The sequence below is a fragment of the Ovis canadensis genome, chromosome 2, assembly GCF_042477335.2.
Source record: "Ovis canadensis isolate MfBH-ARS-UI-01 breed Bighorn chromosome 2, ARS-UI_OviCan_v2, whole genome shotgun sequence".
NCBI classification, from domain to species: Eukaryota; Metazoa; Chordata; class Mammalia; order Artiodactyla; family Bovidae; genus Ovis; species Ovis canadensis.
Window position 1 is genome coordinate 151,603,552 of NC_091246.1, and position 144,179 is coordinate 151,747,730.

A 144,179-nucleotide genomic window follows, 5' to 3' on the forward strand; every position below is an offset into this window, starting at 1 on the left:
GTAGAGGGAGAAGAGCAGTGGTGAGCTTGAAAGGACAGCTTACTGCTAAAATACTCTCCTTAGCTTTAAGCCCTTGAACATGTGCACTGTAACGTCAGAACAGCTGTATGGAAATTCTGGTTCTCATTGTGCTCAGTCTTACACAGAGCACTGAACTTGGTATCTGAACACTGAATTCTCTTCTTAGCTCTATCACTAAATAGCTGTTTGACCTTAGACAAGTCTTCCGACCTTCTTGGTCCTAGTTTTGCCATCTCAAAGTCCCTGAGAGTGGGATTGGACGAGCTCTGTGCTCTTCTCTGCTATAGCATTCTGGTATTCTGTATGCTGTAAACGTGGCAGTGACTTATAGCTTAGTTTTGTGGCCTGGGCCCATGCTACTCACTTGCTAACATCACATATGGATGTCGTGGGTTGCACCAGTCACTCAGAATGTGGAGAAAATTTAAAATCATGATGAGAGAGTCCCCAGATGGGGGATAAGCACATGACATCAGAGGTTACACACCTCTTGTAAAGTACCAGAGTGTGTTAGCACTCTGCTCTGCCACCAAGGTCCCTTTCTAATTCTTGAGTCAAGCCCTCTTCTGCCCCTTGGTGCATGTATTTCATCACAGCCGCTGAATATAACTTTGATTAGCATGTGCGTGGGAAGTCTGTGCATGAACATGTGAAAACTAAACATGTGAAACCACAGTTACAACCGAACAAGGGAGTAATTTAATCTGGTCGGTAATTTGGTATCCCAAGATCTAAAGAATGATCACCTTTGGCTAGACTAGTAGACCCAAATTGCCCTTTTTATTGCTTCGCTAAAACACACCACTTTGCCCAGTTCATTTATTGACTTTTTCATCTCAAACACAAATTCTTACCTAGATTGAAGTGAAAGGTCCACAGCACACTAATTGTAAAAGCAAAAGTGCCAATTCAACAGAATTCCAAAACCACAGGAAATGCCTCTGAACTTGAGAACTCTAGTGTAAGTTAAATCTTAAAATAGTTCCTTTTTTTTAAAGAGGCTTTAGATGTTTCTTTGGACAACTCTCCCTCCCTGGTACAGGAGTGTGTTTATCTATGGGAAAAAAGAACTTAGCATCAGTTACAGAAGTGAATAGGAAACACCGTTCTTGTTGGGCACCAAACAAAAGTTAATACCTAGGGTTTGATTTAAATCTCACTGCAAAGACATCACCCCAGCTTCCAGAAATATCCATCATACATCATTTGTATAAATAATCTAACTTTTCTCCCCCGTTAGTCAGCAGAAAGCAAGCAAGAGTTAAAACACAATAGCAAATTTTAGAGGAAACCTCATGACTAGCAATCAGTGCTAATAAGATTCTTTTCCTCTTGCAAGATTCACAGAAAGCCCTCGATCCATGCAGAGCACATTCAAAGGCAAGGGACTAAGAGCTCCCCTTGCAGGTTCATTAGCATTCTCAGGTTATCCCAAGCCAAGTGAATCAGGAAAGCAAATGAATTAGTAAGAATTAAGAAGCTTCTATGGTCTGAACCCACTCCAAATCTCAGCAAAGATGAAAGGTAGGCGCTGATGTCTTATGTCCCAGGGTTCTCAGCATTGGAGCCCCAGTGCCAAGCTGTTCCTCAAGAGCCTCGCAGAAACGTGCAGGCAGTTAATGTTGCCTAACGTCTTCTGACCGTATATTCAGCCATGTGGGAAAAGTTATATGAGGCTGCAAAACCAAACCCCCTTTCTCTCACAATTAACTACAGAAGACTTAGTATAGCACCTAGCTGTCAACGGGTCTAGCATGGGCACTTTTATTCTTATTTTGGTCACTTACTAATAAAGATACCAGAGTAATGCTTCATTATATGAAGATATCAAATGGGATTTTTGAACAAGAAATTGATGAAATATTTGAACTGTTAAGTGTTAAGCCTCTTTGGAAGAAATGCCTTGAGTGGAGCAGAAAGATTTAATGTGAATTAAAGTCCTTGGAATTACAGAAGTTTTGGTGGTTGTTTTTACTGTTGTTTTAAATGCCACTGGCAAATAGGGATGGGTAGAGTGTTGGGAGGGGAAGGGGGGGCTTGCTTTTGTACTTGTGATGGAAACAGTGATCCTTGGAGCATCTGTGGAATTTAGACAAAACATATAGTAAAGGTTTGGAAGTAGCAGTTTGTTTTCATTAAATGCTTGTTACTGCTAATTATATTTGATCACTATAAAGAATACCGTTTAATTAAAGAAACACGGTGGTTAGGAAAATATTTTATTTCCGAAGAAGAACAATTTATCTTTGCATTAGTAAGTAGAGGAAAAAAAAAGTAATTGTGACTGTATGTTATTTTTCAGTATGTTATTGTTTTTCAGGAGAAGTTTTATTTATTCATGGGGAAAAAAGTCTTATTTTCGTTCCTGAAGTTGCAGTAAAGTGCTAATTTCATATCATGCTGCTTGTATGCATGCTTCAATTTATTTAACATAAGTAATTGCTTTAAAAATGAAACAACATTTGGCAAATGACATTAAACAACATATTCGAACATCAATCTGAGTCAACATATCTTCTTTCTCTTTGGAGATAGTTTCAGTGTTAACTCTTTCTGTGAATGTTGAAATATGCTCTGACATTGTTTTCCCTGATCAGCATATGGTTTCCATTTTAATTTTGCAAGGTAATATTTCAGCAGTGGTCTGGAGGAAATTAATGCAAAATGAAATCAGATAACTATTCCTGTAACTAAAACTTAGTTTTCATGTTGTTGTGTATCATGGTATATAATTGTTATTTTAAGCAATTGCACTAAGAACTTTGATTTTTAAAAATGCATCCTCTCTATATCAAATTAGTTTGGGTAAGCTCCCTGAGTTATACACATTTAATGAACAGTGGTGTATCTTAGTATAGCTGGTATTATCTTTTTAATTTTTTTAAATTTTTTTTAATTTTTATTTTTTTTTTAGTTTTTTATTTTTTAAATTTTAAAATCTTTAATTCTTACATGCGTTCCCAAACATGAACCTCCCTCCCACCTCCCTCCCCATAACATCTCTCTGGGTCATCCCCATGCACCAGCCCCAAGCATGCTGTATCCTGCATCAGACATAGATTGGCGATTCAATTCTTACATGATAGTATACATGTTAGAATGCCATTCTCCCAAATCATCCCACCCTCTCCCTCTCCCTCTGAGTCCAAAAGCTGGTATTATCTTAACGAAAAACACAAATCTAGTATTGTGTTTATGGTACGTAAATTTCAGGGATGACTCAAACTTAGGAGAAATTCCTTTCTTTGGAATCTTATCATCAAAAATAGTATTTTTTTTAAATAAGTACCTTAATAGTTTTAAATCATATTTAAAAAATAATTCTTATCTTTCTGTTTTAACTGTATCCCTATAAATTTTGGAGAATACTTTGTTTGTAAAGTCTTTAGACTTTCTGCTGATTTTAGCCATTTATTCTTATAACCCTCAAACACTGCATAATTTACTTATTACATTGTTTATTCTTATAACGTTCAGTACTATATAAATATGTATATTTATATATTATTGTATTTGGATAATTGTATTTTTAAACAATTTTTCTTACCTCATTGAGAAAGGTGAGCCTAAAATTCCATGCCTAAAATATAGCTTAGATATACATGAAGATTTATAGCTTGTTTTCTTATTATATTGCAATTTAAATGTTTAATTTCCCTTTAATTTTAATATATAAAAATTAGATCAACCCCCCTAAAATAAATGCCCAATTATATCCAAGTAGAAAAGAGACATACTCTTGTTTTTGAGTTACATTATGTTTGTTATTATTTCCCATTATCATCCCTTAAATATCCTCTAATAAGTTTTTTATTTTCTTTTTTTTTTTGGTAAAACTAAAATAATTTGACACTTTTTAGATGGAGGAGGGAAGCAAACATCCAGCTTTTTGTTAAATTATATTAATGTGTATGAATACCTGCATGTTCCAAAGTGCTGTCTGTAAGCAATTTTGCCTTGAAATCAGCTTTTACCAGATTTCTGACTAAAGCACAGGAAAACAATTAGAGCAGTTTATGATATACAGTGGACAGCCTAGAGAGCAGCTTTGTGCATGCTTCCATCAAAGAAGAAGCACACCCTTGCTAACAGAAATATTATTCAAAATGCTCTGAATCAGCAGCAGTGGCAGCAACCAGCAGTCCTGTGTTAGCACAGAGGCCTGCCCTGCCCTTGTGCTGCCCACAAATGACCAGGGAAATCCCAGAGGTACTCTTGGATTTCTGCATTCTCATTTCTAAGTCTGTAAAATATCTGTCACTCACATCCCACACTGGCCAAAGTGACACCTGCCAGTCTAAAGAACAAGGACAAATTATTGTCCATCTGCCAACCACATCTCAGCCACGAGAGCAGGGCAGTGACAGGGATATGCATGTGATGGTGTGTTGTTAAACTCAAATTTGTTTTTCAAACGTTTCTTTCAAGGAGGCTAATTTTCAGCATCTTGTTTATCATTCAGAAACTGCTTTTGTGGTCCATTGTATATCTTAATAACACATTTAAAAATCTTTCCAAACACGTGGCAACATAGACACTGAATAAGCTTAGGTGTCGCTGTGCAGGGCACCATGATATTATTGTCATGAAAGACCCATGGCTTTGGTCATCATCAAAAAACCTCTAGGATCCTTTTAGGGCCAAATTCAAATGTATGTCCTCAGACACGGCTTCTAAAAGTTTTGTGGTGTGTGTGTGTAGTGTGAGAGAGGAAGAGCGAGAGAATCTGTCGTCATGTCACATGAAGTTATGCAACGTTCTATCCGTTGTTGATGAAACGCAACATGACAGAATGTAATGTAATGTAACGTATCAAAAAATGTAAATAGTATACTTTGCGGGATTAGATATCTGCTGTCAATTCCTATCGTCTGAACAGAACAGAACCTACCCAGGCGGACAGAAGCTCAGTGAACGCCAAACTGGCCGTGGTGTTGGAGAACTGGCACACACCACAGTTCATTGATTCCCCAATTACTTTGGGGTAGTTTGGCATGTATAGAAATGTTCAACAAAAGTTCTCTTGTTGGACACTTCTGGGAAGTAATTTGATTGTTAATTACAAACGCTCAGGGTGATTGCTCTGCATAATTGTTTTACTCCTTCAGTACTCTGTTAGAAGCCTCTCTGCCAAAGGTTTATTTTTAGATCTCTGAATTTTTACCATCTTCCTTATGCCACACTGATGCAATATAAGTGACCCCTCCAGATAAAACCTTTTTAACCAGTCAGGGTAATCTGGTGCCTCTGGTGAGAGGTAGAAGAAGAGAGATAGTATGACTATGTATATTCTATCTCCAACTGCATCTGTAATCAAGCAACACACATTTCCAAATTCTATGCTTTTTGAGAAATAACTTCAGTTATATGCTCTACGTCGCTTGGACATTGTTAAGAGCAAAAGGCGTATCTCAGAATTAAACCAAATGCATTCCAGATACTATTTCTTTTTATTACCAAGCTCTAGTCTCTGGCTCCTAACAATAGTCAGCACAAAACAAGTCCACATTGCCTTAAAGGTAAGTGGACAGAAGCTCATTTGATACTGCATTCCTGAGAACGGAACCTTTTATTTGCTGTCATAGTGATGACTTTTAATTGTCCTAATAAATAAGCTTTTTAAAAGCTTCTAAAATGTTCTCTAATAACACACTTTGGTCTTTAGCCATAGAAATGCAGAAATAATTAGAAGTGGCATTGTGTACACTGCCTTCTGGACTGGGCTGAAGGTGAAGGAGAAAGCCTCATGCTATCCTTGTCAGCTGCAAGGGTAATTACTGCTGGCTGAAATTACTCAACATTTGTTTATAAGCTCCCCAGAGCATGCTGTAAATAGATTGTCTGTTATAGTCCAATCACATTAAAACGCTGTTCCTTGCAAACTGCTACCTCCTGTTTTCTGTAAGCTAGACAGAGAAAGCCTGCTGCTCACTTACTGAGCACTGAGCAGGGAAGAGCTATGTTTAATGTGATTGTTTTCATTAGATTCTTCTCTGGCCAAGATCACATTTGTTGTTCTCAGGGTCTGTATGCTGGTGGGGTACATTACTTTCATTAGGACATTTTCACTTGTGTTGTGGAGGATGCATTTCTTTATTATTAGAATGTGCATGTCACAGCTTGGAAGGAAATGTAAGACAATACAGAGGAGTGACCATATACCTTCCCTTCCTCATGGGGGGTTTGTTTATTTACATTGAGTTTTAGAGAGTTCATAGCATTTACTGATTATATCAGTTTTATTTTATTTAGCAAATATTTATGGAGTCCTCACAATACACCTAATATTGGACTCAGTACTGTAATGACAAATATTTATTGCTTTAGGGAGACTAAAATCTAGCTGGGGGAAATTACTTGGATATGTGATAAGGTTAAAGACATAAGATAGGTGATGAAGTGCAAATTTGAAATATAATGAGTACCAAATGGATATGCAAGGTACTCCTATGGATAATCAGCAACCTTTTGTATTTGGAGAGTGAGTAGAATTTACTGTTTTCAAAAGGTAATAACAATTTATGAATGAAGTTATTTGTGTCCGCTTCAAATGGGACCAGAGACAACTCAGAAAGTAGTTAGCTCATCTTTTTGGTGAACCTTGGTTTTGGTTCACCATTTTCCATGGAAGAGATTTTATTGACCCTTTAGGTTGGCTTTCCTGAAAGGTTTTGAATATAGAAAGTGAAGTCGCTCAGTCGTGTCCGACTCTTTGCAACCCCATGGGCTGTAGCCTACCAGGCTCCTCTGTCCATGGGATTCTCCAGGCAATATTACTGGAGTGGATTGCTATTCCCTTCTCCAGGGGATCTTCCCAACCAGGGGATTGAACCTGGGTCTCCCACATTGTAGACAGACACTTTACCGTCTGAGCCACCAGGGAAGTAAGAACAGGAAATCAAAGGTAGCCCAACAGAAAGAACCAGGACATTCACTGAACCAAATCCCATGACAGTCCAAGTTTAATCCCTAACTAGTAAATAAACAAGTTTAGCTTTTTTTTTTTTATTCATACAGGTAAAAGAACTGGGAATAATTTCTGAGTTGTTCCCATTTGTAATTGACCAAGATATCCAAAATCTGGGTGTTTGTATCCTTATAGCAGCCTCAAATAAAAAATTGCATTTGACTTCATCAAGAAAATGAACTACTCTCTAAATCCATCTTGAAAAGGGACAGACATTGGAAGAAAAATATGGCTGAGCAGGGTTGTTACTCAGTGGATGGGAGGCATAGTAACAAGAAATACAAATAATGAAAATTCAGATCTGAGAGACAAAAGGACTAGTTGTGAAGTGGAGAAAAAGTAGGTACATGGTTTTACTGTCCAAGAACTATTTAGCCTTTCCTTTCCTTTACACCATTCCAAATGTTTCTCAGAGAAATTTCTTCCTTTTTATCTAATCTGGAATTGATGTGGGGTTTTGGAAATTTCCCATTTCCTGTTATGTATACTGATGTCACTGGCAAGCAGTACAAGAGAGAAAGGATGATTCAATTACATTTTGCAATAATTTCTGAAAGTACCGTTTTCTAGGCTTCAGTACAGAAAGGAACATCAAAGGCAGATCAGCTTATGAGTAGGCATGTATATTGCCACGGAAAGCAAGAGATATTTAAATTAGAAGGCTAAATGAACATGCAAATGCCAGTGGTGTGTTCATTTCAGTGTTTGGCTAAATTTATTTTGAAGAGAAAAGTAAATCGAAACAAAATCATTCTTTAGGACTAGCACACATTGCCTTAAAATAGACCGAATCCATTTGTAATCTAGGTAACATTTTTATATGCTTTCCATTACTCACTTTATGCCATTAGAGAAGCACTGAATCTTTAAAGAGAAACTTCCTACAGCTAAAAAAGACATTAAGGGGGGAAAATGCTGGGAGCCATAGTGACAGGTACAACTAAGCTTGTATCCTTCGGTTCCCTGGAAACCAGTCAAACACTATCTCATCTTGCGATGGTTGTGTCTGATCCTCTGCTTCAGACATCTTCTTAATAATGGCAACTGCAGAGGTGACTCTCTGCAAATAAGGGCTTGCAGCCACTGGGCATCCATCACATTTCTCCAGAGCAACATTAGACCACCCTAATGGGTACTCCCGTCTTCATTATGATATTAATTCTCTAAATTTCCGAAGTGATTTCATTTGTAATATGACAAAGGCTGGCTGCTCAGGAGACAAACTGTTTTCATCCCCCTCCTGCATGCTCACAGAGGCTTGCTCTCTTTAGTCTTTGGGGGAAAAGGAATTTGATAGCATCAGATCTCCTGTGATACACAAGGCTGGCTAACAGCTACACCACCTGCCAGCACTTCATGCCTGGCCATCCAGCCTGAAGCTTTCTAAAGCAGTGGTTGATGAGTGGAACATGGATGGTGGTTTGGAAAGAAGCTATGTAGAGAGAAAACAGCAGCAGAATAAAACACTCGGCATGGAAGCTGAGTGGGATTTGAGGGTAACAGTGGGGTCAGAGAGAAGCTAGAAACGGAATCAATTGCAATAGGGCTGGTTTGGTAGATGCTATCTAACGTTGTTCCTTTTCTTCCTTGTACATTTGTGGTCTTTGTTGTGGCTACAAATTCCAGGGCTGCCGACTGTATACAACTCCAAAATATGGTAATTCATTTTCCTTTCAATTGCTAACCTCTGTGGACTTAAGTCAATCTACCCGTATCAGAATTAGCTTCTTATCTACAATGTTTACTAGATACATTAAAAAATACTGTCTTGAATATTGAGGATTTTCTTCTCGCAGATCATAGTTGTTTCTAACTGGATTTAGCATCATGGATTGAATGTCTAAATTGAGTGACAAAATGCTGAATTATTGAGATATCCAGAATTAGTCAAAATATTGAAGCACATTAAATGTTTCTCTCCTCTTCCTGCATTTTTCTGGCAGTTTCTTGTTCTTAACTGCAGATACCGATTTTACTTAAAACATTCTTTTTGGAAAAGTCTAAGTAAATGTTCTCATTTTTAATAAGGTACAGGCTAATCAGTAGTTCACTATTATTTAAAAACTCAGTACGCTAATTAGAGGTAGCACAGTTTACTGGTAAGCATTGGCAAAAGCTGAGTTCTCTTCTGCCAGTAAACTGTGCAGTCTTGTGAAAGTGAGTGAAAGAAATCACCTGGCTTTCTGTTTCTTCACTTTTAAAGTAAAGGAGCTGGACTGTACACTCTAAGAAGTTTTAGCATTTTATATTACTTCATATTATATTTGAGTTAATATTTTAAATATATATCTGAATTTTTGTCTGTGTTCAAACATCTGGTGTCCTTGAAGGATACATTTAGGCCGTATCTCATTATTAAAATTTTAATTGAATATTCATATCACTGACCTAAAATTTCAGGATATTTGCTACTTCTCACACTCTGTAAGCCATTATTATATTTAGAAAAATTATATAGCTTTTTTGCTTGGGCATATTTCTTTATTATTTTATTATTTAGAAATTTCAAAATAAAGATATATAGATTTTTAACAAAGTAAAGCAATTATTTGGCAGTGATAAATTATATACTCTTCCCCAGACCACAAATTCTTTAAAAGAAAGTTCTTTAGGACAAAAGAACACTACTGGATATTTCACCTCTCCATCCAATATTTCAATTTAAAGACTATCCTATCTTAAAGTTTTTTTTTCTTTTTCCTTTTTAAAAATGTGTTCAACACTAAGCTGTTTATTTAATCTCAAACTTCTGTATATGTTGCAATGCTTTCCTTCAGAAATTGAGAAAGAGTTGATTGTTTTTTCTGACTATTTAGTTTCTAGAATAAATCAAGTTGCCGTGTTTTGCTTCTCCAAGATTTACAGAGGATAAAGGGTATGCACTGAAACTTAATATGAACCCATGTGAATATTTGCATAATATGTATTCAGACCATTCCCGAATTAACAATGTCTGATTTCAAATGGCTCATGTATAAAATTGCCAAACACTTTTGATTTCACTGCTGCTAGAAACTTCCCTGAATCCTGTTACTTTTCTCATCTCTTCTGTAGCATTGGATTTTTGGAATCCCTGTTATGTCAGAGGGGTACACCATGGAGATTCCTGATATTCTGAAAGGGTTTCACTGTAAGAGATGCCTTCCTTGGTTACCAAGTTGGAACAGAAGAACTGAGTTGCTGGTCAATCATCAGGATTTTATTGAAAGCCTATTATGTGTAAGCCAAAACTTCCTCTCCATGTATTCTCTTCAGATTATAGCATGTCCCACTTTCTTCAAATGAATGGGATTATACACGTCCATAGCATAGCTAAAGCATAAGGCCTGTGCTGTTGGATTAGTTTTGGGTGGGAGATTCACTATAATCTAAATAAAATATAAACAAAAATTTATCAGGCCTCTGACATCTAACAAATGCTAAGTCAAATCTAACTTCTTTGAGTTCAGGGATCATTTCTATAATATTTTTATTATAATATAGATATATATTATATATTATAATATATTGTATTATACTATATATAATATATAACATATAGTATAATATATATTATATACTATATACTATATATACACTAATATACTATATATTATAATATAGATATATAATATATTTAATATAATATATAATATAATATATAATATATATCTATTTTATATCTAATATAAAATAGATAATATTTTTATTATCTTCTTAACACATAATAGAGGAGAAGGAAATGGCAATGCACTCGAGTGTTCTTGCCTGGAGAATCCCAGGGACGGGGGAGCCCAGTGGGCTGCCGTCTGTGGGGTCTCACAGAGTCAGACATGACTGAAGCGACTTAGCAGCAGCAGCAGCACATAATAGAAACTCAATATGTATCCACTGAACCATTCAATATCACAGTTATCCAAGTCTATGTCCCAACCAGTAATGCTGAAGAAACTGAAGTTGAATGGTTTTATGAAGACCTACAAGATCTTTTATAACTAACACCCAAAAAAGATGTCCTTTTCATTGTAGGGGACTGGAATGCAAAAGTAAGAAGTCAAGAAACACCAGGAGTAACAAGCAAATTTGGCCTTGGAATGCGGAATGAAGCAGGGCAAATAATAGAGTTTTGCCAAGAAAATGCACTGGTCATAGCAAACGCCCTCTTCCAACAACAAAAGAGAAGACGCTACACATGGACATGACCAGATGGTCAACACCAAAATCAGATTGATTATATTCTTTGCAGCAAAAGATGGAGAAGCTCTATACAGTCAACAAAAACAAGACCAGGAGCTGACTGTGGCTGAAATCATGAACTCCTTATTACCAAATTCAGACTCAAATTGAAGAAAGTAGGGAAAACCACTAGACCATTCAGGTATGACCTAAATCAAATCCCCTATGATTATACAGTGGAAGTGAGAATAGATCAAAGGGCCTAGATCTGATAGATAGAGTGCCTGATGAACTATGGAATGAGGTTTGTGACATTCTACAGGAGACAGGGATCAAGACCATCTCCATGGAAAAGAAATGCAAAAAAGCAAAATGGCTGTCTGAGGAGGCCTTACAAATAGTAGTGAAAAGAAGAGGGGTCAAAAACAGAGAAAAGGAAAGATATAAGCATCTGAATGCAGAGTTCCAAAGAATAGCAAGAAGAGATAAGAAAGCCTTCTTCAGTGATCAATGCAAAGAAATAGAGGAAAAGAACAGAATGGGAAAGACTAGAGATCTCTTCAAGAAAATTAGAGATACAGAGGGAATATTTCATGCAAAGATGGGCTCGATAAAGGACAGAAATGGTAGGGACCTAACCAAAGCAGAAGATATTAAGAAGAGGTGGCATGAATACACAGAAGAACTGTAAAAAAAAGATCTTCATGACCCAGATAATCATGATGATGTGATCACTAATCTAGAGCCAGACATCCTGGGATGTGAAGTCAAGTGGGTCTTAGAAAGCATCTCTACGAACAAAGCTAGTGGAGGTGATGGAATTCCAGTTGAGCTGATTCAAATCCTGAAAGATGATGCTGTGAAAGTGCTGCACTCAATATGCCAGCAAATTTGGAAAACTCAGAAGTGGCCACAGGACTGGAAAAGGTCAGCTTTCATTCCAATCCCAAAGAAAGGCAGTGCCAAAGAATGCTCAAACTACTGCACAATTACACTCATCTCACATGCTAGTAATGCTCAAAATTCTCCAAGCGAGGCTTCAGCAATATGTGAACTGTGAACTTTTGATGTTCAAGCTGGTTTTAGAAAAGGCAGAGGAACCAGAGATCAAATTGCCAATATCCGCTGGATCATGGAAAAAGCAAGAGAGTTCCAGAAAAACATCTATTTCTGTTTTATTGACTATGCCAAATCCTTTGACTGTGTGGATCACAATAAACGGTGGAAAATTCTGAAAGAGATGGGAATACTAGACCAGCAGACCTGCCTCTTGAGAAATCTGTATGCAGGTCAGGAAGCAACAGTTAGAACTGGACATGGAACAACAGATTGGTTCCGAATAGGAAAAGGAGTACGTCAAGGCTGTATATTGTCACCCTGCTTATTTAACTTCTATGCAGTGGAAACAGTGTCAGACTTTATTTTTTTGGGCTCCAGAATCACTGCAGATGGTGACTGCAGCCATGAAATTAAAAGATGCATACTCCTTGGAGGAAAAGTTATGACCAACCTAGATAGCATATTCAAAAGCAGAGACATTGCCGACTAAGGTCCATCTAGTCAAGGCTATGGTTTTTCCTGTGATCATGTATGGAAGTGAGAGTTGGACTGTGAAGAAGGCTGAGCGCCAAAGAATTGATGCTTTTGATCTGTGGTGTTGGAGAAGACTCTTGAGAGTCCCTTGGACTGCAAGACGATCCAACCAGTCCCTTCTGAAGGAGATCAACCCCGGGATTTCTTTGGAAGGCATGATGCTAAAGCTGAAACTCCAATACTTTGGCCACCTCATGTGAAGAGTTGACTCATTGAAAAAGACTCTGATGCTGGGAGGGATTGGGGGCAGGAGGAGAAGGGGACGACAGAGGATGAGATGGCTGGATGGCATCACAGACTCGAGGGACGTGAGTCTGAGTGAATCCGGGAGTTGGTGATGGACAGGGAGGCCTGGTGTGCTGCAATTCATGGGGTCGCAAAGAGTCGGACACGACTGAGCAACTGAACTAAACTGAACTGAACTGAACTAAGCTGAACCTATACTGGGATCCACAACTGATACATTTCTGTGAGTTTACTATATAGATATTGAAACTAATGATTTGAACATTTTATGTAATTAATAGGAAGTTTGCAAAGAATATCATGCTATTATGCTGACAGTAAAATACATAGCATTTTAAAATAGTATCTTATTGGTGATAGGGATTTTTAATGATCAATAATTTAATTTTAGGTATCAGTAAAAAAGTAACTAGGTAACTTTAGGTTTAGGTTAATCTTGAAAATCAATTTAAGTTGAAGAACTTTTAAAAAATTATTATATATTGATGTTTTATATCAGTTTTCAGCTAATTTATTTATATTTCATAGATATGTTTTTTCACTTAAAAGTAAGAATATGAGCAAAGAAATAATGACTGACTATTTCTGCAGTAAATTGACATATTAAACATACACAAGATGGAGATCAGAGTGGACTTAGCAACCCAGCAATTCTGCATAAACTGAGCCAGCTAACTTGGTTCCTCTTTCCCATGATCAGCATCTGCAAAGACCCAGAACGGGATTTAGACTCTATTGAGTGTTGTTACTTAGACATCTGCTTTTTTCTGATCCAAGAGGCTGCACTAATGCCTTTCTAAAGCATCTGTGAAACTCCTAAATTAATCTTGCCCTTCGTAACCATAAACTAGGGCTTAGAGTGTTTGATATAAAGAGGTACAAATTAGCCTTCCTGATAGAACATGCTTTCACATTCCTGTAGTCAAGGAATGGAAGGCATAGTGGATACACTGAGAAAATATCAAACTCATTGCAGCCATTGTGTGTTAGTTCACAACATAGAAGATAACAAGTCTTAATAGTAGTTTTTGATTTTTTAACTTCATTATTGGAATGGAATATATACAGTTGTAAGAGTATCAGTCTAAAAATTAGGAACCTTCGGTTCAGATTCTAGCTTGACCAATAAATGATTCTTTGTCCTTGGACAAGCCACTTAATCCCTTAGAGCTTTAGTTTTCTTATTGTTCAAAAGTAAGAATTGATATAAATGATTTTTCCGATCTCTTAAGAAATTTTTGCTATCTTAAAACACAAAGATTATGCTTCCTTAATTACTCATTTACAACCACCACTTAATCTTTCTTTAAAAAGGTAGAGTGTTCATTTTTTTCTATTATTTAAAAGGTACTCGCCAAAGGAATATGATTCTTTTTTGCATAATTATGCCATTGTTTGTTAGTCATTATTGTTGCTGTTTGAAGTAACCTTGCAATTTTTAGTGAGAGAGTTTTCTAAAATCATTCTTTTCAATAGACACTTTCCTTTAGTAAATTTCTATTATCCTTGTTTGGGTGATAACAGAAGCATCAAGTCAAGTTGTAATAGTGAAGGAAGAGTTTGAAAATTACTGATTTTTTTTTCACTTCATTAAAAAAAAAACAACTAAATGTAAAAAATACAGAATTAAGTAAAAAACCACTGGCAGATTTCTTCTCTAATCAACTGAGGAAACCAAGAGTTATTCTAGAGTTAGCATTCTTACCTCTAAGAAGTCAACACTCTCTCTAAGAGGAGACCTCTGCTTGGGAAGTTCTTCCCACCGATCTGCCTGTGGTCCATCCTGTTACTTTATTCAGGTGTGTGCTAAGATGTCACCTTGTCAGAGAGAATGTTCCTAACACCCGGTTGAAAATCGCATCCCCTGTCATTCTCGATCTTCTTCCTCTGCTTCATTTTTCTTTACATCATATTTATCATCACCTAAAAGTATTTATTTTTTGTCCATATGCAGTCTCATCCCCATCAAGAATGAAAGCTCCGTGAGTGTAGGCATGATGTATCCCCAGTAGACACTGTTGTCATCAGTGCCCAGGTCAGTCCTGGACATCTAGAAGAAGCTCAACAAACAATGAATGAATGTGAAATTTTAGTGCTAAATCAAATCAGTCAAGTGAAATATGAGAGGAATAGCATGGAATAAAGAATATTTCTTGCATCAGGGAAAGCCTAGATTCTAGCTAGCCTAGGGCTTTCCAATCAAGTGTCTGTAGAGACTAAGAAATTAATTGTAGATATGTGGGTAAAAGCATTAGGGAGTGGTGAGCACTCTGGCAAACAGGAAAACATATCCATATCTAAAGAAATCTATTAAACATCTGGAAGCCAAAACAAACACAGCCATATGCTATATTTGGCTCATGGACCACATGCTTCTAATGTGTGCTGGGTAACCTTTGTGGAACAATGCAGGTGGGAATGACCTTGTGCTCTTTTATGAGGGGAAAAAATGTAAACCAAAATAAATAAAACCTGAAATGGAAGCCACCTGAACATTTGAATAGCTATTGATGTGGAAGGTCACCAAAAAAACCAGGCAGTGTGAGCCCTGGGTATTGAACCTGATCGTGACATCAGGGTGTTTATCAATAATTAACTAGGTATTTCCAGCAGAACAATGGTTAATGTGATTCTAAGTATTCACTTTAAATCAATGTTTCTCAAGCTATACATCCCTAGCTTCTACGAAAGCTTCTCTGTCTGCAATTGGATTCCTTTCAGAAAATGAGATCATTACAGAAACCGTATTTCTGATGTTTCTTTTTAAAGCAAAAATAACACACTCGAATATTCTAATTGTCATCTAGCCTTTCATTGTATAGCATTATTTAAGCCTTCTTATGGCTTTCAGAACTCTTTCCAGAGTGCTATATTGAAAATAAAGCATTCAAATATCCAGAATATAAGTTACAGAAAAGTTTTTGCTCACAGATATGCTGCATTCCAGAAAGCTGTGCTGACCACAGGGTACTAACTACATAATTTCAAACTATACTTAAAGGCAATTTAAAACCTGGATTTTCTTCTGCTTGGTTATAGTTACTCCACCTTTCTCTCACCAAGTAATAATTGTTCAGATACCTAATTGCCCCCATATCTAGCTTAGCTTTGAGATAAATCCAATATACAAATATAGTATAGAGAAAGTTCATCTTGGGTACAAGGAGTTCCTCTGCTTAGCTCTGCAGACACTTTGTGCTTCTTGGGTCTTCTTAATGTCTGCCATAGTGGTTAATATTAAAAATGAGCTTAAAGGTCAAAATAGGGGTAGCCTGCTCCTAAAAAGCTACTTACTTATAGGAACCTGGAGGGTTCAAATCAAGGGCATGGAATTGTTTATAGAATTCTCTTACCTCTCTAATGATTTTTCTTCCCTGATGCTCATCTAGTTCTTGGCCTGGAAAGGCAAATCTTCTTAGATATTCCCAAGTGAAAATAATAAACAGAAGAAAGGGGAGTTAGACCCCCAATATTTAAAGAAGCTGCTGATGTTGCCAATGAATTCTGTAGACATTTATAGAAAACCTCCCATGTTCTGGATGCTGCCAAGGTGTTTACAGTCTGGAGGGGGGATGAAAGCCCCTGAGAGCACATTATATATACGTATAGTAGTACAAAGGACACCACCCAGGCCTGCCAATGGAAACATTGCATTTGGCCTTCTGAAGACATTTTTTTCCCCTTGAATGTGTAAGGTGGTGTATCATCATATTATATTTTCTGTTTTTTAGTTTTAAGAACTCTAGATTTTTAGCAACATACCCATCCTAAATCCCAATTTAAATATTGACAGAAAGGAAAGGAGTGGTCAAAGATACTAGAGTTTCTAGCTGGATGTGCTAGTCAGAAAGGATGGGTTTTGTGGTGTTCCTCAAGCTTTATTCATCTGTGATGAAAATTCCAGCCTAGTTCCCCAGAGTTCAAACCTGGAAACTATTGACAGAAGTGCTGATCTCAGCCATCTTGAGGGTGTTAGGAGGAAAGGGTGTATCCCAGGCACTAAATATAGATTTACAGAGTTCCCATCAAATGGTGACATTCTGCAGGAATGAAGACAGGCAGCAGATATCTGGGGAAGGAAAATGAAGTTTGAAGAAAGCCGATGTGGAAGGTGCAAAACGTGCACCATTATCCATTATACACAACTGTGCACATATACGTACTTTGTATCCAGAATGCAAAATGCATGAGCACCAAACTGGGCACACTCTTCCCTCTCAGCACAGTGGAGGCAGAGCTTCTAATGCATCCATGATTGTGGGTCAGTTGATATACACCTGGAGCCCTGTCAGTAAGAAATAGGAAAGTGCATAAAGCTCCTAAATTCAGTGCTGGAGGTGGGTAGAATGAGCCACTCATCTGCTCTTTTCTCCTCCTCCTTGCTTCTCCATTTCTCTTTTTTCTCCCTCCGCTTGCAAGAATTTATGATTCAGATATTATTCAAGCTGACTTCAAGCTCTGTCATTTCTTCATGGGTGTTTTATGCCTGTTTTTGGATGTTCCTCTTATTGCTGGGTCCAGAAGCAGTGGCATATCATTACATTAAAACGGTATGCTGTGCTGAATCTGTTGGCTTGGATAAATGCAATATGGCAAAGCCAAACCAAATTTTGAAATGACACATTGGATCTTTTCTTCAAACATGAAATGGAGAAAAATAGTTTCATCAATGGAGTGAATGTTACATTCAAAATAGAGATAAATTTATCTCTTTACTTATAATTTTGTTTATATTGCTAACATATTAGTTTTGGAGGTGCTTCTTCAGGAAGTTGATGTAAATGGAGATTAAATGCTGCTTGATTAATGTTTTTTATCTTGTCTTCTTCGTGGTCAGATACCGCATTCATTCAGTTCTCCCAATTAATGACTACACTTGCTGTATATAATTTTATACACACACACACACACACACACACACAAAGTTATTTAGTCTTTGCGATGTAATCTTCAGAACCAGGTAATAGGAGTGCAATTATCTCATCTTAAGTAGCCTTAGAAAACCTTGAATATACATTCACATTTTTCCTTCCCCTCCACCACAAGTTTGCATATGCTTGCCTTGAGATAACTGTCTCTTCTTAGTGAGAACAAGATGATAACTAACTAGCTGGGCTACTATATATGTTTAACTGCTTGTCTATAGTGCTGAATGAAAAGGGTTTCCTGTAGTAGTTTGCTAAAGTAGTTTGTACACGACAGATAGCTATTAGGATTGCCACTTCAGTATATGTCAACACCCTGCCAGTTGAGTACCTTTTAGGGCGTCTGTAGGAGTACATAATATAAGTCTGAATTCTGAGCAAAACTATATGATAGGTTCATTTTCCAACTCTATTATGTATAAAATTAAAACCCTCAAGGTTTAAAATGACAGGTTCATTGTCAAGTATGCTAGACTTTTTATTCTGAAGGGACAAAAGACTTTGTATCTATTTAAGTCTTCAGGAAAACTCTACCTGTGGTCCTCAGAGCAGCACTGTACTGGTGACATCTCTGCTACCTCAGATTTTTCTGTGGTCCTCTCCATCTGGATGGAATAGGAAAAGCTTGGTGAAAGAAGGAACAAAAAAAGTTTTTTTTTAAGTCACCAGAGTCTTATTTCTCTGTGTGTGTTTAATTTTATAACCTCATTGTGGTTGGTCTTTTGCAATCATACCTGAGAACTTACATGTTGAAAACTAAATCACACAAGTGGTGTCTAGAGAATCGTTTCGTGATTAAATGGCCACTTGTGACAAGTCTGAATTTGCTCTCTGTATGTGGAAAGATGCTATTGCTCACCTGGGAGCTTTACTATTGGCAGGTCTCTAGCAAGTCTTTCCATGGAATGGTGTCATGGCAATTTGAATAGAGAGGGCTGCATTTCCCAGATTTACCTTATAAGATTGCATGAGTTGTGGGGCCTCCAAGAGTGAAGGTTATACAGTGTGTCCTGGAGGTGGGCAGCTTCAGAAAGGAAAGAACATATCAATATTCTTAAATACCCCTACTGAAAACAGACTCTCTTAATGTAAATTCCAACAAAGTTAAGTATTTACAATAAACTCTAAATTAATCTGTAATTAATGCAGGGATATTAATAATTAATTATCTGTATTAATGCAGGGATATACTTCTCTTAAGAACCATTTATATTAAATTTTGTCAATTGGCAGTAGGTGGGTTGCATCAGATTTGTTATTTAAATTATGTTGCTCCTATGCTAATATTAGAATCTTTGTGGTCTGCATTTCCTGTGCAAGCAGTAATCAGGGGAGAAGGTGCAGAGCTGTATTTATGGCACTGGCAGGTGGAAACCACTCTGATAGCAGTCATTTCTAACAGATAAGCCACAAAGCAAGTAATTTACATGCAGGTGATCTGTAGATTACTAGAAAGGACTGTAGGTGTATATGCTTAGCATTCATGCTTACCTGTGCATTATTGTCAGGTTGATTCCTGGAAAGGAATGTCAACAGATGAATGATGTTAAGGCAAGAGCATGTCACCTAGAGCTAAAGGACCTAGATTTGAATCCATTTCTGATCTTACTAGTTTTTCATTGTGACTAAACCCTCAACATCCCTGAGGGTCAGTTTCTCTATCCACACCTGCCTATCTTATCTAATGTGTTTTGTATCCTGAAGTTAGGTAAGTAAATTACAAAGATGGGTAAGACACAGTCTTGTCCCACAAGGATACAGGGGATGGGCAGGGAGCAGACAAGTAAACTGGAAACTTCACTAGTGCAGGATGAGTTATAAGGGAGGTTGTGTTGACTAGTTCCATAGCCTGCCTTGTAATAATACATATATTGTATATTTTGACTATGAGCTATATCTCATGGGACAATGAAATCCTTAGATTTCATGAGTCTTGTATAATTCACTTTTGGGTTGTCAGAAACTAGTTCAAGCTTAGGCAATAATTGGCACACACAGTACTTTTGTGAAATAAATGATTCTTAAATTACTCAAATTAGGCAAAGCTTATAGTCTAGTTAGAACCAAATATTGTGTTTATTCTGCTGGGTGTGCATCAACCTTACAAGTAGGCAGAGGAAGTTGTTTAATGAGGTCCTTTTCCATATATACCTAGTGTAGTATCTGGGATGGAGCTCACTAAATAAAACTATTATATATACTATGATTGAGGGAGTGGAAGTCACTGAAATATCACTCCTGGCATCCTGTGTTATTAGTTGATTGAAATTCCTACCATTAGACATTCACTTTGACAACTAGGAAATTGCATTCCTGGAAGTCTTGCTTGAAATGTTGATGTCCCTGGGGAAAGATAAAACTTTTAAACTATGGTGAATTCCTCACACTGTAGTAGGAATTAATTTTTGATGTCAACAAACCTAATATCAGAACCTAAATGGTGTATAAGATATAGTAGGAAAGCTTGATAAGAAAGGAAGAAAGAGGGAAAGGTCTGTGGTCTGGGGCCTGGTTAGTGAGAGCCTGGCCATTAAGGTGAATCCTGGAGTGGTGTGAATTTTTCTCTTCAGACAAGCTCAATGTGATTCTGTTGACTCCTCTGAGCTCAGTACTTGGGAAGGGTTCTGCTCTATCGTGGTGAGAGGAATCTGACTGCTGTTCAATTGTGTGACCCTGGCTGGTTCTGTGAATCTGCCCACAAGACAGAGAGAGAGGGTGAAGGGACATCACATGAAAACTTCCTCCTTCCACCATAAGAAGTGAGAAATACTCTGAAGAATTCATCAGAGTGGAGACTTCCCTGGTGGTCCAGTGGGTAAGACTCTGTGCTTCCATTGCAGGGGTCCCAGGTTCGCCAGGTGGCACTGCCAAAAAAAAAAAAAATAGAATATATCAGAGTGGGAGTTTTGATACAGGGTAATATGCCCACATCTGTAAATTTCCTTTGCTGTTACTAAGTTACCAGGAGAAGACATTAATTACTGAATTGGAAGAGTTGGTGTGGGGTAGGAAGCAAATAAAAAGGAGCTCTGTAGACACTTTGATTACCCACTTCCACTTGCAAGTCGGGTGTCAATCATTTAAGCATTTTTGTGGAGAAAGAGCTATCAGGCTAAGTCTTCCAAGGAAAATGCTAAAAAAAAAAAAAATCAGTATGCACTTTAAATATTGAATGGAAGTCAAATACTAGTCATAAAGATTTTTAAGCAAGACTAAGGAACAAAACTCCAAAGGCTGTAGGCAGAGATAAATCCTGTACTTTTCTAGGTTTAGCAGTTTGTGATTTTTCTCTGTGCTAGAAAATAATTTATTTTATTAGAGTGTTTGCGGCAGATACATGAATGGCATAAATTACATATTACAATTTGCCATGGAGATCTTACTGTCTCAATTAAGTGTCAGTTAGCACATTCTGCAGTGAGCTCTCCTTCTAGGGTCTGGTGGTATTTCATGGTACGTCAGTCAATAACCCATGTCCCCAGCCTAATTGCTGAGGGGCTATATCCTTACTCCTAGCTAGGGGTTGGCCTCGGAAAGTATAAAGTTATGTTTGTTAAATGCAAGCCTCATGATCTCTGGAAGGCGTTAGCAATAATCTTCCTGCCCATTGCACAAATTCCTTCCTGTAAATGCCAGTGATCATGGTGTAGACAAGCATGGGCTCCAATCCCATGATTTTACTTGAAAACTAAACTTCCTGTCAGCATCTTAAGCCTTGATCGCTCCTTTAATGTTAGCATTTTATTAAACTAAATGGAATTAGAAGTAGAAATAAATCAGTTTAATCACACATGAAGCACGATTTTTCATGAGCACTTCAATCATTTTTACTTGAAACAATGGAAAAATGAATGTGTTAATTTGCAGCTGGATTGAAAAATTCTGAAAAATATTTAATTTTAATTCTGAATATTTGTCTAGTTATTTAGAAGTAAGTCCTTTTTAGATTACTCTGAGTTGGATTTGAATAATAAATTTTCTCAAATATTACTTATTCTAAAGAGAAATAAATTACTGTTGTGCATATGTATGCATATACATAAATATATGTTTTGTAGCTTTTGAAATTCAATCATAAATGTATCTAATTCATCTCCTAGTATAGTCTGTCAGTGTAAGACAGATAAGGGTTTACATGAGTAAATTAATTTTTATTGAGAGAAAATAATCAAAATAGTCACTAAAGGGTAAGTCTCCCAATCTTTACCAGAGTTTCAATTTCATGAGCACTTATGTGATTTTTTAAAAAATAAAGCCTGAGTGAGAGTAAATATTCCCCTAACTACTGAATGAAATAAAGAACCTACTCTTGAGTTATTCTGAAATTCTCATTAGATTTACTATTATTTTGAAAAGTGAATCCAGATAAATCATGTTTGTTTACCACAATTTGCTATCTTATCTGAAGAAGGTAGTAGAAACAACATGAACCCTTTGAAGAAAAGCTTTACGTGTAATTTAATTCTTTGCTCAGCCCCCCAAAGATGATTCAGTGCTGCAGAAGATTGTGCATTTGAATACTGCATGAAAATGACTGAAGTTCTGGGCGGAACTGTAAATCCAGCCTTTTCTAAACTGAACAAGTCATTGCTTTGGGGGAGGCATCCTCCACCTTCTCTAATACCCACGGAGATGTCTTATAGACACTGTGTCGTTTTAATTCAAGTTTAACTTTCAATTATAAAGTAAGCCTTCTGAGACTGTATCTTTATGGGACAGTTAGGTCAAAGTTTGAAAAATGTAACCAGTAGAATTAAACTGACAAATTGACTGACTTCCTCCCTCTGCCTCCATTTTGTTTACTTAAATTACATCTTTGTCATAAAGTCACAACTTCAGAAAAATCAGCTGGGATTAAGTTTTACTTTTTTTCCTTCCCATATTACCCCCTCCCGGCTGCCACCAAAGGTGAATAATCTCATTTGGAGAAACTTTTGCCTATCTGTAATATTGATTTATAACAGACATTTAAAATAAGTCCTTAGTATAACTCATAAATTAATAGTTAAAGAAAGCAGTAGCTATATATTCTTAACCTGAATATATGCTGCAAAATTATCTATTAACTTTCTACCTTTTTTTTTTTTTTACTAACTTTCTGAAAAAATAAATATTAGGTGAATAATACTATGAGTTATGGCTGAGTTGAGATCTGAGACTTGACTAACATTTCATTTATGTTTATTTTAAAAATAGGTACCCCTTTAAATGATGATGAATGAAATATAGTATCTGCACTGACAGAAGTTAAGAATTTGGCCCTTTACCCTAATGATACAAGAAGTGGAATGAGACATCAGGGCATAGAGTAGTCACTTTCAAATTCCATCCAACAGTGTGTTAAGCAGAGACTTGTTGAAAGGCCATTTTAAAATGACAAAATGTCAGGGTTAGAAGGAACCGCATTTACCATATAGTGTCATCCACTATTGAATTCCGGAATATTTTCTGTTGTATCTGTGACTAACTCTGAATACTAAGAAAGTGCAGTAGGTTCATAAGAGTGATAATTCTAGTACTGATTGGCTATAATGTTTATATGATTCTGTGGCAGAAACTTTTAACTTCTCCCTTCTTTGTGTTTATTCTCCACTTCTCTCTTTAATTAATGATCACACCTCACTCCCACCCCAACAGATTGACTTTGGGCTATTTTATGCTGATATATCTGGAGACCACATTTCTCAACTTCTCTAACAGTGAGTTCAGTTCAGTCGCTCAGTCATGTCCAACTCTTTGCAACCTCATGGCCTGCAGCACGCCAGCCCTCCCTGTCCCATCAACAACTCCCTGAGCTTACTCAATCTCATGTCCATCAAGTCGATGATGCCTTCCAACCAATTCATCCTCTGTCATCCTCTTCTCTTCCTGCCTTCAATCCCTCCCAGCATCAGGGTCTTTTCAAATGAGTCAGCTCTTCGCATCAGGTGGCTGAAGTATTGGAATTTCAGCTTCAGCATCAGTCCTTCCAATGAATATTCAGGACTGATTTCCTTTAGGATGGACTGATTGGATCTCCTTGCAGCCCAAGAGACTCTCAAGAGTCTTATCCAACACCGCAGTTCAAAAGCATCTGTTCTTCAGTGCTCAGTTTTCTTTATTGTCCAACTCTCCCATCCGTACATGACTACTGGAAAAACCATAGCTCTGACGAGACGGACCTTTGTTGGTAAAGTAATGTCTCTGCTTTTTAATAAGCTGTCTAGGTTGGTCATAGCTTTTCTTCCAAGGAGCAAGCGTCTTTTAATTTCATGGCTGCAGTCACCATCTGCAGTGATTTTGGAGTCCAAGAAGAGAAAGTCTGTCACTGTTTCCATTGTTTCGCCATCTATTTGGCATGAAGTGATGGCACCGGATGCCATAATCTTAGTTTTCTGAATGTTGAGTTTTAAACCAGCTATTTCACTCTCCTCTTTCATTTTCATCAAGAGGCTCTTTAGTTGTTTTCTGCTTTCTGCCATAAGGGTGGTGTCATCTGCATATCTGAGGTTATTGATATTTCTCCTAGCAATCTTGCTTCCACCTTATGCTTCATCCAGTCCAGTATTTCTCATGATGTACTCTGCATATAAATTAAATAAGCAGGGTGACAATATGCAGACTTGACATACTCCCCGATTTGGAAAGAGTCTGTTGTTCCATGTTCACTTCTAACTGTTGCTTCTTGATCTGCATACAGATTTCTCAGGAGGCAGATCAGGTGGTCTGGTATTCCCATCTCTTTAAGAATATTCTACAGTTTGTTGTGATCCACAGAACCAAAGGCTTTGGTGTAGTCAATAAAGCAGAAGTAGATGGTTTTCTGAAACTTTCTTGCTTTTTCAAAGATCCAATGAATATTGGCTATTTGATCTCTGGTTCCTCTGCCTTTTCTAAATCCAGCTTGAACATCTGGAAGTTCACAGTTCACATACTGTTGAAGCCTGGCTTGGAGAATTTTGAAAATTACTTTGCTAGTGTGTGAGATTAGTGCTATTGTTTGGTAATTTGAGCATTCTTTGGCATTGCCTTTCTTTGGGATTAGAATAACTGACTTTTTCCAGTCCTGTGGCCACTGCTGCGTTTTCCTAATTTGCTGGCATTATTGAGTGTAGCACTTTGACAGCATCATCTTTGAAATAGCTCAACTGGAATTCTATCACCACCACTAGCTTTGTTCATAGTGATGACCTCACATTCCAGGATATCTGGCTCTAGCTGAGTGATGACATCATTTTGGTTATCTGGGTCATGAAGATCTTTTTTGTATAGCTCTTCTATGTATTCGTGTCACCTCTTCTTAATATCTTCTGCTTCTGTTAGGTCCATACCATTTCTGTCCTTTATTGTGCCCATCTTTGCATGAAATGTCCCCTTGGTGTTTCTAGTTTTCTTGAAGAGATCTCTAGTCTTTCCCATTCTATTATTTTCATCTATTTTTTTGCATTGATCGCTGAGGAAGGCTTTCTTATCTCTCCTTGCTGTTCACTGGAACTCTGCATTCAAATGGTTATATCTTTCCTTTTCTCCTTTGCCTTTAGCTTCTCTTCTTTTCTCAGCTATTTGTAAGGCCTCCTCAGACAGCCAGTTTGCCTTTTTGCATTTCTTTTCCTTGGGGATGGTCTTGATCACTGCCTCTTGTACAATGTCACAAACCTCTGTCCATAGTTCTTCAGGCACTCTGTCTATCAGAGCTAATCCCTTGAATCTATTTGTCACTTTCTCTGTATAATTGTAGGGATTTGATTTAAATGTGGCCATGCAATTAAGTTTGGGTTGGTAGGATGTGAGCTAAAGTAATTTGTGGAACTTCCAGGTCATCTGTTTATAGACAAGACTACTTGTCCTTAATATCTTGGTAGTTGGGATGTGGCAACAACTGCAGAGGCAGCTTTAGACTTAAGGATGGAACCATATGTTGGAGATGACTGGTTGATTTTCCAGTTTAAATACCTGGGTAAATCATAGAGTAGGTTTTTTTTTTTTCTACCTGTCTAGATCACCTTCCTACCACGGACCATTCCATCTCCTTCCATCAACACTATATGTTGAAGCAGCTTAGTCTAAACCTTGACTAATAAATTTACATGTGGTAATATCTGCCTCCTCTTCATTCTTTTGATTCAAATTATGGCCTCTAGACAGGTACAGAATTAGTAGACTACCTCTTGAATATGATACTGTTTTGACTATAGAGAGATAATAACTAAGTGTTGACATTTATTATTTCTTTTCTTCTTTCCTGCCTACATCTTCCTCAGACTTCATTCATTCCTCAGTGGTTAAGATGTTAATCTCCTTAATCTGGACACTGTATCTTCATTAATACATCTTAGGTTTACTGCCTTATCCTATTGTCATGTTCTTTTCACGTGAAGAGAAGTCTCAAGTCTCACCTGTAATAATCTTCTGTTTAGTACTTAACATTTATCTCTGATAAATTTCATCCTTTGATTTTATTCCCCCCATTTCAGCAAGTTGAGATAATTTTGAGCGAGTGAAGACGTTCCTAAGGCCATTCGTAAATGCATACAAGTGATGTGACTGCTTTTCCCAGTAAATCAAAGGACTATTCTACCCATATTTTTGTATCCAAGATGAAATGCTGCATATTTTAAAATGTTTAATATTACTGCTACCATTCTTCCTAATCAATACCCATTGCCAGATACTGTAAGCCTTTCATAAGTATTAGGTCACAACAGACCTATTATTATTCCCATTTTGTTGATGAGGAAATGTGTCTTTGAGGGAAAGGATGACTTGTCTACGCAGGTAGGAAATATAGCCAAATTCAAACCCAAGCTGCCATGACATCCAGCTTAATTAACCACTAGACTGCTGTCATTTGATATGTCTCACTTTCTGCGAAGTGTAGGTTCCTGCCATTTAAGAAGTTCTGTGTCTGAAAAGGATAAGACATATATTTAGCTGTGGTCGCAAATGCATATGCTCTTCCATGTTCTTCTTTGGTCATGTTCTTAAAAGTAAGAGAATGAAAAAATTCAAATGGTTTAGATAATCAGACCTATCTACACCATGAGGCCTGCTTCATACAGGCATGATTTTTGCATCTTCACCAAAAACAGGATATTTTCTCCTCCTAGTCTTGTTGCGATACACTTTGCACGACTAAGTTCTTTTTCTAATTTAATTCAATAAAAAAAAAACTAGTGGGGCATAACTGATTTACAATATTGTGCTAGTTTCGGGTATACAGCAAAGTGAATCTGTTATACAAATACATAAATCCACTCTTAAGATTCTCTTCCCATATAGGCCGCTACAGAATACTGAGTAGTTCCCTATGCTGTATGGTAGTTCCTTACTAGTCACCTGTTTTATATACAGTACGGTATATGTGTCAGTCCCAATCTTCTGAGTTTATCTCCCCTCTTGCCCACTGCTAACTGTAAGTTTATTTTCTATATCTGTAACTCTATTTTGGTTTTGTAGATAAGTTCATTTGTAGCCTTTTTAAAGATTCCACATGGAAGTGATATCATGTGGTATTTGTCTTTCTCTGTCTGACTGACTTCATTCAGTATGGGAATCTCTGGGTCCAGCCAGGTTACTTAAAATGGCATTGTTTTGTTCTTTTTTATGGATGAGTAATATTCCATTGTATATACTTCACAACTGAGTTTGATCCTGAAAAAGATCTTGGTTCCTTCTTCTGCTGGTTTCAGTGTCTTGCTCCAACCAGAAAGACATTATTGTGATTCTCAGAATCACAGTGGGTTATCTTATTTTTTTTTGAATTTTATCTATTTATTCATTTTAGACTTTATATTATAGTTGATTAACAGTGTTGTGTTAGTTTCAGTTACAACAAAGTGATTATGTGTGTATATGTATCCTTTTTCAAATTCTTTTCTCATCTTGATTATTACATAATATTGAGCAGAATTCCTTGCGCTATTCAGTAGGCCCTTTTTGGTTATCCATTTAAAATATAGCAGTGTGTACTTATCAATTCCAAACTCCCTAACTATCCCTCCCCTGCACCCTTCCCCCCTGATAATTATAAGTTCATTCTCTAAGTCTGTGAGTCTATTTCTGCTGTGTAAATGGGTTTCTTTGTATCATTTTTATTAGGTTTCACATGTAAGTGATATCATATAATATTTCTCTTTCTTTCTCTGACTTATTTAAGTTAATATGACAGTCTCTAGGTCCATCCATGTTGCTGCAAATGACATGATTTCATTCTTTCTAATGGCTGAGTAATGTTCCTATGTGTATGCATACCACGTCTTCTTTATCCCTTCCTCTGTCAGTGGACATTTAGGTTTCATCCATGTCTTGGCTATTGTAAACAGTGCTGCAGTGAGCATTGGGGTGCATGTGTCCTTTAGGATCTCATTTTTCTCTGGATATATGCCCGGGAGTGGGATTTCAAGATCATAGAAAACTTGACTGTTTTTTGCTTGATATCTTTTTTCTTTGATAAGTTGGCTTGGAGATTTCTACATACCCTAGAATGCTTGTCAGTCCTTGGAGTTGATGTGATGTATGTGTAGTTTTTGTTTAGGGGCCCTCATCTCCACATTAAAATAATGTTCCCTGTGTTCTGTAAATCTGATCATTTTCTCTTTATGTAACCCCTGTTGTTATTTGGTCATTAATTCATGTTAGACTCTGCGACCTCAGGGGCTACCACACCAGGCTTCCCTATCCTCACTATCTCCTGAAGTTTGCTCAAGTTCATGTCTATTGAGTTGGTGTTTCTATCTAAGCATCTCACACTCTGCCACCTGATGCTGGGAAAGATTGAAGGCAAAAGAAGAGGGTGGCAGAGGAAATATGCCCTACTATTGCTCTTATATTCTTCTTTGCTAAAGCTCAAGAAAGGAAAGTGCGAGCTAAGGAATAGATGTCATATTTCAGACATTTATATATAAGGATTTAAAAACTTTCCTTTATCTTTAAAAACATAGGTTGTTACTGAATAATAACAAAGAGAATATCAACGAGATCAGAAAGAGTTTAAAAATCATCTACTTCAATCTCTTCATTTTATATGAGAGGAAATGGAGTCCTTTAAATGGAGGAAATGAATTGCTGACATGAATTGCTGATAGAGACGTAAATGTGAATAAGAAAACTTTGGTTATACCCTAAAATTATATCCAGTGGCTCCGTGGGTAAAGAATCTGTCTGCAGTGCAGGAGACACAGGTTTGATCCCTGGGTTGGGAAGAACCCCTAGAGAAGGAAATGGCAGCCCACTCCAGTATTCTTGCCTGGAAAATCCCATAGACAGAGGATCCTGGTGGGCTACAGTTTATGGGGCCACAGAGAGGAGTTCCTTCTTTCTTGCTTAGAAACACATATATCTGTTATTTGGCCCTACATAAACTATGCTTTTATTTGTAAACCAAAGTGTCTAATGATAGATATGAATTGTTTAAACTTTACCTGTGCTTCTGTCTTCTGTTTCTTGTAGATGGTGATGCAATTAATAATGGTAACAATAGTAATACTTAATATCATAGAGAGTATTTACTGAGCACTTAATATAAACAAGGCACTATTATAAGTGCTTCATACTACCAAAGTATTTGATTCTCAAAAATCTTTATGAAATTGGTAAAACTTGTCATTGATAAATGAGATGGAAGTCTACTAGCTGTTTCTGAAGTCACACAGCTGGTACAATGGCAGAGCCAAGAACTTTAGTTTGGAATCTGGCTTTAGGATCTGTGCTCTAAACAACTGCAGCCTGTTGCCTCTGTTTCAGTGAGTTAACAGACGTGCATGTCTGTGTTTGTGTGTTTGTGTACCTGGTATCCACCTGCCAGTACAGGAGATGCAAGAGACGTGGGTTTGATCCCTGGGTCAGGAAGATCCCCTGGAGTAAGAAATGCATCCCATTTCAGTATTCTTGCTTGGAGAATCCCATGGGCAGAGGAACCTGGTGGGCTACAAGTCCATTGAGCCACCATGAGTCGAACACAACCAGGTGACTGAGCACACTCACACATATATGTATATTATTTATTATATATGCCATATTGCATTAATATTTCAGTCTAGTCTTTTTATATGTGTGCAAGTTTTCAGAAAAAATTGTTATGTTTATTTGTATTAATATTTACTTCAGCATTATCTTCACGGGCTCAGGATTTGTTGAGAAAACTGAGTAAAACAGGAGGATAGATTTTTGTTTAAATGATTTAATGACTACACTTAAATACAATTATTAGACTTGTGTAACCACTGTTTAAAAAGAACTATCCTATGTGTTTTAACAGTATTTGCTTATCAGAGCTGTCAATCCATAAACCAAATGGATAGCAGGCAAGAAAACCTAAGATAGAAAGAAGAGATGAAAATCAGTGTATTCTTTCCATCTCCCTAAGCCCACCACATACTATTTTGGAAAGAAAAAAAGTGATACAGATGATGCTTTTGGTCAAGAATGTAAGGAGGTATTTTTGTCATTTTCACCCCCAAAGCACCAATATTCTCAGAGGGCACCAGCCTCCTATCTCCTGGACCCATTTATAAATATATAATTTATTCTTCCTTTCAAAATGAAATCACAAAATTATGAAAGGAAAAGGGATTTTAGCAGTGTTCCCTCTTGGTTCTAAGAACAACAAATCTAAGTCTGGATGTTGGGATCTCCAAGTAGTTTTAATAGTACAGCCAAGAAGTTTGTGTGCAGGAAGTCTATTCTGAATTTTATAATTGATCATTTTGTAAACTGTGTAACAAATAGGCCATATTTGTGGCCTATTTGTTATTAAATAAGATTCTATGTCTTGTTTTCCAAGCATTTAGACTGCTAATTTTAAGAACATGATTGCATGTCTAACATATTAGAAAATAAATACCTAATACAACATGAGCCTTGTCATATTTAGGGTGTTACCAAGTATCCAGAATTGGAAATATTGTTCTTTTATTGACATCCTGTGATTCAGTTTAACCAGCAAGCTTTTATATGATTAATGTTTGTAGTCAAAGCTGTGTAGATTCTATATATTCCCTAAAAACAGAAGCAGCATCCATTGTCATTGGTGAATCAGGAGAGAGAAACGGGTTTTCGAAGAAAAATTAGACACTACTTGTTTATTTTAGCCTAGGACTTTTTTTTATTAAAAAATTCAAAATATGACACTGCATTCAAAAATATCAAATAAAGTTCAAACTGTTTAAACTTAATTTGTATCACATTATATCAGATCAAATTTCTAGTTATTTCTTCAGTCAACATTATAATATGCCTGTACTCTAATAAAGATCTCAGAAATAGAGTGAAGGTTTGATTTTACTACAAATACATTGTCCGTAGTTATTATAGATATTAGCCTAGCAGACGTTAGCATAGATTCATGTTAGTCAAACCAATGTCACTGTATTGATATTCTTTTTCTAATTGGGAAATGGAACTGAGGTGACATTTTTATCATGACGTCCTTTATAACTGACACATGTCTGTGCTGAAATACATTTGTGTGCAAATTCATAGTGTAAACAGGATAATTTGCCTTCAGACAAAGCCTTCTTTTAGAAGACTTAAAAATTCAAGAGAGGCAAAGGGATATTTGACAATATCCTCTTTGAAAATGGAAAAGGCAATAAAATACTAAATTGTTAGAAGTTACAGTTTAGAAATATGTATCTGCTTTGTTTATTATGGTTGGAGAAGAATGGATTGAAGTCATTTTTGAAGCAGAATTGTAGCAAAATATCTGTGTCGAACATTAACTGCATTAAAAGAACCTATTATATGTCTTTTGTTCTCTGTCCTTTTAGAAAAGATAAATGCCTCTTTATTATATTTCATTATCAAAGTTTTGTTTAGAGTTCAATATTTGCAAATTTGACAGGTTAAAAAATAAACTAGTCTACAGATGACATATTTGAGATCTTATGAATTTATGTCTCTCTAATCTAGATTTTATGCCATTCTCTAGATGATTTCTTTAACAAACAAAGGTTCTTTCAAGTCCAAACACTTATAAAATTGCAAAATTAATGTTCAGTTTGATTCTTCTTATTGTTAATATTCTTCCTATTATTCTATTTGTAATCTTTTTTTATTCACCTCAATGAAAAAAAGAAAAGCAATGACTTAAATCTACAAGGTAAATGAGTGCTATTGTTGAATCTTTAACCTTTAAACTGACTATAGAAAAAACAGTCTGATAACCTGAATGCCTTCCATATTTCTAGAGATTAATAAGGATAGTTGTATTGTTACTCATTTTAAACCAGCGCTTGTTGCAGAAATGCCTCCTGCGTGTGTTTTGCAAGCATAAAATTTAAAAAAATCAAAGTGGTCAAAGTTTTGAAACCAAATCATAATAAAATGAAAAAGAAGTTGCTCCCCTTTTCTCCACTGGTTTGCAATTGAGCCTCAATTTCCTAAAGTCCATGAAACCAATGGGCAGAAGTAAGAAGGAAAAAAGGACAAGGAGAGAAAGAAACACAGCTATACATATAAAAAATATTGCAAAACAAGCAAGAGAGAAAATGAAAGCAAAAATTAGTCCTATAAAGATGGAAAGACTGAGCTGTAGAAACTGGTCACATAAATAGTCATGAAATGAAAAGTTTCAGATTTGTATTGAAGTTAAAAAAAAAAAACTACTTAGAGAAAGGCCAACAGGCCAGACTAAATAATCCTCGACTTACCGTCCAATTCTGAATCCCATATTAGCTGCAGAGATTTTAATGTAAATATGCCATTACACTGTCATTACAGTGATCAGGCTTCATGGCTCACAGGTCACATCTCAGCCACTGTTAATTTTGCAGGCAAAAGCTTTTTTTCTCTTGAAATGTTAATAACTTTCTATTAGTTAATGTAGCGTGACTAAAATTCAGATTAGATATAATTCATTTTAATATCTGTGACTGGCTATCCTGATCATTTAGCAATGGTTTCCAGCTGAATACAAGATGCTAAATTGGACTCATTTGCATAGCTGTGTTAAAGCAATGCCATTCTAGAAATGTAGGCATCTTCAAATTAATTTAAAATATTTTTTTTCTCCTGGTTTTGCTACTAGGATAAAATCTGTGGTTGGCAACTAATTGAAGTTACCAAGGGCTGAATATACATTCTTTTCTCTGTCCACCCTCCCATTTCCCAAGGGGAAAGAAAAACAAAACACTAGTCAGGAGTATTAATTGATGAGTGCAGAAGATACTCACTGCCTCAGAACCTTGAGGGCTCAATTTAGTAAGTCTAATGTTACACAAATCTGAACTATTGACAACGTCTGTAACAACCAGGTCTTGGAGATTTAGTTCCACCTTTGCAATTTTTTTTTAAAACTCTCTCTCTTATGTAGATACACTATATCTCTACCTGTCCAGTGGAAGGAGTCCAGTTTGTTGAACTGGATGATAAAATATGTTTCCCTAGGAAGCTTACACCATAGTGGAAAACACTGTTGTTATTAATCATAGATGGAGTCTGTTCTTCTCTTCCTTTGCATATGTAACACCCATTAATGCTAATGGAAAACACAGACAATACATTCATGCAACAGGGGAAACCAGACCCTTGTATTATCAATGCCAGTGAGTAGATGTTCACATAAGCAGCACCTGTGGAAGGGATTAGGGATTCTTTGTAACTTGATCTAATTTTTTTAACCTTACCACATTTGATGGTTTCTTTTCCTTTCAATTAAAATGCAAACAATTTATCACTTTAATATCTTCCCCTTTCTTTGCAGGTATCACAAACTTTCTGTAAAATACATGTAAATAATCTTTTATAGTTAGGTAAAAACTTTGATTCAGGAATACTAGAAGATTTCTAAAAAGTTGAAAGCTGAAACAAATTTTAAATATTTTTTTTCTTAATTTTCACTAATTTAAGTATTCAAAATTTTCACTTTCAGGATTTAATCATTATTCACTTATATAAAACATTTGTCTTTAGATACTCACATTTCTCTTTGAAATATAAATTTCAGGATAGTTGTTTTTATTCCAAAGCAAACAGTATGTCTCAGATAAAGAGAATGTTTATCAAAGTTTCTTTTTATTAATGTAATTATTTCTGGAACACTAGAGAAAATACATGAGTTGGAAAAAAAAAAAACGTTATCTTTATCGTTTTATCGTCTCTACTGTCCTGTCCCTTTCCTTTTTTCTTTTCCTGTTCTTTCTTTCCCCTTCCCCTGGGGTAAAATGTTAGATTCTCCTGCTGCTGTTTGTAATCTGAGAAACTGAAGAACCGTTTTGTCATCCCTACTAACTCCCTACCTCCATCAATTGTTGCTGCTGCTGCTGCTAAGCTGCTTCAGTCGTATCTAACTTTGTGCGACCCCATAGACGACAGCCCACCAGGCTCTGCCATCCCTGGGATTCTCCAGGCAAGAACACTGGAGTGGGTTGCCATTTCCAGCCTCAACTGTTACCCCTTGGTAATTTAATGAGAAGTGTATCATTTGGCCCATGTATCTGGAAGAGATGGAGAAACTTCTAAGAAAAATGAATTCTAATGGAGATTTTGAATAGACACAGAATCAACAAGATTATCTTCTAAAATTTATGTCATAATTTTGAGTTGTGTGGTTCTTGTGGAAAATAAATGACTAGAAGATATGCGCAAGGTGGCAGCCAAATATTAAACTTGGGTAATGACTGGCAGTTAGGCAGTTGAGTAGCTATTATGTCAGCTCCTGAAAATATTTGCAATTTTGTTTCATTCCCTCAAAAGAAAATAGTAATTATGAACTATAAGTTTTGTTGGCAGCTTTCAATTCAGCTTATAAACATTGTCAAATAATGGATGTCCCTTTCTATATGCTGTCTCTGTAGGAGCTTATCTACCTCTTTCCCTTCACAGCTAAAGTTCTTGGTGGTGTTGTTATTGTTCAGTCACTAAATCACTTTGTGACTCCTTAGACTAGAGCATGCCAGACTCCTCTGTCTTTCACTATCTCCTGGAGCTTGCTCAAATTCATGTCCATTGAGTCAGTGATGCTATCTAACCATCTAATCCTCTGTCGCCTCCTCCTCCTCCTGCCCTCAACCTTTCCCAGCATCAAGGTCTTTTCCAAGGAGTTGGCTGTTTGTATCAGATAGCCAAAGTATTGGAGTTTCAGCTTCAGCATCAGTCCTTCCAATGAATATTTAAGGTTGATTTCCTTTAGGATGGACTGGTTTGATCTCCTTGTAGTCCAAGAGACTCCCTAGAGTCTTCTCCAGCATTACAATTGAAAAGCATCAAGTCTTCAACACTTAGCCTTCTTTATGGACCAACTCTCACATCCATACATGACTACTAGGGGTGATACCCATTCTTGAAAGAATGATTATTTCTATTTTATTTTCCCCCCTCACTCCTTAGTGCACTTCCTACCTTCACCTTCCTTCTAATGTTCTACAGTCCCATCTCACCATTGAACCTTCTCATGATCTACTACTGATTGAATCAAATTTATGTCAGTGTCTCCATCTCTAGTCTAGTCAGTCTGTCCAGCATTTGATCAGCTGTTCAAATGATCAGTTTCATCCTAAAATACCCATTCTCTTCCAAAGTTCTAGGATAGGTACTGTAGGATAGGGTATAAAAACCTGGATATATAGTAGATTTTGAAAAACTATACCTATTAATTTTGAAATGACACCCAATATCTTATCACAGTTCCTTAGACATGTTATCTACTTCTAAGGTGTTAAATGCCAGCTCTGTTGGTGTCACCCAAATCTATAGCTTTAACTTGGGCTTCTTTCTTGCTAGCCTAAGTTAAATATCTAATAATCCACTGGCTATTTTCAATAGACTGTAAGATATATCAAGAGAACAGTGTGAAAACTAGTTCCTTGTCCTTTATCTACCATAACCTGGTTCAGAATAGTAACCTTTACCTTGGTATCCAACTCAGAAATGTGGGAGTTCATACTAGAGTTTCTAACTCTATATATCCAGTTGGTCCCTCCGTGTGTGTGTGTTAAGATGCTTCAGTGGTGTCCAACTCTTTGCAACCCCATGGAATTCTGTTCATGGAATTCTCCAGGCAAAAATACTGGAAAGGGTTGCTGTGCCCTCTTCCAGGGGATCTTCTCGATCCAGGTATCAAACCCACGTCTCCTAATTTGCAGGCATATTCTTTACCACTGAGCCACCTGGGAAGCTCCTAGTTGGTCACTAAGTTGTGATTATGTTTCCTTAATAAATCTCTTTTTTGGGCTTCCCTGATAGCTCAGTTAGTTAAGAATCCACCTGCAATGCAGGAGACCCTGGTTCAATTCCTGGGTCAGGAAGATCGGCTGGAGAAGGGATAGGCTATCTACTCCAATACTCTTGGGCTTCCCTGTGGCTCACTTGGTAAAGAATCCACCTGCAATGTGGGAGACCTGGGTTCAGTCCCTGGATTGGGAAGATCCCCTGGAGAAGGGAAAGGCTACCCACTTCAGTATTCTGGCCTGGAGAATTCCATGGACCATATAGTCCATGGCCTCACAAAGAGTCAGACACAACAACAGAGCGACTTTCACATTAAATCTCTATTTTGAATCTATCTCCTTCTTTATTTACCATATCACGCCAGGTTTTTATTAATATAATTTCTGACTGGGACTATTTTTACTACTCTTAGCTGCCTTCATTGGTCACCTCCAGACCAATTTATCTTCATAGCCAGAGTTGCAGTCTCACAGTACAAATCTCATTGCTCACCCTGTTAAAATCCTTTACAAGCCTCTTTGTCACTCTTAGGGTCAGAAGTCTCTGTATGGCAAATGTTTCCCTTGATGGTTTCCCATACCAGCCATCCAACCCTACTCCCTGCATTGTTCCCACTGTACTCTGTGCCTCAATCTGGATTAGTTATTCCCATTCCTGGAAAGGAACCATGGGATTGCTCGCTTCCCTGCCTTTGATCATACTGTTTCTCTTTTCTGAACACTCTCCTCTCACCTCTTGTCCACCTGGGAAATTGTTTCTTATTCTTCACTGCTCAGCTCGATTGTTATCTTCTCTAGCAAGACACCTTTCAGCCCTATCCTGTGTCTTCAGATAGCATTAAATACTCAGCCCTCTGTACCCTGTGGTATCTGGCTCATACCTTGAATGTACTAAAGTGAGAAATATATACATTATATACATACATACCTACTGTATTTGTATAGTGAGTACCTAGAGAATAGAGGCAGGTATTGGCCCAGAGTAGACTCTTTGTAAATTTTTTTAAAATTAATAAATGAATGGTAAGTGTATCTTTCCAGCAACAACTATCTAGCTTTTGTAAAATTGATTCTAAATTTATCTTGTCTCCCTGAAGTTTCATTTCACCAAAAGCATCCCTATCTGATCTTTGAGCATAAAATCTCTGAGGATGCTCAGGAGAAAATTCACTTTGAATAGGTGACATTTCAGACTGTTGCTGAGATTCTTTAGTTGCTTCTAGACTTTTCTTAAAATCACCTGGAATTTCCAGGGTATTTGTGCTGTAGTTTTATTTATTTATTTGTTTTTACAAATTTCAAAACTCTTTATGGATTTAGAGGATATTTCCCTGAAAAATGTTGTTGGATATTGTCTCTTAGAATAAAGATACTTGATAATTAGCCTGAAACAAAGCTCCCTTTAATATACTTTTATTTATAAAGGCTTAAAAGGAAAAGCTTAGTTTGATTTCGAAATCATGGTTCTATGTAGGTTTCATTATTTAAAAAATTTATTTTAAGACACAGGATGGTTTGCATTAGATTTTAGAACTTCAAAATCTAACAGAGTCCCTTGGGAGAGTGTCCCTGATAGAAAATTTCTCATTCACTACTCTGATTCTTTCTTCAAGTTTGGAGAAATACAAATCTCTTCCTTCTTTTAGTATTTTAGGATTTTGTATCTGCAATATACAAATGCAGTAGTATACATATATTGCGCAAACATGAAACAATTAAAAAAATGAGACCTTAACAGAAAAAGTCAGCCACAAATGAACAAAACAATTCCTTTAAAAAAGAACCTGCATTTTCCTCTTCCTGTTATATAAGTCCACTGACACCACACTTAGACACCAAGCATGGATTAAAAATAAGGAAAGGATGGTTAAACGATGATTGACTATTTTAATAAGGCAAAGTTTCTAATTTCAGAGAAAGAAATGACTTCCTAAGAGTGAGATTAAAATCATATGGTCACTTCATTATAGTTATCTTATTAGTTCACCTGTTTATTTTTTACTTTTCTTCTAGGTTTTCCATGACCTAAATATTAAAGCATGACTATATCCATCAGTACTTGTATTAAAATATTTTTCTGTTGTCACTGTTTCAAATTGCCTAATATGATGAAAGCTATTTGACTGTATCTTGTGCAAATTTCATTTGTATACTTTCAATCTACTGACCTCTTTCCTTTATTCTAAGATATTAATAACATTTCTAAGCACTTGTACAATTACATAAGATTATAATAACATCAGTGTAAGGATCACAAGAAATAACCATTGGTTTCAAAATGCTGTTGTGATCAGATTTTGTTGGGACAAACGTTTCAGAAAATGAATGGTGATAGGATTAAACATCCATTTAATTAGTGGTTATCTAGAAACTGAGTGAGAAGGAGGTGGATATTGTGAAGGTGGTGAGGTTTGGGGAATGGATTCAAAGTAATGAACTCTGAACAGCCAACTTACATGAAATAATTAGAGCAAAATTCAGTTAACTCCATAGAAGAAATCAATGCACAGGACAGAGATATCAAAAAAGGTTTTCTGGAGGTAATTATACATGATGTGGTCCTTGAAGATGGATAAAGGAAGATGAAAGATATTCAGGAAGGTGGAAAAACATAAGCAAAGGGAACACTGGTTCAAGCAATTAAGTTCAGAGAAATTTTGATTGTTCAGGGGTCTACATTAGATGGGATGGAATCAGATAATAAAAAGACCTGGAATGTAAGCAGAGAAGTCTGGACTCAAGCATAACAAGACAACAAGCATATATAAAATGGAGATTATATTCATTATCTATTGCTGTGTAACAACCCCCCCTCCAAACTTAGCAGCTTAGAATATTAACTATTTATTATTTCACAGTTTTCTAAGACCTGAAATTTGGGAGTATTTTAGCTTGAGGGTTCAGGCTCAAGTTATCTCACAAAATGTCAACATAGGTCTGTAGGTCTGCTGGGGCTTGAAAATCTACTTCTAAGTTTTGTCATGTAGCTATTGGCAGGCTTTAGTTTCTCATTAGCTGTTGGTTAAAGACCTCCATTACTTAACACAGACTTCTATATAGGCTTCCTGAGTGTTCTTACAGCCTAGCAAATAGTTTCCATCAAAATGAGTGATTCTAGAATAAGAGAGAGAAAGTAGAGAGTGTCCTCAAGAAGGAAGCTGCAGTCTTTTTATAATGTAATATGGAAAGTTACATACTTTCTTTTCTCCTTTACTGTATTGGTCTTAAGACCAACTTTGATAATATGTTGAAGGAATTACACGAAGGTGTGAATATCAGCTGAAGATCACTGGGGGGCCACCTTGAAGGCTAAAATCAGGACAGCAGCCACGGTATTAGATCATCGAGTAAGAACATGATGGCATGGCAATGAGGACTGCGAGACAAAGACAAAACTATGAGACATTTACAAGGAAAAATATTTAATAGTGAATTTGACAACATTAAGATATCAAGGGCTAAAAGAGGACTTCAGGATTTTAAACTTGGATGTTTGTAAGAGTGATCTGGCTACCAATTGATTATTGGGTAGAAGCGGTAGTTGTTAAATATGAAATTGGAGACTTATTGAGTTTGAGGTGGCATTTGTCTGCTTAAGTGAAGATAGCCTATATATACAGACAGGATTTGGAATAGTGCAGTGAAACATGAGAGTGACATAGACACAGAGAAAGTTTAAAATATCTATAATACAGCTAGATATTGAATGGAATTTGGCCGATAAGAAGCCAGGGCAATCAGAAAACAGTGCTATGGGTAGTGTTTTGTACATTATTCACATAGTATATATTTGATATAAGCTTAAATCTTTGTTTTCCCTTGTGGCTCAGCTGGTAAAGAATCTGCCTGCAATGTGGGAGCCCTGGGTTCGGTTCCTGGGTTAGGAAGAGCCCCTGGAGTAGGGAAAGGCTACCCGCTGCAGTATTCTGGCCTGGAGAATTTCATGGACTCTGTAGTCCACGAAGTCTCAAAGAATGGAGCACGACTGAGCGTATTTCACAACAAATCACTATTTTGAATCTATCTCCTTCTTTATTTACCATATCAGGCCAGCTTTTTATTAATATTTTTTCTGACTGGGACTATTTTTTACTACTCTTAGCTGCTTCCATTGGCCACCTCCAGTCCAATTTGTCTTCATAGCCAGAGTTGCATTTTCACAGTACAGATCTCATTGCTCACTCTGTTAAAAGCCTTTACAAGTCTCTTCATCACTATTAGGGTCAGAATAAGTTTAATTGACCTGTAAGTTTAATTGACCTATCCTCCAAGAAAAAAAATACAGTTCTCACTCCCCCTCTTTCCTAATTTTCCTCACTCCCTTTCTTCCTTTCCTCCCTTCTTCCTCTCTTTCTCCCTCCCTTCTTCCCATCTACTTTCTTTCTCTCTTTCTCTCTGCTTCCTTTATTTATTCTCCCCCCTTCCTTCTCCTTCTCATTAAATATGTTTACTTTCTAGTTTTCTATACAGAGGAAATAATCCTTATAATTCAGAACAAAAGCGGAAATGAACACTGTTCATTCTTCTAAATTGTAATTTTAATTCCCAATGCTAAAGCATAGAATGTCTGACAAAGAAAATCCTATAAGAAAAAAGAATTATAAGATGACTTTAGGATATAAATATAGAAATTCAAATTACTATATCACAATACCCAGTATTTTAGTTTTGATGTGATAAATAATCTGGTAAAAATGAGTTACCTATAAATTTATGTAGACTGAGATTTTCTTCACATCATTTACAAGGTCCACATAGTATGGGCATCCTCAACAGAGTTAAAAGGATATAAGGTCTGTTAACTCCAGAAAGAATAAAGAGATGGAGCCAAAACAAAAACAACACTCAGTTGTGGATGTGACTGGTGATGGAAGCAAGATCTGATTCTGTAAAGAGCAATATTGCATAGGAACCTGGAATGTTAGGTCCATGAATCAAGGCAAATTGGAAGTGGTCAAACAGGAGATAGCAAGAGTGAACATTTACATTTGAGGAATCAGTGAACTAAGATGGACTGAAGTGGGTGAATTTAACTCAAATGACCATTATATCTACTACTGTGGGCAAGAAACACTTAGAAGAAATGGAGTAGCCATCATAGTCAACAAAAGAGTTTGAGATGCAGTCCTTGGATGCACTCTCAAAAATGACAGAATGATCTCTGTTTGTTTACAAGGCAAACCATTCAATAGGGTAATCCAAGTCTATGCCCTGACAAGTAATGCTAAAGAAGCTAAAGTTGAAAGGTTCTTTGAAGACCTACAAGACCTTCTAGAACTATCACCAAAAAAGATGTCCTTTTCATTATAGGTGACTGGAATGCAAAAGTAGGAAGTCAAGAAACACCTGGACTAACAGGCAAATTTGGCCTTGGAGTACAGAATGAAGCGGGCCAAAGGCTAACAGAGTTTACTGAGAATGCACTGGTCATAGCAAATACCCTCTTCTAACAACACAAGAGAAGACTCTACACATGGACATCACCAGATGGTCAACACCAAAATCAGATTGACTATACTCTTTGTAGCCAAAATGGAGAAGCTCTATACAGTCAGCAAAAACAAGACCAGGAGCTGACTGTGGCTCAGATCATGAACTCCTTATGGCCAAATTCAGACTTAAGTTAAAGAAATTAAGGAAAACCACTAGGCCATTCAGGGATGACCTACATCAAATCCCTAATGAATATACAGTGGAAGTAAGAAGATCATCCCCAAGGAAAAGAAATGCAAAAAACAAAAATGGCTGTCTGAGGAGGCCTTACAAATAGCTGTGAAAAGAAGAGAAGTGAAAGGCAAAGGAGAAAAGGAAAGATATACCCATTTGAATGCAGAGTTCCAAAGAATAGCAAGGAGAGATAAGAAAGCCTTCCTTAGTGATCAGTGCAAAGAAACAGAGGAAAACAACAGAATGGGAAAGACTAGAGATTTCTTCAAGAAAATTAGAGATACCAAGGGAACATTTCATGCAAAGATGGGCTCAATAAATGACAGAAATGGTATGGACCTAACAGAAGCAGAAGATATTAAGAAGAGGTGACAAGGATACACAGAAGAATTGTACAAAAAAGATCTTCACAACCCAGATAATTGTGATGGTGTGATCACTCACCTAGAGCCAGACATCCTGGAGTGTGAAGTCAAGTGGGCCTTAGAAAGCATCACTATGAACAAAGCAAGTGGAAGTGATGGAATTCCAGTGGAGCTATTTCAGATCCTAAAAGATGATGCTGTGAAAGTGTTGGACTCAATATGCCAGCAAATTTGGAAAACTCAGCAGTGGCCACAGGACTGGAAAAGGTCAGTTTTCATTCCAATCTCAAAGAAAGGCAATGCCAAAGAATGCTCAAACTACCACACAATTGCACTCATCTCAGACACTAGTAAAGTAATACTCAAAATTCTCCAAGCCAGGCTTCAACAATACATGAAATGTGACCTTCCAGATGTTCAAACTGGATTTAGAAAAGGCAGAGGAACCAGAGATCAAATTGCAACATACCGTTGGATCATCGAAAAAGCAAGAGTTCCAGAAAAACATCTATTTCTGCCCTATTGACTATGCCAAAGCTTTTGACTGTGTGGATCACAATAAACTGTGGAAAATTCTAAAAGAGATAGGAATACCAGACCACTTGACCTGCCTCCTGAGAAATCTGTGTGCTTGTCAGGAAGCAACAGTTAGAACTGGACAGGGAACAACAGACTGGTTCCAAATCAGGAAAGGAGTACATCAAGGCTGTATATTGTCACCAAGCTTATGTAACTTATACGCAGAATACATCATGAGAAATGCTGGGTGGGAGGAAGCACAAGCTGGAATCAAGATTGCTGGAAGAAATATCAATAACCTCAGATATGCAGATGACACCACCCTTATGGCAGAAAGTGAAGAAGAACTAAAGAACCTCTTGATGAAAGTGAAAGAGGAGAGTGAAAAATTGGCTTAAAGCTCAGCATTCAGTAAACAAACATCACGATATCTGGTCCCATCATTTCATGGCAAATAGATGGGGGAAACAGTGGAAACAATGGCTGACTTTATTTTTGGGGGCTCCAAAATCATTGTAGATGCTGATTGCAGGCATGAAATTAAAAGACACTTACTCCTAGGAAGGAAAGTTATGGCCAACCTAGACAGCATATTAAAAAGTAGAGACATTACTTTGTCAACAAAGGTCCATCTAGTCAAGGCTATGGTTTTTCCAGTGGTCGTGTATGGATGTGAGAGTTCAACTATAAGGAAAGCTGAGCGCTGAAGAATTGATGTTCTTGAACTGTGGTGTTGGAGAAGACTCTTGAGAGTCCCTTGGGCTGCAAGGAGATCCAACAAGTCCATTCTAAAGGAGATCAGTCCCGGGTGTTCATTGGAAGGACTGTTTTTGAAGCTGAAATGCCAATACTTTGACCACCTCATGTGAAGAGCTGACTTATTTGAAAAGACCCTGATTCTGGGAAAGATTGAGAGCAGGAGGAGAAGGGGATGATAAAGGATGAGATGGTTGGATGGCATCACTGACTCAATGGACGTGAGTTTGAGTAAACTAAGGAGTCGGTGATGGACAGGGAGCCCTGGTGTGCTGCAGTCTATGGGGTCGCAAAGAGTCAGATATGACTGACTGAACTAAACTGAACTGAAAGTCTCTTCACTACCCCCATCCTTTTTTTTTTTTTTTTCAGAAATACAAAAACAAATAGGAGTAATGATGGAATTTATTTTTTTCCTTTATATTTAGATGAGAAAACTCTGTCTTCCTATTGGCAAATGAGATCAAATATGTTCACAGTTTACACGTTTGTGATCCTTGTAATACAAAACCTTACTAATTCAGGATATAATGGATAGCTCCACTGAGAATCTCCAACCTTTTGGATTTTTAAAGTTTAAACATTGAGAGTAAATTGAGACTTATCACTAATGTATTGTCAGTAGAAACTGATAGATCCAGTCTCTTTGCTCTGGGAAAAATAAATTCAATATGATAACACACAATTACAAAAAAAACCACACAAATATTCACCAGGAATGTTTTTTGTGAAGTCATATCACCTAAACAAATGTGACCTTAAAATTCTTAGCCTGTATAATCCTGCATTAGTCATCAACCTGTTAAAAGTTATTTTCCCCATTTTTTTCTCATTTCATCTATTTTTCATCAAGGGTCTAGTATAAAAAACAAACCAGTAACACAGCAGTGAGTGATCAGTGAATTTCACACTTTTTATTATTCTTTCTTGGAGTTTACAAATGTTACTATTTTAAAAAAATAGCAAATCTTTGGCTTTGTTGAATTTGCTATTGCACACTTTTTTCAATGGCAACCCACTCCAGTACTCTTGCTTGGAAAATCCCATGGATGGAGGAGCCTGGTAGGCTGTGGTCCATGGGGTCGCTAAGAGTCGGACATGACTGAGCAACTTCCCTTTCACTTTTCACTTTCATGAATTGGAGAAGAAAATGGCAACCCACTCCAGTGTTCTTGGCTGGAGAATCCCAGGGGCGGGGAAGCCTGGTGGGCTGATGTCTATGGGGTCGCACAGAGTTGGACACGACTGAAGCGACTTAGCAGCAGCAGCAGCAGTTTTATTATTATTTGCTTTTTGTTTATAGTGTTAGTCACTCAGTAGTGCCTGACTCTTTGGAACCCCATAGACTGCAACCTGCCAGGCTTCTCTGTCCTTGGGATTTTCTAGGCCAGGATACTGGAGTGGGTTGCCATTTCCTTCTCCAGGGAATCTTCCTGACCCAGGGATCAAATCTAATCTTCTGCACTGAAGGCAGATTCTTTTATCAACTGAGCTACCAGGAAAGCCCACTTACTTTTTGTTTACTTAACTGCTTTTCACTGGCCTATTGAGTCATTTTCAGATCATTTATTTTGTACCTTTCTTCTTTTACAATATCCATTTAAGATGATAGATTTTATGTAAGTAAAGTTTCATCTATATCCCACATATTTTGAGAATTCAGCTTTCTAATACATGTCATTAGATATGTATCTATAAAGAAAGCTGAGCGCTGAAGAATTGATGCTTTCAAACGGTGGTGTTGGAGAAGACTCTTGAGAGTCCCTTGGACTGAAGATCAAAGTAGTCAGTCATAAAGGAAATCAGTCCTGAATGTTTACTGGAAGGACTGATGCTGGAAGCTGAAACTCCAATAGTTTGGCCACCTGATGTGAAGAACTGACTCATTGGAAAAGACCCTGATGCTGGGAAAGATCGAAGGCAGGAGGAAAAGGGACAACAAAGGAGATGATTGGATGGCATCACCGACTCAGTGGACATGAGTTTAAGCAAGCTCTGGGAACTGGTGATGGACAGGGAAGCCTGGTGTGCTACATTCCATGGGGTCACAAAGATGGGACCCAACTGAGTGACTGAACTGAATATCTAATCTCAATTAGTAGAAATAAATAAATAAATATATATATATATATATATATAAATTTCCATAGTGATTTCCTTGACCCATGAGATATTTACTATTTTACTACCTAATTACTTAATTTGGGTGGATTTTTTAGTAGTGTGTTATAATTTATATCAAGCTTTATTTCATTATCCTCAGAGTAAAATTGTTTATGATTGTTACAATTATTTTATGTTCCATAACAATGTCAATTTGTTAAATGTTTTAAGTAAGCATGGAAAAAAAATGTGTTCTGTCATTTTGTGTTTGCTTGTTCTATACAGTGAATAAATCTTTAACTTAAACTTCAGAGATTTTTCTTCCTTTAAGCTGTGTAAAGTTTTGCTTTATGTATATTGAGCCTTTTATGTTAATGCTTGCAAAATTAAGATTGTTATATCTTCACATTGAACTCACCTGTCATGAAATTTTTCTCTTAGTCTCTAGTTATACTGGTTGACTTTAAATCTACTTTGCTAATATATGTGTACCAGTGTTTATTCTTTTTTTACTTTCAGCCTATTTCCTTATGTGAAAAAGATGTTAGCAATATATAGTTGTCTTCAATTTCATGTTTAGTCTCATATCTTGTATTTTAATGTATGTATGTATTGTCCATTTTAATTTTAATTCCATTTTAATTCAAAGTAATTATGGATGTTGAGAGGCTTAAATCCACCACTGCTGTTTATCCTATTTTTTTCTTTTTTCTTTACATTTCCCTGCTCTGTTACCATTTTATTTATACATTAGTGTATTGATATTTTAGTAGTTATTTAAGAGGTTATAATGTACACACTTAACTTACTAGCTGCTGCTGCTGCTAAGTCGCTTCAGTTGTGTCCAACTCTGTGCGACCCCATAGAAGGACTCTATCTTAAATCATTACTTTTTCCACTTGTTAGAAAATACAAGGGCTTTAAGGACTTCCCTTGTGGCTCAGCTGGTAAAGAATCCACCTGCAATGGGGGAGACCTGGGTTTGATTGCTGGTTTGGGAGGATCCCCTGGAGAAGGGAAAGGCTACCCACTCCAGTGTTCTGGCCTGGAGAATTCCTTGGGGTCGCAAAGAGTCAGACAAAACTGAGCTACTTTCACATTAAGACATTTAACTCCATTTATCTGTCTTATTAATCAAGGCTATGGTTTTTCCATTGGTCATGTACGGATGTGAGAGTTGGACTGTGAAGAAAGCTGAGAGCCAAAGAATTAATGCTTTTGAGCTGTGGTGTTGGAGCAGACTCTTGAGAGTCCCTTGGACCAGTCCATTCTAAAGGAGACCAGCCCTGGGTGTTCTTTGGAAGGACTGATGATAAAGCTGAAACTCCAATACTTTGGCCACTTCATGCGAAGAGTTGACTCATTGGAAAAGGCCCTGATGCTGGGAGGGATTGAGGGCAGGAGGAGAACGGGATGACCAAGGATGAGATGGCTGGATGGCATCACTGACTCAATAGACATGAGTCTGAGTGAACTCCGGGAGTTGGTGATGGACAGGGAGGCCTGGCGTGCTGCAATTCATGGGGTCACAAAGAGTCGGACACGACTGAGTGACTGAACTGAACTGAACTGTACTGATCTGTCTTATTTCTTAATACATTTTAAAGCTCCAACATCTTTTATCATTATTTAAAGTAGGAGTTGGGAAACTATGCCCCATGGGCAAAATTTTGCCCACTGCCTGATTTTTTTTTTTTTTAATGACTTGTGGGCTTCCCACGTGGCTCAGTGGGTAAAGAATCCACCTGCAATTCAGGAGACACAGGCAGACTTGATTTCAGTCCCCAGGTCAGTAAGATCCTCTGGAGGAGGACATGACAATGTACTCCAGTATTTTTGCCTGGAAAATCCCATGGATAGAGAAGCCTGGTGGGCTATAGTCCATAGAGTTGCATAGAGTCAGACTCAACTAAAGCAACTTAGCATGCAGGTACAGGCTGAGATTGGTTTTTACACTTGTAAATGGTTTTTAAAAAATCAAAAGAAGTAGCCTTTAGATATGTGAAAACTATGTAATATTTTAAATTTATGTTCATGAAGTTTTACTGAAAAGCAGTCACACTCATTCATTGTGTGTTTTCTCTGGCTGCTTTCCCAGCAAACAGCAGTTAGGCAGTCACTGTGACAGAGACTGTATACGGTGCTCTCATCTCTCGGCATTGCTGCTACGTGCACCGCGCATTGCAGTTTTAACTCATCTGAGTTCTGAGAGCCATACACTTTGCTGAACTGCAACACTTTGTTTTCTTACACTAATGGAGAGCCACCATGGCAAAAGAAAATGTGACCTCTGAATGTCATGCATAAAGGCACAGTGGAGTGTGAATTATTTTGTTATCAAAGTATATGATACAGCATTATGGTTTTTAGCAATAACACTATAGCTGTGCTAAAATAATACAATATACATTAGTATCATCAGACTAAGCACTCAGTACAATATTCACAACTCATAGAAAATCAAAAAGTAAGAAAAATTAGAAAATTTGATATGAAATATTTCATCAAAAGATAATTTTTTCATACCTATAAAAATGAAAATGATCCTGCAGCCAGAGTGAGATTTTTAGAGATTCATTTGATGTTGATTTTTAAAAAATGTTAATGTTTTAAATGTGTCATTTCTTTTTTGATGAATTTCCTTGTTTATGTTGAAAGTGGAATATTTTTCTTAACTATTCCTTAGCAAGTACTGTCATTTTTATAAACCTACTTTTAGGAATTTCTCTTTGTGCTAAATTGTTTTAAGTTTTAACGTGATGTTTATACGCACACACTCATGTATATACATATATATATATATGGCAGTTACTCCTCTTAAAATTAACAGACCTTCTTGTTTCTGTTTAGAAAACTCTTACCCCACGTCTCTTGAAATATTACTTCGATGCCTTCATTGCTTTTTCCTTTCTAAGACTCCAGCTACACCTATGTTAAAGTTTTCTCCATGACCCAATACCACTTATTTACATGTCTTTCACCCATTTTTTTTCCTTTACTGTTTCATTCTGGATTTTCTACCTATCTCTATTGCTATTAAATGCATATATTGATTTCCCAATTTTAGTTCTATTTTTTTTAGAATATCTGTTTGAATCCTTAATATAGATGTGCTTTCTATGGTGAAATTCTCCATTATTTTATCATATTATTTTTTGAATATATCAGTAATAGTATCATTGGCCTCTGTTTTCCTTGTTGTGAGTTGGCAAATTTTTCAAGAAGAAAATACAATATTAAATGTTAGAGTCACCTCAGTGATTTTCCATTTTGTTATGAAATATGCATGTCAAGTTATAGTTGCCTTGGCTATCTTCCATAGCCAAATAGTACTTTCTTTCTTTGTCACTCTCTGTCACATGCATGCACGTATGTGTGTTTTTTGCCTAGCTTTTATAGTTTTACTCAGGAAGATAAATAATCTGCATCAAAAATGTAGCCCAATTCTTGGCCCATGGGTAGCTAAATATTTAGCAAATATTTTTGAGTGAGGTAATTAACTAAATTCTGAGTTTGTTCTGAGCATCTCATAATGGGTATTTTAGTTATAATAGAGCTCCAGAGAATGTACAAGAGCATCAAACACTTCTCCTATTTAACATTAGTTCAAGGACTTTTACTCATGAAAAAGCTTAAGGTGAGCAGAATCAGAGAGGTGCAAAAAAGATAGAAAACTTTATTTTTATTTTTGACCTGGCAAATTTGACCAAAACAGAGGCTGTTCGTAAATTAAATCTTTTCTCAAAACCCATTTCCAAAATTCTGGCCAAAATTTTTATGAGAAATTATTATGATTCCTTTGAAGGTGTTGATTAAAAGGAAAGAAACTAATATATTCAAACTCCTTGTTTCATTGTGGTAGGGATAGATTGTGGTCTAAAACTTACTGTGATTGATACTATTAATAGCATGTGGCTTCTAATCCTTCATGCTCTTCAAAGCTCAAACTGATCTGTTGGTCAACTTCATACCAACTTTGTGAGCAGGGCTGAGACTTGAGTGAAGTTAATGAGGCAACAGGGCATAAAATTTAAGGAGGAACTCTTAAGGGGGCTTCCCAAGTGGCACAGTGGTAAAGAATCTACCCGACAATGATGGAGAGGCAGGTTTGATTCCTGGGTCAGGAAGATCCCTTGGAGAAGGAAATGGCAACCTACTTCAGTATTCTTGCCTGTACAGTCCCATGGGCAGAGGAGCCTGGCAGGCCTGAGTCCATAGAGTCACAAGGAATTGGACATGACTGAGTGTGTACTTGTTCATGAGAGTTTCAACCCTGCAATTGAATGTCCCTACGTTCGCATGATGCTGGGAGTGAGTGCCTCCTTAAATTTTGTGCCTTGGTTCCTCACTTGTCTCACCCTGCCATCTGTTCTACCTGGGGTGGGTAGACCAAAATTTATTCTCTTGACTTTGTAGACATGGAAACAGGCATAGGGAAATCACATTATCTTTCTAAGGCCATATTGGAACCTGGAAGACTGATCAAGGGAAATAGGAAATAAGTTTGGTAAATATGAGTAGGATACACAATTTTTTTGTACAGTATCTGAAAACCAAGTGCAGTGCTTGTCAAACTTAGGTCAAAGCCATGTGAATACTTTAGATCAGTGGTAGTAAATGTAAAGTTCATTGTGTCAGTTCCCATATATCCCACGTGCTTCACAACCTGAATAATATTTTTGATTCCTTGGTTATACACATTGACTTTATTACTTCTTCTTTTTGTTGATCTCTACCACATCAATCAGGCTTAAAACTGAATTAACAGATGACAGTTAAATTTTGGCAAGCCTTAGCTATGAAATCTAGCTATTACTGTGTACCTTAGCCAATGCAGCATTAATCTTTACAAACACGGTAATGACACCTATAGAAAAGATCCAACAAGAGATTCAGTTTACCTGCCAAGAGTGGGCTGTCTCCGTTAGAGAATGTGGAATGATTTACAGGTGTTAATGGGCCTGCATTATTGTTGAAAGCTGCTCAAGTAAGGCATCTGTGGAGCTAGAGAAAGGGCTGTGTTGAAAATGAATACACCTGTTTGCAGCCTGCTAAAAGATGCATTGAGGATAAGATATAGTTATCCAAACAAACAACAACAACAAAGAACAGGGATTATAAAGCCTTGTCTCTTTTTAGTCTTCTTTTTCTCTCTATTCAGCTTCTTTCTCAGGTGTAAACTGAAAATTTCATTTTGAATCAGAATCATTTCACTTAGGAGCTAAGGTTGAGTTTTAAAGTGCTGTCTTTTAAGTGAAGGTCAGTGATTTATCCATTATAGCACCCAATTCCAAATATTTCTAATAATTAATTATACCTATATCAGTTTTTATAGAGTGCAAGAATAAAGAAATGACAGTCAGCAGTTTTAGGAAATACAAGTTAAAGGTGTCCTATCTTTAAAAATGATATATTGTTTTGGAAAGAAAATTTAAAAGTTGGTAAATGCAATCTAAAATTAAATACAGATTTTGAATTTCAGTCTGTGAAGCTGAAAAGATCAAAGGAAAGTCTTTACAGTACTTTAGAATTTGGTCTAATACTTCCTGGGAGGTCATTTACTCCCATAATTTAGTCTGACTTATTTTGGCTTCAGGTCTATTAAAAATGTGCAGCAAAAAAGGAGGCTTCTTTTTACTTTAATTTTTAACCGCAACTTGTCAGTAGAAAAGAAAGGTGTCTGAAAGAGGATCATCTATCATAGTCCTAATATCATAGCTATTAGCTTTCAAATCTGACTTTTTGAGTCTGATTGAGAGAGAAGCTCACCTTAAAATATCGGCATTTTAACTCTTTCCAGATCTGTGGAAAGGCAGATGTGCTCAAATGCAGTCACAACCCACTATGACACCCATGGTTATCACACCTTAGCTAAGGAAATTTAGGTATCAAGAGGGTTGGATTTGTTATTAGGTACAGTTTCTTTTGGGCTTCCTGCCCTGAAGAAGGAAGTAACATCCCACTCCAGGATTCTTTCCTGGGAAATCTCATGGACAAAGAAGCCTGGTGGGCTATAGTTCATGGGGTTGCAAGACAGTCAGACACCACTGAGTGACAACACAGTTTCTTTCTGTCTGCTGTTTTCAAATAATTGAACCCTACTGATGTGACTTCAGCTCATCAGTGGGTAGTTAAGTACATCGAACAAAGTCCTATCCTTTTTCGTTTCCCCCTTTTTTCTCCTGTATCTCTTTCTCCCCTTTCCTCTCTCACTCTCTCTCTTTGTCTCTGTCTCTCCTCTCATCCTTCTCAGTCTCTGTCTTCCACTCATAGTACACTGGGAAGGAGAAACAATATATATATATATATGAATTCAGGGGCTAAAGCAATGGCACCCCACTCCAGTACTCTTGCCTGGAAAATCCCATGGACGGAGGAGCCTGGTTGGCTGCAGTCCAAGGGGTCGCTAAGAGTCGGGCACGACTGAGCGACTTCACTTTCACTTTTCATTTTCATTCATTGGAGAAGGAAATGGCAACCCACTCCAGTATTCTTGGCCTGGAGAATCCCAGGGACGGGGGAGCCTGATGGGCTGCTGTCTATGGGGTCGCACAGAGTTGGACACGATTTAAGCGACTTAGTAGCAGCAGCAGCAGCAGCAATTCAGAGGCTATATTATGCAAAAACTAAAGTGCTTGGCTGGAAGGAATCTTGTGTTCTATCTTCTTTGCCTGTGGGTTTCATTGTACAAGTCATTTCATTTCTGTAGTCTTCAGTTTCCTTGTTCGGAAAAGAGAGGGGGTTGAGTTTGATGAGATTTGAAGTCCTTCCTATTCCTGAACCTGTTCTGAGCATGCTTACCCTGGAATACTAGTAATTACTATTTGACAATGACACATCCTACAGAGAAGTGCTTGTCTCTGAATCTGGGCCCAGAAAACTGACAAAGGATTACCTTAATTGTGTCAATATAGTTCAACTAAGCTTTCTAAATAATTTCTTATCACAGCAGATTTCCAGCCACTGTGAGGATGGTAAACGACATTCAGCTCATGCTGAGTGGCTGCCTGGAGTCTTGTGCTGAGGATTGTGAAGCAGGTTCCAGGGAGTGCAATGAACTCTGAACACTGGCTTTCACTGGTGAGCACGGGGTAAGTGGGGCTCACCTACCACTTGTTTGTCATCCTTAACCTCCCACATTGTCAGTTTTGTGGAAGATGCGCTAGTGCAAAGACCTTACCATAAATTCCAATTTGAATGAAATAAAATACAAGGCAGAAACAAGGCTTTTGTAACCAGCTTTACATGGAGCTGCCAACTGCAGTTGCAACCTCTACAAACTTATAGATTTCTAATACTTGTCAATCTTGAAATTGTTATTTATGACTTCAAGAAATGCATTTGTTTATTTTTGACCCCTCTAAAACACACTCACAGAATGAAAGTTTATTTTATTTAAAAATCCAGGAACTTCAGGGCATTTATACTCTGCTTTTTAAACACATTTTAGAGAGTTTCCTTGCTAACTTGTCTACTGAAATCCTTATACTTTAAACAATTCTTTGTTGCCTTGGTTTAGATATGTCAAAGGGCCATTTCTATGCCCACTTTTTGATGCAAATAAAATAAATTCCAGAACACCTGCAACATAAAAAGCTTATTTACATCTTATGTGCATCTTAACTTTTACAGTTGAAAGGTTCTTACTCTCATAATGCAGCCTATACTGTGTTATAATAAATATTTTAGCCTTAATTTTAAATTTGGTAGCTAAGCGCACATGTAGGAGTCTTTAAGAAGGAATAGTTTTCCACACTATTTTGCTAACCATTGTAATTTACATTTAAGATTTTCAGTTAATTTATGACAATAGTGATTTCAAATTCAACCATAGATAGTTTGCCTTCTCATGTCTTCATACCTCTTCCATATGCTGTGGAAATACTTATCATTTATCTGTGTTGAGATACGTTGCTAAACAACTTTGTTTTGGATTTACACATTACATTTTCACTCTGACCATTGTTGACATCAAACTATTATCTTCTGATAAATATACACCTGGTTTCATAGTGTCCTGTGATAGTGGGAAACTACTAAAGCAAAAGGTTCCTATGGTAGTGTAAAACAACAAAAAACAAAATTGAAAGTCTGCAATCTTCTGTAAAATTTACTGGGAACTTATTTCAGTTTTATATGAATGTCTACCAGTTATCATGAGGCTGAGCATCGTCTGTCAGAAACAAACACATCGAAGATACTGAGCTTGTTCATTGCTCACAGATTTTCTTTTATTATAGTATTAAGCACAGGATCTGAGATACTAAATGTATAGTACATCAGAAAAATATTTTCTTCTATAAATACAATGATATGGATTTGTTCCTATTCAGAAGACATGCTGAAAATGCTGTTAGGATATTGTATACTGATTTCTTTCATGCTGTAATAGCTAATCCCCCTTTTGGATTGGTGCAAGCAGTCAAATCACTCCCAATCTTCAGGAAATGAAAGGCAAGATCACTAATCACTGCATGCATACTTCACTTTAATATTTCATTCAGCATTGACAGAAGATCATAATGGAAGATATTTTGAAAGGGCACAGCACAACTGTACTCAGTGGGCCATGTGTAATATTTGAAAGTGTAACATCTCTGTGGGTACTTTGTAAGCTGCAGTGGTTAGGTGAAGAATAAATGTTAAACCAGATTCTCCCAGTCATCCAATCAAAAACATTTGTTATGTGCCCTCTGTGTGTAAAGAATTGTATTAAGTGTATAGTTTTGTCTCTGCTCTTTTTTTAAACTATGCTCCTGGTGTGTTTTAAGCAGAGCTAGGTGGGTCTTGTCACTAAAATAAAATAAAGGCATTTTTTTCCCCAGTTTCTAGACAGTATTAGTTAACTTACTGCTTAGAGTTTTATCAATTTTAGTTTTTCCCCTGCTAGTTTTCTTAAATATTTGATATTTGGTATTGCTTGTTTATGTTGTAGCTTATTTTAGGTAGTTTTAGAGTTATGACTTTTTAAGTTTAGTATGTTTTTTTGTTTTATGTTCTGGAAACAACGTCATGATCACCAGTTATTCTTTCTGTCCTGTAAGCAAATTTGAATACCAATATGACTTAAAATGTCTTGGAACAATTAATTAATTTGATTCAAGTTGCTAAAAATTAGTATATTCAGACAGTTGACAAAATACAATATTCTAAAATATAATCATGTAATTTGAAAGAATTAGTGCATTGCTTTATGAAGTTGAAGAGTCGAAATAGGTTTGATCCCAGGAGGGTTTGGTTAATGTTGTTTTAACTTACACGATTTTCTAGGGAGTGAAATTAAATCATGTCTATTATTTTTTTTATGCCAATCATTTCCTACAGTTGCATCAGACCATCTGTAAATTTAGACTTCATGGAATATATAATAAACTTGTCTTGTTTTTGTCAAATTGCATTAGCTTATTATTTAATAATAGTAGCAAAATCTTACTGAGCACATACTTTGTGTCGGTAGAACATACTATATTCTACATGCATTGATTCTTTTAAACCTCATTATCACCTTATAAAATGGTACTCTTATTACCTCCTTTATTCAGATGAGGAAACTGATCCATAAAGGTAAAGTAAACTAAACTTAGTCTAGACAACTAATGTATCACAGACCAGAGATTTGAAGCCTGGTAGTTGGGCTACATGAGTCTGTGTTCCTAACAATTGATCTAAACTAACCCCACTTTTTTTCTTAATTCAAGAATAGTATATTATTTAGGATGCCTTTAGTTGCAAGTATCACCCTAACCTAAACTGCTGGCAAAAGTAAAAATAATTTACTGGTTCACATAACTAAAAAAACTAGAAATAGCAGTTGCTTCAGGCAAGGCTTGATTTATTGATTCTATGATGTCACTAAGAACTCAGTTTCCTTTAGTCTCAAGACTCTGTTTTCCCAAGATGGATGCCAGTCACATAAGAGGAAAATGCTTCCTTACTCACATTCAGCAAGGAAAAGAGTGTGTTGGTCTCAGTATTTCTTAGAAAAGTCCTGATTGTCTTCATGAATGAGCCAGTTTAAGTTGCTGACTGCCCCGAGTCAGTTACTGTGGTCACAGTGATAAAATGCTCTGCTTGGCTTAAGTTAGATCACCTATGTGTCCTTGAAACCACAGAGACCCTAAATGGGGTTCTGATGAAGCAGAATATAGATATTCTGAAAGAAGTAAAAATGTTAGTCTCTCCGTCGTGCCTGACTCTTCGCAAGCACCATGGACTGTAGCCCACCAGCCTCCTCTGTCCATGGAATTCTCCTGGCGAGAGTACTGGAGCAGATTGCCATTCCCTGCTCCAAAGTATCTTCCCTACCCAGGGACTGAACTTGGGTGTCCTGCTTTGCAAGCAGATTCTTTACCATCTGAGTTAGCAGGGAGGCCCAGATATTCCGAAAGCAAGCTACAAATGTGTACAGAATATACTATTTCTGTATTCAAGTGTTTGTGTTATATGTGTAATATATATGTACTGAAGCTGAAACTCCAAAACTTTGGCCACATGATGTGAATAACTGATTCATTTGAAAAGACCTTGATGCTGGGAAAGATTGAATGCAGGAGAAGAAGGGGACAACAGAGGATGAGATGGTTGGATGGCATCACTGACTCAATGGGCATGAGTTTGAGTAAACTGAGGAGTTAGTGATAGACAGGGAGGCATGGTCTGCTACAGCCCATGGGGTCACAAAGAGTCCGACACAAGTGAGCAACTGAACTGAATCTTCTATCATCTATCTATCCATCCATCCATTGTCTATCTTTGCCTGATACCTTTCCTTAGAGATCAATCCTTGAACTGAGAAAGATGCCATGCAAAAATAATCATTTTGTCAGGCTCCCATAAAAGTAGTAATGGCTACTGAAAACAACATTTATTCTGATTTAATTTTTTGGACATTTGGTACACTCAGTAAAACAGAGAAAAATAACATTTCATTGAAAAGAATTTTTTTTAATCTCACTAACTGACATAGTTAGCTATAGTTGTTATAGAAATATTTTTTTTCTTTAGTACTGTTTTTTCTTTTTATTTACATTCTTTTAGATACTAAGTACTTCTCTGTGGTATGGAACACACAGAGACTATAGTCTGATGAGTTTCAATGCCAAGGTTATATTGGCAGCTTGTGATATGGAGTTATGAAATTCTTGTCCAAAGCAGACATACATGCTTCACATCTGATGCTTAGAGACACCATTTAAAAAAAAAACAAAACCCTCTGGATTCTCATGTCAAGGCTAAACCATTTAAAAAGTACAATAATAAACATGCAAGTGGGAGAAAAGACAAAAAGGGATAAGTGACTTTGGTATTTCTTCAGTTTCTGGCATCCTAAACAGAAATCCTCACTTACACATCTCAGTGTTATGATATACGACATAGACAGTCTAGTTGAACCTAGAAATTGTGAATGAGAAAGTGACCTTTCTGTAATTGTGTGGAAATATTATCTTTTTTTAAGTCTTGTGTTCCTGTTTCAAATCAGCTGTGGTGATCTACTTAAATTGACTATCCTGTTTTATAGATTTATACAGCAAGGAATAAAAATATTTTATTAAATATGCATGTGAACTGTAGAATTTTGGGAATTTTCTCCACCTTTCAAAAAATTGTAAAGATATATGGTGATAAAATCTGATATATCTGAGTAGAATATACCTCTCGAAATAACAGTTGAGAAAAGTGAAAAATAAAACATCTTAATTAAACTGTTATTACACTTTTATTTTAAAAAGTAAAACTTTATCTTCAGATGGTTTTAGATTTACAGAAAAGTTGCAAGATGGTACAGAAAGCTCCTATGTGACCTACATGCTGTTTCCTATGTTACCAACATCTTATATTAGTATGCTGTATTTGTTAGAATTAATAAACCAATATTGATACATTATTGTTAACCAAAGTCCATACTTTCTACAGAGATTCTTTTAGAACAGTTTAATATATACAAAATTATTATGAAGGAGTACAGAGTGTTCTTATAGACCCCACACTGCATTTTCCCTGTTATTGACATCTTACATAAGTATGGTAACATTTGTCACAGTGAATGAGCCAATACTGATGCTCAGTGTTTTTAGTATTTGAAAAGTTCACACTTCATTCAGATTTCCTCAGTTTCCCCGTAATGTCCTTTTTCTCTTTCACGATCCCATCTAGGACACCACATTACATTTAGTTCTCACATCTCTGTAGGCTCCACTGGGTTGTGACAGTCTCTCAAACATTCCTTGTTTTTAATGACCCTGACAATTTTGAGGATTATTGATCAGGTAGTTTTATAGCATGCCCCTCAGTTGAGATTTTTCTGATATTTTATCATGATTAGACTGGGTCTCTGAGTTCTGGGGGAGAAGACCACTGAGATAAAGTAAAATTATCTTCATGTATATCAAAGGTATATGTGAGCTCCCAGCATTGATGTTACCCTTGGTCACCTGGCTGAGGTAGTATTTGTCAGGTTTTGTCACTGTAAACCTACTCCTTTTTTCCCCTTCATTCTCACACTGTTCTCTTTGGAAAATTACTTGTACGGCCTGTACTTATTGAGAGGAGCAATTATGTTCTACCTTCTAAGGACAGAGTATCCCAATTATTTGCAGTTCTTCTATACAGAAGAATTTATTCTTTATTTTTTCACAAAATTTTTTACTTACATTGGTATTTTAGAAATACAGTTAAACAAATAGCATAGCCCTTACTTAAATATTTATTAGGAAGAGTTGACCACATGGTCTACTAGTCCAGCATTCTGTGGTGGTTATTGTTCAGTTGCTAAGTCATGTCCAGCTCTCTGCGACCCCATGGACTGCCAGGCTTCTCTGTCGTTTGTTATCTCCTGGAGATTGCTCAAATTCATGTCCTTGAGTTGGTGATGCCATCTAACCATCTTATCCTCTGCTATTCCCTTCTTGTTGGTATTAATTGGAAATGTCCAGTATTCCCAGGAGGGCATGACATCCTCCCTGGGTATGCACTTAACTTCATCTCTGGATTATGGTGTCTGTCACATCTCTTCTAAAGTCTTTCTGTTTCCTTTGTTTAACACCACATCTTAGTGATAATGGATTACAGTAGTCTATAATCTTCTGGGTAAAGTAGGAAATATTTGGATTTGTTCTAATTGCATCTCCCTGAACATTTATTAGCAACAACCACAGCAGCAACAACAACAGTAAATAGTTGAATGATTTGTTGAATGAGCCCCATTATGCTAAGTGTTTGATATATACTGAAGCCTAACATTTGTATAAGTTATCATTTATTTTCCTAATTTTAAAGAGTAGGTACCCTTCAGCATATTAAATAATTTGACCAAGGTCACACAACTGGCAAATGACAAAATTGAAATCTAAAGTAAGAAATATAAGATTTTTCAAAATTGTAAGTTACCGACTACCTTTTAAGGTCTCAACTTACTGTATCACTCGTGGTATTAAAGACTCCAAGGATTTCCCCTCTCTGTCTGGTTGACTGACTTTTTGAGTATGCTGTTACATTTGCACCATTCCTGCACTTTGATGGCTTAAGTTTTTTTCTGTAATAATAATATCATGTGTGAGTCCAGTAATATCATGTGTGAAATGCAGTGATAGGAACTTTTTAGTGATTTGTGGCATATGCATTTGTGTTTCATCATTGGGATTAACATCATGTCTGCTCGTTGTTATTCTGTTCTTCCAATAGATTCCTTGATGCCTATAATTTTATTAACATTTTGACAAGAGTATCCATTAATCCATACCCTCAACTAATTGCCACTGACCACCTAAATATATTATGTGGGGATGCAAGCTGAAAAAGATTAACGTCTTAAGTAAAACTATAGATGGATGGAAATAATGTATATATCAATACATTGCAAGGACAGAAAGTGGTAAAAATTATGAAAATTAGTATAAAGAGTTCAGGAAAAAGATTAATTATGAAGAGGAATATCCAGAAAGGACCTCTTGAAGGAGGTAACATTTTCCTTACGTCTTAAACAACTGGCAAGATTTGCAAACATGTATGGATGTGAATGGGACTTTTCCAACAGCTCAGAGGTAAAGAATCCGCCTGTAGTGCTGGAGCCACAGGAGATACAGGTTCGATCCCTGTGTTGGGAAGATCCCCTGGAACTCCAGTATTCCTGGAGAATACTGGAAACCCAGAGAATCCCATGGACAGAGGAGCCTAGTGGGCTACAGCCCATAGAGTCACAAAGAGTTGGACAGGACTGAAGCGACTTAGCAGGCAGACGTGCATGAACATGAGCACAGTATAAAGTAGCATTGATCACCAAGACTCTCTTTGCTTCTCCTTCTTTTAGTCTCTCAGACTCCTTTAGGTGCTCATTATCTTCTCCCTGCCATTTAAATATAAAACAGTTGACTTCTGTCTGCGTTCTCTTCTCTGTGTCTTGTATATACACTCTATAGCTTCAGCTGTCAGTCACATGCTGAGAACTCCAGACTTTTCTGTTGTAAGAAGGCGGACCCTTTCCAGGGCCCAAAACCGGGCTCTTGTCTAACACTCGGAAATGAATTGTCCGAGGAGACACAGGTGCTGACAAAGCAAGAGATTTTATTGGGAAAGGGCGGAGAGCAGTAGGGTAAGGGAACCCAGAACTGCTCTGCCACGTGGCTCACAGTCTCGGGTTTTATGGTGATGGGATTAGTTTCCAGGTGGTCTTTGGCCAATCATTCTAATTCAGAGTGGTGGCACACGCCACCACTAATTCCTGGAGGCACACGCATTGCTCAACCAAGATGGATGCTAGTGAGAGGGATTCTGGGAAGTGGACAGACATGAGGTGTCTCCTTTAGACCTTTCCCGAACTCTTCCGGTTGATGGTGGCTTATTAGTTTCGTATTCCTTATCAGGATCTCCTGTCATAAAACAACTCATGCAAATGATTACTGTGGTGCCTGGCCAGGGTGGGCGGTTTCAATCAGTGTGCTTCCCCTAACATTTCTATTCACCTGCCTACAAAATATCGCAACAGGCATCTCAAACTCAGTGTGTCAAAAATAAACCCTGCTCATTTTCTTTGATATATAATAATACCTAGAATAACTTACTTTTGAGTCAGTCTTTTCTGGGTTCGAGTATAGCTTCTATCACGTACTATCTGAGAGATTCTGGGCAAGTTAGTAAACCAGTCTAAGCCTCATGGTTTTTTTTTTTTTTTTTTTTTTTTTTTTACAGTAAGACAGATAGTAATTGTGCCTGCTTTGTTTAGATATTATAAAAATCAAAGAGATGATGAATGTCTAAGCTCTCAGGGTTAGTTGTTATTACCATTATTCACACAATTGTAGTCAAGAATGCCATCACCCACTTGATCACCCAAACGCCCAACAGCAGCCACCACCAGTGAAACTCTCTGATGTCAGCTTCCAGCGGCCACCACCAGTGAGACTCTGATGTCAGCTTCCAGCGGCCACCACCAGTGAGACTCTGATGTCAGCTTCCAGCGGCCGCCACCAGTGAGACTCTCTGATGTCAGCTTCCAGCGGCCACCACCAGTGAGACTCTGGTGTCAGCTTCCAGTGGCCACCACCAGTGAGACTCTGATGTCAGCTTCCAGCAGCCACCACCAGTGAGACTCTGATGTCAGCTTCCAGTGGCCACCACCAGTGAGACTCTCTGATGTCAGCTTCCAGCGGCCACCACCAGTGAGACTCTCTGATGTCAGCTTCCAGCGGCCACCACCAGTGAGACTCTGGTGTCAGCTTCCAGTGGCCACCACCAGTGAGACTCTGATGTCAGCTTCCAGCAGCCACCACCAGTGAGACTCTCTGATGTCAGCTTCCAGCAGCCACCACCAGTGAGACTCTGATGTCAGCTTCCAGCGGCCACCACCAGTGAGACTCTCTGATGTCAGCTTCCAGCGGCCACCACCAGTGAGACTCTGATGTCAGCTTCCAGCGGCCACCACCAGTGAGACTCTGATGTCAGCTTCCAGCGGCCACCACCAGTGAGACTCTGATGTCAGCTTCCACTGGTGCAGTCAGTTCTGTCAGCAGAACGTCTCTTCTCGATATATCTCTTTTCTACCTTCTTCTCTGTCCCTACTTTCTACTTACTTAGTCCAGGCCTTAGTCCTACAATTATGATGAATGACAGCTGAATTATTGCTGTTGATTATATTTTGCTTTAATACTTTGAGTTGTTGCTAAACTAATGTTTCTAATATGCAAATTTGATTTTTCTTCTCCGCTTTCATCAGTGACTCTGTATTCTCTTTAGCATGATCTAGTCTCTGCAAAACCTCCTGAATTACCTCTAATAAACTCACTTTTGTACTGATTATATACCTACCATAATTTAACATTTCCACTAGTATCAGACTGAGCTCTAAATATATCTTTCTTCATTTATCTTATCCCATTGTTTGTTGTTTCTAAACTAGATCCTACCTATGTCAAAATAACTCCCACTGATTGCATGGGGGCCCCGGTTTTCAGACATATTTTTGGAAAGAATACTTGCTTAGGGTTCTCCTTCATCTGATACAGAATTCAAAAATAAATTTATGTTTGATGGACAGAGCTAGCAAAGATGCCTGGTATCTACTTAATTTGTCCTGTCACCAGGTACACACAATTACCCATTTATTAAGAAATAAAATGTAAGACTAAAAGCATTTAATTTTAATTGCCTCTGATGTGCACCATATTGTCACTTTTACTGGCTCACTATGGCTGCCCAGCTAGAATTTCTCTTTCATGCAAACAACAGGACTAAATTGAATTACATAAAAAGAAGCTACACACTGACTCCCAGCAGTATGTTTTGACAAAACATTTTGTCTCCTTAAATGATTTCAGATGCTGCAGTCAAAAGCCTTGACTGCAAGTAATGGGTTCATAAAACCTATCTTAAAAAAATTTTTACCTGACAGTAATGCTGTGCAAATATCTGCACTTCTAGTTCACCTTTTCCTCTTGTTTACATCAAGATTTTAATAGAATGACTGTCACAGAACAACCACTAAAGGCCACTGTTTGATAAGTTGCTGTAAAAACACACTGTTTAAAATGAGAATTTCCTTCCTAAATTCAGTCATCATGAAGGGTGATGGTGCTGGTGGTTAAAAAAATATTGAAGAAACATGTTTTCATGGAAGACCTCAATAAAATTCTGAGTTAAGTGACATTCTAAATAGCAGTGACTTTCAGAGTCTAAAGTTTGAGTTGTTAAAGCAGCATCTGGCAAAAAATACTGCACATAGTAGTTTCTCAATAAATATATTCCTTCAGTAATAATGACACCTGTTCTTTAAAAACATTGCTTCATAGAGTCTGAATTTACTCTATGATATTTAACTCTATCAAATAAAACATAATTTCCATAATAAAATTGCATTCATATTTTAAAGATTTAAATATATACTTCTTTGCTTATTTATTCTTAAATCCATGCTGTGATGAAACAAATAAGATCATAATAATGAATTTAAGGTTTATTTAGTGCCTAACTGTATGCCTTGCAAGGTGTTAAACACTTTGTATAAATTTTCTTTTTAACCTTATCAATCTGATGAGATAGATACTGTTTATAAAGAATCTATAAGAAGCTGTTTTATTTCTTAGAATTAATTTTTTCCATTAAGTAAAAATGTTATCTAATTATAATACCACAATATCAGAGTAATATATGGGAAACATTCAGTATCTTCACAGAATTACTTTACTTTTTTTTTTTTAACTTCTCAACAACATGTTTGGACTATGGCCTTATTTCTCATTGGGACATATTTCAACACCTGATTTTTTTTATTTTTAATAAACTCTGCAACTTCTTTTAATATCTCAAATTCAGCTTCAGTTTTAACAAGGTGAATTCCACACCTGTTTTAGTTTGGCTTTTCAGTTCTGTGAAATAAACAGCAAAAGTGTTAGCATTATCTACTTTTTAAGAACTTAAAATTATCATTTTAAATATCAAGCACCATAGTTACTATCACAGTATGAATTTGAAAATGCCAAAAATTAATTGTAGACTCTCATATATTTTGTCAGGATTGGATAGTTCCTTTTTTTTTTCTACCTTCAAAATTGTGCTAAATCCTATTCATTTCAATCTCTGTTCTTCAGTCCAACCTTTTTTCCCAAAGGCATTTGTTTCTTTGCAGGAGTTCCCAGAATGGTGTCAAATACGAATTGGTTCTAAATGACATTCTCTTTCTTAGCAAACCACTTCCACACTGTTAAAGAACTTTTGTAGTGTAAGATTATTGATACTATTTTAGTTCTCTTCTATTCTAAGTAAAATATCTCATGTACTCTCTTGCTCATTTTATTTCATCAGTGTCTATAATTTGAAAATAGGAAGGAAATTAGATTTTGGCCTACAGTGAGATGGTATTTGGGGGAATTATAACATCCCTTGTGATATTAAAGATTTACTGATTTACTCTATCGAAGAAGGGATGGCAGTCCATTTTGTACCCATCTTATTCCATAATATTGCCATTAGTATGTATTCCAAATCTATGCTACTTTTACAAAGTCTCTAGGAAGGGCCTCTATGAATCAGCATGTGTAAATCCTTGAATCTTGAGATTGAGACAGCATTTAAGATGTGCATCCCTGAAACTATTTCGCTATTCACAGCACATCATTTCTTCACCACAGGGAGAAACTTCAGAAAATATTGAATTCAACACTCTCATAGCAGTATTTGTTTACTCTCTTGCTTAGGAAAAATGTTTTAGTGCCTCTCACACTTATGACATTTCTAAGAATGGAAGAACCATAGTGTTAGAACTGAAGTATATCTTAAATATGGTTTAGTTATTCAGAAGGACAAAATGTGACTCTGATGTTCATCCACTTGGAAAACTCAGGGGGCAAATAAATAGAAGGACCCAGATGGAGTCTCCGGTTCATACCTGGTCATCTTTACCCCTGGACTCAAGATGCAATTAATGCAAAAGCATCCCTTTCCCCTTCCCCCAGTCTCTTACCAGGACTAGGAACTCTTATCTTTTGTAATACTTTACTTCCCTATTTACTCCAGGTCAAGTGCTCTCATAGAAAAAGAATCTGTGAGGATCAAGAGATTGAACATTAAGCAAAGACAATTGTATTGTTTTGACATGCCTGGGGCTTTGTAACCTTGAGTAAATTATGTAGTTGCTTTAAACCACAGTTTGTCCATCTCTAAAATTAAGATAATTATATTTATTCATAGCTAGTTTGAGGAATTTATGTGCTAATTCATGGGATGCATTTATCCCAGCATATAGAAACCTTCTGAGTCAGAATGATTGGCTAAAGACAACCCAGAAACTAACCCCATCGCCATAAAACCTGAGACTGCAAGCCACATGGCAGAGCTGTTCTCCTGGGTTCCCTTACCCTACTTCTCTCCACCTGGGTGCCCTTTCCCAATAAAATCTCTTGCTTTGTCAGCACATGTATCTCCCCGGACAATTCATTTCCGAGTGTTAGACAAGAGCCCAGTTTTGGGCCCTGGAAAGGGTCCCCCTTCCTGCAACCCTTCTAGATTTGTTACACTGTGTCTGGTCAGTTGGTATGGGCAGAAGTGAAGGTGAGTGGTTTCTTGATATGCAATTTATTGTGTCTCAAAGTCAGTAATTTATAGGTTTCTATTTAATATTCTTAATTTTTAAATAAACATTTTATTTAATTATAGTATTACTGCAAAAGGGTAAATTGTATGTTTTGCATACAATTTTTCATAAAAATATCTTGTTACTACCATATATCAAGAAATAGGACATAAGTGAGTGCCCGCGGGCTTTCTTTGTCACTATTCTCCTAATTACCATTGACTAATTTGCCTATTTTAAAACTTTCTGTGAATGCAATTTCTGTGAATGGAATTTGTGTCTGGTTTGTGTTTATAAGATTAATTTATGTTGCTAAGTATATCAGTATATGTTTATACTCATGACATGGAAATGTCACAAATTATATATCACTCTAAAGGTGATGTATGGTTGTTATTATGACTAAAGCTAATAATGTCCACTATTGGTGTCTTCTAGTGTATTTTTCATTTCAGTTATAGTCATCAATTATGTTTGTTTGTTTTCCATATTTTCTAATTCTTTGTTAAAAAATTACAACAAATTATGTAAAAATTGCCCCGTGCCTCCATTCTTACCCCAAGTTCTTTGATCATCTTTTTATCATTACTCTAAACTCTTTCTCAGGTAGATTTCTTGTCTCCTATTGCCAGTTCTTCTGGGGTTTTATCTTGTTCCTTCTTGTGTAATATATTCCTCTCTCATCTTGTTTTGTCTAAATTGCTATTTTTAAGTATGTGGTAGATTAGTTACGTTTTCTCCTGGAGAAGTAGCCCTCTGTAAGAGATGTCCTATGTATTCCAACAGTGCACTCTTTTATTGTCATCCAAGTGCCAAGGCCAGCTAGTCCCAGAGTAGTATCTAACCTGCATTTGTGAATTCTGTATATAGATTGTGGGAACACTGTTTTCTTGCCTCTGGTGTCTGTCCTGTCTTGGACAAAGTTGGTCTAGAGGTTTCTGCAGGCTTTCTGGCAGGAGAGACTGGTGCCTGCCCACTAGTGGATGGAGATAGGTGTCGGCCCTCTGGCAGACAGGGCCATTTCTAGGGATGTATCTAGTGGGAGCTGTGGGCTTAGGAAATCATTGGGCAGTCTATCTGCTGATAGGTCCGCATGTATTCCCACTCAGTTCTTTAGCCTGAGGCATTCCAGCACTGGAGCCTAGAGGCTGTTGGATGGGGCCAAGTCTTGGGGCTAATGATCCAAGCATGATATCAGCCCCCACGAGAGATGCAGATGAATATTCCCAGATATGTTCACCACCAGCATCTTTGTCCCCAGAGAGAGCCACAGCTGCTCCCTGCCTCCCCAAGAGACCTTCCAAGATGAGCAGGAAGGTCTGGCCTAGTCTGTTATGAAATTACTGCTTTTCCTCTTTGTCCTGGGGCTTCCCAGGTGGCTCAGCTTCCCTTGTAGCTCAGTTGGTAAAGAATCTGCCCATAATGCAGGAGACCTAGGTTTGATCCCTGGGTTGGGAAGATTCTCTGGAGAAGGAAATCACAACCCACTGCAGTATTCTTGCCTGGAATATCCCATGGACAGAGAAGCCTGCAGGCTACAGTCCATGGGGTTGTAAGAGTCAGACACGACTTAGCAACTAAAACACCACCCTTAGCTCTGGTGTGAATAAGATTTTGTGTGTGCCTTTGAGGGCAATCTCTATTTCCCCCAGTCCTGTGGGGCTCCTGCAATCAAGCCCCACTGGCCTTAAAGTGAAATGGTCTGGGGGCTTCTATTCCCAGTGCTGGACCTGCAGACTGGGGTCCTGACATGGGGCTCAAAGTTCTTACTGTGGCAGGAGAACCTCTGTAATATAATTATTCTCCAATTTGTGGATTGTGCATCTGAGAATTATGGGATCTGACTATATGGTGAGTCCACTCTTCCTCAGTTCAGTTCAGTTCAGTCACTCAGTCATGTCCGACTCTTTGAGACCCCATGAATCGTAGCATGCCAAGCCTCCCTGTCCATCACCATCTCCCAGAGTTTACTCAAACTAACGTCCATCGAGTCAGTGATGCCATCCAGCCATCTCATCCTCGTTCGTCCCCTTTTCCTCCTGCCTCAAATCCCTTCTAGCATCAGAGTCTTTTCCAATAAGTCAACTCTTCACATGAGGTGGCCAAAGTACTGGAGTTTCAACTTTAGCATCATTCCTTCCAAAGAACACCCAGGGCTGATCTCCTTTAGAATGGACTGGTTGGATCTCCTTGCAGTCCAAGGGACTCTCAAGAATCTTCTCCAACACTGCAGTTCAAAAGCATCAATTCTTCAGTGCTCAGCTTTCTTCACAGTCCAACTCTTGCATCCATACCAGTCTTGTTTTCATTTCTTCTTTGTGTCTCTAGTTGTAGAAGATCTTTTCTGATAGGTTTCAGACTTTTTCAATGATGGTTGTTCTGCAGATTGTTGTGATTTCTGTGTGCTCATGAGCTTAGGGTTTTTCTTTTCTACCATCTCAACTGTTTTCCCTTATGCTATTCATTTACCTAGTGTAGTACATTTTATTTTTTATATGCCTGAAATCTAATTGGTTGTGATACATTATGTTCTTATATATCACTGGATTTGATTTAGGATTTTTTATTTAGGATTTTTGCCTCTATGTTATTAAAAAGTTGGATTGTGATTTTCATTTCTTATTGTATATATTCATTTCTATTGCTATTCACTTGAAAAGAATATATACTCTCTTGGATTCAGTGATCTATACATGTAAATTAGATTAAAGTTATTAATCATGTTTTTCAGATCTAGATTTTTATAGATTTTATAGATCTATATTTCTATAGATAAATTTTGGGGTGCTTATTTTGCCATTGTAAATATGATTATCTTTCGCTATAACTATGGATTTTTCTATCTAGCTTTGTCAATTTCTTTATGAATTGTGAGAAGATGAGATGTTATTGGAGGGATATAAATTCAGAATAGTTATATATTCCTGGGTGATTAGCTCCTTTACCTTTATTAATTTCTCCCTAGTTGTGCTAATACTTATTTTCTTAAAATTTCTTCTATATGATATTAATGTATCATCAATAGCTTGCCTTCAATCAGTTGAACATGATAAATCTTTTTTCCATCATTTTACATCTAATTTTTATATATTCTTATTATAATTGAGTTTTCTTTCTGTGTTCTTACTAAAGCTGAGTTTTCAGTAAGGACTCTGAGTTTAACTTTTTAACTTGTCAAACAATATTAGTATTTTAATTGAAGTAGTTTGTTTACACTTAAGGGTTTATACCCATTGTCTTCTATTTCCCACCTGTTCTTTATTCTTTTTCTCTCACTTTTATTTTTCTGACTAATCATGCATTGTTATTTTATCCCAATCCATCAATTTATCATGTTTACCCTTTTATTAACATTAGAGTAATTACTTAAAAATCGAGACACATATATTTGCCTTTTTAGCCTCTAACATAAATTAGTACCTTTATCACTTTATAGTTACTGTGATGATCTTAAAATTCTAGAACTTCTTTTACTCTTGCATAGGGTAAGTCAGTTATTAACAAAAAAATCTCAACACAGAATCTCAATAGCATACAAAATAACAAGTGCTTTTTTTTCCATCCATCTTCAGGGTCTCAGGGGAGCTTGCTCCCATTTTTGGCGGTTGACTAGGGCCTGGCTGAGCTAGACTCTGCTGGGCTAAAAGACTTCAAGTGTACTAACCTGGCTTCAATATGCATATGCTCCATGTGTGTTCTTTCTGAAGTCCACACTGAGAGGGCAGCATCTGTATGGGGGAAGCACAGGTACCTTTTAGATGACTTCTTGCATTGCCTCTGCTAGTATTCCAAAGGTAAAGTAAGTCATATAGCTAAGCCAAAAGTCAGGAGTACAGGAAATACACTATGTCTGTGTATGTGAGAGAGAAACTAAAAGTTATATGGTTAAAATGTGAAATCTGTGAGTGGGCAAATAATTCAACCTACCACAATCCCTCTCCATAAAGATTCCTTTAAAAAAAAAACACATTTTTTTTTTCCAGACTCCTAAGAAAACAAATGTATATATGGACCTCAGTATAAGAAACAATAACATAACTGGCTTTCTCTTTTCTCACAGATGGATTATGGTAGATATAGGAGGTTTGTGGTGGCAAGATGGTAGAATTTAGTTCAAGAATATTTTTAACTAGATTTCTTTTGTTTGAGATTCCTGTGGAAGGTGAGAATATAGTATTGTACATTTCCCCTATTTAAACCTAAGTGGTGAAATCCTTAAATCTGAATAACATTCCAAATCTGTCTTTATGGATTGCTTTCTGAGTCTTCAGAGAATGGTTATTTTAATGTGCTATATTAAAAGAGAGAGGAATTTGGAAGTAATAGAAAAGGCCTTGGTGTATTTAGGGGATATGGGGTTTGGAGAAGAGGAGAGACCAGGGTTTAGGGGAACATAAGAGTGAAGGCTAGAACTGAGTGAATTATTCTCAGAGATGCAAAAGAAACACAATAAGCAATTTTGCCTGATGAAAGTGTAGCTTCTTTAGAATCATCATGACCATATTTTTGAGTGATATTAAATTGTCCACTAGCAAATGTTTATACTTGAAATGTTGCAAGATTCTTTATGTATCTGCTTTAAGACTGTATGAGAACTCAGATTTTGAAAATCAATTTTCCATTGACTATAATTAAACTATTAGAATTTCCTTTTCTATTTCTGTTGATATTTCATTGGCATTAATTCCCATCACTTTAGTTTTAAAGTTTCTCTTAAACTCCCCTTCTCTGTTAAATAAGTTAACAATATACAAACCAACACTTTTGAAACCACTTACAAGGAGTAGTTGTTTTCTAAGGAGGAATAAGAACCTTTTTATTTTTTCCCTTATCAAGAGCTACTGGCCATTGGGACAACTACATATGAAAAGCAACTATTTACATTTTAAAAATGCATTAAATAAAAAAATGAAATTCAATTTCTTATTGTTACAATCAAGATATGTTATTAATTTTATTTTACCTTATACAAGCCCTGTGTATCAATGTAAATTAGAGACAGAGAGAGCAGTAAAAACCCAGAGAAAGATGAGGAAGGAAAGATAGAAGCCCTATCAAGAAAAGACAAGGAAGCAGATATAGAAACAAAGGGAACCCTCCTACACTGTTGGTGAGAATGCAAACTAGTACAGCCACTATGGAGAACAGTGTGGAGATTCCTTAAAAAATTGCAAATAGAACTACCTTATGACCCAGAAATCCCACTGCTGGGCATACACACCAAGGAAACCAGAATGGAAAGAGACACATGTACCCCAATGTTCATCGCAGCACTGTTTATAATAGCCAGGACATGGAAACAACCTAGATGTCCATCAGCAGATGAATGGATAAGAAAGCTGTGGTACATATACACAATGGAGTATTACTCAGCCGTTAAAAAGAATTCATTTGAATCAGTTCTGATGAGATGGATGAAACTGGAGCCGATTATACAGAGTGAAGTAAGCCAGAAAGAAAAACACCAATACAGTATACTAACACATATATATGGAATTTAGGAAGATGGCAATGACGACCCTGTATGCAAGACAGGAAAAAAGACAAGACACAGATGTGTATAATGGACTTTTGGACTCAGAGGGAGAGGGAGAGGGTGGGATGATTTGCGAGAATGGCATTCTAACATGTATACTATCATGTAAGAATTGAATCGCCAGTCTATGTCTGACGCAGGATACAGCATGCTTGGGGCTGGTGCATGGGGATGACCCAGAGAGATGTTATAGGGAGGGAGGTGGGAGGGGGGTTCATGTTTGGGAACGCATGTAAGAATTAAAGATTTTTAAATTAAAAAAAAAAGAAACAATGAAATTGAGTATACTGAGCTGTAGTGTTAGAGAAGACTGTTGAGAGTCCCTTGGACTGCAAGGAGATCCAACCAGTCCATTCTGAAGGAGATCAGCCCTGGGATTTCTTTGGAGGGAATGATGCTGAAGCTGAAACTCCAGTACTTTGGCCACCTCATGCAAAGAGTTGACTCATTGGAAAAGACTCTGGTGCTGGGATTGGGGGCAGGAGGAGAAGGAGACGACAGAGGATGAGATGGCTGGATGGCATCACTGACTCGATGGACGTGAGTCTGGGTGAACTCTGGGAGTTGGTGATGGACAGGGAAGCCTGGCGTGCTGTGATTCATGGGGTCACAAACAGTTGGACATGACTGAGTGGCTGAACTGAACTGAGCATGAAGGAGAAATCAAAATTTTGACCAGTGTGAGAGATAAGAGAACTCATAAAGAATTTAAAAAGCAAAAAGGATTGAAAAGGAAAATGATATATATAAGGACACAGAGTGTTGGTAATTCATAAGTAGTTGTTCCAGTGAGAAAATGTCTTTTTTAGTTGTGAGCTAAAAAGTAAGACCAACTCTCATTTAAAGATTATTAAAATTTGACTAGTGATTTAACCATTGGTCACAGATTTTCTTCTACTTAAACCTGCCCAACATTGTTCAAGGTAAACTGCAATCAGAATGTGACTGGAGTAGGAATTATTCTTTGGATGGCAGCTGAGGTCAGAAAAATACTTGAAGACTGTTCAGAATTCTACTCATCTAGAGTTTGTAGTGATGATAATAAAGATCTCCTGTAAATAATTTTTGTCATTTTTTTAGACTTGATATTGTTTTCCATTAGTGGTGTCTGAAAGAGATGGGAATACCAGACCACAGACCTGCCTCTTGAGAAACCTATATGCAGGTTAGGAAGCAACAGTTAGAACTGGACATGGAACAACAGACTGGTTCCAAATAGGAAAAGGAGTACGTCAAGGCTGTATATGGTCACCCTGCTTATTTAACTTCTATGCAGAGTACATCATGAGAAATGCTGGGCTGGAAGAAGCACAAGCTGGAATCAAGATTGCCAGGAGAAATATCAATAACCTCAGATATGCAGATGATACGACCCTTACAGCAGAAAGTGAAGAGGAACTAAAAAGCTTCTTGATGAAAGTGAAAGAGTAGAGTGAAAAAGTTGGCTTAAAGCTCAACATTCAGAAAATGAAGATCATGGCATCTGGTCCCATCACTTCATGGGAAATAGATGGGGAAACAGTGGAAACAGTGTCAGACTTTATTTTTGGGGGCTCCAAAATCACTGCAGATGGTGATTGCAGCCATTAAATTAAACGACTCTTACTCCTTGGAAGAAAAGTTATGACCAACCTAGATAGCATATTCAAAAGCAGAGACATTACTTTGCCAACAAAGGTCTGTCTAGTCAAGACTATGGTTTTTCCTGTGGTCATGTATGGATGTGAGAGTTGGACTGTGAAGAAGGCTGAGTGCCAAAGAATTGATGCTTTTGAACTGTGGTGTTGGAGAAGACTCTTGAAAGTCCCTTGGACTGCGAGGAGATCCAACCCAGTCCATCCTAAAGTAGATCAGTCCTTGGTGTTCATTGGAAGGACTGATGCTAAAGCTGAAACTTCAATACTTTGGCCACCTCATGTGAAGAGTTGACTCATCGGAAAAGACTCTGATGCTGGGAGGGATTGGGGGCAGGAGGAGAAGGAGATGACAGAAGATGAGATGAGTGGATGGCATCACCGACTCGATGGACATGAGTTTGAGTGAACTCCGGGAGTTGGTGATGGACAGGGAGGCCTGGCGTGCTGCGATTCATGGGGTCACAAAGAGTTGGACATGACTGAGCACCTGAACTGAACTGAACCATGTCCTTATAAAATGTTATCTCATCTCAAATCTTATTCAGTCACAACAAATAAAAGGGACCCAATGTATAGGAGCTAAATATTGCTCTTCCTATTAGGCTATTATTTTTCCAATCTGTGAAAAATCAATTTTATGAGTTTTTACCAGAAAAAAATTAAAAATATGTAGATTAGAAAGCATCAGAGTGCATTACACAGAGTAATGGCAAAAACTGTTCTGTGAAAACTTTACATTCTATATAGGTGTGGCTGTTGTGGATTTCAGTGCCTTTCTGATTATGGGTTGTATAATATTGTGAGAACTGCCATAACAAAGTACCACTAACTAGATCACTTAAGCAACAGCAATGTATTGTTTCACAGTTCTGAGGCTAGAAATCTTAGATCGAGATTTCAGCAGGATAGGTTTCTTCTGAGGGTTGTGAGGGAGAATCTATTCCATGCCTCTCTCCTATTTACTGTTGGTTTCCTGGCAACCTTTAGTGTTCCTTGGCTTATAGACACATCCCCCAGATCTCTGCCTTCATATTCGTACAGCATTCTCTATATGTGGATTTCTCTTTCTGTGTGCAGATTTCTCCTTTTCATAATGACACAGTCATGCTGTGTTCAGGCCCACCCTAACGACTTCTTAACTCATCTGCGGAGACCTTATTTCCAAATAAATCCACATTCAGGAACACTTGGGAACTAGGAGTTTAATGTCTCTTTGGGCCCCAGTTCAACCCAGAAGATAGGTCATGATCAAAAAGTTTGAAAGTCTCTGCATAGGCGTTCCTTGTCCACATTTAGCCCATAAAACCAAGCTATTCAAAAAGAGCGAAATTGTGTATTGATTTAAGGATGCAGTATGGTATAAAGTGTACTGATTTGGGGTGGTCCTCTCTGACCCTAATAACCACAGGCAAATAATTTGTATGATTCTAATTATACTTCTTTCTATTTGAGCAGCTGACACACATCTTTCAAGGTGTTTAGAAAGTTAATAAGAAAGCTGAATAATGATTTTAAGGTCATATTTATGTCTACCTAAACTAAATTTTTTATTGGACCTTTAAAGCATAGCCAGTATTTATGTAACACTTTAGTCATTTATTAAAATATATTATCAAAATGTGTTTCTATTAATCAAATATAATTCTTAAGATTGAGTTCTTTAGGGGGATGTATGTAGATGCTAGGTATTTACAACTAGCTGCTCATATTTATTCCCTAATTCTTAATCACACTACTGTATGCAGTCATCAATTTTCTGACAACCATCTGCTTAGATGTCATTCATTCCTTCCACCCCATCTAGTTGAAATTAAAATATTGACAGAAATAATTTTTGCATGGAAAGTGGAAAAGCTAATAGGGTTGGTAAAACTAGATTGGTTTTTGCATGCTTTGCCCCTGACAATATTCCGACAATTGTTCACTTCTTCAAGTCATGCAGTACTACAGGAAAATAAAATATAAAGCAAAAATTTGAGCAGTGTAAGGCGGATTTCTTCTGATGGTCTTAAAATATTCCTGAAACATTAAAAAGAAAGAAAGAAAAAAGACTGCAAAGCTGTAACTATATCTTATGGTGACTATATGTAGTTAGATGAGTAGCAGCAGTAGACATAAAATGTTATTCTGCCCTTTTACAAATACATAATGACAATAACAGCAACAAAACATAAGTAATGGAGAAAACAGTTCAAAAAGCTTTACAGTATACCAATTACAAATTTACTTTGAAATTCTTTATATCCCTAGTATATACCGTATTAAAAATACTTAATATTTAAATAATCCAATCTGAAATTCTTTTTGACCTTAGCAAAGACTATTCAGCCACTGAAAAATTCTAAGCTTAGATTTTAGAATTTCCCTAGCTGGTACATTATTAAACTAAAAACTTGATTTCCTACTCTTGAAGACCTCACGAGCTAATAAATGAATGTGTCAATAAATGGTTTGGGTTTATCCTCCTCAAAACGTAAAGTAGTATCTCCCAGGGGAGTGGAAGACATAAATACTCATAATTTATTTGATTTAAAAATTTCATTCATGTAGGCAATAGATGACTATATGACTAATAGTGAAGTCTAGTGAATAGGGTTATGTTAAAAGGATGCATTGATAAGGACAGGGATTAAGAGCAAAAAGTGAATGGCTGTTTGAAAGAATCAGGTTTAGTCACAAGATCCATAAAAAAACCAGAAGCAAGAAAAATAGTAAAGTTGTTTCCTTTGTGCTCTTTTCTAATGCATTGGAGGATTTTTTCATTCTTGAATCACAAATGCCTAGCATAGAGCAAATCTTTTGTCAATGATTCCTGGGTGTCTCAGAGACTTTCCCAACATCATTCCACAACCTCCTTTTTCTAAATCGTATCTCTGGCCATATCTCTTACTGTACCTTAGGATGGGTACTTGTATATCTCCCTGTGTTGATTTTATTTTCTTCTTGTCAGATCTCACTCTAGTTTCCTTCTCTTCCTCCAAATATGTTTGTAGTTATTTATACAGATGAGTAAGTGGTTTATGGGTAAATTCCCCAAGCCAGATTAAGGAGTCCTCAGAGACAAGGATAGCAAATGTGTTTTAAAACTATTTTTGTTCCTAGAGCTAAGAACATATAAGTCCATAATAAAACTGACTTTGTATTTTGCACCAGAGAAACGGCAACAACATACCCTAGTAAAAATTTTGCAGAGGTCATGAGAGCTGTACGCTGACTTATTTTGCACTCCAATTTAGGCGATAATGTTCAGCTTTCAAAAGGCTTTGGGAAAATAGTAACAATAACAACCCCATCACCACCACCACCACTAAATAAACTTTTCCTCTTATTCTCTTATTCCTAGCTCTATGTCTACTGACAGGACAGCTTTCTTTCAAAGCTATTACAGCTCTCTTCTGCTGCTAAGGATTTTAGGTCATCTTACACTTTGTAGTTGTTTTATTGCCATTGTTGCTCTTGGTCAGGGGAGTTGTGTGTTGACTTTAGGGTGGAGTCATACAAAGGAAGGAGCTTCCCCGGTGGCTCAGATGGCAAAGAATCTGCCTATAGTGCTGGAGACTTGGGTTTGATCCCTGGGTTGGGAAGATTCCCTGGAGAGGGAAAGGCTACCCACTCCAGTATTCTTGGCTAAAGATTCCCATGGACAGAGGAGCCTGGCAGGCTACAGTCCATGGCGTCCCAAAGAGTTGGATATGACTGAGTGGCTAACACTTTCACTTTCTTTATACAAAGGAAGAATCACTGGTTTTAAAAGAAAGTCTTGTGGCTCTAACAGTAGAAATGTGTTTTGTTTTGTCATACATTTCTTCATTAAAATGTTTGATGACTCAAAGCACAGATTTTTATTCTGTGTTTTTTCTTGAGGTCTAAGGGGACAAGAATTGATGCTTTTGAACTGTGGTGTGGAGAAGACTCTTGAGAGTCCCTTGGACTGCAAGGAGATCCAACCAGTCCATTCTGAAGGAGATCAGCCCTGGGATTTCTTTGGAAGGAATGATGCTAAAGCTGAAACTGCAGTACTTTGGCCACCTCATGCAAAGAGTTGACTCATTGGAAAAGACTCTGATGCTGGGAGGGATTGGGGGCAGGAGAAGGGGATGCCAGAGGATGAGATGGCTGGATGGCATCACTGACTCGACTGACATGAATCTGAGTGAACTCCGGGAGTTGGTGATGAACAGGGAGGCCTGGCGTGCTGCAGTTCATGGGGTCGCAAAGAGTTGGACATGACTGAGCAACTGAACTGGACTGAAATGAAGGGGACACATAACTGCCCTCTGCCTTTCCCCAGTAGCATATTGGACACCTTCTGATCAAGGAGGCTCATCTTTCAGCATCATATCTTTTAGCATTTTCATAATGTCCATGAGGTTTTCCAAGCAAGAATACTGGAGTTAGTTATCATTTCCTGTTCCAGTAGACCACATTTTATCAGAACTCTTCAGCTTGACCTGTCTCTCTTGGGTGGTCCTGAATGGCATGGCTCATGGCTTCATTGAGTTATACAAGCTCCTTTGCCACAGAAGCAGAAGAGATTAAGAAGAGGTGGCAAGAATACAGTAATAGTCTTAATGATCCGGATAACTACAATGGTGTGCTCACTCACCTAGGGCCAGACATCCTGGAGGGTGAAGTCAAGTGGGTCTTAGGAAGTAAGTCTATGAACAAAGCTAGTGGACGTGATGGAATTCCAACTAAACTACTTAAAATCCTAAATCACGATGCTGTTAAAGTGCTGCACTCAATATGTCAGCAAATTTGGAAAACCTAGCAGTGGCCTAGGACTGGAGGATGTCAGTTTCATTCCAATCCCAAAAAAGGAGAATGCCAAAGAATGTTCAAAGTATTGAAAAATTGTGCTCATTTCACATGCTAACAAGTTCAGTCCAGTTCAGTCACTCAGTCGTGTCCGACTCTTTGCGACCCCATGAATCGCAGCACGCCAGGCCTCCCTGTCGATCACCAACACCCGGAGTTCACTCAGACTCACATCCATTGAGTCAGTGATGCCATCCAGCCATCTCATCCTCTGTCGTCCCCTTCTCCTCCTGCCCCCAATCCTTCCCAGCATCAGGGTCTTTTCCAATGAGTCAACTCTTCGCATGAGGTGGCCAAAGTACTGGAGTTTCAGCTTTAGCATCATTCCTTCCAAAGAAATCCCAGGGCTGATCTCCTTCAGAATGGACTGGTTGGATCTCCTTGCAGTCCAAGGGACTCTCAAGAGTCTTCTCCAACACCACAGTTCAAAAGCATCAGTTCTGTGGTGCTCAGCTTTCTTCACAGTCCAACTCTCACATCCATACATGACCACTGGAAAAACCATAGCCTTGACTAGACGGACCTTAGTTGGCAAAGTAATGTCTCTGCTTTTTAATATGCTATCTAGGTTGTTCATAACTTTCCTTCCAAGGAGTAAGCGTCTTTTAATTTCATGGCTGCAGTCACCATCTGCAGTGATTTTGGAGCCCCAAAAAATAAAGTCTGACACTGTTTCCACTGTTTCCCCATCTATTTCCCATGAAGTGATGGGACCGGATGCCATGATCTTCATTGTCTGAATGTTGAGATTTAAGCCAACTTTTTCACTCTCCACTTTCACTATCATCAAGAGGCTTTTTAGTTCCTCTTCACTTTCTGCCATAAGGGTGGTGTCATCTGCATATCTGAGGTGACTGATATTTCTCCTGGCAATCTTGATTCCAGCTTGTGTTTCTTCCAGTTCAGTGTTTCTCATGATGTACTCTGCATAGAAGTTAAATAAGCAGGGTGACAATATACAGCCTTGATGTACTCTTTTTCCTATTTGGAACCAGTCTGTTGTTCCATGTCCAATTCTAACTGTTGCTTCCTGACCTGCATACAGATTTCTCAAGAGGCAGGTCAGGTGGTCTGGTATTCCCATCTCTCTCAGAATTTTCCACAGTTTATTGTGATCCACATAGTCAAACACTTTGGCATAGTCAATGAAGCAGAAATAGATGTTTTTCTCAAGGTTATGCTCAAAATCCTTTGAGCTAGGCTTCTGCAGTATGTTATCTGTGAAATTTCAGATGTACAAGCTTCATTTTGAAGAGGCAGAGGAACCAGAGATCAAATTGCTAACATTTGTTGGATCGTGGAGAAAGCAAGGGAGTTCCAGAAAAGCGTCTACCTCTACTTCATCGACTATGCTAAAGCCTTTGACTGTGTGGATCTATAAACTGTGGAAAATTCTTAAAGAGATGGAATACCAGACCATCTTACCTGCCTCCTGAGAAACCTGTATGCAGGTCAAGAAGCAACAGTTAGAACTGGACATGGAACAACAGACTGGTTTCTGATTGGGAACGGAGTACGTCAAGCCTGCATAGTTGTCACCCTGCTTATTTAACTCAAGCACAGAGTTGTTTAGTCATTAAGTCATGTCCAACTCTTTTGAGAGCCCATGGGCTGTACCCCACCTGGGTCTTCTGTCCGTGGAATTTCCCAGGCAAGAATACTGGAGTAAGTTGCCATTTCCTTCTCAAGGGGCATATTCCTGACCGAGGATTGAACATGAGCCTCCTGCATTGGCAGGGGAATTCTTTACCACTGGGCCACCAGGGAAGCATATGCACAGTACATCATGTGAAAGGCCAGACTGGATGAATCTCAGGCTGGTTTATCAAGAATCCTGGGAGGAATGTCAACAACCTCAGATATGCAGATGATACCACGCTAATGGCTGAAAGTGAAGAGGAACTAAATAATAGCTTCTTGACGAGGGTGAAAGAGGTGAGTGAAAAAGCTGGCTTAAAACTCAACGTTCAAAAAACTAAGATCATGGCATCTGGGCCCATCACTTCATGACATATAGAAGGGGAAAAAGTGGGAGCTGTGATAGAATTTATTTTCTTGGGCTCCAAAATCATGGTGGACAGTAACTGCAGCCATGAAATTGAAAGACGCTTGCTCCTTGGGAGGAAAGCTATGACAAACCTAGACAGCATATTAAAAAGCAGAGACATCACTTTGCCAACAAAGATCTTTAGAGCCACAGCTATGTTTTTTCCAGTAGTCATGCGTAGATGTGATGGTTGGAACATAAAGAAGGCTGAGTGCCAAAGAATTGATGTTTTCGAATTCTGTTGTTGGAGAAGACTCTTTAGAGTCCCTTAGACTGCAAGGAGATAAAAACCAATCAATCCTAAAGGAAATCAACCCTGAATATTCTTTGGAAGGACTGATGCTGGAGCTGTAGCTCCACTACTTTGGCTACCTGATGGGAAGAACTGACTCGTTTGAAAAGACCCTGATGCTGGGAAAGATTAATGGCAGGAGGAGAAGGGGACGATAGAGGATGAGGTGGTTGGATGGCATCACCGACTCGAGGGACAAGAATTTGGTCAAGCTCTGGGAATTGGTGATGGATAGGAGGGCCCAGCATGCTGCAGTCCACGGGTCACATAGAGTCGGACACGACTGAAGAACTGAACTGGACTGCGATAGGTAAAGGGAGAAATATAATGCAATATAAAGTCATAGTAAAGGCAGGAGGGGCAGCGAAAAAAGTGGGGATACAAGAAAATGTTTCACATAGAATTTCAATGAGGTTTTGAAGATAAGGAGAAATTAGAAAACAAACATAAATATTTTGGGCAGAGGGAATAGTATTTTCAAAACTACAGAGTTGTGAAAAGGCTTAGTTTATTAGGGAAATGATACAGTGTGATCAATATAGAAGTTGTTTATCTAGAGAATAGGCATCAAATAATGATATGTTGGTGTTTGTCCATCCTTTTTAGGTCAGGAAGGAATCCTGATTCATATTTAAATTTCAGCTCACAGACACCACCCCATCAGCCACAGAGTTTTGAGAGGTCAAGGTAGAAAATCCTGTTTAAGCTGAGAAGACATCAGTGCACATTTCGCAGGGCAGGTTCCCTCCTCTCTCATTGACTATAACTCATGAGGATGCAGAGTGGTTTATAGGCCATGTTAAAGTATGGACTTTAGGATTTGGCACCCATGATCAGGCCAGTACTTCACCAGTGGATTTTACTGTCAAGAGGACTGTGCCTACGTTAAAGATGGAGCGGGAACTGAAAGGCCATGAATTATAGCTTTGTCCTATTGAAGACTGAAAAAGTGCTGAAGTTAGGAAAATTAAGTGACTTGTCCAAGGTCAAAATATTTATCAGTGAAAACCTGGTCCTGGAACAAGGGTTTCTGGCTCCCAGATCAGTATCACATCCATTGTATCTTGTGCTGGTCTCATCAGATGGAGGTATTTGCTGATATATGAGAGGACTAAGAAGTTTAATACATGAAAGAAATGATAAGTTCCCTGAGGAGCTTTGAAGTTAATAGACTTCTAATCAATTTTTTTTCTGAGCAATCTTGCCTTAAATTTGTCCGTAATTCTGGATTTCCAATAACACAAACGTTACTGAATTTTCAGAAAAAAAATAAAGTCATTCTTTTCTGGTTATTTAGATACCATCTAGATAGCACTAGTTTGAACCTGGTTGAGCCCACCTGATATTATCTGTATAATCCAGGTTTAGGGCAGTATCAGCCTGTGTCCCAGTAAGCAAAGGAGAGAACACTTATAAAGGGCAATAGAAGAGACTTAAGCAAAGGCACTATTTTCAGAGAAGTAGGTAATATTAAGGGAGACTAAGGGATAGCGAATCACCCTGGGACTAGCAATGGTAGGAGAAATGTTAACAAATGAAAGCCTAAAGAGGGAAGGAGAAAAAACTGTTTCTAGAAATATTAGTAATGTTAAGAGATGGCCTTCAGAAATTAACTGTGGCTGTCAGTGTAGGAATATACTCATTGCCAATCTGAGGCACAGCAGGGAGAAAACCAGTAATTATAAATACTCTAACTCCAGTTTCTTCTTGCCCTCTGATCTCCTCAGTGCCTCAGTTTGATCAAACCCAACAGTAAATCAGAGAACAAGGCCATACAAGTTAGCCTCCAAGGGCCCAAAGAAGAATGGATAAAGGTAGGAGTGGATATGGAAGAGAAAATGGAAAATATTCCAGGACAGAGCAAATAGAAAATATCCATGCCCTGGCGCAGGATATCTTTAGTCCTCCCGTCCACAACCCTTCCTGGATATACAACTCACCAAACTGCTCTGATTTCAAAAAGTTTACCTGATACTACTGGGAGCATTATGTAAATATGAATAGTTTGGCTGAGCAGTGACTAAGGAGAGAGGGAAACATGACCTCCATCTGCAAGCAGTGGTGGGAATGGAAATGATTTCCTGTGGGAACTCGGCTGGTATTATTGTTAAATCATTTGTATACTGTTAAATGAGTTACGGGCTGGTGGGGCAAAGAGGTCTTGGAACTGTGTTTGCTGGCATTCTCCCTACCTCCATCATTGTCTACAAGCTTTTGAAAGGTTGGAAAAACAGCAAGAGAAAGGTCTGATTCAAGGTGATAGAACCAGAAATAGTAAAGTAAATTTAGGAGAAGGATATTGTAAGTTAAAAAACAGAAAAGTACTATTGGCAGAAGTTAATTTTTTATTAAAAAATAGTAAGGGAATAAAATATGGGAAAGCTCTTATTTGCATATTTAATCTCAGAATGAACAGAGCTCTAAAAACACAATTGAAGATAATCTTTGTGGAACAAAAAGTGATACAGTTTATTTTTTGTTTGCCTATCTAACAAGAACACTTAGCAACATTAACAAGCTTTAGGAAGTTTCACATTTTCAATATGGCTAATTGATATTTACTTTTATTATCTGAAATATGATTTCTAATATTAAACATTTTTAAATCTCTAAAGATGAAAATTATTTTTCCCTCCGGGTAAAATGCTGAGTGTATAGTTTGAAAACAAAAAAACTTAATAAAATTTTTATGAAAAGGGGTTTTGGTATGAAGCTTGTTTTCAAAAAACGTATTTAAAACATAGTGTAAGCCTTTCTTTAACATTTTCAGTTAAATTAGGCATATATCATGAACCTACTAAAACTAATATTTTTTCCAGCTTAAGATTTTTTTACTTGACCTGACAAATTCTAATGGACAAAACTCTTTTTGTTTTTATTGATTCTCCTACATAACCAGTATAGTCCCTTGAGCATAAAATATAGTATAAAATTTGATTATATAATGATGTCTAATCACAACAAAAATTAACATGACTGATCATACTGTGTCAGATGCTGTTCTAAGAGCATAAGATATATTAATCCATTTAAACCTCTTAAAAACTTTATGAGACATTTCCATTTTTGCAGATGAGGCTTGAAGGAGCTGTATAACTTGCTCAAGATCATGCACACAGTGCTGGCAGAGCCAGGATTAGAATCTGAGAAATCAGTTCCCAGTCTTTGAGTTTTTAACCATGATACCATACTGTCTTAAAGACTGAGATAAAGTGGGGCCAGAACATAAGGAGCCTTGAATGCTAGGACAGTAGGTTGTCAAATGAGAACTCTTGTAGGTTTTTATATAACAAAATATCATGGTTAATTTTATTTTTTAAGCAGCTGAATGTGATATCTTTTTCTTCCCTGATGAATTGTATGAAACATTTATTTTTATTTTATTATTTTTAAATATTTTGTTTTCCAGTTTTATTGAGATATAATTGACATACAGTGTTATACAAGTTTAAGGTGTAGAGCATAATGGTTTGATTTATATGTCTTTTTTTAAGATTCAGTTAAGTCAGACAGGGAACTGAACAGGGACAGGGAAGCCTGACATGCTGCAGTCCATGGGGTTGCAAACAGTCAGACATGACTGAGTGTCTGAACTGAACTGAACTAGGTCAGACAGAAAAACTCTGCCTTAAACTTTTTACCTCAATTCACTGTTTACTTAACATTTATCCACTATCTAAAATAAGCCATGAGAATAACGAAAATATGAGTTTATTCTACAATCCAAGGGTTTTTAAGCCATTAAAAAGTCTTTGATATGGACACTTAATAAGAAAAATATATTAAAGGGTTTAAATAATTTATTCTTGTGACTCTGGGAGGAAAGTTTTCAGAGAGAAGTGCTGCTAGGGAAACTGAAAGCAACTAACCCATTTCTCAGTGTGGTTGTTTCCTGTTGTGTTCCGTGTTCTTCAGAGATGTCTCACTGACAGGGACTTTACTCACCAGGGCAGGCTAATTTCTTTAACAAGCAATTGCAGAATCTCAGTGTACTTAACAAGTCAAAGACTTTTTTCTCCTTTCTCACGTTATGGTTCAGTGCAGGTTAGAGATGGTAGCTTGCTCCACGTAGTTATTTAGAGAGCCTGACTGATAGTTGTTCCACCATCTCCAAAGCATGAAATTCAACATCCAACCCCCAATCAGGAAGACAGAAAGAATGGCTAAGGCACAGCCATTCTTAACTTAGTCATCCTAGAAGAGACAAGTCACTGCAGCTCCTAGTTCATTAGTGAGATCCGATTCATGGCCTCACCTTGGTACAAAGGGCTGGGGACTATAATTAAGCTGTGTGCCCAGGAAGGGGCAATATGTTGAGCGTGTATCTCTATCACAGGCACTGCATTCAAATTAAGATCTATTTTGAGAAAAGCACTCAACGTGAATCACGCATGGTCCTTGCTTTCAATGAGCTTCCTGTCTAGAAGCAGAATTTAGTTAAATAACTAGAGATAAACTAATAATAATATTTAAACTTACCGGAGGCTTACAAAGAAAAGTTCTAAATGCTTTATAAGTATCAATTCCTTTAATCAATGAGATACTATTAGCCCATTTCATAAATGAGGAAATTAAAGCAAAGAGTAAATTGCTTAATGAAGCATGGCTATTAGATGCAGAGTCTTGATAGGACTTCAACTCAGACTCTAACTGCAGCCTCCACCCTTTGTAGAACGGTAAGCATTCCAAGTGGAATATAGTCATGGTACATACGCAGCCTTGTGAGACAGGAGGAGTTGTGACAGTTATAGGTGGCCATCAATCTTTGTTCTTCACTTGGGAGCACAGGTCGACTGTTCAATAAATGTCAGTTATTTTTATTATGATAGTAGGTTTCCAATGAAAGCTAACATTTTGGAAATGATTTTAAAGAAGATGGACCATTTGACAAATGAGAAATTAATGTGAATGGGACTTCTTCCAAAGTCGTAAGAAGGCATTTTATTTAAAAAAGGAACAAAGACTAGAAAAACAAATGCAAGGAGACTGAGAGAGGTCCATGTGAGGAAATTGGGGAAGATGGATTTCTGTGCAGATGCACTTGCTCCTTCTTACTTTCCTGAAGGCTTCTTCCTTGTCCTTCTCTAACTTCAGCTTCCATCAACATGTCCTTCCATTTGCCTTCCTCCAGTAGAATCCGGATCCAATAGCTTCACAGTGTTCTGTAAATAGGAATCAGGAAACCAGGCTCCTCTGGCTCAGACTCTAATCTTTTTTTTGACCTGGAGCAAAATACTTAGACCCTTGGAGCTCAGATTCCTTATCTTTAAGAGGAAAACATATGAATCACATCATTTCCATAGCTCTTTCTAATGTTACAGTTAGACATTTTAAAAATGCAATTCTAGAATCTTAGTATTGATACTTAGTAATTTTTAAAAAAATGCTCCTTTTGCTGTCTCATTTTGGGCAAAGTCATGCTGTGTGCAGGATTAATTTTAAGATATAGTTGTTAATGTTTTATTTTGTATAGAATGAAAGTGAAGTCACTCAGTCATGTCCGACTCTTTGCAGTCTCATGGACTGTAGCTTACCAGGCTCCTCCGTCCATGTGATTTTCCAGGCAAAAGTACTGGAGCGGGTTGCCATTGCCTTCTCCAGGGGATCTTCCCAACCCAGGGATTGAACCTGGGTCTCCCTCATTGTAGGCAGATGCTTTACCATCTGAGCCACCAGGGAATTCCCAGTCTGAGTTTAAATATTTTGTTACAAACTGATCTTGTTATACCACTAACCTTTTCCTTTACACATTTCACTGACTTTATGTTTTGTTTATAGGGCAGGGTTGACTATGGAATCATGGAAAATTTTAGGATATTAAGACACCCATAGGAAGTATGAGTGGGAGTGTGTTTTCCTGAAGTTAATAGAAACAGTGTAAAAATCAGTGACAATAATGTTAAGAAATGGTACACTTTATTGATGAAAGATTCTGTGAATGTTTTAGTGGAAGATGAAAATTAGGAATATAATTATTTAGACCTGGGCTGTGAAAAGCAAACATTATTTCATCTGTTTTCTATATTTAAGAAATAGAACTATTTTATCTTTTAAATTAAGCTAGAGCTTGCCATCATCACGCTACCACACAAAAGAAGTCTATAAAAACTTCAGTCATTTTCATCTCAGCATGATGATACCCCCTATGTGGTTTTATAATTCTCAATTAAAATGAGTAATTCCAGTGAAAGAACAAGTCCCATGAGGGGAGATGCCAAGAAGGAATTCTAATGTTAAAGAAATATTTTGCCATGGTAAGTCTGGTATGGTTGGTGATGTTTCAAACACATCTATGCCCATAGTCTTTAATTTTTATGTAAGCACAGTTTGTTTCATCAAACACAGTAGTATTATGAATAAATTCAAAGACTAATTTAAAAAGTCACTACCCTTGTGTTATTGATTACATTTTTCTATTAAAATTACCCAATCTGATGAACTCATCTTTGGCTTATTTGTATGCTAGCAGTATATGTAGTACCAAATCCATAAAGCTATGAATTTTTCAGCTTCCAATTTTATACACTGTATTTGTGTGCATGCTGTTTTTCTGCTATTTTGCCTTAAATGTCTAATTTATCCTTCAAAATAATCCTATACTGTTCAAGTAAGTGAGGTGACATGACTAAAGTAACACAGGTTATAAGTGTTCAGGATTTGAGTTGAAATATTTTTAAAGTCTCTTTCTATATAGTCGGATATTGACCTCTTCATTTTTTTTATATCTTGAGCCAATGATTTTGTACAACCTCCACATTTTTTGAGTGCATAGACCCTGGATCAAATTTAAAGAATGTATAAAGTATATCGTTGAAGTACAAAGAAGAGCTGGAGGGACCAGCTCTGCCCTTAAGTAGGTAGACTTCCTGCCATAGTTTCCTGTGACTCTAGAAACAAGTCAGAGCCATCAGTTAAAATGTGCAAGTGCTTTCTAGAAAGACAAACACATTATGATATTAACAATTAATATTTAGTGCAAATTATTTTTCAGATTTTATCTCCAAATAGAGCCCAAAGGGCATGGGACATAGGTCAGGGAAGTTGCATCAGTGAGTTCAAAGATTCAAAATCTTGGCGGATGTTTGCAACTGAACAGCTAAGAGGCTGGTAAACTGAGCTTCCCTCGTGGTCACTGCTAGCACATGTAGCACCTTTTTGTGAATTTATAAAAGCTTCCCTCTGAGGATAAATTACAAAATGGCACTCATTCTAGGTGGTTGAAATGCTAAAAGACCTTTCTTCCAAATGATGTAGTCTCAAGCCAGGGCACAAAGGTTGTTGGGGTGAGGGGGATCCGATGGACTCCAGTTCCGCATATTCCTCCTTGCCTCAGTACTTGTGTACACAACTTGCACAGCCTTACTTGGCAGCCCCAGCTTTCCCCAGTGGAGATCATAGGCCCCTGGTAAAATGAAGAAAGACATGCTTATTAGCAGGCTTCCCTGGTGGCTCAGATGATAAAGAAATCTGCCTGCAATGCAAGAGACCTGGGTCGAGAAGATCCCTGGAGAAGGGAATGGCAACCCACTCCAGTATTCTTGCCTGGAGAGTTCCATTGGGCAGAGGCATGCTACAGTCCATGAGGTTGCAAATAGTGGGACACAACTGAGCAACTAATACTAACTATGCTTATTATAAACTTGAGAACCAATTATTTAAGCCTGAAACTTCCACTTGTCTTTGGTGTAACCTGGCAGCAAGAAGTGCTAGCTGCTTAACTATGGGTTCACTGACACTCCACCCTGTACAGTAGAAGCTAGAACTAATGTGGAAAATATGAGATTTGGCTCAAGAAGAATCATAGTTATTTGAAGATGATGTCAGAGTGACCTGCCTCTAATATTGAGCCTAGAAAACGATCTAGATGTATTTAGCTTTTCGCTGAAGGGATATCAATTATTGTGGCATTTTAACTAGTCTATAGGAAAAACTATTATGGCAGACTATGAAGATGTCAAAACTCCTTTTTAAAGAAGGCATTGTTTTAATTTCCAAGTAAGGGGCTCCAGGTTTCTCTTTAGGCACTGGGCTTAGATATTTCTTGAACCTGTTACTTAGGTAACAATGTTGTATATTGATATATCCTTTTACTGTGTTTATACTGCTAGCAGTAGTAGTCATTGTGACAGTAATTTATCTTGCTATAAAATTTTTAAAATACAAAAATATTGAGAATGAAATAGAAATTAATTTACAATCCCATTAAGAGATACAAGTCTTATCCCAAACTTGTCTGTTTCTTTTTCTTTCCTATATCGTTAAAATAAGAAGATGCTGTTCATTTGTCTTCAAGACTAGAGTGTCTACTGCAGACCAGATATCAAGGCCAATCCAATCTGTGTGTCTTTGACCCATTCCCTATTTCTTCTTTTATCAGCCTCGGATTACTTGACCGTTGTCATCCATGCATTCTGTTCAATCTTTTAAAGTTTTTTCTTTTTTCTGATAACCAGTTTTGTTGATAATAGCGTGGTTCTCACTATAACTTTTGGGAAAATAACTAGAGCCAAACAAATTCTATGAATTAGTTTTGTTCTTTCTAAAGAATCTTCAATGATAGCCTCTCTCCATGCTTGGAAACAAAGCAGTTAGGCTGTTAGTATGCACGCAGCTTCATTTATTTTGAGTGATTCATTTCAATCTACAAATCAAGCAGATATTGAGGGAGGGCCCCTGCCTGGGGAGCTTTGCCACCATCAATGTGAACAAAGTCTGGAGTTTTGTGAGAAGGTGTGAGGGCTACGACTGAGTAGTTATGTATAGAATATGTGTGTGGGATGGCGGTGGAGTTTGGGAGCAAGAGGCATGTAGGAGGGTGGTATATTTAGACTAACTAGGCTTGGAGGAAGAATGAGAACATTTAAAATTCTCTATTTATTGTTCCCTGCCATGAGAACCATATGCAGATAAAAAGGCCAAAATAAGCATGAGTTTTGTTTTAATTAACTCTAAGATTTGTCTACCATTTAGTTGCCCCCTCCCACCCTCATCTGTTATTTTATTCATTTTAGGGCCATAAATATTATTAATCCACAGAGATTTCTTTCTGCTTCCTTTAGTTAATTAAAGATACTCCAGAATTTATCTTATGCTCCCACCAGGAGGGCACAAAAAGTGAAATATTATATTGCTAGATAGTTCATTCATTAGCATAAAATAATCAGTGCAGTTGTATATTGGAGTTTCAAATACCTCTGCCACATTTTCTTTTAGGGGACAAATGTAGTCAGCAGGAGAAAACAGAGAGGGAAAGAGAGGAGAAAAGAGTTAAAAATTAAGGAGCTGGGCAACAGCGAGCATACAGATTAGTGTTTTTAAAGAGATAGTCTCACTAGACTCTAGTCTGGGAATAAACTGCAATAATTCCCTGCCCAGATATCATTAGTAATAGACACAATGGTCAAATCGTCCTTTATCTGTTATCAAGCTGTGCTGCTCAGCTGGGAGAAAAAGGGACACATCAGGGCAGCTGTCAAAAAAAAAAAAAAAAAAGCCCGCTAAAATGATATTCTTATATTTTACTTGCTTTATTTTATATTAATGGTTTTATTACAAAAAGAAACTATGATGTAAACTTCATGTATCATTCACTTACAACATTTTAGACCAAACCAAGCAGAACCCAACACTCGACAGCTCCACTATTTATATTCCTCTAAGGGTAGCTCATCCTGCCCTCTTTTTCCACCCTCAGTGTTTTTCTTCCTTCGGGGAGAGATTCTGTATCAGTGTTTCATTTCTCCTCTGGGTGGGCTTAAAGGCCAGACACATTGATTATTAATCATTATATTGGGGTTTCTCTCCTTTCTTGACCAATGACACAATCTGCAGAGCATGATAGGTATACTGTCACTGACATCTGTACTGGAAAAAAAATCAGGTTATGGCATATATATCTGCACTAATAAAAAAAGCCATTTTTCAAATCCTCCTTTTGAAAGTCTTACTAAAAGACCACTGTGTTACAAATGCATAGGCACTGAGTTGTAAATCCAGTAACGGAGACATAACCGAAAGCCCGTTTTGGGATATCCTTTACTTGGACTCCTGGGACACTCCAGTCTCAACAAGAGTCACTTCTTCTTTCTCTAGGTTGTGCTGCTGAGGAATACCAGGGAGAAAACTTGAAACATATGGAATTTTCTGGCACTATTAGCTGGCTGTGCTATCTTACTTCATCTGTATGGATGTATATTTTTCTTTGTGTAAATTTCTCAGCCTGAAATTATTTTGCCACTCATGCTTTATAAAACTCTTTGGCTTTCTGATGTCAGGGCACACATGAGATGTATTTTGTTGATGTTCAGTCAACAAGTTGTGTCCGACTGTTTGCAAGCCCACGGACTGCAGCACGCCAGGCTTCCCTGTTCTTCACTGTCTCCTGGAGTTTGCTCAAATTCATGTCCAAATTCATGGTAGATGCTATCTAAGCATCTCATCCTCTGCCACCCCCTTATTTGCCTTCTGTCTTTCCCAGCATCAGAGTCTTTTCCAATATAAGATGTATGTGTGTCTGTCATTTTATAGTTTTCTGTAATATGGCATGAATTTTCATGAATTGAAGAGCAACAGGAATCTACTGTAATGAATAAGAGCATTAATTTTTATGCAGGGTGGCAAAAGTCTAAATCATGACACTCAACCTAAATGGGTGACTTTGGGCAAGTTACTTGACCGAAGTTCAATTTTCTTAAAATGTCAGTTGGAGATAACAGTAATACATGCCCCAAGCTCAGGGCCTGCCTTATAGGAAGTCCTCAATAAGTGGGATGATTATTACTATTATTAATAGGATGGCCAAATCAGGATAATTTGGAGATAAACAGGGTCACTATATATATGTTTTTAATAATTACAGTGAAACAACAGACATAAACCAGTGCTATCCTCAGTTTAGTGGATCATATAGTCACTCTGATTATTGTAGGTTATAGACAACCTAAGTATGAGCATGGGGAAATTAGAAATTGAATTTCTCATTTTGTCCCAATGTTGAGAGGTACATAGGGCCACCAGGGTAACAAACTAGGGGATAGGTTTCATAGTTTTGCTTGTTTACATTTTTTTTGCAAACCTTGTTTTCAGTGTACAAAGGAACAGTTTGTATGCCTTTTAGTTTTGCGCAGGCATACATTCATACAAGGGTAGTCGTTCCTCTAGTTAGAGCACTTTGACTGTAAAGGACAATAAGGATTTATGCTTAGTGACCTCTTGCAAGTTTTCTTTCTTTGTTGCAAAATTATGGGGAACAACAACTTGATTTATTCCATGAGTTTTTTACTACACTGCCAATAAGTAAATTGGTTCATGGTAATCACAGTATTCACTTCGATTAAATGATCATCAATTGAGTTATTTGCCTTTTTACACGTAATTTATTACGGTCTACTTTTTTCTTTCAATTAGGAAGTTGGAATATATAATTTACTTGATTCTTGGGATTACAAGAGAACTAGAATTCTAAAATGATTGTCTTCAATGTTTAACAATTAGAAATGTTTATGTTTCCTTATATTTTACTGACAGTGCATAGGTAGGAAATTATTTTGTTGTATGCAATCAAAAACAATTATTTCCCTATGCAAAATCTACATCAGAAAAGGGAAAGATAAAGCATATGAGGAAACACATTTTGCCTAATGATTTTCTCTCAGGAAAAATATTGCTATCGTGATCCTTTTTAATTAAATAAGAATTTAGCACTTTTCATGTGTGTTCTTAATGTCAGACTCTTTGGTTATCACACTTACACCTCTGTTATTAATGTTAGCCATGGTTTGCAGATGAGGAAAAGCTAGTTATCAATGAATAATTCAGATTCCATAACTGTCAGACCTCATTATTTTAAATAGGGGATGGTAGTTTCAGTTGTAACCAGCTAATTGCCTCCTTTAAACTTAAACTGTTAGACTATTGCATATAATTCTAATTTAAAAAAAAAAACACTTTAAATACATTTAAAATTGCTGTAGCACATAAAGCAATTTGCTTTAAATCAGTCTAGAAGAATAAAAGGCAATATGCTGTGATCTACCTTCAAAAAAGAATTAAAATTTATTTTAATTCAATCTACCAGCTCTTGTGAAATGCTTACTTAACAAAAAATGAACCAAATGTTTTTAATTTATGAAACATAAGACTGAGATTGAATAATTCAGTTTAATTTGATATCTTTTTGTTTAAACATATTGCCAAATGTTGAAAACAAAAGTGAATGTGATGAAAGGGTTAACCAATGGTTATTGTTTTCACTTCCTCAATCCCTGGCATTTTAAATTTAAAATAATTATAACTTTACTGATGACTGTAATCTGTTAAGTCCCTGTGGAGACAATGCAGGTGAACTGGCTCTTCCCTCAGGAGAAGCTGCTACTAGGAACATAGTTGGTAGACATTTTCCAGTGGTCACAACTTCTGATCTACCTAAATGTTCAGATTAAAGACGCATTCTTCCTGGGCTTCTCCCAGCCAGTGACTAAGCATGGGGGAGTACTAGCATCAGGCTCTCTAGGAAATGAAGCCCTCCTATGAAGGCAGTCCTTTTTCTGGGACTCTTAGCCTGGCCCACACTTTCTCAGAACTGTGCTTTTCCTATTCAGTTCTGCTTGCTTCCCTCTGTCTTTTTCCACCTCTCAGACCTGCATCATGCCCTGCAAGTTTACCGTACCTACTCCTGCTTGGGCTTCTCCTTATCTTTCATATGTGTTTTTCCCAATAAATGTCTTGAACATCTAATTTTGTCATATTTGCTCCTTGGAGGATGTGGACTAATATAGCAAAAATTCTAGTCTTTTCGTGGTCTCATTAAACAATTCTATTAACAAATCTAATCTCTTTTATTTGTTTTTGATCTTCTTTAGAGCTTTAAAAAGGTATGATCTCTCAATAATGAAGACCTCCATGTAGTTGCTGAGGCCCATGTAGAATCATATTTTATTCCTTTTCAGGTCAAATAACCCTACCTCTTGTAATTCTCTTGTAGCCCCAATATATGTTTTTTTTTTTTTTCTATAATCTTCTCCAGGTTCTCAGTATATCTCAGCATCAATAGATTAAGCCTGAATATGTATCTGCTATTTTTACATAAACACATTAAGTCTAGTTCAGTTTTATTTTCAATGAGGTCACTGCCCTTTAAAAAATAAATTCCATATATCCCAGGTCTACAAAACATGTTCCTTTGGTGTGAATTCTACCTTCATTTTGTAAATTTTGATTAGGAGCAATGTTGTTCCTTATCACTGAAAATGATTATGCTATGTGTGTGTGAGTTTCTCAGTCATGTCTGCCTCTTTGTGACCCCATGGACTGTAGCCTGCCAGGCTCCTCTGTCCATGGGATTCTCCAGGCAAGAATACTGGAGTGGAACTGGGGGGACATCTCACAATTTTAGAAAATCAGCAAAGCTTCATTGTGATTATTTCAGCTGTTCAGGATTTATACCTATGTTGTATAAATGTAGAAAGAACATAACTTTCATAATATGGAGGAAGGAACACAATTCTGCCTTACTGTCTGCTGGTGGATATAGTGTCTGTGTTCTCCAGCATCTAAAGTTTCTTGTGCTGTTCCAAAGATAAGAAAAGGGCACCTGTGGGAAGTTATATGAACATTTTGAAAGAATGTACTGAGTTTACAGTGAAGTTTAAAAAATATTTTCAAGTTTAATACCAAGATATCAGCAACAGTGTGTTGTACTCATTAAAAGAGGAAACTCTGGGGACACACCACCTTCACACTAGCTTTAAGACTTTGGCTTAGTCCAGGATGCTCTCTGGGCCTCCATTGTCCCACCTATGAAGCCAATAGTTAATTGAAGCAGGGGATGAGACTAGATAAATTCTAAGGCCACTTCTAATCCCTTAAGTCTCTGAGTTTGGTACGTGCAGTGTATCTACACTTCTTCAAAGGAAATGTTCTCTGCATATATGAAGAGAGCAAGGCTTTGTTACTTTTTCTAGTATTAATCTATACTGGCTGAAACACTACACAGGGTTGCCCAAATTTAATATCCATTTCTGGGAAGAGGTTAAAAGTAAACTTATTTTCCTCTGATTCAGATGTAGGGCATTTTTATTTACTTTTTTTTTTTTTCTAACAGATAAGTCTTCTACCCTAGTCCCCCTTATTATAGTTAACAGTATACTAAGGTTTAAGAAAGTGAAACTCAGATTACTTTTTTTTTTAATTGGAGGATAATTCTCAATTTACATGTAACAAACAACCTCTGAAATATTAGCACTTCTGAAAGGTTTGTTCCCCTTTGTTACTCTGTGATCTCTGGATAATGACTCGTTTTTGTCTGCTTCATAACATTCTGAAAGTATAATAGGCTACCAAGAAATCATACAGCAAACATTTCCTCTTCATGAATTCTTATATTCTGACAGGCTTTTCCCCCCAGTGAAGACGAAATACAGACACATACAACTAATATCAGTTATAGTTCATAGAAGCAGCACTTTTCTTCCATTGCAGTAACTGAACATTGAGAAACTGAAAGATGTACCCTCTGTAAGCTATTTGTCAGCTTAGCTGACTCAGATCAAGCTTTGTGTTTTAAATATTGTGCTCAGAAAGAAGCCCACCTAGGTCTCCGAATGTCATGCCTGTGATCACACCAGATACTGTGGTAATAATGGAGGGCTTGCTTACTGGTCTTCAAACTCTGCATTAGCTTTTCTCCCTTCTCATGATGTGTATCTTTAACGAATTTAACCATTTTGCTTAGTGACTGGCTGGACTCTACCAAAAAAAAAAAAAAATGTTCAGCATTAATGTACTAGATTTTATATTTTCAGGTAATTACATAAATAAAAGAATAAAGGTTGCAAAGTATACTCAGAATTTATGCCCCTGACACTATAGTTTGGAATTTTACTGTAACACTTTCTTGTCATGTGCATTTAATCCAGTTAGTTTTATTGCAGAATAATGAAAATAGATGGCTTTTGGTTTTCTTTATTTTTTTGAATTTTAGCTTTTAGACTTTAAACCTGCAAAACTTGTTCTAGTAGAAATAGAAGACAGATTTGCAAGAAATGCAGAAAAGAAATAAATGGGGTTATTAAGTAACTCCATTGAAGTAGAGAAATATATTGGGTTGTATACATTTTGACGACTATTTGGCACTGAGAAGACTGATAACCTAAGACAAGTTTCTGAGAACTGAGTGGTCTTTATGCTCATAAATTATACTTAAGTCACAGATTTACTTGAAGTCTTTTGAGCCTGGTGAAAATGAGAATCCAAAGGAACACTTTACTTTCTGATATGTAAGAAAATCGAAATATTCTCAAAGACAAAGAGTGGAATGTTACAGAATGACTTCTTATGGTGACTATTATCACCTGTTCTATAGAGGACAAATTTCTTTCTTTGATTGTGATATTCTGATAAACAGAAAGTTCCAGGAAAAAAGTAACTATGGTTCCCAAAGGATTTAGTCTGACTTCTAAGGTATATTAAGTGATTCTAACATATGGTACAGATGGATTGCAAGATACACCTGAGAAATTGAATAGTCCTAGCATTTGGTGTTTATGTTTTGACTTTAAAATAGCCATTCATTAGCTGTGTGTGTATGTGTGTGTGTGTGTTTAAAGCAGTTAAGAAAATCATTACTTTTATTGTTTCCCAGAACATGGAAAGGACTACTTTACTGTAGAAGATTTAAGAGCACTCTTCACTGCTGTTAGTTAAGCAGCAACACTTAACATGAGGAATGGATAGCTTGTGGAGATATTTTTTTTCCTTTTCAGTGTTCTAAAATGTAGAAACTCTACATTAGCTTTTTTTTTTTAAGAATAATTATTTTAATTCCCCAAACTTTCTAGTAGCAATAACAATGCACTCACAAGTACCTGCAGAGTTCTAACAGAGAGGAACAATTTTTGACAGTCAGCCAAATCTGGCATTTGTGATCTTGACCACCTTGACATTTAAAACTCTATAATTTCAGTTCTGAAATGTTTTTCCATTGGAAATAGATTGAGCTTTTTAAGTATAAAAATTAATACAGCAATTATTAATATGTAAATTAGTACATATTAAAAATTCATATGATTACATTCAAATCTGTTTTTATGAGTTTTCTTTAGATTCCACATGTTAGTGAGAAGATATATAATTTGCCTTTCTTTGACTTATTTCTCTTAGCATAATACTCTCAAGGTCCATCCATGTTATTACAATTGGCAGATTTTCCTTTGTGTCTTTTTTAATGGCTGAAGAATATTCCATTGTGTGTGTATGTATCCATACATATATGTGTGTATATATATATATATATATATATATATGTATGGTGCATTTTCTTTATCCTTTTATCCATATGTGGGTACTTAGATTTTTTCTAGGTTTTGAATATTGTAGATAATGCTGCAGTGAACATGGGGGTGCAGATATGTTTTCGGAACAGTAATTTCATTTCCTTCAGATATATACCCAGAAGTGGAATTGTTGGATCTATTTTTAATGCTAGCTCTATTTTTAATATTTTGAGGCATCTCCATATTAGTTTCCATAATGACTGAACCAGTTTACATCTCCACCAACAGTGCACAAGGGTTCCCTTTTGCCCACATCCTCACCAGCATTTGTTATCTCTTATCTTTTTGTTGATAGCCATTCTAACAGGTGTGGAGTTTTATTCCAAGAACTATGTACTCTCTCCTACCAGCCTGTGGAGTTCATCTTTCAGTGTCCTATCTTTATGCCTTTTCATACTGTTCATGGGGTTCTCAAGGCAAGAATACTAAAGCGGTTTGCCATTCCCTTCTCCAGTGGACCACATTCTGTCAGACCTTTATGACCGTCCGTCCTGGGTAGCCCCACATGGCATGGATTAGGTTCATTGAGTTAGACAAGGCTGTGGTCTGTGTGATCAGATTGGCTAGTTGTCTGTGATTGTGGTTTCAGTACATCTGCCCTCTGATGCCCTCTCTCAGTGCCTACCATTTTACTTGGGTTTCTCTTACCTTGGACGTGAGGTATCTCTTCACGGCTGCTCCAGCAAAGTGTAGCCACTGCTCTTTACCTTGGACATGGGGTAGCTCCTCTTCACCATCGCCCCTGACCTTGGACGTGGGGTAGCTCCTTTCGGCCACTCCTGAACCATGGCAGCCGCCACTCCTGCCAGGTCAGTAGGTGCCCAATATGCTACTGGAGATCAGTGGAGAAATTACTCTAGAAAGAATGAATCAAAAACAACCCCCAGTTGTGGATGGGACTGGTGATAGAAGCAAGGTTCGATGCTGTAAAGAGCAATATTGCATAGGAACCTGGAATGTCAGGTCCGTGAATCAAGGCAAACTGGAAGTGGTCAAACAAGAGATGGCAAGAGTGAACGTTGACATTCTAGGAATCCGAGAACTAAAATGGACTGGAATGGGTGAATTTAACTCAGATGACCATTATATCTACTACTACGGGCAGGAATCCCTCAGAAGAAATGGAGTAGCCATCATGGTCAACAAAAGAGTCCGAAATGCAGTACTTGGATGCAATCTCAAAAACAACAGAATGATCTCTGTTCGTTTCAAAGGCAAACCTTTCAATATCATGGTAATCCAAGCCTATGCCCCGACCAGTAAGGCTGAAGAAGCTGAAGTTGAATGGTTCTATGAAGACCTACAAGACCTTCTAGAACTAACACCCCAAAAAGATGTCCTTTTCATTATAGGGGACTGGAATGCAAAAGTAGGAAGTCAAGAAACACCTGGATTAACAGGCAAATTTGGTCTTGGAATACGAAATGAAGCAGGGCAAAGACTAATAGAATTCTAGCAAGAGAAATGCACTGGTTGTAGCAAACACCCCCTTCCAACAATACAAGAGAAGACTTTACACATGGACATCACTAGATGGTCAACACTGAAATCAGATTAATTATATTCTTTGCAGCCAAAGATGGAGAAGCTCTATACAGTCAGCAAAAACAATACCAGGAGCCGACTATGGCTCAGATCATGAACTCCTTATTGCCAAGTTCAGACTTAAATTGAAGAAAGTGGGGACAACCACTAGATCATTCAAGTATGACCTAAATCAAATCCCTTATGACTATACAATGGTAGTGAGAAATAGATTTAAGGGACTAAATCTGATAGAGAGAGTGCCTGATTAACTATAGACGGAGATTCATGACATTGTAGAGGAGACAGGGATTAAGACCATCCCAAGAAGAAGAAATGCAAAAAAGCAAAATGGCTGTCTGAGGAGGCCTTACAAATAGCTGTGAAAAGAAGAGAAGTGAACAGCAAAGAAGAAAGAGAAAGATATACCCATTTGAATGCAGAGTTCTAAGAATAACAATGAGAGATAAGAAAGCCTTCCTCAGCAATCAATGCAGAGATAGAGGAAAACAATAGAATGGGAAAGACTAGAGATCTCTTCAAGAAAATTAGAGATACCAAGGGAACATTTCATGCAAAAGATGGACTCAATAAAGGACAGAAATGGTATGGACCTAACAGAAGCAGAAGATATTAAGAAGAGATGGCAAGAATACACAGTGGAACTGTACAAAAAAGATCTTCACGACCCAGATAATCACAATGGTGTGATCCCTCACCTAGAGCCAGACATCCTGGAATGTGAAGTCAAGTGGGCCTTAGGAAGCATCACTACAAACAAAGCTAGTGGAGGTGATGGAATTCCAGTTGAGCTATTTCAGATCCTAAAAGATGATGCTGTGAAAGTGCTGCATTCAATACACCAGCAAATTTGGAAAACTCAGCAGTGGCCACAGGACTGGAAAAGGTCAGCTTTCATTCCAATCCCAAAGAAAGGAAATGCAAAAGAATGCTCAAACTAGCACACAATTGCACTCGTCTCACATGCTAGTAAAGTAGTGCACAAAATTCTCCAAGCCAGGCTTCAGCAATACGTGAACCGTGAAGTTCCAGATGTTCAAGCTGGTTTTAGAAAAGGCAGAGGAACCAGAGATCAAATTGCCAACATCTGCTGGATCATGGAAAAAGCAAGAGATTTCCAGAAAAACATCTATTTCTGCTTTATTGACTATGCCAAAGCCTTTGACTGTGTGGATCACAATAAACTGTGGAAAATTCTGAAAGAGATGGGAATACCAGACCACCCGACCTGCCTCTTGAGAAATCTGTATGCAGGTCAGGAAGCAAGAGTTAGAACTGGACATGGAAAAAAAAAAAAAGAACTGGACATGGGACAGCAGACTGGTTCCAAATAGGCAAAGGAGTACGTCAAGGCTGTATATTGTCACCCTGCTTATTTAACTTATATGCAGAGTACATCATGAGAAATGCTTGACTGGAAGAAGCACAGATAGAATCAAGATTGCTGGGAGAAATATCAATAACCTCAGATATGAAGATGATACCACCCTTATGACAGAAAGTGAAGAAGAACTAAAGAGCCTCTTGATGAAAGTGAAAGAGGAGAGTAAAAAAGTTGGCTTAAAGCTCAACATTCAGAAAACTAAGATTATGGCATCCAGTCCCATCACTTCATGGCAAATAAATGGGGAAACAGTGGCTGACTTTATGTTTTGGGCTCCAAAATCACTGCAGATGGTGATTGCAGCCATGAAATTAAAAGACGCTTACTCCTTGGAAGGAAAGTTATGACCAACCTAGATAGCATATTAAACAGCAGACATTACTTTGCAACAAAGGTCCATCTAGTCAAGGCTAAGGTTTTTCCTGTGGTCATGTATGTATGTGAGAGTTGGACTGTGAAGAAAGCTGCGCGCTGAAGAATTGATGCTTTTGAAGTGTGGTGTTGGAGAAGACTCTTCAGAGTCCCTTGGACTGCAAGGAGATCCAACCAGTCCATCCTAAAGGAGATCAGTCCCGGGTGTTCATTGGAAGGACTGATGTTGAAGCTGAAACTCCAATACTTTGGCCACCTGATGCAAAGAGCTGACTCATTTGAAAAGACCCTGATGCTAGGAATGACTGAGGGCAGGAGGAGAAAGGGGCAACAGAGGGTGAGATTGTTGGAATGCATCACTGACTCAATGGATATGGTTTTGGGTAAACTCCAGCAGCTGGTAATGGGCAGTGAAGCCTGGCTTGCTGCAATTCATGGGGTCGCAAAGAGTTGGACACTACTGAGGTACTGAACTGACCTGAACTGATGTAGTCTCTCATCTTTGGAAAATGAATTTGTTACTTAGTGTCATTATAAGAGATTTCTAGTTTCTTGTGTTACTCTATATTTAGGAACACATCCAATAATTTAAAATTCAACCCTATGTATATTCTCTCTAATTATATTATTGACGGCATTATATATATATATGTATTCTTGTGTATATTACTTCATTGATTCTAGTTCTACTTGCTGCATGGGGTAAGATTCTCACTCTTCTGCTGTTGTTATTGGAATATATTGAAGAAAGCTCCAAGCATCCTGTTGTTTCATCCATAAATATTGCAATCTGTATCCTTAAAATATAAGAACTCTTTTATATAAGATAGAGCATTATCAAATATAAAATAGTTAAAATAATGCTTAGCATAACTAAATATAAGTGTACAAATTTCCCTTATTTTCATATATATATATATATATACACACACATGTATATATATATATATTTTTTTTCCGTTTTGTTTGTTCAGATCAGAACCAAAATACATTTCCAGTATTGCATTTGTTTCATGAAATGGCAACTCACTCCAGTATTCTTGCCCAGAAAATTCCATGGACAGAGGAGACTGGTGGGCTACAGTTCATGGAGTCACATAGAGTGAGACATGACTGAACCATGAACACAAGATATTTCGAATGAATAGTTTCCTCTCATTCTATTGCTATTTATTTATTAAAGAATTTCCTATGTACTGGATTTTGCTGACTGCATTTCTGTGGTGTTGTTTAACATGATCTGTTATCCCAATTTGACCAGACTCAGGATTGAATTTTTGCAAGGAAGCTATAAAAGTGGTGTTTATTTTTCATGATAATGCACCAGGAATCATATGTCATCTATTATGTCTCTTTTTGGAATATTTAGATTGTTCATTGGATTTACATACATATTATCAGTTTTATCTGTCCATTGTAAAGTTCTTGCTTAGCTTTTCAGTCAAAGATTTTCATAGCCATTATTGATCATAATAGTAGTTTATTTAAGAGATCATTTCTGGAATTGAGCTGCATAAGTTGCTTGTATATTTTTGAGATTAGTTGTTTGTCAGTTGCTTCATTTGCTATGATTTTCTCCCATTCAGAAGGCTGTCTTTTCACCTTGCTTATATTTTCCTTTGTTGTGCAGAAGCTTTTAATTTTAATTAGATCCCATTTGTTTATTTTTGCTTTTATTTCCAGAATTCTGGGAGGTGGATCATAGAGGATCCTGCTGTGATTTATGTCTGAGAGTGTTTTGCCTATGTTCTCCTCTAGGAGTTTTACAGTTTCTGATCTTACATTTAGATCTTTAATCCATTTTGAGTTTATTTTTGTGTGCGGTGTTAGAAAGTGATCTAGTTTCATTCTTTTACAAGTGGTTGACCCAATCAAAAAATGGGCCAAAGAACTAAATAGACATTTCTCCAAAGAAGACATACGGATGGCTAACAAACACATGAAAAGATGCTCAACATCACTCATTATTAGAGAAATGCAAATCAAAACCACAATGAGGTACCACTTCACACCAGTCAGAATGGCTGCGATCCAAAAATCTGCAAGCAACAAATGCTGGAGAGGGTGTGGAGAAAAGGGAACCCTCCTACACTGTTGGTGGGAATGCAAACTAGTACAGCCACTATGGAGAACAGTGTGGAGATTCCTTAAAAAATTGCAAATAGAACTACCTTATGACCCAGAAATCCCACTGCTGGGCATACACACCGAGGAAACCAGAATTGAAAGAGACACATGTACCCCAATGTTCATCGCAGCACTGTTTATAATAGCCAGGACATGGAAACAACCTAGATGTCCATCAGCAGATGAATGGATAAGAAAGCTGTGGTACATATACACAATGGAGTATTACTCAGCCGTAAAAAAGAATTCATTTGAATCAGTTCTGATGAGATGGATGAAACTGGAGCCGATTATACAGAGTGAAGTAAGCCAGAAAGAAAAACACCAATACAGTATACTAACACATATATATGGAATTTAGGAAGATGGCAATGACGACCCTGTATGCAAGACAGGGAAAGAGACACAGATGTGTATAATGGACTTTTGGACTCAGAGGGAGAGGGAGAGGGTGGGATGATTTGGGAGAATGACATTCTAACATGTATACTATCATGTGAATTGAATCGCCAGTCTATGTCTGACGCAGGATGCAGCATGCTTGGGGCTGGTGCATGGGGATGACCCAGAAAGATGTTATGGGGAGGGAGGTGGGAGGGGGGTTCATGTTTGGGAATGCATGTAAGAATTAAAGATTTTAAAATTTAAAAAATAAAAAACTAAAATTAAAAAAAAAAGAGATCATTTGTATTTTTGCTGTTTAAAAAGCACTGTTTCAGTTCAAACAGTATGTTTGTTGTGGAGATGTGAGGACAATGACAGTTTCTAATATTTTACTTCTCCTAGGGGTGAGAGAAAATGGAAAAATTTCATTAACACATTTTGTGTGTGTGTGTTATTTCAATTAGTCAATGCTATAAATGTAGCTATTTTCTAATAGCTGAAGTCAACATTCTCAAAAATACTATGACATGATTCTAGCTACTGTGAAAAAAATGGTTTGCTTTAATTGCAAAGAATGATTCCTAGTCTAGGGCTAAATAGAGATAATGATTTGTTGGGGCATTCAGCATGATTTCTCATCCACTATATGATCCAATTCTCACAGTGACTGTATGTGATTAACAAGGAAAGAATGATTTTCTCTGGTTTACAAATATGGAAACTGAGGCTCAGAGAGCTGAAATCAGTTTCCATTGTCATCCACCGATTTGGTAGGGAAATTGGGATCAGATCTCAGATTCTTGTCTCCAAATCCGGGGTCCTTTTGGTTGTGCAATAGTTATCTTTAGATTCAGGTTTCCTGGCTATTTGTTAAATTCAATAATAAATACTGATAAGCCAATAAATCAGTATAAAACTATCAGTATGCTCTATATGAGGAAATATAATTAAAGTTGTGCTTAAAATTAAAAGTTGCTTATAATTATTTTTGTGGAACCATTAAAGGGTATCAGCTACCTACCAATTTTCATTTTTTATTGCTATTTTTGTTATATTAGCACATTCTCAAAGTGTCTTGTAAATCTCGAATATTTGACAGATTCAGGGAATAAGATATTTTCTCTCCACAGGAGGACTTGATAACATGGTGCAAGGAAAGAAGATAAACCAGTAATTATAGCATAGATTAATAAGATGATGGGTTTTAGGCTTCAACAATTGTCAATTTTGACTTGACCCTAAATTCTGTGTCTCTTATTACTGTCAGTATATCAAGTGACCAAGTGTAACTTGTTCAAAACACATAAGATACATTTTATAAATATATCTAGTGGCTTTCTATATAAATAATTCTATTTGTTTTTAAGGGTCAAGCATGGATAATCACACCTCTGAAATTTTCTTCATATTTTCCACCTGAGGAAATGACCTTCCTTAGTTGGTTTCCAAAGGTTGACTCTAAAGTGGCTCCTGTGTCTAAGGATGGCTTTAGCATTGGGCCTAGCGCCAAAGGCGACAGAAACCCAGTGTAACTACCTAAGGAGATCCAGATGTCAAAATTGGCACAAACCTGGCTTTCCACAGGCCCAAGTTGTATGTTTATTCCTGGCCCTAAAAGAATCTGGGCCATATTTCAAATCTAGTAGATTTTAGATTTGTTTGTTACTAGAGCACAATTTCTACAGCATCTCTGATGATATTTGATTCCCAAAGTCAAGGATAAAAGCACAATTCTTAAGGAGTTTCTCAGATGCTGGAGATTTATTTGAATGTCTTGAGTGACATGTTTTCTTTAAAAAAGCTAATTTATCCTCTTGGAAACTCCCTTTTTTTTTTTTTTTTGCTTAGAAACCAATAACAGATAAGAGTAAACAATACCATGAAAAAAAATATGTGAGAGGAAAAAACAATATGGGCATGCTGTGAATACTCACATACTATGTGCCTAACCTAATGCCCACATTGATAAGATGAAGATTTTGGTTTTAGCAATGCTCTTAAGCAGATTGGAAGACCATCTATAAGGTATGTTATTTTTCTTGGTGTCTTTATGTTGTGTTTTACATCAGCAGAAATTTTAATCACATGGAAAACTCAAGACTTTCCAGTCTGTATATCATGGCAAGTCTTAGAGAAGTGTCTGTATCTCCAAAATGTCTTATCTTTGCTAGCATAACATGTGATGTCCTTCAGGATACAATTATTAGCCATTTTATTCCCACTTTCCTGATGAGGAAACCAAAGCTCAGAAGTTAAATACTTTGGAAATCTGAATAGGAATTAAGAATTTGGTCTTCCTGACTCAAAAGCCAAAACTTTTAATTTGTTTCTCAAGTTCAAGGGGCTAATGTTACACTTGGATACTTTTAACTTTATGCATGAAAGAAAAATACCAAGATTATGCCAATTTTATGAATTTAAGATTAAAGGTAAAATCTGAAAAGACATACCAGCCCTGGGATTTCTTTGGAAGGAATGATGCTAAAGCTGAAACTCCAGTACTTTGGCCACCTCATGCGAAGAGTTGACTCATTGGAAAAGACCCTGATGCTGGGAGGGATTGGGGGCAGGAGGAGAAGGGGATGACAGAGGATGAGATGGCTGGATGGCATCACTGACTCGATGGACGCGACTCTGAGTGAACTCTGGGAGTTGGTGATGGGCAGGGAGGCCTGGCGTGCTGCAATTCATGGGGTGGCAAAGAGTCGGACACGACTGAGCAACTGAACTGAACTGAACTGAATAAGTTTATTGGGAGATATTTTTAGCAATAAAGTACATTGTTGTGCCTAGCTTTTCCTAGATTTATAAGTGCTTCTGTAGAAGGGACATTAGGAATCATCCAGTGGTGCAAACTCCCTACTAATTCAAGATTTCTTTTCATACCATCCTCGAGAGTACAGTTCTTCCTGAAACATACCAGTAAGGGGAGAATGTGCTTGGAGAAGCAATTTGGTCTTCATTATCTTGAACTATTGTAAGGTCCTTTCCTCTCTCCAACTGAAATCTGCCTTCTGTTAAATCCACTGCTTTGCCTTGGTCTGACTTGTACTATAATATACAAACCATACATTCTTTCATTTACACAGTGGCCCTTCTCACCTCTTGGTTATACACTTCCAGTATTATTCATTGTCCCTGAAACTCAAGGTTAAGTATGCTAACAAGGCCAACAATGTTAAAAAGAAACTGAGGTCAAGAAGGGGAATGACGCATTGAGGAATCACAGAACTAATGGCCAGTTCTTCACAATGATGCAGGCAGCATTCCGTAATCATCGAATAAGAATCTCCAGTATTTTTAAAACTACCCATATTGTTGACTTCATAAACCATTATCAACAAATAATATTTATTAAGAGCGCTTGGGAAAATGACACAGTGTTAACTGAAGGCATGGCCTATTTTCAATGGCTTGTTTCCATGTGGGAATCTCTTCTTGCCAAATGATTAGAGAGCTCTTAAATATTTGCATTAACATCATTATTTGTCTAAAAATTTAATAAGAAAGCTGAGCGCCTCTTAAAAAGAGATGATCTCATGTTGGAAAAAATATTTTTTCCCATCAGATTGATACAGTTTACTTAACTGTGTATTTTTTCTTAAGCACTAGTCTGCGAAATGAAATTATCATGGGCTCAAAATATCCTCAAAATTGCCTATAATATAATCTTTAGTCATAAATCATAATGCAGGAATAGCTGAACACATTTTTAGAAAATATTATTAGAAAATTTTCAGTAATTTCCAGGTAGATACTGGAAAGATCCATTCTACTTCTCAGAGTTACACAGTTTAACCACAGGCTGATTGTATTTTTAAGTTATAAAACATTATTGAGAAATCCTGTATCATCTGAAACTGGTGAAGTTCTGAAAGCTTCACAATCTACCAAATCCTAGTGATTTTAAAATAATATTTGAAAGGTTAATCATGAATAATAAATCTCCCAGTATAGCTAATCCTCATTACAGTGTCATTATAAAACTATATAAAATCATCAAATACAATAAGGAAAACATAGATATGAGTTTTACAATCTCTTCTCTCTCCAAATCTTTTACAATAGTTTCTAATAAATATGATAGTATATAAATGTTTACAAATTATACATTTATAATGCTGAAAATACAATTGCTTTTTGATTTTTCAGGCCTTGGCCTGCATGCTCAGTTGTATCCCATTCTTTGTGATCCCATAGACTGTAGCCCACTGGGCTCCTCTGTCCGTGGAATTTTCCTGGCAAGAATGCTGGAGTGGGTAGTCATCCCCTTCTCCAGGGGCTCTTTCAGACCCAGGAACTGAACCTGAATCTCCTGTGACTCTTGCATTGGCAGGCAGATTCTTTACTATTGTATCACCTGAGAAGCCTCGGTTCAGTTCAGTTCAGTCGCTCAGTCGTGTCCGACTCTTTGCGACCCCATGAATCGCAGCATGCCAGGCCTCCCTGTCCATCACCCGCGCCTGGAGTTCACTCAGACTCATGTCCATCGAGTCAGTAATGCCATCCAGCCATCTCATCCTCGGTGTTCCCTTTTCCTCCTGCCCCCAATCCCTCCCAGCATCAGGGTCTTTTCCAATGAGTCAACTCTTCACATGAGGTGGCCAAAGTACTGGAATTTCAGCTTTAGCATCATTCCTTCCAAAGAAATCCCAGGGCTGATCACCTTTAGAATGGACTGGTTGGATCTCCTTGCAGTCCAAGGAACTCTCAAGAGTCTTCTCCAACACCACAGTTCAAACACATCAATTCTTCAGCGCTCAGCCTTCTTCACAGTCCAACTCTCACATCCATACATGACCACAGGGAAAACCATAAACTAGACTAGATACACTCAGTCATGTCCGACTCTTTGAGACTCCATGGATCATAGCCTACCAGGCTTCTCCATCCATAGACTTGACTACACAGACCTTAGTTGGCAAAGAAAGGTCTCTGCTTTTGAATATGCTATCTGGGTTGGTCATAACTTTTCTTCCAAGGAGTAAGCGTCTTTTAATTTCATGGCTGTAGTCACCATCTGCAGTGATTTTGGAGCCCCCAAAAATAAAGTCTGACACTGTTTCCCCATCTATTTCCCATGAAGTGATGGGACTGGATGCCATGATCTTCGTTTTCTGTATGTTGAGATTTAAGCCAACTTTTCCACTCTCCTCTTTCACTTTCATCAAGAGGCTTTTTAGTTCCTCTTCACTTTCTGCCATAAGGGTGGTGTCATCTGCATATCTGAGGTTATTGATATTTCTCCCAGCAATCTTGATTCCAGCTTGTGTTTCTTCTAGTCCAGCGTTTCTCATGATGTACTCTGCATAGAAGTTAAACAAGCTGGGTGACAATATACAGCCTTGACATACTCCTTTTTCTATTTGGAACCAGTCTGTTGTTCCATGTCCAGTTCTAACTGTTGCTTCCTGACCTGCATACAGATTTCTCAAGAGGCAGGTCAGGCGGTCTGGTATTCCCAACTTTCAAAGAATTTTCCACAGTTTATTGTAATTCACACAGTCAAAGGCTTTGGCATAGTCAATAAGGCAGAAATAGATGTTTTTCTGGAACTCTCTTGCTTTTTCCATGATCCAGCGGATGTTGGCAATTTGATCTCTGGTTTCTCTACCTTTTCTAAAACTGGCTTGAACATCAGGGAGTTCACGGTTCACTTACTGCTGAAGCTTGGCTTGGAGAATTTTGAGCATTACTTTACTAGCATGTGAGATGAGTGTGCTAGTTTGATCATTCTTTGGCATTGCCTTTCTTTGGGATTGGAATGAAATCTGAACTTTTCCAGTCCTGTGGCCACTGCTGAGTTTTCCAAATTTGCTGGCATATTGAGTGTAGCACTTTCACAGCATCATCTTTCAGGATTTGAATCAGCTCAACTGGAATTCCATCACCTCCACTAGCTTTGTTTGTAGTGATGCTTCCTAAGGCCCACTTGACTTCACATTCCAGGATGTCTGGCTCTAGATGAGTGATCACACCATAATGATTATCTGGGTCATGAAGATCTTTTTTGTACAGTTCTTCTGTGTATTCTTGCCACCTCTTAGTATCTTCTGCTTCTGTTATGTCCATACTGTTTTCTGTCCTTTATCGAGACCATCTTTGCATGAATTGTTCCCTTGGTATCTCTAATTTTCTTGAAGAGATCTCTAGTCTTTCCCATTCTGTTGTTTTCCTCTATTTCTTTGCATTGATCGCTGAAGAAGGCTTTCTTATCTCTTCTTGCTATTCTTTGGAACTCTGCATTCAGATGCTTATTTCTTTCCTTTTCTCCTTTGCTTTTCACTTCTCTTCTTTTCACAGCTATTTGTAAGGCCTCCCCAGAGAGCCATTTTGCTTTTTTGCATTTCTTTTCCATGGGGATGGTCTTGATCCCTGTCTCCTGTACAGTATCATGAACCTCATTCCATAGTTCATCAGGCACTCTATCTATCAGATCTAGGCCCTTTAATCTATTTCTCACTTCCACTGTATAATCATAAGGGATTTGATTTAGGCCTAACCTGAATGGTCTAGTGGTTTTCCCTACTTTCTTCAATTTGAGTCTGAATTCAGTAATAAGGAGTTCATGATCTGAGCCACAGTCAGCTCCTGGTCTTGTTTTTGTTGACTGTATAGAGCTTCTCCATCTTTGGCTGCAAAGAATATAAACCATCTGATTTCGCTGTTGACCATCTGGTGATGTCCATGTGTAGAGTCTTCTCTTGTGTTATTGGAAGGGGGTGTTTGCTATGACCAGTGCGTTTCTCTTGCTAGAATTCTATTAGTCTTTGCCCTGCTTCATTCCTCATTCCAAGGCCAAATTTGCCTGTTACTCCAGGTGTTTATTGACTTCCTCCTTTTGCATTCCAGTCCCCTAGAATGAAAAAGACATCTTTTTTGGATGTTAGTTCTAAAAGGTCTTGTAGGTCTTCATAGAACTATTCAACTTCAGCTTCTTCAGTGGTACTGCTTGGGGCATAGACTTGGATTACCATGATATTGAATGGTTTGCCTTGGAAATGAACAGAGATCATTCTGTTGTTTTTGAGATTGCATCCAAGTACTGAATTTCAGACTCTTTTGTTGACCATGATGGCTACTCCATTTCTTCTGAGGGATTCCTGCCCACAGTAGTAGATATAATGGTCATCTGAGTTAAATTCACCCATTCCAGTCCATTTTAGTTCACGGATTCCTAGAATGTCGACGTTCACTCTTGCCATCTCCTGTTTGACCACTTACAATTTGCCTTGATTCATGGATCTGACATTTCAGGTTCCTATGCAGTATTGCTCTTTACAGCACTGGACCTTGCTTATATCTCTAGTCACATCCATAGCTGGGTATTGTTTTTGCTTTGGCTCCATCCCTTCATTCTTTCTGGAGTTATTTCTCCACTGATCTCCAGTAGCATATTGGGCACCTACTGACCTGGGGAGTTCCTCTTTCAGTATCCTATCATTTTGCCTTTTCATACTGTTCATGGGGTTCTCAAGGCAAGAACACCAAAATGGTTTGCCATTCCCTTCTCCAGTGGATCACGTTCTGTCAGACCTCTCCACCATGAGCCGCCCATCTTGGGGTGCCCTGTGGGCATGGCTTAGTTTCATTGAGTTAGATAAGTCTGTGGTCCTAGTGTGATTAGATTGACTAGTTTTCTGTGAGTATGGTTTCAGCATGTCTGCCCTCTGATGCCCTCTTGCAACATCTACCATCTTACTTGGGTTTCTCTTACCTTGGACGTGGGGTATCTCTTCACGGCTGCTCCAGCAAAGTGCAGCCACTGCTCCTCACCTTGGATGAGGGGTATCTCCTCATGGCCACCCTTCCTGACCCTCAACGTGGGATGGCCCCTCTAGGCCTTCCTGCACCTGCGCAGCCACTGCTCCTTGGACGTGGGGTTGCTCCTCCCGGCCGCCGCCCCTGACCTCAGACATGGGGTAGCACCTCCTGGCTGCTGCCCCTGACCTCGGACTTGGGTAGTTCCTCTCTGCTGTTCCTGCGCTGTCGCAGCCTGGCATTCTCGGCCCCTGCCCCTGATCTCAGACGTGGGGTAGCTCCTCTCGGCTGTGCCTGCATGCTCAGGGCTCTGGTTGTAGCCTCCCGCACTTAGTGCGCAGGTCACAGCCACCTGTGCTGAGAAGCCTCTGCTGCTGCTGCTGCTGCTGCTAAGTCGCTTCAGTCGTGTCCAACTCTGTGCGACCCCATAGACGGCAGCCCACCAGGCTCCCCAGTCCCTGTGATTCTCCAGGCAAGAACACTGGAGTGGGTTGCCAGTTCCTTCTCCAAAGAAGCCTCAGCCAACCTCAAAATGAGTCACCCAGAACAGGCACACTTCTGAGAACAAGAAGTGAAGAGAATTGACTGTGGCAAAAGTGGAAGTAAATGAGTTCCTGCCTTTAAAAAGGATTTAAAATATGATGGCAACTCAGACTGCATGCACACTAAAATCACTGAAGTCTCAGGCAGAACATGTAAAGCAATGTGAGCGAAGTGAGTGAAGTCGCTCAGTCCTGTCCGACTCTTTGCAACCTCATGGAATGTAGCCTAACCAGGTTCCTCCGTCCATGGGATTTTCCAGGCAAGAATACTGGAGTGGGTTGCCATTTCCTTCTCCAGGAGATCTTCCTGACCCAGGGATTGAACCCAGGCCTCCTGCATTGTAGGCAGACGCTTTACCGTCTGAGCCACCAGGGAAGATTGTATAAAGCAATGTACATACATTCAAAAAATGCATTGTGATGAATAATAATAAATGCTTAGAATCAGGAGATGTATTCTTTAAAGAATTTGGGGGTGGGGCTACATTTTCAAAAATTAAAGGGGTAGAAAGATTATATCTATGTGTTTGTATATGTATAGAGTTTCAGTGATAAGGAGAAATATTCAAAGTAATAGGACTATAGCACAAATGGAGACTAATAATTAAGATGAATCAGAGGTAACTGAACAGCTAAAAAAGAAACTATTTTATAAAGGCGGATAGTACCCTCTAACCCTCTAGTTATGTTGAACCATATGCGACTGTTGATATTAAACTATTTTGACCTACAGATACAGCTGTTTCCTATAGTTGATTGTAAGTTCTCTTATTTGAGCTAAAAGGGCTGCCCTTATCTGGAAGGAAGACTGGTGGGTATCCAGGCAAAACTACTAAAGAGGAAAGTTGATGACTGTAGGAATTCACATCTGAATTAAGGTCTTTAGGTTATTTTCACATATGCCACAGTTTTGTAACCATCATTTGGCCACAATCTTCACTGAAGGAATAGTTCCTGTAGTTCTTTTTGGGCTTTATCCCATAGGCCTGGTAACATGGATAACTGGGTGAGTAGATTCCTAACCCTAAGTATCTGTGATTTGTCCTTGAACGTAAATTCTGCCCAGAAATGTAAAATGATGATTAACCAGCCCAGTTTTCTCTTTTTCCAAAATCTTAACCAAATATAGGAAATAATCAACTGGTAGTCGGTATATTTGTAAACATAATGGAGGCATATACAAGGCATATTTTCAGAATGTTAAAGTAAGAATCAAGGGTACCTGCTTCTCAGGAATACTTGTACATTTTTGGAATTAATTATGCATGTTGGAATTATATTCTTGGAATCTGCCATCCCACTAAAGCTATGTTTGGACCCTGAAGATAGTCCTGTCTTCTTAAAGCCTGGCAACATGGTGGAACTTCTTGATATTCCTTTGTGTATCATTAAAACAAGTTCCTAATGTATGCAAGTGACTAGAATGAGCTCTGTTCATCTCAACCGAAAGGGCACTCAGACATCAATATGAAGTCCAGACCAGGATTTTAAAGACTAGTGAAATGCTTTCATTTTAGAATTTAGAAAGGAGAGAAGCCAAGACACTGGTTATTTGACTGTATAATCAGCCCTGAGTAACTGAGTTTGATATACCTTCTAAAATAGGGCTAAATAATGTTAACTTTCATCCTTTGCCTCTTCTCTGCCAATCTAAAACCTCTAGAAAGATGTCCTGTCATCCTCCTTGTTAATTTAAAATTAGTCCACACAGCCCCAACTTCCCTTGAACTTGGGAGCAAAATCTCCAGTAATGAGGTCACAATTTTGAGTGACATTCTTTGCCCATTGCTTTAAATGGTCAGAATTATTGTGATTAGGATTCCAGTTTTCTTTGGTAGCAAGCTCAGTGTTAAAGCAATAAGTAGTATGCACAGTAGTGACAGTGTCCTATTTTAGAGGACACATTGATAACATGTTAATGATTTTTGCCTGTAAAAAAAGATACTGAGGGAATATTGCAGCGGATAATATCACAAACATGCATACACAATATTTCTGAAGAATGAAAATGTTTTACTTATTTTATTTCATGGCTTTTAAAGACCAAAATCCCTTGCATTTTTCCCATATGACACCTTCGTTTAATTTTCATGAGTTAGTCCAGAATTCTACTATGTAAAATAACATCTGCTTTCCTTGATGTTCTAAGCTTCTGATACCTTCTGTAAAAATCTTTAAAAATTATACTGTTCTGTTGTTTGTGAGTTTTAAAAGCTTCAGAGGGATAAAAACCTATGATAACTCAGAAAATCTTATAGAAACCAGACTCTCCTCTCTATTTCTGCTGCCACCCCGTAATCTAAAGCATAACAACTCTTTACACCTAGAACTGCTTAAATGATTTCTCTGCTTTCATTTTTGTTCACCATACAACATTTTCTACAGAGCAACCAGTGAATTTTTAGAACTCTAAAGCTGGTTTTTGTCACACATACACACCCTCATATCCCCATCCCCACACCCCTCACATACTCAAATTTATTCAGTGGCAATCTGCAGCTTTTAGAATAAAATCCAAATTTCTCTCTATGATCCCATCTCTAATTTCATCTCATGCAACTCACCCCATACTCACTGGACTTTCACTTTTTTCTCAGCTCCAGAACTTTGTACTTGTCTCCTTTGTTCTTGTCCTGGATCAGACAGAACTTAACTCGGGTGATAGAGGACGTAGCTCAATGTTGCTTCCTCAGAGAGGTCTTCTCTGATCAACCTGTCTAAAGTGGTTTTCCTTAGCTACTCTCTTTTCCATCAGACTGTTTTCTTCCTAAGACTTAGCAAACTTTGTTGTCCTTCTTCAGGCCCAGCTGCTGAGTGCATCCTTTTGCTTTATGCTCTAATCTCTCTTCTCAGTGGGTGGTCCCGGGTAGCTTGTCTGCTTTTCCTCTGCGCCTGTAGTAAGAGTCACAGCAACTTCCTGCAGAAAGCATCACTTCCCTCACTTTCTCCAGAGGGGTGATGGGCTTGGCAGGGTCCCTATACAAGTATATGCTATGGCATGATTTTGAGGAAGAAGTTGAAAATTCTTATGGGACAGATTTTAAAATATAGACCTACCTGAACAAGTCAGTGTCATATTTGTATTGCCAAAGGTAATTTGTATTCTTTAAATCCATATTCCCAAGTAGGAATTTATCTGGAGGAAATACTTAGACAAATGTATAAATATACATGAATATAAGATTCAGTGGGGGAGCATGCTTAAAGATTTTTATGTAATCATCAGCTATGTAAATTATGAAATGTATAAAAAGATATACATTGATATGGTAAAACCTTTACAAAATCTTGTTGAGAGAATTGGGCTGCAAAGGAGTGTATATAGAAGGAATTTGTTTACTTGAATTATGTACTTCCTATATGTTGATAAGTGTATTTTTGTACTGAATCATAAACTATTATAGTTTTTCAGCAAAATTCCCTTTGTGGTTGCTTGTGTTCATATTGTGGAATTTGAAGGGGCTTTTCCTTTCTTTTTTATACCTTTCTGTATTTATTGATTACAAAACTGGTATACACTTTGGGGGCAAACAGAAAAAGTGAAATGAAAAAAATTGTAGCAGAACAAAAATACTTTTACAAACTGTATAGCTAAATAGTGAAGTAGTTAAGTAAATAAGTAAAGGAAAAATGAGAGATTTCACCATCATACAATGATTATAATTATGCCAACATGCACAGGTGTTAAAGAACTGAAAAACGGACACAAAAGTGACAGTTGTGTTGGAGTCAGTAGGATTAAGAACATATACTATTTTAAAATATTCAGTCAGTCATGTCTGCTCAATTGTGCCCAACTCTTTGCAGCGCCATCGACTGTAGTTGCTTGGCTCCTCTGTCCATGGGAGTTCTCCAGGCAAGAATACTGGTTGCCATTCCCTTCTCCAGGGGATCATCCTGACCCAGGGATCAAGCCCATATCTCCTGCATTGGCAGGTGGATTCTTTACCACCCGTACACTGGCTATATTATTTTCTGTAATTGAAAATATTTTAAAAGATTAATATGCATGTAGATATTGCTTATTTAGCAGAATTTGGCAGTTTGCACAGGAGTTACAGGTTGTTACTTTTGATAAAAAAGATTGGAATAGCAAATAGGCTATTATGTACATATTACATGTTTAAACATGTTATTACACACACATACGTGTGAATATACATGTATTATCATGAACTGAAATACAGTAAAGTCTGTAGACAAGTAAAGTTAGTCTTAAATTCTACTCTAGTATGTCTTCGAAGTCTTATCTTTAGGACTTCTTTATAATTGGTAGAGTGAAGAATTTCAGAATTTTATAATAGACTTCAAAGCTTTAATTCATGTTACATTGGCAGAAGCACTTCCTCTCTTGGTTTGCACTGTTAGTAACTCATCTAGTCATCTTGCAGGATCTAATGGGGGCATATATGCCACAGATAATTCTTGGTACTTTAGAAGAACTTTCATCTTGTACTCTCTTTTTCAGTGACTAAAAAAACCTTAAGAATGAACCTAGTAGAAAAGTTGCTATGCCGAACAATTCTATCAAAAAATACTATAGGTGACAATCATCTATTTTTTCTTCTGGTTTTAATGTACTAGTGATTCCAAGCAACTAGTGTTGCTTGATGTATGTTCTATATCTGCTAATTTACCAGTATTATTTACATCTTACCAGTATTATTTACATATGTAATTACTTATATGTAATCATAGCTATATAATATATAAATAATCTGAGGTTGACATCAATAGTTGATACTGTTTTAAAAATAGAATGTAAGCATATAAACCCATTTAGTTAAACATTTTTGGAATTGAAACTCAGATCTCACTCAAATGCTTTATATATTGGTGAGCATTTGTTTATATTTCTTATAAAATGAATAAATGAAACTAGAAAGTCTGCATAATACAGGACAACTAGCAAAGCATCTATAGTTTTATGGATCTTGTAATAAACCATTATGTTTTGCACATTAACTAGTTTTTTCTTTCTTCATTATTCTTGTTATCACTTAGTGTATATAGTATCATAGTTTTGGAACATACTGAATAAATAATACAGTTCATATAAGGCAATCATTTTTCTTATAAGCAGAACTAGCAAGAGAAAAAGTTGAAACAAGTATTTACCTAGCTCCTACTCTGTACTAAGCATGAAGGTGAAGTCGCCCAGTCATGTCCGACTCTTTGCGACCCCGTGGACTGTAACCTACTAGGCTTCTCCGTCCATGGGATTCTCTAGGCAAGAATACTGGAGTGGATTGCCATTTCCTTCTCCAGGGGATCTTCCCAACCCAGGGATCAAACCTGGGTCTCCCGCATTGGAGGCAGACGCTTTAACCTCTGAGCCACCAGGGAAGCCCTTGTACTAAGCATAACGCATGATAATGAAGATTTCAAGATAATGAGACAGAATACTGTCCTCATGGCCTACTAGGGAAGAACAAAAGCTCTCCTTTTCTGCAGACATGCTACATGGTGGGAAGCTTCTGAAACATGGGAAGCTGTTGATATGTGTGGATATAATTTAATGTAGAAAGTGCTGTAAATTAAGGTTTGTGTAATGTATTATCTGAATACAAAAGAGGAAGCAATTAATTTCATCTGGATAACTGTGAGAAAACTGGTCCTCAAAGAAAGCTGAAAGAAGAGAAGACATTGGACAGGACCTTAATCAATGAGTTAGATCTTTCCTAGAAGGCGCACACCAGGATGGGAAGAGGACTGACTCTGCCATGTCATGGAGTATTCCATGTGATGGAATAAAACTGCCAGCATTCTTACTGATATTAATACAGTGTGTTCTCAAATTATTAAATGACTTCAGTGCTGTCCTTAGCATATCATTTTACATCACTCTTCTTTTTCTAAATTCTCCACTAGCCGAATCCAGTGAGGTTCTTTACTCTATCAATTCGGTGCATTGATAGCAGAGGTGGCTGGCCACAGATGAAACTCTTTGAAGAGTGGTATATTCTGGTGATGACTGCTGAGGTGGATGGCTCCTTGCTCTGCATAGTGGTTCTTGCCTTTTTCCTGCTGGCACAGTCAGTGACTGTAGAGTCTGAAATGAAGAAAAAGGATTATAATCACTCAACACAGAGGTATAAAAACTCCCTAAGAAAATTATTTCCTCAGTTGACTTTTCAGCTTTCTTCTGATCTCAGTGGCATCATCAGTTCAGTTCAGTCGCTCAGTTGTGTTCGATTCTTTGCAACCCCATGAACTGCAGCACGCCAGGCCTCCCTGACTATCACCAAGTCCCGGAGTTTACCCAGACTCATGTCCATTGAGTCGATGATGCCATCTAACCATCTCATCCTTTGTTGTCCCCTTCTCCTTCTGCCTTCAATCTTTCCCAGCATCAGGGTCTTTTCAAATGAGTCAGCTCTTCACATGAGGTGGCCATGAGTTTCAGTTTCAACATCAGTCCTTCCAATGAACACCCAGGACTGATCTCCTTAAGGATGGACTGATTGGATCTCCTTCCAGTCCAAGGGACTCTCGAGAGTCTTCTCCAACACCACAGTTCAAAAGCATCAGTTCTTCTGTGCTCAGCTTTCTTCACAGTCCAACTCTCACATCCATATAGGACTACTGGAAAAACCATAGCCTTGACTAGACGGACCTTTGTTGGCAAAGTAATGCCTCTGCTTTTTAATATGCTGTCTAGGTTGGTCATAACTTTCCTTCCAAGGAGTAAGCGTCTTTTAATTTCATGGCTGCAATCACCATCTGCAGTGATTTTGGAGCCCCCAAAAATAAAGTCTGTCACTGTTTCCACTGTTGCCCCATCTATTTGCCATTAAGTGATGGGATCGGATACCATGATCTTAGTTTTCTGAACATTGAGCTTTAAAGCCAACTTTTTCACTCTCCTCTTTCACTTTCATCAAGAGGCTCTTTAGTTCTTCTTCACTTTCTGCCATAATGGTGGTGTCATCTGCATATAAGAGGTTATGGATATTTCTCCCAGCAATCCTGGTTCCAGCTTGTGCTTCATCCAGCCCAGCGTTTCTCATGATGTACTCTGCATATAAGTTGAATAATCAGGGGACAATATACAGCCTTGATGTACTCCTTTTCCTATTTGGACCCATACTATGCTATAATAAATCATAGTATGATTTGGTTTCTTCTAAAATCTGGGAAGTGTGCAAGTGCTAATAGATAATATATATATTTTTGAGTCATGGTCCTAAATTATAAGGTAATGCAAAATGTTAAATGGACCTTGAGAACACTGCATTGGGGTAAAAACACAAGTAGAATAAATTTGATATTGATGTCAGAATTAAGCTTATGTTACAAACTCATGAGGTACAAAAAGGAGCAATTTCATTTAGTAAGGAAATTGTGTGTGTGTGTGTGTGTATGTGTGTGGAGTAAATATAGTTTTAGCTTTACGTTATTCAGCTATAATTGGCTCAGGGGTATTTCATAGTCTTAATTTACAATTGGCAAGACAAAAGAAATATCTGGTTTAAATACTTGTATTTCATCATTGCCAGGAGGGAGATACAGAAATGTCAGTTTAGTCTGCCTGAAACAACAATAGCAGCTGCAGCAGCAACAGGTCCAGGAAAATAGCCTAGAAATGTGACACTGTAGTTGATAGAAACTCATGTTCATTTTGTATATCAAAAGTTCTTTTTGTTATTCAGTTGCTCAGTAGTGTCCGACTCTTTGCGACCCCCATGGACTATAGCACACCAGGCTTCCCTGTCCCTCACCATCTTTCGGAGTTTGCTCAGATTCATATCCGTTGAGTCGATTATGCCATCCAGCCATCTCATCCTCTGTTGCCCCCCTTCTCCTCCCCTCAGTCTTTCCCAGCATCAGGGTCTTTTCCAATGAGTCGGCTCTTCACATAAGTGGCCAAAGTATTGGAGCTTTAGCTTCAGCATCATTCCTTCTGATTCAGTCCCAGTGAATATTCAGGGTTGATTTATTTGGGGATTGACTGCTTTGATATCCTTGCGGTCCAAGGGACTCTCAAGCATCTTCTCCGACACCCCAGTTCTAGTGTCGAATCTTTGGCTCTCAGCCTTCTTTATGGTCCAACACTCACATCTGTATGTGACTACTGGAGAAAGCACAGGTTTGACTATATGGACCTTTGTCAGCAAAGTGATGTTTGCTTTTCAATAGGCTATCTAGTTTTGTCATAGCTTTTCTTCTAAGGAGAAATCATCTTATAATTTCATGGCTGCAGTCACAATCTGCAGTGATTTTGAAGCCCAAGAAAATAAAGTCTGTCACTGTTTCTATTATTTTCCCATCTATTTGCTATGAAGTGATGGGACCAGATGCCATGATCTTAGTTTTCTGAATGTTGAGTTTTAAGCCAGTTTTTTTTTTCACTCTAATTCACCTTCATCAAGAGACACTTTAGTTCCTCTTCGCTTTCTGCCATAGGGTGGTGTCATCTGCATATCTGAGGTTTCTGATATTCCTCCCATCAATCTTGATTCCAGCTTGAGGTTCATTCAGCCCAGCATTTTGCATGATGTACTCTGCATATAAGTTAAATAAGTAGGGTGACAATATACAGCCTTGATGTACTCTTTTTCCAATTTTGAACTACTCCATTGTTCCATGTCTGGTTCTAACTGTTCATTCTTGACCTGCATTCAGATTTCTCAGGCAGGTAAAGTGGTCTGTTATTTCCATCTCTTTAAGAATTTTCCACAGTTTGTTGTGATCCATATGGTCAAGGCTTTCACATATCAAAAGTACTATGACCTTATTTCTACAGAAAACTATACAACATTGATGTTGTCCTTGGAGTTTTGGGGAGAGCATAAAGGCTTGTTAAAACTTCATTCATTAAATAAAATTTGAGCATTAGCTCTGAAATTGTTAAGGGAGGCTAGAGTTGATTTTAGGTAGTGAAGGATTCCTGTAGCTATTCAGGATTCTGTAAAAAGCTGCCATTCTTTGGAGGAGCTGTGAAAAAACAGGGAGCTGTTGGTGTGTGTGGGTAGCAGGAGCAAGTGCTAATGGTTGAGAGTGCCACTGAGACATGTAGGATCCAAGAGACCTTGTTGTTCAGCAATACTCACCTAACCATCCACCCTGGGGGTTTCCTTATATAATTTTCACTGACAGAAGGGAAACAATAATGTCCCACCAGGAAAACAGACTAAGCTTTGGGCTTAGGAACCATGGATAAAGATTGAAAGCAAGACTGGAGTGTAGAGAGAGAAAATTGGCCTTCTGACTCTGGGCTGGAAATACACAGCTTGTGAAAACAGAGTTAGAGCTGAAATTATTTAACTTCTAAGCATTCTTTTGTTTGATTTTTTTCAAATGTTTATAGGTACATGGCAACTGTCTATTTACCACAATTAGAACCAAGAAACAAATCTATTGCCCTAGATTTTAAGAGACTAAGCTAATGTTATTCTGAGCTAATGTTATTATTAAACTTTCTCTTTATTTTAAGTTTAGTTTTTGTTTATTTTAGGTCCGTGTCTATGAAGAGACATAAAACAAATTTCTTTGAAATTATCTGGTCTTCATCAAGTTGCCTCAAATTTGCCAGTTTTCTTTCTGTGTACCGTATAGAATGGCAAACCGCATTATCTTCAAAACAGAGTGAAGATAGTTTGGTTTAGAATGATTTTTGTTTAAGGAAGGGTTAAGAAAGAGCATGTATTCACAAGTGACAACAAGACCTTAGCTGCCTACTAAATTCTTACAAAAAAATCTTATAAAATTGAGTATTCTTTACATGATCATGCTCCCAAATGATGATCAACAGAACTACTCTCAAATATAACTGTTCTCAGAATGTTAATCTTGAAGGAGGAGATAAGTAAGAGTGCAAATAGCTGCTTGTCTATAAAGTGGACTCAGGACTATTTGGAAAAGATAATTTTGTTTGTTTGTTTTACATAAACTTTCCTGTGGCCTAGTTCTGTGTGGAAGTGGGATTGCCTGATAAGATTAAGGTCGTGTTTAGACTTATGAATTGTTATGAGAGGATGGAAACTTTATTTTTGGCTCATTTCATTATTAAAGCTTATAATCTGCTCTTAATCAGTAACACAAAATTTCAAGATTTCATCTCAGATTTGCTACAGTGAGTGCTGCACAAAGAATATGTGGTCTGAACTCATCAAAATCAGTGTTTCCCAACCTTTTTAAACCTATATTTCTGCTTCATAAAAGTCTCATACTTTCCTAGAATCTTAAAGGCTTATCTATTGAATATAATTATTTTCTGCATATTTCTGCCAGTCAATAAGTTGTGCTTTACTTTCTAGTGATATTGCATGCTAATAATAATATTATTTAATATTGTGAATGTTAAATAATAATTTTGAATATGCCTCACAATTCATGCTTCCCTCCTGAGATACTTGTACCTTGTACGGGGCAAGCAGGTGATGAAGCAGACAAAAGATGAAGTCACCAGTTGAGAACCATCCACCGAGATATCCTAAATACTCTCAATGTTAACTTTGTATCTAGTGGACCATCAGAGAGCTGCCCAACTGGCGTTCATTTCTTTCCTACTTCTTTCATAACCTGAAATCCAATTAAAGAATTCTATTTTGGATTTTTGCATTGACTTGTGTTGAGAGACTCGATGAACAAAAACTATACAAAACTTGGATTGATATTTATTATAGGATATTGTTGAGGATAGAATCCACTACATTTTACATATCCTTTTCAGGAATAAATGAAGGTGTGTATGTGGCTGTGCGATAGGGGAGTGAAGATTTTACTTTTCCTAAGAATAAGTTTTGTTTGTTTCATCTGAACATATTATAATGTGGTTTATTGTTTTCTTTGACCACTGGGACTCTGATTCCAAACATAAAGTCCTTTTAATTGTATGAGACTTTATGATGTACACCTTATGCAATTTAATGTCTAAGTGGTTAAGAGTATCAACTTTGGAGTCAGCCATGATTACTTTGCCAACAAAGGTCCATCTAGTCAAGGCTATGGTTTTTCCAGTGGTCCATGGTATGGATGTGAGAGTTGGACTGTGAAGAAAGCTGAGCACGGAAGAACTGATGCTTTTGAACTGTGGTGTTGGAGAAGACTCTCGAGAGTCCCTTGGACTGCAAGGAGATCCAACCAGTCCATTCTAAAGGAGATCAGCCCTGGGATTTCTTTGGAAGGAATGATGCTGAGGCTGAAACTCCAGTACTTTGGCCACCTCATGCGAAGAGTTGACTCATTGGAAAAGACTCTGGTGCTGGGAGGGATTGGGGGCAGGAGGAGAAGGGGACGACAGAGGATGAGATGGCTGGATGGCATCACGGACTCGATGGACGAGAGTTTGAGTGAACTCCAGGAGTTGGTGATGGACAGGGAGGCCTGGCATGCTGTGATTCATGGGGTCGCAAAGAGTTGGACACGACTGAGCAACTGAACTGAACTGAACTGAACCAGGGGCTGGAATCCCAGCTTTTGAACATCATTAGCACTGTGAGCTTAAGACAAGTAACTCAAATTCTCTAAGGCTTCATTTCTTCATCTAAAAGTAAGAAACTAAAAATACCTTCCTCACAGAATTAGTATGAAGATTCAGTAATATAATTTGTAGCATTTAACAGTTCGCGGCATATGTAACACATGTCATTAGATCAATTATGATTCAAATGGTTTCCCTTTAGCCCCGAATCCTTTATCTTTGTGTGTTTGTGTGTTTACTTGTTTGTTTTGTGCCTTGTTTCATTTTTTGTCTTCGTGTTGTAGTGTTTCTTTGTGCGAAGTCACTTCAATCGTGTCTGACTTTTTGCGACCCTATGGACCATAGGCCGACAGGACCCTCTGTCCATGGGATTCTCCAGGCAAGAATACTGGAGTGGGTTGCCATTTCCTTCTCCAGGGGAACTTCCCTACCCAGGGATAGAACCGGGGTCTCCTACATTGGCAGGCAGATTCTTTATCGTCTCAGCCACCAGGGAAGCCCCTTTGAGGGGATTGGTCACATGCAATTTTGAAAAGTATGTAATATCTAAAAAATTTAATTAGTATCCTTAATTTGTTCTCTTTAATATCTCCTTTCCGTTTTTTATTTTTTGCTACTTTGCCCTGCCAGCCCTCAACAGTCTTTCTCTCCTGCCTTTAAGAATCCATGTCCTCCTTTTAATCTCTTTGCCAAAGTGTCTGAAGCTATTTAAAGTATTGGGTAGGATGTCAGATGGGATAAGTTTGAGTTGACAGTACCATTCATCCCTAAGGGAACTAACTTTTGAAAACTGGCAACAAACTGCCTCCTATCCATCCCATATGCCATCTGTGATGGCCTGATGACCCATGAGTATTTAGGACCACTTCTGAAGAACAGAGTTTACATTCTCCAGATACACAGTGTTCTCCTAGTATCAAAGCTGATCCATAGGTAAGGCTCAAAACTGAGTTTCAGCATATCTTAATTAGAATAGTCAAGTGCTTCAAGCTTTGTGCTTGGGAAAAGCCAATTGTATATTTTTTAAATTTTATAATAATAATATCAAGATCTTGTGAGTAAAATTGCAGTGAATCACTAACCATGAGGTCATAAATTTAGATAGATTTTCTTCTTATATGCTTCTAGCAAGAGGTAAATGATGTTCTATATAGAGCCATTATTCCGTTTAAACCTACATTTTCTGAATATAGCTGAAATAGGAATAAACAGAATAAAATAACCACCACATATGGTCAGTCACAGACAATAGAAAAACAGTTAAAAAAAATGATTGAGGTGATTGTCTTTGATAGAAATGATGCAATTCTCCTTAACATATTGTCTTAAACCTGGTCCAAACAAGATTTCTTTCCTGTCACTCCACAAAACTGCCCTATCTCAGTTACCTATGATCTCCATGTTACTAAACGCCATGATCAATTCCTGATTTTCATCTTGATTATCAGCATTGCGTAATACAATGCTTCTATTTTCATGTACTTACCTTATTCAAATTCAAGAACGTCAGACACTGGTTTTCCTACCTTATAGGCTATTTTTCCTACCTCACACACTGTTTTTCCTGCCTCGCTGATCACTCTTTTCTTATTCCTCTTAACATTGGAGAACCCTAAAGCTCTGTCCTTCTATCTCTTTCCTCTTCCTTTATATTTACTTTCCTAGTGATTTCATCCAGAGTCATTACTTTGTATATTATCTATATGCTAATAAATCTCCCGTGTTTTTGAGGACTCCCTAATTTGTATCTCTGATCTTGACCTCTGCTCTGGACTCTGGACTCATACATCTAACCATCTATTCAACATCTCTCTGTCCATGTCTAATAGACATCTCAAGTCAGCATTCTTAAAATGCAATTCCTGATCTCTCTCATTCTCAACCCTATTTCTTCTGCCTTTTCAAGCTCAGTTGACCTCAAATCTGCCCTCTAGTTAGTCAGGCCAAAAAACTTGGAATCATCTATTACTCTTCCCTTTCCTTACTTCCACATACAGTTTGTTAGGAAATCCTATTGATTTTTTTCTTCAAAATATTTTCATAATATGATCACTTCTCATTTTGATAACATCTTAGTCCAAGTCACCAGTTTCGATTATCTGTATGACCATAATGATTTCTTTAATAGGCCTCTCTGCTGCTATTCTGGCAGCCAGTATTTTTTTTTTTTTTAATTTTTAATCAAGCCTACAGCTAAACTGATACCATGAAAACATGTCAGGCCAAGTCATTTCTCTGCCCAAAACCCATGTCTGGGGCTCACATGCCATTCCAAGTAAATCTAAGTCATTGCAGTGGCTCACAAGGACCCGTGCTCCGGCTGTCTTCTGCCTCCCCACCCTCATGTACCACTTCTCTCTCCTTTGCTCATCCTACTTGGACCATTCTGGCATGTGTGTTGTTCCTTAAACAAGACAGGGCATGTTTTTACCTTAGGGCCTTTAGCCTGTAATTCTCTTTGCATAAGTATTTGGGAAACTAACTCTCATACATCCTTCTCACTTTGCTCAAATATCTGATTATAAGTGAGGAATAACTCTGACTACCCCATTTAATACTACAACCTGCCCCATCTTAAGTACTTCCATTCCCTGTTCCTTGACTTTCTCTTTCTTTAGCGCTTATCACCATCTAACATACTATATAAGTAATTTACAGTTCATATTATTATTTATGGTTTTTCTCACCCAAATAGATGTAAGCTCTCTGGGGACTAGAGTTGGGCATTTAGTGTTTCTTTTACTTATTAGTTGATTGATTGCAATTTTATGGTTTACTAACATAAACACCTTTGTCCATAAATCTTCATCTAGTTAAAAGGATTATTTTCCTAAAATAGATTACCAGTGATAGGGTTCCTGAGAATAGGACTCCTTGATAAATATCATCCAGGTGTATTGTACCAATTTACATTCCCACCAACAATGTAAAAATGCTTATTAAATATTTATCATTATTGAGCATTTCATTTTTGACAGTTTGTTTGCCAAAAATAGTATATGTTGGGTTTTTTAACTGCAATTCCTATGACATTAAAAATGTCTCATTTGTTACTTTCATAAATTACCTTTGTTTTAATACTTTTATAAGTTGCCTGTGCTCTTTTCACCTTTATAAATCACCTATAATAATTCTTTGTCCAATTACCTATTAGCGTTTTGTGTTATCTCTGTCTTGTCAGTTTATCTATTTTTAGCTTAATATATCTTAAAATTGGTATTTAGTTTATATGGTAATTGTACCATAGCTATAATACGTATGTATAGTCTTGTGTATATATTGTCATTAAAAAAATTGGTTTTAAGCAATATAAACTTTGAGCAACTTTATTCAGAGGTGTTACAGACAGAAAGAGATCTCCATGGAAACTTTCAAACATTTGTAAAAATTTTTGCCATCTCACAGTACATGAAGCTCAATGCATATCACCAAATGAAATCTTACAGAAATGGTCTGATGTATTTGTAGGAAAGGTTACTCTTGAGCAATGTCTAATGTCCCTACAAAAATGTGGCAAGAGTGCAAAGTAGATGGAGCAGAGAAATAAACAGAGGTTTGGTGCATAGATGAGCACGACTTAGAAATGCACTTCCATTGATAAACTGTCAGCATCAATTGTCCTTTTAAATTTTCCTCTTAGAATTTATTCTCTGGTACCAATTTCTAGCCAAGGAGAATGACATTGATTGTAGATAATTGAGAATGAACTTTTGGGGTGATTTTAAAGGTGACTTTAAATCTCTTCATATTTTGCTTGTTGGTATTTTAAAGATCTAATGATAATGATCTTACATTTGCAGCTAGGGCACGCTAAAAAAAAAAAAAATGTCTCTCATTACTGCAGAGACCCTGTCAGAGACATTTCATTCTATTGGATATTTTTGTGTTGTATCTTTAGTTAAGGATGTCATATGACTAATTTTGTTTTATTACATTATATGTTCTAAAACCTTTACCCCCAAAGTGAATTTATACTGATACTGTGCAGAAGGATCATATTTTCACCACAGGGACACTGCCATTCCCAGGGTTAAATGTGGACTTGATTTAGCTATATGCCAGTATCATCACACAACAGTGTGAGGTGAGAATGAAGGATCTCTTTGGACCCAGAGAGAATTTAAGTAGGCAGGATGTAATTACCCAAGCTGGACTTAAGCCAGAATGACGGGGTTAACATCTTCACTAACATCCATCCTAATTGAAGAAAATTGAAACTAACAACAGCTACTTTCCCAAAATGTGAGTCACACACCTTTTCCTAGTGTCTTTCATTTTCTCTTTATTGATAGAGTCTCGCAGGCAAGGACTGGATTTTATCTAAGTCAGTTGTCTGTTACCAGCAAAATTGTTGTTGTTCTTTAAGGATATGACAGTACAATCTAGTCACTACTCAAAAAATTTATGAAATGTGAGAACTAGAATTTCTCTTTTGGTTTCTAGGCTAAAAACAAAATAAAACACTATATACATGGCATGAAGCCCAGGTTTGTAGAGTTTGAGATTATTTTATTTTGTTCTAATGTTAAATAAAATAATACTTGGCTAAATCTATGGAAACAGTAAAATAAATATAAGACTCTGAATAATCATAGCTTTGAAAAGCATATCACACATTCTATAAAAGATAGTAGTATATCTTTAAATGTAATATGTTTGAGTCATTTGCTTCCATTTCTGTCCTCCTACACTAAAATATGAACTCTTGAGTTTATGGACCATTTTTCCTTCATTTGAACAGTATCATCACATAGCACATACTCCTGGCACAAAATAGATGCTCAATATGAATGCTGACTACTACTGCTTTACCTTATTTACTTGCATCATAACTAATTAGCCAGCTTACATGAAAGTAATAATGTACAATCTCTCTTCTTTTAGAAATTTAGGTTTTCTTAGATTCATTTATCCCTATTTCCTCCTTTTACTAAAGTGGTCCCAATTCCTGTTTCTCTTAATATTCAAGTATTTTTCTTATTTTTTAGTGGAAGGAATCACTCTCTTGTTATTAAATGCATTTAATTAACAATGGGAGTTTTAAATTCTTATTCTCTTGGAAATTGTTTTTAATTTTAATCCCAGTTGAAAGTGCTGAATGCAAGAAAGACTTTGTTAATGCAGGGGCAAGTTAATTTGTAGCTCAAGCTCACTTTCCACTATTTGTCATTCTTCAAATGGCTCCTTAGCCGAATATCTTAGAGCTATGCTATAACAGGGGCTGGGAGTAGAAAGAGGGCACCTGAAGAACTTTTGAAGGTGAACATCAAGGCAACAGATATCATCTCCTGTGCTTTTTTTTTGTATGAATATTACCTTTCCCATGATGCTTGGCAGTTTTGAAACAGATATCATCTCCTGTGCTTTTTTTTTTGTATGAATATTACCTTTCCCATGATGCTTGGCAATTTTGAAACTCTGTTATAATATGGTCTGTAGCACATAGTAGAAAGAGACAGAGATGTAAGTGTGATATGGTATACAAGCTCAGGGATAAAAGGAACATCTGCAAATTGAAGTGACAAGGTTACATGGATAACTTATTTATTTAAGGTTTTTAAAATAGGTTGTTACATTGTGATAAAGGTTGAACAATTTGGCTTGAATAAAGGAATTTTTGAACTTTAAGCTCTTTTTTTTTAATTTTTCAAAGTTCAAAAAGTTTGGTAATTTATTTGATGTTGCATATTTCATGAAGCTATGCATGCATGGCTTGGATTAGGACAGGCGTCAGTCAGAAATATGGCAGTACTATAAAAAATGCTGTTTTTGCAAAATTTCCAATCCAATTTAAACATATATGTTCTTGATATCTTATAAGAAATATTTGCTATCATGGGATTTACAGCCCAATTTTCTGACCGAACAGGTTCAGATAGTTTCTAAAAAGCTTAGGTAAGCAACTTTCAAGTTGTGCCAAAATCTCTCACTAAATTTAGGTGTCCTTCCAAACCACAGCAAACTTCTTTCATAAATACTCCTTAATCCTTGATTAACCAGTATTTGAGTATGTCTATATAGACGGTTAATGACACCCAGTAGGCCTCTGAACTATCTTCCCCTACTGGTCAGTAGAATGGGCTCGAGGAATTACTAGTTTTATTTTATGTTTCTTACTAAGTGTAAGTATAATCAGGGGATAAGTTTGCTATACAAACCACACAGTGCCTTCCAAAGCCAAATGTAAATGGCATTCATAATATTGGCAAATAATTCACCTCTTACACCCTAGAGAGGAAGGCAAGTGACCTATGTGTGTCTTGTCAGGCACTCCTACCTGAGTTTGAATATTAGGTACCTGAAACAAAGGTAATAAGTCCTACTAAAGTTGTTTTTATAGCAAAACAAGTGGTGTTGAGGATTTACAGTTTGATTCCTCGAGGGTTCTTCTGTATCCTTAGGTGACATCTTAAACAGATGGAGAGGATTTTGGCTATTCTTTAGTCTCTTGGAGTCTTACCAGGCCCGTTTTCCAGCCTTTCTGATTCTCACTTATGCTAATTCACACCCTTCTAATAAATTCCTTTTCAGTTTAAGTTAACATGAGAAAATTTCTGCTGTTTGCAACTAAAAAGCCTGGCCAAAATGTAAAGAAAGATGATGCCATAGTGATATGACTTTGGCATTATAAAACTATAAATATCAATCTAAATCATCTACAACTGCCCAGTAAATATGTGATTAATATAAAAGAAATTATATATAAAGTTAAAAGAAATTAATATAGGTGAAATTAATATAAAAGAAATTAATACTAGGTGAAATTAATATAAAAGAAAACTCAGTAGCACATATTTTTGCCTATTTCTATCTTTATGAAAATAATTTAACAGCAGATTTAAGAAATTTATTTTAAAAGCCAGTTTTGACATCTGGTTTGGTCCTAGCTTTAGAGAGTATAGAAGTTGTTCCTCTGTCCTACCAACAATGAAAAAGCTGAACAAACTGAAAAATCAACAACTCTTTCTAGATTTGTCAGAAAAATCTGGTCACAAGAAAAACCACTACCCCTAAAAACAAACGAATACAGAGAATCACAGCATATCAGAAACCTCTCTGGGAAGCAGTGTCAGGGTAGGAAAACTTGAAGTACCCATTGAAGAATTGCCAGCAGCTTCTAGTGGATAAGTCTGAGAGTTAAAAATTCTGGTCCTGGGAGGAGTGCCAAAACTTTTGTGAGTTTTACTTGCACAATCTTGATCAGGCTCTTCTGGTGAATACTAGAGAAAAATTCCCTCTAGAGGGAAAGGATCCATAGTGAAATATATCTGAGCATTCTGTTCTTAGCAAGACCTGACCTCAAGACAAAATATTTTACCAGAGCCCAAACTATTAGGCTTCTGTCAGAACCTATCTGACTCGAGGGTGAGAAACACTGAATCCCAGTTGATTTAGCCATCTGTGTAGAAGAAGGAAATATGCAGCTCCAACCCCCACTATGCTTTTAGATAGGAGAAGGGAAATACCCAACCCCAGTCCTCTCTAGCCATCTTGTCCCACCTAGGGAGTTGGGGGGAGGAGAGGACTGAGAAACCCTTGTTCACAGTCCAGAGTCACAGGATCACTAAAAGACTGAGGCCTAATCATAACACCACAGAATGCTTGCTCTGCCCCTCATATCTTACCACCATATTACTAAAGGCCTGTCTAGTGCAGTGCCTTTCTTAGTCAAGTCATCAAAAAAAGTTACAAGGCATAAGAAAAGGCAAAATGCACACTGTTTAAAGAAATAGAGTAAGAGTCAGAACCAGACTTAGGTTACCAGAGGTGTTGTTATCAAGGGGGAAATTTAGAACAATGATGATTAATATGCAAAGGACTCTACTGGATAAAGTAATGCAAGAACAGATGGGCGGTGTAAGCAGAGGTATGAAAATTCTAAGAATCAAGAAGGAATACTAGAGATCGAAACAGTGTTATAGAAGTAAAGAATGCCTTTGCTGGACTCATTAGTAGACTGGACACACTGAGAAATGAATCTCTGAGCTTGAGGATATATCAATAGAAGCTTCTAAAATGAAAGAGCAAAAGGAAAAAAAGACTGAAAAAAATTAAAATATCCAAGAGCTGTGGGACAACTACAAAAGATGAAATATATATGCAATGGGATTATCAGAAGGAGAAGAAAGAAAGGAACAGAATTAATAAATGAAGCAATAATCACTGAAAAATTCCCCGAAGTTAATGTCAGACACAAAACCACACATGCAGGAAGCTCAAAGAGCTCCCAGCAAGATAAATGCCCAAGGAACCTACAAAGGAGGCATGTAATATTCAGACTTCAGAAAATCACAGCTAAAAGAAAAATCTTGAAAGAAATCAGAAGGAAAAACACCTGACTTATAGAGGAGCAAAGAAAAGAATTACATTCAACTTCTCAGAAAGCATGCAAGCAAGAAGAAAGTAGACTGAAATATTTAGGATATTAAGGGGAAAAAATGTCAGCTGGCATTCTATACCTTGTGAAATTATCCTTCAAAAACAAAGCAAAATAAAGACTTCCTCAGGCAAACAAAAGTTGAAGGAATATGTTGCCAGCAGACCTTACTATCAATAAATATTAAATAGTCTTTCAGAGAGAAGGAAGATGATACAGGTTAGAAACTTAGATCTACATGAAGAAAGGAAAAGTACTAGAGAAGGAAAAAGTGAAGGTGAAATAAAAGTTTGCATTTTTTATACTTAGTTTAACAGGTGATATGTTTTTTTCAAAGTAATAACAGCAGCAGTGCATTCAATTATGTATTCTTACATGTATGTATACTTTTATTATGTATGTTTATGTATATATGTATGCACATATATATTTATGATGGGTGTATACTTTAAATATGTATTGTTGTTGTTGTTCGGTCCCTGAGTTGTGTCTGACTCTTTGTGATCCCATGGGCTGCAGCATACCAGGCCTCCAAGTCTCCCAGAGCTTGCTGAAACTCATGTCCATTGAATTGGTGATGCCATGCAACCATCTTGTCCTCTGTTGCCCCCTTCTCCACCTGCTTTCAATCTTTCCCAGCATCAGAGCCTTTTCCAATGAGTCAGCTCTTCCCATCAGTTGGCCAAAGATTGGCACTTCAGCTTCAGCATCAGTTCTTCCAATGAGTATTCAGGGTTGATTTCCTTTAGGATTGACTGCTTTAACCTCCTTGCTGTCCAAGGGACTCTCAAGAGTGTTCTCCAACACCACAGTTCAAAAGCATCAATTTGGCACTCAGCTTTCTTTTTAGTCCAACTCTTACATCCATATGTGACTACTGGAAAAACCATAGCTTTGACTAGACAGACCTTTGTTGGCAAAGTAATGTCTCTGCTTTTTAATAAGCTGTCCAGGTTTATCATAGCTTTTCTTTCAAGGAGCAAGTGTATTTTAATTTCCTGGCTGCAGCCACTGTCCTCAGTGATTTTGGAGCCCAAAAGATAAAGTCTGTTACTGTTTCCATTGTTTCCCCATCTATTTGCCATGAAGTGATGGGACCACATCTTAGTTTTTTGAATGTTGAGTTTTAAGCCAACTTTTTCACTCTCCTCTTTCACCTTCATCAAGAGGCCCTTTAGTTCCTCTTCACTTTCTGCCATTAGGGTGGTATCATCTGCATAACTGAGGTTATTGATATTTCTCCCAGTAATCTGGATTACAGCTTGTGCTTCATCCAGCCTGGCATTTTTCATGATGTACTTTGCATATAAGTTAAATAAGCAGGGTGACAATTATGCATAGACAGTTAGGTCTATGTATGTATGCATATATATGTATATATGTGTGTGTAAGTGAAATGAATGACAGTATGGATACAAGGACAGGTAGAAGTTAGATTGTTTTTTATTGTAAAGTACTTGTAGAATGTATGAAGTTGTATAGTGTTTGAAAGTATACTTGGATTAGTGAAAAAGATACATTGCAAACTATAGGGCAGTCACTAGAAAGCTTCAAAAAAGTTGCAGATCTCATATGCTAAGAAAGAGAATTCTGACTCCAGAATTCCACCCCACTTTTTGTGATTTATATGTAACTTTCAGTTCAGTTCAGTTCAGTTTAGTCACTCAGCAGTGTCCGACTTTTTGTGACCCCATGAATCACAGCACGCCAGGCTTCCCTGTCCATCACCAACTCCCAGAGTTCACCCAGACTCACGTCCATCGAGTCAGTGATGCCATCCAGCCATCTCATCCTCTGTCGTCTCCTTCTCCTCCTGCCCCCAATCCCAGCACCAGAGTCTTTTCCAATGAGTCAACTCTTCACATGAGGTGGCCAAAGTATTGGAGTTTCAGCTTTAGCATCAGTCCTTCCAATGAACACCCAGGACTGATCTGCTCTAGGATGGGCTGGTTGGATCTCCTTGAAATCCAAGGGACTCTCAAGAGTCTTCAAGTTATTTAATGTCTCTAAGTCTCAGATCTCTCTCCAATAATAATTTTTGTACCTCATGGACTATTTTAGAATTTAAATGCAATTATTATTTCTTTTTCTAGGGGATATTCCCAACCCAGGGATCAAACCCACATCTCTTGAGTATCCTGCATTGGCAGGCAGATTCTTTTCCACTAGCATTCCTGGGGAATCCCAATACATGTAAAATGCTCAGCACTCTGAGTATTGCTGTTATTGCCTTGCTTTCACACAGTAATTTCATTATTATTGTCTAATTTAGGTGTCACAGATTTTTGGAAAGCAAGTTTTTATTCTTGGGTTATTGTCTTCTCTATCTTCAGTTTCTTCTTATTAAGTTGCACCATGTTCCTTTGGACATGTCAAACAAACTTTCTCCTGTCATGACTGAACTTTGTGAAAGTTTCCTACTGCCTGCCACCTTTTTCCATTGACACTCAACCAATCCCAATTTGGTCGCTCTTTCTCATTGTATTAAAGTCAATCTCATCAAGGTTGCCACTAAGCTCTCCATTGTCAATGTATATTTTAAACTATGGTTAATTCTTGTTGATGTATGACAGAAAAATCACAAAATTCTGTAAAGCAATTATCCTTCAATTAAAAAATTTTAAAAAACCTTAAATACTAAATTAATGTTCCTATAAAGACCAAAAGAAAGCAGGAGTAGCTATACTCATATCAGATAAAATAGACTTTAAAAGAAAGGCTGTGAAAAGAGACAAAGAAGGCCACTACATAATGATCAAAGGATCAATCCAAGAAGAAGATATAACAGTTATAAATATATATGCACCCAACATAGGAGCACCATAATATGTAAGACAAATGCTAACAAGTATGAAAGGGGAAATTAACAATAACACAATAATAATGGGAGACTTTAATACCCCACTCACACCTATGGACAGATCAACTAAACAGAAAATTAACAAAGAAACACAAACTTTAAATGATACAATAGACCAGTTGGACCTAATTGATATCTATAGGACATTTCACCCTAAAACAATGAATTTCACCTTTTTCTCAATTGCTCACAGAACCTTCTCCAGGATAGATCACATCCTGGGCCATAAATCTAGCCTTGATAAATTCAAAAAACTGAAATCATTCCAAGCATCTTTTCTCATAATGCATTAAGATTAGATCTCAATTACAGGAGAAAAACTATTAAAAATTCCAACATATGGAGGCTGAATAACACGCTTCTGAATAAACAACAAATCACAGAAGAAATCAAAAAAGAAATCAAAATATGCATAGAAACTAATGAAAATGAAAACACAACAACCCAAAACCTGTGGGATACTATAAAAACAGTGCTAAGGGGAAAGTGCATAGCAATACAGGCATACCTCAAGAAACAAGAAAAAAAGTCAATAAATAACCTAACTCTACACCTAAAACAACTAGAAAAGGAAGAAATGGAGAACCCCAGGGTTAGTAAAAGGAAAGAAATCTTAAAAATTAGGGCAGAAATAAATGCAAAAGAAACAAAAGAAACCATAGCAAAAATCAACAAAGCCAAAAGCTGGTTCTTTCAAAGGATAAATAAAATTGACAAACCATTAGCCAGACTCATCAAGAAACAAAGGGAGAAAAATCAAATCAATAAAATTAGAAATGAAAATGGAGAGATCACAACAGACAACACAGAAATACAAAGGATCATAAGAGACTACTATCAGCAATTACAAGCCAATAAAATGGACAACGTGGAAGAATGGACAAATTCTTAGAAAGGTACAACTTTCCAACACTGAACCAGGAAGAAATAGAAACTCTTAACAGATCCATCACAAGCATGGAAATTGAAACTGTAATCAGAAATCTTCCAGCAAACAAAAGCCCAGGTCCAGACGTCTTCACAGCTGAATTCTACCAAAAATTTCGAGAAGAGCTAACACCTATCCTACTCAAACTCTTCCAGAAAATTGCAGAGGAAGGTAAACTTCCAAACTCATTCTGTGAGGCCACCATTACCCTAATACCAAAACCTGACAAAGATGCCACAAGAAAAGAAAACTACAGGCCAATATAACTGATGAACATAGATGCAAAAATCCTTAACAAAATTCTAGCAATCAGAATCCAACAACACATTAAAAGATCATACACCATGACCAAGTGGGCTTTATCCCAGGGATGCAAGGGTTCTTCAATATCCATAAATCAATCAATGTAATTCACATTAACAAATTGAAAAATAAAAGCCATATGATTATCTCAATAGATGCAGAGAAAGCCTTTGACAAAATTCAACATCCATTTATGATAAAAACTCTCCAGAAAGCAGGAATAGAAGGAACATACCTCAACATAATAAAAGCTATATATGACAAACCCACAGCAAACATTATCCTCAATGGTGAAAAATTGAAAGCATTTCCCTTAAAGTCAGGAACAAGATAAGGGTGCCCACTTTCACCGCTACTATTCAACATAGTTCTGGAAGTTTTGGCCACAGCAATCAGAGCAGAAAAAGAAATAAAAGGAATCCAAATTGGAGAAGAAGAAGTAAAACTCTCACTGTTTGCAGATGACATGATCCTCTACATAGAAAACCCTAAAGACTCCACCAGAAAATTATTAGAGCTCATCAATGAATATAGTAAAGTTGCAGGATATAAAATCAACACACAGAAATCCCTTGCATTCCTATACACTAATAATGAGAATGTAGAAAAAGAAATTAAGGAAACAATTCCATTCACCATTGCAACGAAAAGAATAAAATACTTGGGAATATGTCTATGTAAAGAAACTAAAGGCCTATATATAGGAAACTACAAAACACTGATGAAAGAAATCAAAGAGGACACTAATAGATGGAGAAATATACCATGTTCATGGATCAGAAGAGTCAATATAGTGAAAATGAGTATACTACCCAAAGCAATTTACAGATTCAATGCAATCCCTATCAAGCTACCAGCGGTATTTTTCACAGAACTAGAACAAATAATTTCACAATTTGTATGGAAATACAAAAAAAACCTCGAATAGCCAAAGCAATCTTGAGAAAGAAGAATGGAACTGGAGGAATAAACCTGCCTGTCTTCAGGCTCTACTACAAAGCCGCAGTCATCAAGACAGTATGGTACTGGCACAAAGACAGACATATAGATCAATGGAACAAAATAGAAAGCCCAGAAATAAATCCACACACCTATGGACACCTTATCTTCAACAAAGGAGGCAAGAATATACAATGGATTAAAGACAATCTCTTTAACAAGTTGTGCTGGGAAAACTGGTCAACCATTTGTAAAAGAATGAAACTAGAACACTTTCTAACACCATTCACAAAAATAAACTCAAAATGGATTAAAGATCTAAATGTAAGACCAGAAACTATAAAAATTCCTAGAGGAGAACATAGGCAAAACACTCTCCAACATAAATCACAGCAGGATCCTCTATGATCCACCTCCCAGAATACTAGAAATAAAAGCAAAAATAAACAAATGGGATCTAATTAAAATTAAAAGCTTCTGCACAACAAAGGAAAATATAAGCAAGGTGAAAAGACAGCCTTCTGAATGGGAGAAAATAATAGCAAATGAAGCAACTGACAAACAACTAATCTCAAAAATATACAAGCAACTTATGCAGCTCAATTCCAGAAAAATAAATGACCCAATCAAAAAATGGGCCTAGCAACTAAATAGACATTTCTCCAAAGAAGACATACGGATGGCTAACAAACACATGAAAAGATGCTCAACATCACTCATTATCAGAGATATGCAAATCAAGACCACAGTGAGGTACCATTTCACACCAGTCAGAATGGCTGTGATCCAAAAGTCTACAAGCAATAAATGCTGGAGAGGATGTGGAGAAAAGGGAACCCTCTTACACTGTTGGTGGCAAAGCAAACTAGTACAGCCCCTATGGAGAACAGTGTGGAGATTCCTTAAAAAACTGGAAATAGAACTGCCTTATGACCCAGCAATCCCACTGCTGGGCATACACACTGAGGAAACCAGAATTGAAAGAGACACATGTACCCCAATGTTCATCGCAGCACTGTTTATAATAGCCAGCACATGGAAGCAACCTTGATGTCCATCAGCAGACGAAGGGATAAGAAAGCTGTGATACATATACACAATGGAGTATTACTCAGCCATTAAAAAGAATACATTTGAATCAGTTCTAATGAGGTGGATGAAACTGGAGCCGATTATACTGAGTGAAGTAAGCCAGAAAGAAAAACACCAATACAGTATACTAATACATATATATGGAATTTAGAAAGATGGCAATGATGACCCTGTATGTGAGACAGCAAAAGAGACACAGATGTAAAGAACAGGCTTTTGGACTCTGTGAGAGAGGGAGAGGATGGGATGATTTGGGAGAATGGCATTGAAACATGTATACTATCATGCAAGAAATGAATCGCTAGTCTAGCTTCGATACAGGATACAGGATGTTTGGGGTTAGTGCACTGGTATGACCCAGAGAGATGATATGGGGAGGGTGGTGGGAGGGGGGTTCAGGATTGGGAACTCATGTACACCTGTGGTGGATTCATGTCAATGTATGGCAAAACCAATACAATATTGTAAAGTAAAAATAATTTAATAAAAATAAAAAAATGATCATAAAAACTTCAATAAAATGATAAAATTAAAAAAATAAATTAATGTTCCTATAATGATTGAATTGGGAGCTAACTGTAGCTCAGATCATGAACCCCTTATTACCAAATGCAGACTTAAATTGAAGAAAGTAGGGAAAACCACTAGACCATTCAGGTATGACCTAAATCAAATCCCTATGATTACAGAGTAGAAGTGAGAAATAGATTTAAGGGACCAGATCTGATAGATAGAGTGCCTGATGAACTATGGACGGAGGTTTGTGACATTGTACAAGAGACAGGGATCAAGACTATCCCCATGGAAAAGAAATGCAAAAAACCAAATGGGGAGGCCTTACAAATAGTGGTGAAAAGAAGAGAAGTGAAAAGCAAAGAGAAAAGGAAAGATATAAGCATCTGAATGCAGAGTTCCAGAGAATACTAAGGAGAGATAAGAAAGCCTTCCTCAGCGATCAATGCAAAGTAATAGAGGAAAACAACAGAATGGGAAAGACTAGAGATCTCTTCAAGAAAATTAGAGATACCAAGGGAACATTTCATGCAAAGATGGGCTCGATAAAGGACAGAAATGGTATGGACCTAAGAGAAGCAGAAGATATTAAGAGGAGTTGGCAAGAATACACAGAAGAACTGTACAAAAAAGATCTTCACGACCAAGATAATCATGATGGTGTGATCACTCACCTAAAGCCAGACATCCTGGAATGTGAAGTCAAGTGGGCCTTAGGAAGCATCACTATGAACAAAGCTAGTGGAGGTGATGGAATTCCAGTGGAGCTATTTGAATCCTGGAAGATGATGCTGTGAAAGTGCTGCACTCAATATGCCAGCAAATTTGGAAAACTCAGCAGTGGCCACAGGACTGGAAAAGGTGAGTTTTCATTCCAATCCCAAAGAAAGGCAATGCCAAAGAATACTCAAACTACTACACAATTGCATTCATCTCACACACTAGTAAAGTGATGCTCAAAATTTTCCAAGCCAGGCTTCAGCAATACGTGAACTGTGAAGTTCCAGATGTTCAAGCTGGTTTTAAAAGAGGTAGAGGAGCCAGAGATCAAATTGCCAACATCTGCTGGATCATGGAAAAAGGAGTTACAGAAAAACATCTATTTCTGCTTTATTTTCCTTTGACTGTGTGGATCACAAAAAACTGTGGAAAATTCTGAAAGAGATGGGAATATCAGACCACCTGACCTGCCTCTGGAGAAACCTATATACAGGTTATGAAGCAACAGTTAGAACTGGACATGAAATAACAGCCTGGTTCTGAATAGGATAAGGAGTACGTCAAGGCTCTATATTGTCACCCTGCAGAGTATATCATGAGAAATGCTGGACTGGAAGAAGCACACACTGGAATCAAGATTGCAGGGAGAAATATCAATAACCTCAGATATGCAGATGACACCACCCTTATGGCAGAAAGTGAAGAGGAACTAAAAAGCCTCTTGCTGAAAGTGAAAGAGGAGAGTGAAAAAGTTGGCTTAAAGCTCAACATTCAGAAAACAAAGATCATGGTATCTGTTCCCATCACTTCATGGGAAATAGATGGGGTAACAGTGAAAACAGTGTCAGACTTTATTTTGGGGGGCTCCAAAATGACTGCAGATGGTGATTGCAGCCATAAAATTAAAAGATGCTTACTCTTTGGAAGGAAAGTTATGAATAACCTAGATAGCACATTCAAAAGCAGAGACATTACTTTTCCAACAAATGTCCATCTAGTCAAGGCTATGGTTTTTCCAGTAGTCATGTATGGATGTGAGAGTTGGACTGTGAAGAAAGCTGAGCGCCAAAGAATTGATGCTTTTGAACTGTGGTGTTGGAGAAGCCTCTTGAGAGTCCCTTGGACTCCAGGGAGATCCAACCAGTCCATTCTAAAGGAGATCAGCCCTGGGGTTACTTTGGAGGGAATGATGCTAAAGCTGAAACTTCTGTACTTTGGCCACCTCACGCGAAGAGTTGACTCATTGGAAAAGACTCTGATGCTGGGAGGGATTGGGGGCAGGAGGAGAAGGGGTTGACAGAGGATGAGATGGCTGGGTGTCATCACTGACTCGATGGACATGAGTTTCGGTGAACTCTGGGAGTTGGTGATGGACAGGGAGGCCTGGCACGCTGCAATTCATGGGGTCACAAAGAGTCAGACATGATTGAGCGACTGAACTGAACTGAACTGAATGATTGAGTATAGAAATCAAGCTTTCCAATGCTTTCTCCATTGACTTCAGCATCATAATGTTTTGCTGTTTCTGATATTTATGACTCCTTATTATTGGAGCTCTCTAGGATTTTGAGTCTTTCACATTCTGCATCTTCTTCCTAGTGATATTAATTTTTTCAGCCTCACTTACGTTCTATTCTTTTAAAGTAGATTTCCAGTTCCAGGAGCCAGTTGGGTATTGTTCAGTCACCAAGCCGTATCTGACTCTTTGCGACCCAGTGGACTGCAGCATGCAGGCTCCCCTGTCCTCTGCTGTCTCCAGGAGTTTACTCAAAAGTTGGGTATTGCCACCTCCAATATTTCCCCCAAAGGGTCTCTCTACTTCTACCGTCATTAAATAAGAAACTCTTTTTCATTCTAAGACACTCTCTAAGTGTCTATCATGACTTAGATGCCCCCTCTCTAACTCCTCTGTGACAGTCTTGATTTATTGCCTGCTACTTGTTGCTTATTATTATAGCAGTCTTCAATATTAGAGCACTCACAGTATCCAGTTAACTGTGGCCAAACTTACAATTTTGTTATAACAAATTACCCCACATTCAGTTGCTTAAAACAGGAATAATTTATTCTCATGCATCAGTGAGTCAGCTCTTTATGTTAGATGGAGCTCAGGTATTTTGTTTATCTTGGCTGGCTTATTTTTCCATCTGGTTGTTGGTTGATGTAGACTGAGATAAGCTTTGGGGCAGTTTGACTCTGGTCCACCTGTCTTTCTTCTTCTTCCTAGGACAAGAATATATCCCAGGCATGGGAATTGTAGTGTCACATGAGTGAAAGCAAAGACTCTGATGGCTTCTTGTGATCTAGGTTGGGAATTAGCCCACCACTTATAGTTCATTTAATTGCTAAAGCAAGTCATGTTGACTTGTACTCAAAATAATGGAGTGGGGAAATATACTCTGCTTCTTTTGTCCTATGACAAAGGCAGTGGATACAGGGGTGAATGAAGAATTGGAACCAATGATAGAAGCTACCACACTTAGCTTCTTCCCAACCCAAACTGTTTCCTTATTACCACTAATTCTTATAAATGTGAACTTTTTCATGTTAATTCCTAGCCTAAAATCTGTTGGTTGCATTTTAGATAAAATGCAAACTTCTTCCCTGGGCTCGTCAGACCCTTTATCTGACCTAAACTCCTTTGCCAACTGGAATATCTATCTGTTCTTTGAAGTGCCCCACACTTCCATTTCCCCTTAGGGAATCAGTCACCTCTCCATCATTCCACAGTATCTGTGTGAGGCACAGAGATGGACAGGGGCTGCAAGTTGAACAAACCCTATTGCCCTTTCCCTTGCAACAGGAATTCTTCCATTCATGGGAAATATTACAGTATGGGAGAAACAAGTCTCTCTTTTTACTGAAGTTATTGCAGTCATTTTACTCCCTCATGAAGAGAGCCTGTCAGCAGAATAAAGGCAACATATAATGGAAAGCAGAGATAAGAAATGGAGAATAATAGAGCAAACTCTAAAAAATATTTTCTGATCCTGGATGCAGCCATGTTTGCACTCCTTTTTAAATAAAGTCATTTGAATTTAGTTTCTGTATTATCTAACCAAAAGCTCCTGGCCCAACTCCACCCACGTGCACATGGTTCTTTGCCTTTCTCCTGTCTGGCCATGGATGGATACTCTCACACGTTTTGTAAGTGTAGTATATTCCAGCCCCCCACTGACACTGACTTTGTCAAAGTTTTACAATGATTTACTACTTGCAAAACCTTGTAATATTTTTTTCCTTTCTCTCAGCCAGAAATTTTAGTCATTCTTTAAGAACAAATTCAGTGTTAAATGCCATTTTTCCTGTGCAGTCTTTCCTAACCTCTCAGACAAAATTAATCTGTGGTGTATGCATGTTTAGAGGTAGTAAGAAGAGAGAAAAAAGAGACCCAGACTACGGTTGCATGTTTTGTAATATGATAAGTGTGACATTAGAGTTATTCCTCCTATCCATCAGTAAATGAAGTCAGCTCTACCTTCAAAATCTACCCAGAATGAGATCACTTCTTTTTAAAAAGCATATTTATTTTTTAATTCATCTCGGTTGCACCTGGTCTTAGTTGTGGCACACAGCATCTTCAATCTTCACTGTGGTGAGCAGGATTTTTAGTTGCAGAATCTTTAGCTGCAGTGGTGGCATGTGGAATCTATTTCCCTGACCAGAGATCAAACCAGGCCCCCTGCATTGGAAGCATGGAGTCTTAGCCACAGGACCACTGGGGAAGTCATAACTTCTTACAACTTCCAATGTCACATCCCCCATTGACTGTTATAAGAGTGCCTACTGCATCTCCCTGATTCTGCCCTTCTCTTCCTGTACTCTATCTTCAGCACATTCTGTCCCTGTAATATCAAGTGACATCTGTTCACAAGCTTGTCTCTGGGGAGCTGAACAATCTTGCCTCTCGTCCATCTCTTTTACTTCAACCCCTTGTTCATTCTGCTCTGGGTATAAGAACTTTCTACTGCTTCCCACACTCATCACACGTGTTTCTGACCCAAGGACTTAGTAGTTGCTGTTCTTTCCATGAATTCTCTTCCTCTAAATATTTTCCTGAGTTTTCTCTCACCTTCTTCAGATCTTTGCTGGAATGTCATCTTAATGAGGTCTCATGAGATTAATATATTTAAGGCTTGGGCCTCCATCCTCCTTCCTTGCACTATATTCTGTGTCGAACTTATATAACATGGCTTCCCTGGTGGCTCAGACTGTAAAGAATCTGCCTGCAGTGCAGGAGACCTGGGTTTGATCCCTGGGTTGGGAAGATCCCCTGGAGGAGGGCATGGCAAACCACTCCAGCATTCTTGCCTGGAGGACTTATATATACATATATATATAATATATCATATACCATACTTACATATTTTGGTTTTTGTCTATTTCTACTCACTGGGATATAAGCTCAATGAAGTGAGATTTTAATTTTTGTTTGTTTATTTATGTTAACTATTCAGTGTTCTCGCCCCATTGCCTAGAATAGTGTCTGATACATAGGAGGCTCTTAAATTTGCATAAAATAAATAAGTGAAGGAACATACTTACCTTTGTCTATATCTCACCACTGTACTAGGCTCTGACAGTCAGGGACTACATGAAATTTATCCTTTTCTCTGCCTTCCACCCCCAGTGGACACCAGAGCCCTTAATAGGTATTCAGTGAATGGATTTGTGTGTTAGTTTTTTTATTGTTGTTGTTTTTGTTTTTAGGTACCTACAACTAGTGAGTGTTAGACCTGAAAATAAAACCTACATATTTTAAAATCAAGTCTCTTGATGGCTGTTTTCTTCATATGGCAATGAATTGGCTAGGCCTCAGAAAAATCTGAGTGTGATCATTTGACTTTTCAGAAACAGTATCAAATGGTGGGTGATTTCCTGACTCTATCAAAAACAGGTTTTATGTTTGAATCATATGTGAGAATTTAAGAAAATTATAAAAATCAAAGGGTGGTGAGGGAAATAAAGTCTCTGATAAGCCCCACAGGAAAAGGAGGAGCTCAGAAGGCATAGTGAGTCCGGATATCCTCAAGCTTCTTGGACACCTCGGGTGGGGTTTGGTCCAGTTCTTCAGAGACATTCTTTTGTTTGTTGGGCTCCATGGAGTTGAACTGTTAATTTTTAACTGGTTTACCTGTTAAAAAAAAAAAAAAATCAAAGGGTGAAGAAATACTTGGTTGTCCCTTAAGAGAATGGAGAAAGCAATCATAATATAGAGTTTTCAAGATAACTCAGCATTCTTTTCCAGAATCCTAGTCTTACTGTAAGGAAACTAATATCCTACTATGATTATTACTCTTTCCTCTGCTACTGTTAGTTACCATTATTGAGCTGTCTTACTTGCATATCTTATTTAATTCTCAAAACTTTCCTATGAGGTGATTACTATTTATTAAGCACATTTTATGGAATAAGAAATCAAGACTCAGAGTAGTTATACAGTGTTCTCAAGGTTGCAGAACTAGTAAAAGTTGACATTAGGATTTGAGCACAGACTCATCTTTTTCTTTTAATGTATGATATGAAACCTATGACATTGCTCTAAAGTCTTAACCTAAATAATTCAGTTCTTCCAGGGTATAATTTAGCATTCTACTGAAGAAATTTCAATACAGCTCAATTAATTGATTCAGTATGTTATGTCAGCATTTTTTTCTTATAATGTTTTAGAAAATTAAAAAAGAGAAAACTGTAACAAGATTATCAGAGACAATAGGATTCTGTGTGTTTTTTTTTTTTTAATTTATTTATTTGGCTGCACCCCATAACATGGGGCATCTTAGTTTCCAGACCAGGGATCAAACACACAGCCCCTGTAGCAGAAGCACAGTCTTACCGCTGGACTTCGGGAAGTACCTTATATGTTTTTAAATTGTAATGATAAGTGAAGACAATTCAGTGAATTTTCTGAGGATAAAATAACACAAAGATTCATTTTGAAATCTGGTCTACTGTAAGATATTATATGAACTACTAGGCTTAAAAATTAATAAACATAACTCTGTTTTCAGGAAAAATTAATGTTGTACTAGTTTAAAGTAGAAATCCTCCTTGAATTGCTTTTGAAGGTGATTAAATGGGGAAAAATAAAATTTTATAATGGCAGGCATACATCTTATTATATACCTGATTTCCTCACAAAAGCCCTTTAAACTGGGCATTTCATTCTATTTTGAAAGATAAAGAAGCTGATGCTCAGAAGGATAAAATAATTTGCTGAAGGTTTCCAAACCAGGTAATTATAGAACCTGGATACAGTCCCAAAATTACCCTGGCATTGGTCAACTCGATTTTCTTGTTCTATGCTTCTAAATGTTGAATCTGTGGTGAAATAGAGAAAGAATGGTGGGGGATGAAATCACATGAAATCAGTAGCTGGGTCAAGTAGGTCCTTGTAGGCCATTAAGAGTTGGACTTGAGTTTGAATGAAATGGAAAATCACTAGAGGCTTTTGAGTAGAGACAGAACTCAATCTGACTTAGGGGTAACACTGTTACTCTTAGAGTTCTCTTAAAAATAGACTCTAGGATAATAAAGATGAGATAGGGAGATTGAATAGAGACTGTTGCAGTAATTTATGTGAAGAATCTAATTTAAATCATATTTTTATGATAGAACCAACAGGATTTGTTAATAGATTGGGTATTTATAGTATCATGCTGTATGTAACATCTATCTTCCCTGCTTTCTCTACTCTACATAAACACATTATACTTTTGTCACAGTCAGATTTGTATTTTGGAAAGGAAAAGGGGGAGAAAGTATTAGATGAAAGTATATATAACTAGAAGTAAGGAGACCAATAAGGAGGAACAGATTAAGTCTGTTGCAATAATCATAATGATAGATCATGGTGACTTGAACCATGAGGGAAATCCATACGTTTAGGATAGGAATTAATGACTGATTTGTAATAAAGCATACAAAAGAAGAATGATTCACAGCTTTCTGGCTTAAGTAGTGGTTTGGGTGATAGTGCTTTTCTAAACTGAGCATACAGGAGACAGACATAGGTTAAATATGGAAGATGGGAGAGGACAATATGAATTCAGCTTTGGAAACAGTGAATTCAGAATTCTTATGGGGGATCTAGGTGGTTTTCAAATGAAAGAGTGAGTTCCATGAGCTTGGGCTCAGAGAAGAAATCAGGGCTGGGGTAGCCTCATCATTATACAGATAATTAAAGTCATGAGGACAGATGATACCATCCAAGTAGAAGGTTTAGCAC

General features: G+C 37.4%; 1 long non-coding RNA gene across 2 annotated transcripts; it reads right to left on the minus strand.

Annotated features, from left to right (window-relative positions):
- Positions 1–19,952: 19,952 nt before the first annotated feature.
- On the minus strand, positions 19,953–112,648 carry LOC138432789 (uncharacterized). Of its 2 annotated transcripts, none has more exons than XR_011253982.1 (3): positions 112,359–112,648; positions 68,683–68,746; positions 19,953–20,771 (listed from the first exon to the last, which is right to left on the minus strand). It is a non-coding gene; the product is annotated as an uncharacterized lncRNA (long non-coding RNA). The 2 variants fall into 2 exon arrangements; XR_011253983.1 differs by lacking the exons at positions 19,953–20,771; positions 68,683–68,746 and adding exons at positions 84,264–86,750; positions 96,328–96,535.
- Positions 112,649–144,179: the final 31,531 nt, after the last annotated feature.